This window comes from Cupressus sempervirens, chromosome 7 (genome assembly GCF_028749045.1).
Source record: "Cupressus sempervirens isolate cs-2001-9-10 chromosome 7, ASM2874904v1, whole genome shotgun sequence".
NCBI lineage: Eukaryota > Viridiplantae > Streptophyta > Pinopsida > Cupressales > Cupressaceae > Cupressus > Cupressus sempervirens.
In genome coordinates, this window is record NC_143124.1 from 862,370,577 (window position 1) to 862,514,755 (window position 144,179).

At 36.0% G+C, this 144,179-nt stretch overlaps 1 protein-coding gene across 3 annotated transcripts; it reads left to right on the plus strand.

Moving 5' to 3' along the window:
• The first annotated feature begins 25,016 nt into the window (after positions 1-25,016).
• LOC149550195 (B3 domain-containing protein Os01g0723500-like) lies at positions 25,017-97,910 on the plus strand. 3 transcript variants are annotated; one of them, XR_016354178.1, is made up of 7 exons: positions 25,017-25,169; positions 25,372-25,569; positions 26,267-26,729; positions 26,848-27,104; positions 27,353-28,738; positions 75,831-75,909; positions 97,394-97,910. XR_016354178.1 is itself a non-coding variant. In XM_089793296.1 (5 exons), the coding sequence occupies exons 2-5, from the start codon at positions 25,411-25,413 to the stop codon at positions 28,217-28,219; spliced, it is 1,746 nt and encodes a 581-aa protein (XP_089649422.1). In that variant the 5' UTR covers positions 25,017-25,169; positions 25,372-25,410; the 3' UTR covers positions 28,220-28,895. The 3 variants fall into 3 exon arrangements, 1 of the variants encoding a protein (XP_089649422.1); XR_016354177.1 differs by lacking the exon at positions 75,831-75,909; XM_089793296.1 differs by lacking the exons at positions 75,831-75,909; positions 97,394-97,910 and having other exon boundaries at positions 27,353-28,895.
• The last annotated feature ends 46,269 nt before the right edge of the window (positions 97,911-144,179 follow it).

A 144,179-nucleotide genomic window follows, 5' to 3' on the forward strand; every position in this document is an offset into this window, starting at 1 on the left:
AACTATGTTTTTTCCTAGTTTTTATCTTATTTAAGCCTATAGGCTTATATGTTACATAAAATTTATGTGAACAAAGATCATGGAAATTGTTGCTCTTATCTAGAAATTCCTCCACATTTGACCAAAATTATTTATATGTCTCCATTAAAACCAATGCTTCTAATTTGTTAGTTAGTTGTGCAAATCATTGTGTCTCTTTGTCTATTCATCTCTATAGAAGAAACACTAATGGATGTGATTAGGGAAGATCTTTCTCTTTATGCTAAAGAAGGCCAAAATCCCTTTCAAAGCACTAATTTCCTTTCTTTTGGGTTGCATTATTCTTAGTTCACTGTTGAATGTAAGCTTTCATTTGAAAGTATTGTCTTTCTATTTTATTGCAGTAATTTTTCATTTTAAATTGTTGTTTTGCTATTTGATTGTAGTTGTGCTTAGAATTATCAAGTTGTAAGAGATGCCTTAATGACAAGTTTAAATCGTAAGGAAAAATTTAAGGATTTGGGTTCTTAAAATTTCTTCATGTATCTTTTGTCTAGCAGTTTCTAGTATTTTGAGCTCTTAGAGTTATGTCACTTGCAATTTTTTCATTGCATGGAACCCCTGGTGCAGGTTTTGTTAATGGACTTCTTTCTCACACTGCTATGAATGTTGTTATAAGTTTATCCAATAAATTTCATATGATTACATTAGGGAAAAACAAATTTGATTTGTATTGAAATAACTCAAATGAATAAAACTTGGAATGCAAATTAGATTTTAATAGTATTTGTGACAATGATGCAAATTTATTGATTTTATAAATTATAATAGAAATTTATGTTTTTAAGGTTTATAATAGAAACATTTGATATGAAATTTGGTTTGTGTTGAAATAACTTTACAATACAAAATAGATTTTAATACTATTTGTGACAATGATGCAAATTTCTTAATTTTATAATAGAAACTTATGTTTTTAAGGGTTTATAATAGAAATGTTTGATAAGAAATTTGATTTGTATTAAAACAACTTTGAAATACATAATGAATTTTAATAGTATTTGTGGCATGATGCATATTTCTTGACTTTATAATAGAAACTTATGTTTTTAAGTGTTTATAATGGAAACATTTGATATGAAATTTGATTTGATTAAAATAAGTTTGCTACACAAAATAAATTTTTAGTAGTATTTTAACAATAATGCAATTTTTTTTTTTATATATATAATAGAAACTTATGTTTTTAAAGGTTTGTAATAGAAACATTTGATGTGAAATTAGAAACTACAAACTACAAACTACACTTTTCAATTAGATGAAATAATTGAAGAATGTGTTTAGTTTAAATAATGATTTTATTTTTATACTTGATTTATAATAGAAATATATATTTTAAATAGAAATAAATATTTATAATTATAAAAATATGATAATAAAAGAAACTTTAATAAGTAGGAGATGATTTCCACAGCTAGTCAAATTGTGATGTGAATATCAGGATTTAACTGCACAAAAACTTTAATATTTTAAGTGTTCATAGAAAATAGAAACTGCACTTTTCAATGAGATAAAATCATTAAAGAAAGTAAATCATAATAAATAATAAATATGATGTTTGATTTATAGGTAAAACATATCCGACAATTAAGAGATATAAAATATAATTAATATTCAATTTAATTAAAATATAGAAATATAGAAATAAAATATAATCAAAAAATAAATTTAAGATATTTAAGATTTTGTGATACAAAGTGTTTGAATATTAAGATTTGTTAAAAATAGAAACAATAATATGAGTAAGTTTTCAAGAAGTTAGGCTAGCTACTAGAGCTTACACTAGCTATAAATTAAAAATATAATTTATTTCTATAATATATAACATATGTTAATTTATAATAATTATTATCACTATCAATATTTAAATTTTAGCTATTAATTAAATAATAAAATGGTAAAGATATTGTTTAATGATAAAGTTTGAATTTAGGGTTACAATTCAATTCAAGGTGTGGTTAAGGTTAAGGTTAGATTATGTTTAAATTCAAGTTATATATATGTAACATCTAAAGAGTAATATACTTATATATTATAGATTTGATTTTGGGAAGAAAATTGTGTATTCCTAGCTAATGAAAAATTTATGGTTCACAATTTTCTAATAATTGTTAGTATTTCATAGTGGCTTTTATAAAAATCATTTTAAATTTTTGGAAAATAAAAGGTCCTATCTACTTACCCGTTGGACACTAAAAAGCGAACAATTGCTAGTTTTATGACTTTTCCTATTTTGTTATCTCTTTTTTTTTTTTGGCTTTAGTAGCTATTATAAATTGCTTTAAACTAGTTAGGAGAAGCTAAAAACTACACACTATTGTGAAAATAATCTCTTAATATTTATTTATCTTTGAATTAACTATGTTTTATCTTATTATTTTAGTTCTAGTAATTGTTATGGGTTGCTTTAAACTTATGAAATGAATTTAAAACTACATAATTAAATAAAAATAATATCATAATTTTTTTAATATTTGAATTAAAAACTACATACTTTTTTGTTTTTTCAAAATCGGTAAACGGTCGAGGCCATAATAATTGATTAGAATAAAATTAAATACAATAGTGTTCCTCTGTTCAAACATGCACTGATAGGAAAGAACGGGGAAAGAAAACCTTCAGTCTAGCCCGAGACCATTGTCCTATATTATTACACAATAAAAGGGACATACCCTAGTCCAAGTATTCATAATACAAGTATTACAATCTCAGATGTTGATGAACAAAATGGTAAAAATACATTTCCTTAGATTTCCCTGCCACCTCTTGACGAGGATACAAAACTTCTCTTACATAAATATAATCTGAATATATTTATCCCTATCTGATCACTTCCCATCAATCTGGTTAGTAAAATAACATGATATTATGCCAAAACCTCTTTATCTCTATTAAAATAGGAAGAATCCTTTATAAGAAGTCTAATGGAGAATCCTAAAAAAGAGTTAACATAACTTCCATGAAAAAAGAGAGATAGACCTGACCATAGATGGGAAATTAGGCATCTACCCGATTATTTTCATATGGAAATTAAAAGAATTGCCCGACATTCTAATTTAAATCATTCACCTTATTATCATAGTAAGTCAACGTTAGACAATTATAAAAAAGATAGACCTCCCAAACTGAGGGAGTAACCAGAAGTAAACATATATACTCATTAGAATACCATTACAACTCCAAATACTAACCTACGCATTGAATTATGACCCTACAAACCAGTTCACCATAAACCAGTTATATATCATATCAATTAATGTTAAGGCTTAATGAGTGAAGACAAATAATACTATGAAAACCATGTCATAGAATAAGTGCTATTTGGAGATAACTGAAAAATGAGAGGGGTCAGAGCTATCAGAACTCTCAACAATCATTATCCAAGTACTAACAATCATAACCTGAATGAGAGAGAATCACCCGATCATTTTGATTATCTATTAGATCCTACCACCTACACCTAATAAGACAAATGAGATACTTCACCAAACCAAAATACTGTCTTAACTACAATCTACCTTAGAATATCAACTATCATACTGAAACAGAGCACCATGAAACTAACCAGACATCAATCTCATTATCCGACTAATTTGGGACTAGCAGATTACCAATATCTGATCCTTTAACTAGTATTCCATTAATACCAAACGTTGAATCATAAAAGGGCAAATGACAAACTGAAATCTTCATACAAAATTCAAAAACCAAGTTCAATATTTGAGAGACATAAACCATAAGAATTTATAGAAGCAACTACATGATAGAAAGTATAATCAATATATTATCATTATAATTTGCTAATTTGCCAAATTATATTTTAAAGGAGTTGCAAAAATTCTCCTTGCAATCGTTTTAAAGTATTACATATAACATAGTATGGTATTTCTGCTATACATAACAAAATATATAGACTTCAATCCAAACTAAACTAAAGTAGATATTGTAATCACTAAACCAAAGAGAAAAACTATTACATACAGCCTACCCCTTCCCATCCACAATACATACTATCCAACTTGGCACTCAAGATCACTTATTTTTTATATAACATTATGACCTTAGAGACTTCAATGGGGTTTTCCACTTGAAAATTTGGGGAAAATTCAAAATCAAACTTAGCCATGCTTGTCTTCTTTGTATTTAGCATATAGAAATTTAGGACATCCAAATTCTCAAAGGTAACCCCAAGTTCAATATATGCACTGAAGGCATTGAGATAATTGGTTAGCCAAGATTTATTCTCATCTTCCACAATGCCCATCCATCCAGGCAAGAAATGGATACTGGCCTCCTTCTTTGTCATTCCCTATAGAATGCATAATTTTTGCATACAACCAAAGAGGGATGGCAAAAAGTGACCTCTAGATCTGGAGACCCTAGTGGAAGCTCCATGTATTTTTTTGGCAACAGGATACGTAACTTGTCATCAATGCTTCTAACTACCTATTCAAGCCCCTTCCTCCATGTAGGATTAAAGATGTTGCAATAGAGTTGGATGATTGCTCTCAGTTCCACCCTCACTCTATCCATGCAAACAATTAAGGAACAAATTATATCACTATTTTTCCTCCAAGTAAAGCTATAATCAAAGACACCTTCTCCAATAGCTCTACTCATGGCTATCTTGGCCATGTCATCCACAGGGTTCATAATTCTACTCCATCACTCCAGCTTAACATTGCCACAGAATGTCATGGTGTGGGCCTCTATTGTGTGGAAGACATAAATGTTGGAATCCATTGCATAATAGACAGAGATAACCAAGGGTTTCGATAATGACATGGTAGAATAAAATAACCCAAATCAAAGGATCTAGAAGCCTACTAGCATGACCTCATGTTATGGTGACACCAGTAGGCTCAGTCATAGGCTAAACACAAAGAGGTGAGTTGGGTAAGCCGGATCCAAAAAATGATGATCGAGCCACATAGACATCCAAAAGAAAAGGTTTCAACCTTTCACAATGATATGCAGAGGTGGCAGACTATTAAAAACAGTATGTAATAATCTATAGTTATTGCCAACATCTTATAACATATTAAGGGCTACTCCCCAAAGTAATATAGATCCACAATACTATAACCTAAGCAAAACTAACCTATAAATAGCATAGAAGAACAAATTAAGGAGAAGGTTAATCTTAAAACCTAGGACCATGAAAAAATTAGAGAGTGTATACGCTATGATCCTTTAATAACTTGGAAATTTACACAATCTGCTCCTTTATTTGCTAACACATCCACCTTCTAGTTTCCTTCTTAGAATATGACATATCCTAGAATCAGCGAGTTGGTCTATAAGAGTAAGAACATCACTATGTTTAGAATTTAGTACCCAATTTGGAGTAGCTCATTTCCTAATTGCATTGAGGATGATATGAGAATCACCTTCTATAATGACTTTTGTCAATCCTAACTTGAGGCATAGAAGGAGACCTTTTTCCAAAGCTTCTAATTTTGCCAAAATGTTGGTTGTAGGCCGAATCAACATGGCTTTTTTAGAAATCCAATTGCCTGAATCATCATTTATGATGCAACCAATACCTTTCGTTGCTAGATTACCTCTATTTTCTCTGTCAAAATTGAGTTTATGCCATCCATATAGGGGAGGGGACCATTTACAATATTTCCTAGCCTCCTTGTTGCTCTTGGTGTATACTAAAGGTGAGTTAATCAGATTTCTCCAATTCTTCTTCATGAGTCCATCCCAAGAAGAAAAGGAACCTTCCTCTTTCCTAACCTTCTTGAGATGTGAGTTAGTTACTTCCACAATGCTAGCTTCTATTTTTAATAATAATCCTTCCAGTTCCATTTTAGCATTTTGAAAAATACGTATGTTTCTCTCCTTCCAAATTTCTCAGGACACAATAGTCGGGCATATGTTCCAAAGCTTTTTGTAAATACCCTTTACCATATTAGTAGGCCATCCTTTCAGGAGATCAAAAAAGGATCTCGACAAAGGGGATGACCATCCTAACCTTAGTCTAAGTCATTCCCAACAAGAGTGGGAAAATGGGCATCTATATAATAAGTGGTATGCATCCTCGATATTATGTTTACATAACACACAACTAGATGGGCCTTGAAAGACAAATTTGCGTAACCTATCTTCCATCAAAATTCTATTTTGAGAGGCCAGCCATAGAAAGAAACCTACCTTCGGCAGACAAGCAAAATCCCAACATAGATTGAGAGGAATTTCTATATGGTCCCATCTTTGTGAATGTATCAGGGTATTGTATCCATTTTTGACGTTGTATTTACCATCCTTTAAAGCTGCCCAAATAAGTTCATATTTTCTCTTGGTTTTCTTAACTCTCCTATCCAACAAAATCTTTCATAGGCCTCTCTTGCCTAGGAGTCTACCCCAACCTCATCCAAAGATTTCCACACCCATTTGGTTGATCCTTTCGAAGTGATTTTCATCTTATGGGCACTTACTTTGTCTCCCCAAATAGAATCTAATTTATCTTTGAGGTCTGTAGGGAAGGGTCTAGAGACTGTCAAGGGGAAACCATCCCAAGAGTCCTCCCAAAATAAGGCCTCATCACCCAATCCTACATCCCAGGTTAGAAATTTGTTGATAATGTGATGGTACTTTGTCATAAAATTCTAGCTTTTAGATCGCCTAGGAAGGTTCCTCATTCTAAAAATTGACAAAGGATCATCCGCATTAACATATTTATTGTATAATATCTTAGCCCATTTTTAGTATGTTTCTTTAAACAAATGCCAGATTAATTTGGCACCTAAGGCTTCATTTTGCCATTGTAAATTCTTAATCCCAAGACCACCCAAATCCTTAGGTTTGCATATAGTTTCTCATTTGATAAGAGCTAGTTTTTTATCTTCTTCACAATCCTTCCAAAGGAAATTTCTAAGCTTTGATTCCAATTTTCTCAATGAACTCTTAGAAAGAGGGAGACAAAAGAGAGGAAAAGTAGGAATGGCTGATAAAATAGATTTAATAAGTAGATCTCAGATTTAGTGTTTAAGAAGTAGATCTCAGATTTGTCCTCATTTACTTTCTGACCAAATGCTGCCATATAGGATTTAATAATAGATTTTAAATTCAAGGCTTCTTTGACTATACTTTTGCCCAACAAGATAGTATCATCAACGTATTGTTGATGCATGATGTTGGGCAAATTACTAGCCATAGTAATATCGGTGATTTTTTGATTATTGTAGGCATTTGCCACTACTCTCCCAAAGGCCTCCGCCATAATAATGAAGAGGGAGGGGGATAAAGGATCTCCTTGTCTTATACCCCTTGATATTTCAAAAAAGCCTTTAGGCATCCCATTAATTATGATTAAAATTTTGGGAGTGGAGATGAATTTGAAAATAAGATTGATCCATTGATGTGAGAAACCAAATGTTTAAAGCACCTTACAGAGGAATCTCCAATCAACCATGTCATAGGCTTTTTGAATATCAAGTTTCATGAACATGCTAGGCTCTTTGCTTTTAGAGGTAGAATGAATAGTTTCTTAAATAGTGAGGATGCCAACAAGAATAGATCTACCTGGAACAAAACCTGTTTGTTCCTCTAAGATTATTTTCGAGAGAAAAACCTTGAGTCTATTTGCTAAGATCTTGGAAAAAATCTTATAAATAGTGTTGCAAAGAGCAATAGGTCTATAGTCCCCAGCAGTTTCAGGATTAGATTTTTTGGGGATCAAAGTTAGGAAGGAATAATTAATTTATGATAACAGAGCTCCACCATTCCTTGAGGCTTCAATGGCTTTCCATAGGTCTTCTTTGATAATGTCCCAACATTTTTGATAAAAGAAAGTCTGAAAACCATCTGGGCTTGGGGATTTATCGAGGTTCATATTGAAAACAACCTCTCTAACTTCCTCCAAAGTAATAGCTTTATTAATGAATTTGTTGTCCTTGGGAGTAATTACTTTTGGAATAAATTTGAGTAAAATAGCTTGTGCCTCCCTATTAGACCCTTCAAAATTATTTAGAATCTCCTGATAATGAGTCACAAAGGTGTTCGTTATTTCACTTGGATTCTCAGTGATGAATCCCATTTGATTTCTAATACTAGTTATTTTTCTCTTCAATCTGTTGTATAGGGTAGAATTGTGAAAGAATTTTGTATTCTGATCCCCTGCATCTAACCAATTCTCCCTAGATTTTTGTCTCTAGAATATTTCCTCTTTGGATAATATGTCCTCCTGTTTAACAAGTAATTCTTTTTCTAATAGATACCATTCATTATTCATGCCTTTCTTAATTACTTCCAAATTTAAATCCTTTAGTTTAACTTCTATATCTATTTTTTCTTTAAAGATATTGTTGAAATGGTCTTTGTTTCATTTAAGGATCCATTCTCTCATCATCTTCATTTTAGAAATGAAAACGAACATCTTGGAGCCTTTGAAGCTATCTTGATCCCATCAATCTTTTTTTTTATAATAAAATTAGGATCTAAAAACCACAATTTTTCACATTTAAATGGGTTCCTAGTTGGTTTCAATGGCTCTGCAAATTCTAGTCTAACTGGGTAATGATCTGACCCAACAATAGGAAAAATGGTAGAATGAATGTTAAAATTATTCTCATCCACATTGCCTTTAAAGAGAAACCTATCTAATTTTTCTTCTATTTATGCAAAATATTTCCTCCTATTATTCCATGTGAACTTCCCATTATTGATTGGAATATCAATCAGATTATGTCTATCACACCATTCTTTGAAATCCAGGGAGGATTGCAAGAGATGGAAAAGGCCACCTACTCTTTTAGATAGATTTAAGACAATATTAAAATCACAACCTACTAGGCATGAATCATCCTTATAATTATTCATAAAAAAAACTAATTTCATCCCAAACCATTTTCTTTCCTAAATTACTAATTGGTCCATATACATTAATTAACAAGAATTGAAGATTAGATTTCAAACTCTAAACCCTAACATTGATCCAATTATTATTGCAATTAAGGAGAACTATAGAAACTTTCCTAGGGTTCCAAAGGATTCCTAGACCCCCAAAAGCACCTACTAATTCTTGAAATGTGGAGCTCCAGAAACCAAGCATCTTTTTTAAGTTCATTCCTTTTGTCTTACTTAACTTTGTTTTATGTACTAAAATTATATCTGAATCAAATAATTTAAGGTTTTTTTTAGTAACCTTTTTTGGCTAGGGGCATTTAAGCCCCTAGCATTTCAGGTAGTAATCCTCTTGGTTCCTTGGGAAGGCTCTTCCCCTTCCCATTATTAAGTAGATGATCTATCTTCTGTTGTTCCCTGCTAAGTCCATTTGCTTCCCTAAGTTCCTTCAAAGACCTTCTACCTCTTTTACCTTTCACTCTCCCATGTTTGGGAGAGCTTAGTCCTTCCTAATTCATCTATATCCCTAGATACTTCATGTTATTCTGAGCACTAAAAACTTTCTCACTGTCCTTTCCTTCTGTTTCCTCAATTTCAAGTTCTCTAATGATCTAGTTTATTATACTTGGTTGATCTCTTTCTTCTAAGGACAAATCTTCTCTATTAACCTTAACAATCCCTTTGCCTTCTTGCTCTACAACCCTTGCATATTCTTTTGACTGAATCTGACCTTGCTTGTTATCCTCGTCCTCAATCTTTTGTAAATCACATCTTAAATCTTCATATGTGTAATTGTTGCCACCTAGTTTAAGAATTCTTTGCATCAATTCCTCCTTCTGAGCTTTTGTGATATTATCAATCTTCTCAAGACAGAATACTTGAACTAGTTCCTCGGTTAACTGATCAAGAAACTCATATTCTAATTTTTGAAGTGCCACTGATCCAAAGCACTATCCTTATTAAGAAAATTTTGGAGTTCTTTTGCCTAGGACCTTCCTGTTATCTCTATGTTATGGTCCTCAACATTCTAGTTGTTAGCTAGAGTAAATGGTGACCCACCACATTCTGTTGGAGTTTGCCAAAACTTAGACCTATTACAGACCTCTTTGACTGGAGTTATGTTTCTATCATCTAAAACTTGTAACTAACATTGCTCCCTTCTAAATGCTTTCTCTGGATCTTTGTAATTTTCTCCATTATTTGGATTTAGTTCAAATAATAAGGAGTTCTCTATCTTCTATTTTCTTTTGACCAGTCATCCCTTCTTCCTTGGATTGCAGATGAGGTATTTCCTTTGATTTTGGGGCTACCTTGCCTATACCATTTAGGTCATTGTCCATTTGTACCCTACAAAGGGGAGTATTTGAAGCTTGTTTCTTGTAACTTAACAAATTTCCTTCCCTTTCACCGAATTTAGACTGATTTTGAACACTTTGTAAATTTATCTCACAACCTCCTAAACCTTTACTTTCTTTTGAAGAACTATTATGCTCTGTATTACTCTTTATGCCTTATTTCCTTCTTTTTGACCTCTATTTTGTTTTTGACTTATTCGTTTGTGTTATGTTTGGATTCTTTTTAGATTCCACCACTATGATTGATTTGAATCTTGTTTTGGCTTCTGAATTAATCTTATTATTTTCCATGATATTCCTTTCATTATGCAAAAGCTCCGTTAATCTTTCCTCTTCCTGATTATAGTGTGTAGATTTCTTCTAATCTCTTGAACTTAACCTCAATTTCTTTTTTTGAATTCTAATCCATGGGAACTTGCTAAGAAAGTCTAAAGTAAGTGGCAAGGTTCTGAATCTGATTTTCCTGATAGCATCAAGCTTAATGATTTATGATATTTCCCCTTCAAATGATTGAAGATTTATGCCATAGGATGCTTTTTTGGTTATTATCTTCCTATGAGTTTTAAATGGTTGATTAAGCTTGGTTTTGATGAGTAGTCTCACATTATTATAATACTGAAATGAGGAATCAATGCCTATCAATTCTCCTAATGCAGACCCTAATGACCTGAGAATCTCGATTTGGATCAGCTTTGGTGGTAAAAACTAAATGTTATACCATCTTGGACACATAATATCTATCCCCTCTATTGTAAAATTTGGACTCCATTCTACAAAATTAACTGCATAACCATTGAAAAAACATTTAGAAATAGAAATGAACTCTTTCTTAATGGATCCATCCATACATCTCAAATAAAGGATTCTTTCCAAAAAGTGAGAAATACTTACCTATTCTTTGTAGTTATCTTCTAACTAGTAAGCAAGAAGAGCAAGATCTTTCTTCGAGTCATTCCATATCGTAAAAATTCCAACTTTTTGACAATCATTCCATAAATCTTCAATTTCCACATTTGAGATATGGATGGGTTTATGCACAATTTTGGGGGACTCTTGAGAATCTAAGGCACCACTAGGGTTTTGTGAAACTCCAGAAACCTCAGCCATAGACCGACGGTGGGGGAGAACATATGAGCACCTATATGCTTTAGTAAGAGATTCATTAGGTTTAGCCCTAATGAAGTGCAAAGGAGCGGGAGTCACAACCAGATCTGATCCTACTATAGGTGATGGGGATTTGCATTTGAAAGGTTGAGTATACTTAGGTTAAAAACCCTAAATTGATTGTCCAACTTCTCAATTGTGAAGATAGGTTGAGGTCACAAATTACCTATGGAACCTGAAATAATGAGAGAGGATTTTCCTTGAACATTTTTCAAATTTACTAGCCTTCCATTAGATTCTTTTGGCTGAGGGGCAGCCGAATGCCTATTATGTTGGGGTTGTTCTTCAGGATCCTCTAACTTCTCCAGAATCGAGAAACTGTTCTTCATTTGGACTTTGTAATCATCCTACCTCTGTTGCTTGGTCAAAAGTTGAGATTTAATGTAGATTTTTGGATTCATCCATGAATTTCTACCTGTGCCCTACCATGATATGGGGTTATGGTTTCTTTTGCTGAAAGCCTACTCTGCTTTTTTCGATGAACACCGTAATTCGCTATTTTTTAACTACATACTTATTTTGAAAATAATATCATAATAATTATTTTTAATAATAAGATAGGCACTATTCAACTTTACATGATTTGCACATATGTTTCTAGATAGAAATTATTCATATTTAATGTACAAATACATTTACATATGACAAACAAGCTTGTGATATGTTTTAATTATCACTTATTTTTATGTTAATTTTACTACCAATTATTCCTATTGCAAAAAATTAATATACTTCTCTCGACTCTTCATACAAAAATTGATTTGATTTTTAATTTTTAAAATTATTTTAGTTTATTTTTTCAAATTAGCTTTTTTTTTTACAAGTTTAAATTGATTTAATTTTTCATTTTTAAAATTAGTTTAATTTTTAACATTTTGAATTAGTTTAGTTTTTTATTTTTATAATTATGTTTTGGTTTAATCTTTATTTTTATTATTAATTTTTATAATAGATTTTTTTATGTGGATATTTTTTAGATGATCATTTTATTTCCATAATTATTTTTTCTTACAAAAAAGTGTTAGTCCTCTTGCCTCACTATAACTTTAGTTATTTTCTCTTATTTTCTCATTATTATTTTAAGAAATTAATATATTATTTCATAAATGGCAAGTTAAACTATTTTTTCTTCTAGAAAATCTAAATTCGATTTATTTTTCAAATTGATTTAATTTTAAATTTTTAAAATAAATTTAGTTTATTTTTAAAATTAATTTAATTTTTTAACTTTTTAAATTGATTTAGTTTTTAACTTTGAAAATTATTTAAGATTATTTTTAAATTAGTTTTATTTTTAGTTTTTGTAATATTTTAATTTATATTTTAGTTTTAACTTTATTCTTTTTTTTCATATTATATTTCTATTATTATTTTTATAATAGATTATTTATTTGGCAAAAAATTTAGATGATCATTTTATTCATAGATTATAAATTAAATATAAGTAAATAATTTTTATTTTATTTTTATCAGTAAACAACCAAAGCCTTGTATTATATTGAATAAATTAAATTAAATTTACAGAAATCTCTATTCAAGCAAGCACTAGTAGGAAAGAATGAAGCAAGAAAACCTCAAGTCTTGCCTAGGATTGAAGTCCTATATTATACAGTTTAAAATGGGCATAGCCCAATTTATATGAAACTTCATATAGGTTAATACAAAATTTGATGAAGCAAGTAATAATATATAGATATCCTTTTAAAAGGGAACATAAAACTGAAGAGTGGCAAGGTTCCAAACAAAATTTAGCAAGGATCCTTCTATGAAGAATTAATCCATCTACCATCTACATGACAAAATACAACTATCTTCCAATATGGGATTAGTACCAATTCAATGTGATCATAAAAATGGGAGGAGTAAAGAGACCAATCAACATACTGAGAGACTCTTCATACAATAAGAATCCTAAATTGTACCAATAAAGTTAATCAAAATATTTTATAATATGCTTTATGTGAATCTTTATCTAGAATCTCATCCCATTACCTAATCAATTTGCAGTTTATACTTAGAGTGGATTAGATATTCAAGGTCCTTAGCTAGTTGGGATGAATAGATTAATCAAAATTATATTAACTAAATTCAATAATTTTAGATGTTCATTGAATCTTCTAATTCTTATTGTATACTTATGAGTTTAAGAGGAGAATAATTAAACAACCTCTCCCCAATTGCGCAAGAGATTGCAAAACTAAAAACATCATCTACCGGATTAAGGATCCTATTCCACCTCTCCTATTTGATAGCCCCTCTGAACACCAATATTGTCTTCACTTCAAGAGCATGAAAGAGGGAAATAGTAGACTCCATGCTCATAGAAAAACAATAAGGTTTGATAAGAAAGAAGAGTCATACAAAGATTTAGTATTTCGAGTCTTAAATAATAGATGACTACTCATGGGTTGTTAAGCATTGATTGATGCCTACTGATATATGTGTAGAATTATAGAGATACACTAAGAGAGACTATACTTAATGTTTCATGATTGTTTCTTAGATGTCTTATAAATGTAAGTAGATTTTCTTGCATCGAATGTCTATTTAATAATTACTTCTAATAAAGGTGTGTCATATTTCTACTAAATTGTCTGTTGTTCTAATCTTAGTATTCTACTTAACTTAATTCTATTCTATTAAATATATAAAGTCTTCTCCTTCCACTCCTTTATTTTCCAATTTATCAACTTCTAAATTCCCTTTATAATAAATATGTTGTATTCTAATCTCCTCAAATTGATCTATAAGATTAAGTACACTTTCTAGTTTAGCATTTAATATCCAATTCGGTGTTTATCGATTTCTAATTGTATTTAGGATAATTTATGAATCACCTGCAATAATTAACTTTTAATATTCTTTTTTATGCTTAATTTTAATCTTTCTTTTAATGCTTCCAATTCAACTATATTATTAGTTACATTACCTAATGGTTTAGCTCATTTTAGTATCCAATCTTCATTTTTTGGTTCTAACTATATAGCCTAATCCTACTTTCCCAAGATTCCCTCTATTATCAGAGGTGCAACCCATTTACATTCTTTCTTGGTTATATTATCCTTTTTAGAATAAATTAAGGGAGGATTAATCAAATGAAGCCAATTTTTCCTCATATTCTCATCTCATGCTGAGAATGTACCTTCCACCTTGGGTATGTTCTTGAGATGGCAATTCATAACTTCTGCGATGGTTGCCTCAATTTTGTTGAAAAAAAGTTATCTTACTAAGTTCTAAATTTTGAAATATTCATCTATTTCTTTCCTTCCATATTTCTCACATAATGATTGTAGGTGTAATATTCCATAATTTCTCATAGATGTTTATCCTATTCTTAATTGGCCAACCCCTAAGAAATCCCCCGATATCCTGAGGTAAACGGGAAGTCCAATTCAATTTATACTTCACCCAATACCAAAAATCTTGTGAAAAGGGGCACTTAAACAAAATATACTCCATATTTTTAGATTCACTTTTGCATAGATAGCATCTGGATGGTCCTTCAAATCCCATTTTAGAGAATCTATCAGCTATAAGAATCTGATTCTGAATTGTTGCCCAAAGAAAGATACTAGGTAGCATGTTGAATCCGAGCATAGATCCAAGGGTATAGCAATATTATCCCATCTTTGTGAGCTATTTATAAGATCATATCCTAATTATAATAACATATTCTAGCTTAACTTTGTATATTCCATCATTAGATGCTCTCCAGATGAGTTTATCTACTCGATTATTACCTGTCACAGGTCTACCCTTAAGGATATTTTCAAGGATAGTTTTATCAATACTTGGAATATTAAATTATCCAATGATTTCCATACCCAAGTCTTGGTCTCATCAATCCTGATAAGTGTTTTGGCATCAGAAACCTTGGGTCCCCAAATATCAGTAATGACATTGATGTTGTTTCTGGATATTCCAGAATTAATAATTGGGGGTTGACCGTCCCATGAATTATCCCAGAATAATGCCTCATCACCTCCACCTAAATCCCAAGTAATATATTTGTTGACTAGAGACCTACATTTCATCATAAAAATCTAGTTTTCTGAACCTCTTGGTCAATTTCTGATTCTGAAGAGAGAGGAAGGATCTAATGGATTAAGATATTTATTATAAAGTATTTTTTCCCATTTTTTAATCTTTTTCCTTATATAAGCGCCATACTAGCTTTACTCCTAATGCCTCATTCCACCAACTGAGATTTTTTATGCCCAATCCTCCATTATTCTTAGGCCTGCATATCTTATCCCATTTTATTAGTGCTAGTTTTTTTTCTCTTCTGTTCCACTCCAGAAAAAAAATCTAAGTTTTCCTTCTAGTTTTTTTATTAACATTATTCGGTAGTGGGAGGCAAGATAGAGGACAAGTAGGAATAGTTGATAGAACATATTTAATTTTTGTTACTCTCCCAGCTTTAGTTAGCTATTTTCCTTTCCATGATTCTATTTGTTTTTCTGCTCTTTCTAATATATTGTCCCAACCTTTTTAACTCCTAACTCCTTTTTCTAGGTATATCCCTAAATATTTACATGAAAAGTTACTCTTTTTGTATCCCATATAATTGCATATATATTCTTCTATTTTCCTTGGTGTGTTTAAAAAGATAATTTTTTATTTTTCTTCATTAACATTTTGTCTCAATGCTACTAAATAATCCAATATAATTTGTTTAAAAGCTCTAATTTCTTCCTTCGTACTACTTTCCCAAAGAATGACATCATCAACAAATTGTTGATGGGTAATGTTTGGAACATTCTCAGTGATGGTAATGCCTTCAATTAATCCCACACCTTGTGCCTCTTGAATAGCTCTACCAAATGCTTCTGCCATAATTATAAAAAAAAGGTGACACGGGGTCTCCTTGTCGAATACCCCTTGAAATCTTGAAAAACCCTTCAAGAGTACCATTAATAAGTAGTGACATTTATAGAGTAGATATACAATTAAAATTTATATTTATCCATTATTTGAAAAATCCAAACTTATCTAGACATTTACATAAAAACCTCCAATCTACTAGCATCATATGTTTTTTGTATATCTAACTTCATAAACATACATGCTTCTTTCTTTTTAACTACTAAATGTATAGTTCCCTAAATGACAGATATTCCATTGAGAATTGATCTACTAGGTACAAACCCAATTTGTTCTTCTGAGATAATTTTTGGAAGCAAAGTTTCAATCCTATTTGTTATTGCTTTAGAATAAATTTGATATATTGTATTACATAATGCTATGGGGCAAAAGTCTAATGGCAACTTTGCTGCAGCTTTTTTTGGTATTAATGTTAAAAAGGTATGACTAATTTCAGTTAAGATTGATCCCCCATTTATAGATGCCTCTATTACTTTCCATAATTCTTCCCCTAAGATTTCCGAGCATTTTTGGAAGAAAAAAACTTGGAAACCATCACGCCCTAGAGATTTATTTGGGCTAAGTTTTAAAAGAGCTAATTTGATTTCTTCTTTTGCAAAAGGTTCATTGAGCTCCTTGTCAAATTTTGTGATAACTTTAGGTATATTATTTAGCATAATTTTTTGTTTGGTTAAATTGGATGAGTCATAATTGTTTAATAGATTCTTGTAATATGTGACAAATGTAAAAGCAATTTCTGCTAGATTATTAATAGTACTACCATTATTATCTTTAATTTGAGTAATAGTTTCAAAAGCTTCGTTGTGTATTGTACTATTATGAAAGAATTTTGTGATTCTATCTCCTTTTGCTAACCATTTTTCTCTCGACTTTTGTCTCCAAAAGACTTCTTCTTTTGCTAAAATGTCTTCTTGTATGATTAATAGTTATTTTTCTTTAATGTATTTTTCATTGCCCATACCATTTTTAATGATTTCATTATTTAATTTTTTAAGATCTTCTTCATTATTCAATTTTTCTTGGAATATATTATTGAAATGTGTTTTATTCCATTTTTGCATTTTTTCTTTGAGCATTTTAAGTTTTGATACAAAATAATACATCTTTGATTGTATAAACTTTCCTTCATCTCACCATTGTTTAATATTCTCCATGAATGTTTTATCTAAGAACCACATCTTTTCACATTTGAAAGGATTCCTATTAGGTTTCATAGGTTCTATTAATTCAATTTTAACAGGATAATGATCTGATCCTACAATAGGTTGAATTGAGGTAGTGATTGTGTAATCCACTTCTACTTGTTCTATTAGAAACAATAGTCCACCAAGATAAATTTGGGGGGGGGGGGGGTTGTTGCTGAATTAGTTATCAAACAATTATAGCACTTATCTTCTTCAAACAAACTTAACCATTCAACCAAAGTAAATAGAAACCATACAAAAATACATAGACAATTACGCCAGATATGTTGACTAGGGAAACCCTTGATTAGAGGGAAAACCCTGGTGGGAATGATGCCCACAAGATGATGTGCTAATATGAATATTTCTTGTTAGGAGTCTATTACAACATTTAGTACAATGAGTCCCTATTAGGAGACTTTGAATCTTGTTAGGAGTTGTGGTACAATGTATGCAAGAAGAGCCCACTACCCAAACATGCAATTTCAACTACAAGAAGAGCTCACTGCTCAAACAAGTAATTTACTGTTATTTGTCTTCTTTGCTTGTCATTTCCTCTGTCCTGCCAACTAAACCAATCACTATTAGACCTTGAGGACCAAGTCATGAACCTCAGATCCAAATACCTCGAATCACTTAGCAAAACCTTGGCAACAAAGTTTCCTTCACTTCTACACTGCTCTGCTCAACTTCGCATTCCACACTCTTTGTTGCTTTCTAAACATTCACACTTTGCATATATCCATACCATGGTAAAGGAAAATATCCTTCTTTTATACTAAGTCCATTAAATAATTCCTTGAGTTGGTTGTTAGTCCTTCTCAATTAATTATTATAAGACCACATTAAGAACACGTTACACTTAGCGATAACACAAATCTTCCACCTTGCAACTTGAATAACTTTCCATACACAAAATGTTATTACAAGTGAGCTTAGCCATGTCATCCTCAACATGTCTTCTCCATTTCCTCAACCTCTATCCTCAAGATATCAACTCTGCTAAGAGATATAACAAGTTTACCAAAACATGCTTCTGTAAACTCTATCTCAAAACAAATATCACCAAAATTTACATAACTTCTTCTAGATCATCCTTTCTGATTCCAATGTTAACTGAATATGCCAGATACTCAGAATTGTATCCCATAACCTCAGGGGGTTATCATGCTCAACTAGCCATCCATATCAACTTGATTTTTCTATTGTCCTTTTGTTAGATACCACAGAAGACATCAAACATGCTATGTTGACATCAATGACAAACTTAGTCATGAATGTAACATATCATCATCAAACCAATCTTCCAACAATCTCTCCAATCTTCCAACAAGTTCTTTAAAAAAGAATATGTTCAATTTTTCTGCAATATAATTGAAGTCTTTTCTTTTATTATTCCATGTGAATACTCTGTTACTAGTTGGTATTTCTATCAATTTATTAACTCTGACCCATTCTATAAATTCTACTATGTTTCTTGTTAAAATATGAGAACCTCCAAATTTTTCTTTAAGGTAAAGTATGGCATTGAAGTCACCACCTATGATCATTTTTGTTGTAGGATATAACTCCATAAAGGTAGATATATTATCTCAAACTTTATGTTTGTCTGAAGTTTGTATTGGGCCATAAACCTTAATTAGAATGAATTGGAGATAATGCTTAATGCTTGAAACCATACTGCCCATCTAGTTGCTTTTTGATATTATATTTTTAATGTTTGTTGTCCTAGTATTCCAGATGATTCCCATTCCACCTGATGCTCCATCCGATTCCTCCATTTCTGCATTCCATCTACTTAGTCTTTTTCTTAGTTTTCCCCCTTCTTCTTTGTTAAGCTTAGTTTCTTGTATCATAATTATATATGATTCAAAGAGTGTTAGGTTACATTTTAACACTCTTTGTTTACTAGGAGCATTCAAGCCCCTAGTATTCCATGTTATGATCCTCATTGCTTTTTGGGAAGGCACTTCCCCTTCCCAAAGTTAAGAACCTCAAATATCATTTTTTGTTCCTTGGCTTGACCATTTGCTTCTCTTAATTCCTTAAGTGATTTTCTTCCTCTTTTCAGTTTTGATTTACCACATTTTGGAGTTCTAAATCCTTCCTAGTTGATTGAAATACCCAAATTGTCTATATTTATATGGTTATTATTTTCTTTTGTAGTTCCTTCTTTATCTTTTTCCTCATTTATTAAATCTTCTAGTATCTACTCTATTATTTCATTTTCTTCTACATTTGTATCTGTATCCTTTTCTAAATTTTCCTTTTCTGATGTTTTTGGGGTCTTGTTTAGTGCCCCAAATTCCTCCCAATTTTGTGACACTTCAATAAGTTTAGTCTCTGTGATAGGATCTTCTTGATTATACATTTCAGACACCTTAAAAAAAGCTTCAACTTCTGGAGGGATACTATATTCCTCTATTTTATCTTTCACCTTTGTAGATTTAATTCCAAAGATATCTTTCCCATCTATTGGTGTTTTCCATCTAATTTATAACTTTTCTTTTTTGACTTTTTCCTAATTGTTATACTACTCCATTGTTGGAATTATATATTCTTCTTCCTTATCTTTTCTATACTCTATTGGCTTTAAACTTTCTTCTTTTGTGGTTTCCTTATCTTTTCCAAATCTGTTTGTTGGTTCACATCCTTATTAATCGTCATATCTTCACCACCCCAATATATCTGACTAGTGCCATCCTCAAAATAGTTTATATCTAATCTATTTACCATCCTATTGTCCCTATTGATCCCAATTTTTGTCTTAGTATTATAATTCTCCTTCTCTTTTCTTTGGTCTATAAGTTGTTGTCTTACCTCATGTTCCTGATGAAATTGTTCTCCTAGCATAGTCTGATCTTCAATATCCACTTGTAATAGTTTAATCTCATGTGTCATTTTATATCATTCTTTAATGCTTCTTTGTGTTTCTTTCAAATTGTCATTCTCCTTGTGACAAATTTTGTATTCTCTCAATGGTGCTATTGTTGTCATTTCCTTGTGTATACCTTTGGTTATTTGTTCTAGTACTTTTGAACATTCCAATTGACTTTGTTCTTTACTCTTTTTTACTATAGGTGTATTTTTTGTTTGTGTGCTTTGCTCAATATTTTTTCTTACATCTAATTTTTCTATCTTCTTATATTTGTCCTTATTATTTGTCTTAATCTTTTGTTCCCTCTTCTTTATTCTAATATTTTTGAAGGATTCCTCTATGGTTGAAATATTATGATCAATTTCTAGATTTGTTTTAATAATGCTTTTAATTTCTCCTTCATCTTTTTTAAATTCAATCTCATAAATGGATCTATTTTTTATAATCTTTTTTCTCCTAATCATTTTTTGATTTGGTTCCTCATCTATTAGAAATTTAACATTACTTGTTTTGTCATACTTTGAGTCTATACTTATAAGTTTACCAATTGATTTACCTATTCCGAATAATGTATATAAATGTTTAATTTCTACTAGAAGATTACTGCATTCATACCAAATTGGTAACATATGCTCTTTTTCATTATTCTAGTTAGGTATCCAAGTTTGAAATTTAACTACATGCCCTTTATAATAGCATTTTGATATAGAAATTATTTTATTTATAATCTCTTTATTTTTACAATGAAGATAAATTGATGATTTTGAGGACATACTAATACTTACTAGTTGTTTGCAGACCTTCTCTAATTTCTTTGTCAATTTTGACAAATGCTTGTCTGGTTCACTCCAGTGTACATATACTCCTAGCTTTGAACATTCCTTCCAATTTTCTTCTATATACCTATCACAAATGATTAATATATCAAAGCAATTATAGCAATAAATTTCCTTTACCTTATCTAGTAGCAGAGTTGTCATACTGCCTTTTTGTGTTGGCAACTTTGCATTATCTAAGATACCCTTCTCCCTTTTATGTGGCGGTATATAGATTTTTTGATTTTTCTTAGAAACCCTAATTACTTTTTCTGAGTCTACTTGCTATTGTTTCTACCCTAGCAAAATACAATTAGCTTAAGAGATTTTGGCAAGTTTATATATTGCTAGCTTGCTATTTTTGTCTGCTTTTGTTGCAGAAGTAATTGATTTTTCCATTCGCTTTTCTTCCTCTATTGATTTGATAATTTGAGTAGACTATTTCTGAGGATATTTATTTTCTTCCATCATTGGCCTCTTTTTTTGCGACGTGTTTCTTCTTTAATTTCTGTTTGAAATTACAACTTGCCACCCATTCATATTTTCGCATGGATTTTTATTTAGCTTTATCATCTTCCTATCCCTAGCTTCATGTTGTTTAACCAGGGCACTAAATGTGTTCGACTTTGAATGATCATTATTTAAAGCTTCAAACCTGTTGCTAATCAGAATACAAGGGATCACATGTTTTCCTTTCAGCCTATCTCCTTTTTGCTTATATGTTGATAGGAAAAAAGCCAAACCCTCATTAGGGCAAAATTTATTTGCCACTGATTGTTGATATTGGTGTTATTTGGAAAAAGAATGATTTACAAATCTAGGAAATACTGATTGATTCGCTTGATTTGCTACTTCTGTAATTCTTTCCATTTTTCAGAGTAGTCCTTGATGAATCCATAAGCTCAACATTCAATAGCTTAAACTGAAGATTTGACTCTATGACCCTTATCCGATTCAGAAATTCATCTATGTTCTCATTATTTGCAACAAATATTCTTTGTGACGATATGGTAAGGGCATTTCTGGGTTTTTTTATCTACGTCTCTTCAATTCTTTAGAGTTTTGATAACTCTATGAATGCATTTCAGAATAAAAGCCAAGCAGTTATGGCTAAAGTACACCTCACATGTTTTGACTTCAAAATTTGTGAAGCCTAGAATTAGAAGGCCTAGAATTTTTGAGTTTTTAGAGATAGAATCAGATAGCAGGAAGCAGGGGCTGTTGATAGAGACCACAACAAGTTCTCCCTAATTGATATTTTTTTCTTTTCTTGCATTGAAGTCTTAGAGCAGCATATATTTGGAACAGATCCTCAAATTTGGAAATGAGCTTGAGCCTGCAATCAGAATTGTGCCACACCTTAATAGCATACAAAGCGATCTATGACCATGTCTTTTCCCTTTTCGCGGCAAGTGATCTTCTCTATAGTTGGTTTTCACCTTTTAAAATTTATTTGCATATGGATCTCAAATTCAGGTAAACTTCAGAAAATGAGTTTGTCATCAATGGGAATTAGTTTATAAAGTCTGTGGCTCATGTGCCTCCCACATGGCCTACGTAAATCAAGAAATGTTGGATAGAGGAGATATCTTAATAATAATAATACTATTAGTATTATTTCATTACAAAATATTAAACTATTCATCTAATATAAGTAAATAATATTATTTTTAGTCTATTTAAAATATTTTTTAAATCACATTTTACTCAAAGTAAAAATTACTTATAATTCATATTATTCAAATTAAATTATATTTAAAAATAGTTGTATTATTAAACATCTATCAACTCATTGTTGCAAGCACAAAAGTGTGCAATGCTAGTTTATAATTATGTTAATCAAGAGGTATTTTATTAATATTCATGCTTTATGTTTGACCCTTTCACTTAGCAAGACTTGATTCCTAATGCACTTTTTAAGAACCTTTCAAGCTCACGAAGAGAATAGAGGAAGGACCAATTGACATGATATTATTTTAATCAAGCGAGGTTGTTCCTTGTTCCTTTTAGATAAAAAAAAACTATAAACTTTTGTCTAATGAGGAGGACCTGTGAACAGATGATCTAGCGATGCAAAAGTACTTAGGGGTTTGATATTGAATCCCTCAAATTTTGGTATGAAAGGCCCTTGAATAGTTCCTGACATGAAATAAGGATAGTTGAGAACCCATTAGGATGCTTAGGTTGAGTATGATGTGAATTGAGTCTAGTTACTTCAATATTGACAATTGTTGTCAACTTGGTCAAAATAGGCAATTGTGTCATTGGTGGGCATATTGTGCATTTGCATGTAATAGGGGTATAGTGTCTCGTTTAGAGCATTAACATGCCTTAAGGATCAAAATACAATATTCTACATCAAAAGAAAGAGAGCTTGGATGTGAGGAACAAAAGTTGTATACATTAGCAATAAGTTGCATTGAAAACTTAAAAAATTTTGAAGAGTAGTTTGACTCAATTTTGTCAACTTGGACATCTCGAGCCAAAATTAGTTATAGACGTACCCAAATGGTTGCATAACAACTAGAAAGCATTTTTAAGGCTCCTAGATCAATTGTAGAACGGTAGGAGGTCATTTATCAAAATTTGCAATACAATTCACAATGATAACTTTTGGCAAAACCTATACAATAGTTCTGTAACACGAGCAACTTGGTTGTTATGTATTGAATCTTGTTTTTTCTCATGGTAGTTAGTTAAAGTGTGTTGACTTCTTCCTTTGTGTACAATGGTTTGCACAGTTTAGAAGTTTTGGTATGTCAAATCAGATTCTAAGCTGCTAGTCTCTGACAAGCTTAGGGTTTGATGTGAAATATGCCTCTATCTTGAGCATCCACTGTGGAAATCTAACAACCACTGGGGTATGCAAATAGAGGCCTTGTACATTATGTTCCAAGTCGTAAATTCCTAGAAAGTCATGTTTGTGACTTTTTGCAATCAAGCCCTAGGCAAGTAGATTGTGTGCCTAGTTAGGTTCTTTGTGAATGCAATCATTATAACTTGTAGGGGTGGATTGAATGGAGTGAGCCAATAATTAAAGAAGGTTGAAAAAGGCTAGGAGAAGCCATGATCAAGATTTCAGTCAAAGTTTAATCCATTGTGCCATGTTTTGAACAACAAGGAGTTGTGACAAGGCTTTCCTAGTCAAAATAGGCCTGAATAAGATTATGGCATTGTATGACACTTGGGGCCTAAAGACCTAGAAATTCCTTTAGACCTTCCAAAAGGGTACCTGCAACATTCTTAAGTTTAGAGGGGTCTTTGACAAGTTTTTGAGAGAAGTCATAAAAACCAAAAACAGAGGCCTAATTGGGGCTATGTCCTAGTAGGTCTATTTTGCCAATCTATTCAATCAATGAGTTTAGGGTTCAAGTCAAACTAAGTTGGAACAAATGCAGCCCCGACTGTGTCTTGGAGTCAATGTGAGCAATTTTTATGGATGAAAGGGAAAAAATGCCTAAAGAACAAAGTGAACCTATCTAAATTGATTGGGAACTTCTAGGATTGAGTCTCGGAAGTATGTTTCTCCCTAAATATTGATGTTACAAAACCATAGTCCAAATAACATTGTGATGAAAGAGAAGACTTTGACAAAGAAAGTAAAAGATTTCATAGAATCCTAGAAACTCCCTATCATCTAGATTGTTTGATGTCTTGCAACCGTTGATATGAAAGTAAATTTCTTTTTTCCACAATAGATAAGCCTTCAGCATAATAAATTTTTTAATTGTAAAATATAAAAAATACTGCTTACGCTTCAAAATTAGAAATACAGGCGTCATACAATGATATACCTGGTGGTACCCAGGTGACTGTTGCTCCACTAAAAATCTGTTGTGTACCAAAAGTTCGTATTTGCCGAGGATTCCATTTTTGGCAGTTTAATTTATATTATCGGAACGAGGAGACCAGCTGAAACGTACCCTTCAAAAAGAGGCTTATCTTTGAATTTAATTGCATTGGATTCTTAATCGTCAACATCTCCACAATTGCTGTAATGGTAAAGTGCATACAAACATCCAGAAGCATTGCAGTTCTTGCAAGACAAATCTTCTTGTCATTTTTAATTTATTTTTTGACTTGATTCATTGTCCCATGATGCATTCGTCCTACTTTATACCTAATTTGATCTGATTCAGGTTACTGTTAGTTGGGTTGTTTGCCATTTGCATGATTTAATCATGAAAGGTTTTAAATAACAGGAAACTTGAGATCAACCATAAATTCCATTTCCATTTGCAATGGGAAATGAAGAAGCTGCTGATTTTTTACTCCCCTGCGCCATTTGCACCAAAAATTGCTATATAATTCATGGCAAACAGAAAGACGAAGAGAAAGAGAGCTTTCGTCGGTCTTCCTGCTTCTTCAAAGTTATGCTAGGAGACTTTGCACAAGAAATGGTAATACCAGTACCCGAAAGCCCATCTTCATTCTCTACATATAGAACGCTAAATGCTCTGTTTTGATTTGTTCGCAGTATTTCAAATGGGTAAATGTTCTTGGATCGGACTGATTAGTATGTTTAAATTCCGACCTTTACAATTTCTGTATTGTGCCTATCGTCAGGGAAGGATTATTTAGTTTTCTTTAAATTCATTTATTTCCAGATACAGTACTAGATTTATCATCTACAGAATTTCGGAAAGTCTTTATTTTCTTGTCTGATTATGTATAGATCTATTTGGTAAAATACGATCTATGATTACGTTTTGTCTGAATTCAAATAGTATTAGTCTCCCTATATCAGGACAAACCCAAATTGTAATTTTTAGTAGAGACAGAGATCAAGAGGATAAATCTAGTTTGTTTTTGGACTAAACTTCGTAAGTTTTATGCCAACGTTTCTTCACACTTTCAGTGATCTATCACTAACCGGGAAGAGCAAGAACATTAGCATTATGATGTTCTTCCTCACTGTGATGAATGATAATCTTTGTTTGTAATCTGAAACGGCGATGCAAAAAGCTTATTTCATTCCAAAAGCCCACTAGCCTGTTAATTCCTATTGTGTTTGATTATAATTTTGGTGCTTGGAATCTCTGTACTGGATCCATCACCAGGAGAAACTTATTCGCTATTATATTGAATTTACTGCAGCGTATTCCTCCTTCATTTGTTCCAAAGCTTAGAAACGAGACTGAGACAGGGAACATTGTGGTTCTGCAAGGCCCAACCAACCAGCATTGGGTTGTTAAATTATGTAGTATTGGTGGCGAAATGGAGTTTGGGCAGGGTTGGGAGCAATTTGTCCATCATAATGCAATAGAGTCGGGAGATTTTCTTGTATTTAAGTATATCTCCACATCCTACTTTAAAGTTCGTATATTCGGAAGAAGTGGTTGTGAGAAAAATGTCACTGTTTTCGATGGTGAGATGAATAACTGTGATTTAGAGAAGATATGCCCTGATACTCTTTGTGCTGGTACAAGTCTCAACAGTGTTGAATCCGGGGACAATAAGCTACCAATCTGTTTGGTGTCTGACGAGGAAGAAGACAATGATAAAAGAGAGGCAGTGGCTGAAAATCAACCGAAAAAACTAAAATCCTCTTCTTTTTGTCCAGGAAAGTAAAAGCTTCGTCTATTTCTATGAGTCCTACAAATTGTATAGAAATTTTATGCAAGGTACAGAACAAAACTATTGCTAAAACTAGGGATTCCATATTTTTGCTTTTGATACAGGTTATTCTCTGGAGAATCCTGGATTTTGCCAGTCATTAGTTGCAGGAAGTGGAAAGAAGCACAAAGAAGTGAAAGCTGCAAAGAATGGGACTGAAGAAAAGACTTTTCACAAAACATACTACATTTCTTGCAGGCGTCCTGTGACTGAAGCAGAAAGGAACCAGGCCCTTGAGGCTGCTCATTCTTTCACACTGAATACACCGTTTTGTTTCATACAGATGAAGCCAAGTCATGTATACCACACATTTTGGGTTGTAAGATCTCTCTCCCCTACTCTCGGGACTTGAATTTGATTCAGCTGATGTTCAATTTTCATGTATTATGTTATTTTTACTTTATTAGGGGGTTCTGAAAATGGTTTATCTTACTGTGGTTTTTTCAATCAGTTGGGTTGAAAATAATTTCTTTAACTGGTTAGTGTAATCTTAGTCTTCAATTTCTCTGGATGCTGGGGTTTCAGAAATTAATATTTCAGGCTTTATATGATGGCTTGGGTGTGCAGAGTATGCCATTGAAATTTCGTTACCTCCGATTACCAAGAGAAAAATTGCAAGTAATTCTTGTGGGTCCTAACAACAAGGAATGGCATGTACAATACCTGGGGAATCGTAATACCCCCGTCTTGAGAGGAGGGTGGAAATATTTTTCACGTGATAATAATCTAGAGGAAGGTGATGTCTGTGTCTTTGAGCTGGAAAACAATAGCAAAAACAAAATTCGAGTCCATATCTTCAGAGTTGTCAATAAATGTACTCCTTACAATCAGTCGATGGAAAGTGGACTGGTGAATCATAGCATTTCATTGCCGATGTTACACTCTAGTGAGAAACTACAAGTCAATGAACTCACAAGAGAAGATCCTGCACACAATTTATCAGAAAAACCTTTTGGACCAGAACAGGGAACAGATGCAAGGCAAGGAATGAATGAAGTGCAAGGAAGCAAGAGGGCTAGCAGTGGAGGCGGTTATCTAGATACAAAAGAAGCTTGCAAGGATACTACATCATTTTCTGAAAAATGTTATTTGCCAGAGTTTCAAAAGACAAAGTTATTGTACCCTGCATTATCTGCAGATGAACAAAAATCAAATGGCAGGGATACAGTGGGGCAAGCAAAAGAATTCTCTCATCTAGATTGTGTGAGAGATAAAGAAGACTTAATGATTACTGAAGAATGCAATTATGCATCTCATGGAGCTCATGCCCCACCTCGTGCCATGCTTCCGTATCAAGAATTCATTCTTGAAGGACCTTTGATGAATGAGTTAGTTCCATCAGTGAGTCCATCTCCTGAGGTAGTGAGTTTGGTGGTTGCATTGTCGCCAGAAGCATGCACAGGTCTAGCTGATATGAATGGAGAAGCAACTTGAAGAGCAGGATCAATCATTAGCAATAAGGTTGTCAGCCTAGAACCTGAAACAATACAAGCACAAGAGCCTGTTGATGGTCTGTTGACGAATCCAACCAGTGACATGGATAGCAGAATTACTAGAGAAGCTGACACTCTTTAAGTTGATACAAGTATAAAAATATTTGTATCAAATTCAGGATTGAACAGTGATGTCTGAATCAACTGAGCTTGCTGATATGAATGGTGAAGCAAATTTAAAAGCAGAGTCAAGCATGATCAACGAGATTGTGTCGGGAACCTCAACTAATACTAGCACAGGAGCCTGTTGACAATCTTTCGACGAATCCAACTGGTAAGCTGGATTGTATATTACCAGAGACACTCTTTTAAATCGCAGGATCAACCTTTGTATCAAACTCAGAATGGAATGGTGGCATCTGAATCAACTTAGCTTATCTGAAGGAAGCACACAGCATCATTTTGAATGGAAGCACATAAGCATACATTCCACAGATAATGGATACAAAAAAAGTGGATGGTAAGCGCTTTTCAAAATTTAAACCAACTCAAATGCTTCTTTAGTTTGAACAAATTGAGAAGCAACGTTCATGGTTGTTCATGTATAACAAAAATGAGTTCTCCATTGCATTGTATCCTTAAACAACTTCAATATTTATATCATGTGATTCTACCCATTGCTTGGAGGATTTCTAGAACATCAGGATTTATTTCTGTAATCTTGCTTTCTCTCAATAATAGAAAATTATGCAGAATTTCTTATTTAATAAAAAAACATACGACCTTACTTTATTAGGGGCATTTTATGATTTTAAATTTTTAAGCAGAGGATATTCTCTAAAGACTAAGACTATTAGCAAACAAGTTGTTGAAAATCTGCTCACTGGGAAAGGGAATCCTGGTTTTAAACAATTGTACAGTACATGTACTCAAGCAGAGATGAGTTCATTGTATGAATATCAGGACTTTTTTCTACCTTTAAACAACTCCAATATTTATATCATGTGATTCTACCCAATGGTTGGAGAATTTCTAGAACATCAGGACTTATTTCTGTAATCTTGCTTTCTCTTAATAATAGAATGTTATGCAGCATTACTTATTTAATAAAAAATCACATGGCCTTACTTTATTAGGGGCATTTTATGATTTTAAATTTTTAAGCGGAGGATATTCTCTAAAGACTAAAACTATTGGCAAACAAGTTGTTGAAAATCTGCTCATTGGGGAAGGGAATCCTGGTTTTAAACAGATGTACAGTACATGTATTTAAGCAGAGATGAGTTCATTGTATGAAATATTCTATACATCTCTTGGATTCTGTAATATCCCCTTTTTTCTGGGACATTAAAAACTGATAGCCCAATCCAATATATGACCTTTGAAGACTTAATAGAGAATTATTAAGTCAATTTTAATTGAAGGAGAGTGAATAAGAGATGAGTTGGCATGAGGGACAGGGACAAGAATACAGAAGCTGAAGAATCACAGGTTGGGTTTTTAAAAGGAGGAGGAGATGCTCATTTCTTTATGCTTGGATTATTGCTTTGTTTTAGGGAACTCGAGTTTCTCTTGGAGAAACATTGGGAGTGTTTACATCTTCCATTTCAGACCTGAGGATGCAAACCTTTAGGCTATTGTTGTTGGATTGGACATAGACCGGGTTCATCACTGTAGTGGATTTTCGACATTGTTCACACTTGGTTTTACAGGTTCTTCTAATATGTTTCCAATCGAACTGTTATTGTTGTGTTTATAATTGGGTTTTGATATCTAGTTATTGTATTGCTGATGTATAATACAATAACATTGGAGGTATTTTAATGAGCATTTATCAATTTATTTGCTGGTTTATATTACTGGTTTGGTTTGCACAAGTTATCTATTGGTATTGAAATCCTTTTGTGAGAAAAATTAGTAGAATATTCATTTGGGATATTACAGTGGTATCAGAGCTGGTTTTACTGCCAGCCCGTGAAGTCATAACAAAGACAAACTGATATAAGGATTTATCATAAACATTTTATGAAAAGAGGCAATACTTTGGAGCTGGACATTTAATATATGTTCAAAGGTTAACATTGCATCCATATATCTTTCTTCAATTTACTATCATGGGTATCTTCTAAAGGTCGAGTCAGAGATAAATGTCTGTTTAAGTTAGGATAGGAGAATTAAAGATTTTATTGTGACTGTTTGGAAAAGGTTATTTGGTTTTCAATAGACACTATTGAAAATTCAAAAATATCAGTGGGACTTTCCTAACCAGTGGAGAGTTGAATTTATTTGGCCTGATTTCTGAAGATGATTGGTCAACTGTAAAATATAGGGGGCACAAATAATCAAGAGTCGAAGATTATATTTCTATAGAGCATTGGGATTTCATTTTGTTGATGTCAGTTTTGTACCACTACATAACATATAGCAATCAAACACTTGATATAGAATATCAAATCCTCAATTCCTCTCTTGAAAAGTTAATACTCATGCAAACATAAGCAAAACTCCAATGTTCCTTACACCTGTGGATACAAACTCAGTATATCAATGTGATTTGCTGGTAATCACGTAGGCAGGCTTACATTATTCATTCAAAGATAACTTGGATTTTTTTTTTTGTGAGATGGTGATGGTGATTCGGTATGAGTGCCAAATGATGTTGATGGAGATGGTGATGGGGCGCGAGTGTTCGAATGACTTATGCTTTCTCAACCTTCTTCTTTAAACACTTGCTATTCTACTCCTACACCTATGAATGAAAGAATTAGCAACTGGACGGGGATCGAATCTAATGAAAGTTTACCGACGGCTCCACCCTCATAGATGCAATGATTCAAAGGAAATTGAACTAGTTTACCACACAAGGCTTCCCAACAAGCCGCTAGGATGCTAGTGGCCTAGTTATAGATCTCTATCAAACATCTACTAATATCACCATATAATTAGCCATCTACTTCTACTCTAGCAACATGAAATGAAATCCTACTTTTAATTTGAGAGATGAGAAGAACCATGCAATACACCAAAATGATCATGTATATCCACCATGCAAGCCACAACAATGAATAAAGAACATTTTTTATAGTATTTTGGCAACAATTCTCCAACATAACTCCCTCACAAATGAGAGCAAAATGGCCTTATATAGAGGCTCCAAATTACAATGAATGACTGGGATTAAGAGGCAAAATCAAGGGCCAAGATTATATCTTACAAACCCTAATTAGGGTTACCATTATTCAACCAATTACATGAGGGCACCAACTTTGTGGGCCAATGAGAAAATTACAATAATTTGTCAACCAATAAGAACATAGGACACTTGGCATGATTTGATTGCATGCACATGAAAGTGCCACCTCATCAACCTTATCTTATAAATTTATTCAATCTTTGAGATAAGGTGAAGCCTTGGATGCTTGAGCTTGTCCTTAGAAACTTTCTCATCACCACTTGAACTTGCTTGTATTTGATGTCTCGACCCTGAAAGGACGAGGTCTTCATGCACTTTTGGGTAATTTTTCCTTGGCCTCAATGGCTTCCCTGGATGTGAACTTCTTTGCAACTTGAGAGCCTTGCTCTTGGCCATTACCTTGAAATCGAACTTAACCTCCCCCATTATCCTTGCCTTCCTTAACCTTCCTAGTCTTCCAACCTTCCCATTCGAATCCAACCAAGCTAGCTTGCACGAATAGCCAAGCTTTTTCTAGCCTCAAATATTTTCAAATCTCTTCTACTAATTTTCTCTTTCTTGAAATTGCAGGGCTTCTTGAATCTCAGTCTTCAATCAAATTCACCCTTCACCCAGTTTCATTCTTCACCAAAGCTTGCACTTCAACCTTTGATGGCTTGCAATCAAATAGAAGGGTTAGGGACCCATGTGGAATTGCTTCTAGTTTTGCACTGCCCTAAGTTGTACTTCTAGATTTTCACTTATAATTCTAGCCCAATCAAATTTGCCCTTTTCATTTGCAATTTCATCAATAAAGTAATACATCCAATTCTCGAATTGCATACCTTGTGAGATGCCAATGTCTCAGTTGAGGAGCACAATGAGGTCGCCATACTCGGGTTTGAAGTCTGCCACGGTGAGCCTTGATGATCTGGTGACTCCTCTCTTTCTTTCGTGTAGCCAATCCTACTTTTGTAGATCTTTTCCATTGGGAATTGTCCTTCCTTCAGTCTGTCCTTTACCTATATCATATTTACTGTACCAACATTGGTATCGCTTTTTCGCCTCATTCTCGAGAAGAAAGTTGTTTTGAGCATCATATCCTCTTTGTCTTTCTTAGTATCTATTCCCTTAGGGTTCTTTCTTGCACTAACATCTACCATCCTAAACACTTATTTCTGCCCCTTCGTTCTAAGTGATATGGATTACCTTTATCGATCTCCAACCTTCTTTCTATCGATGGATTCTACACTTATTTCTGCCTCGCCAAATCCTATCACTACACTTATCAATCTCCAATCTTCAACCTAAGGGTGGGACCACCACTTATTTTTGCCCCTTCGTTACCTTAGGATGGACTACACTTATATCTCCCAACTTGATTTTTAGGATGGTCTAGCTTATTTTTGCCTCTTCAAATGTCCTATCATGGATTCTACACTTATCAATCTCCAATCTTCAACCTATGATGGGATGATGAAGTGGTGGATGATGAATGCAAGAAGAACCAAGGGAAGCAAAACTAAACAAGAAAAGAAGAGCGAAATTCACTTAAGGACCACTTTCAACTCTAAATGAATTGAACTTACCCTTACCAATGGCCGGGTTTTCTTTTGAATTTCGGATCAAACCTAAGAATTTCAAGCCCCTTGCGAATATTGATGCCCTAGCTGAAGAAATCAGAATTCTACCCACTTGAAATTGCCCATGCATGTGCCAAAAAATTAGACTTTAATCACCTATTTCCTTTGCCAAATAATACTGTCTAGATCTGATGCAAAATCACAGCTCCTCGAGAAAATCAGACTCCCACATGTTTCGGCTCCACAAAATTTGGCTCCACAAAAATCCCAGCTCCACAAGATTCACAGCTCTCTATGGAAATCAAACATCAATCAAGAATCATTTAGGGTAAGGAAAATCAGATCTACCTTATAAAAATCGCCAAGAACTACCCTATAAAAAAACGCCAAGGAAGAAGAGCTGCTCCCATATGCAAATCTGCCCTTCGCCAAAAAATGTCCAAGGAGGAAGAGCTACTCCAAGCATGGAAGAGGAAGATGGAAGAATGAGGAGACAAGGGGAAGGAGAGCTTTCTTATACCCGATTCACTTGCCTTACCTAGTTGGCCGATTTGTACCTAGGAGAGGAAAAAAACAAAAAACATTAATTAGTGCACAATCTGGTCCCAATTAAATAATAAGCCAAAAATTAATTTTGCCATAATGAGATTTGCATTATTAAATTGCCAGTTAGACCAAAATTGTAAAAATAAAATTAATAAAGCCTTGGAGATGCTAAACGTTTTCATTTAATAATGATTTAGTAATTAATATATCATTAAAAATTGGATTTGGCAAGCCAAAATTGATTTTTTTCAATTTTAAATTACAGATTTCTTTAAAGACTTTAAAATCTTCAAGGCAAATTTAATCCATTTAATGTCAATTTTTGCAATTTAATCCAAAATTGATTTTGCCATGCTATTTTAATTTTTTTTAACAAAAATAAAATCATTTCTCTAGAGTCTAAAATTGATTTTCCTATTTGATTTCACCATCACAAAATTAATTTTTTCATCAAAAAAATTCAAGATTTTTCAAAAAAACCCAAATCTAACAAAAATTTCACTTTTTGAAAATTACTCAAGTTTATACAATTATATCCAAATTTTCAAAAAAAAACATATCTAAGTACAAAATTCACAATTTTATCTTAGCAAGTGTTGTTCTTTGAAACTTGTTCGGCCTATGGATAAAATTAGTCGTTTTGGAAAATCAAGTTAAAACCGTGTGAAAACAAACCTAAACCTTTCTCCTTCCGGGCTTGAGGTGTCCAAGAAGTAAAATTTTCTAAGATCAGAAATTTTTGGGACAATATCAAATTTTTTTTTTTACCAAGGTGATAAAAAAAGGGGGTCCCTAAAAATTTGAGGGCGATGATGTGAAAACTTCACAACACATTCCTATATGATCTATAGGAGGCTTCGTGACGTCTTAAAGTAGAAAAATCGTGGCTTCTGATTGGGAGTTTATTCTATAGTGATAAGTTATCTTTTGCTGTTTGGAACAAAAGTGGTATTCCACTGCGCACATCTTTGTTCCATTTGAAGCTTCGCACTATTATAGTGATGGTAGAAATATGATGTGATTCATGCACAGGTTTCGTCCCTTAGTAACAAGAAGTCATTGTCATAACAAGTGAATGTGTCATGGAACATTGTGAAGTGATTGAATTGAGGTGTAAGATTTGAAATTTACACAAGCTGTGCTAAAGGTCCAAATCTGCTATTCAAGAAGGTTCTTGTAAAGTATATGGCATCTTTTCCAAGAATATTGGAATCCTGAGAATGAGTTGGTATGATTTGATTGAGACGAGAACATCCATAACTATTGGTTCCCTTTATCGGGTTAAACAAGTATAGATAGACGTAGCAACTGGCAAACATTTTTTAATAAAGACTATAGTTTCAAATTCGGGAGGTTTTTGATTTATATTAAACGGTGCAAGCAAATATAAAGTCCAAGAAGCACGATAATTAATATTCTGGACGACTTCATGTTTTTGTGAACGAGGGATTAATATAAACATTGAAAGTTTTTAATACTCACTTAGGAAGCTATTGGGCCCCATCGAGCAAGCTATTATTTGTTTAGTAAATATCTGACTTAAATATTTCCAAGTAGAAGATGCTCTAATGAAGTGGTTTCATTTCATAGTTGGAAAACTAAGCAAAATTTGAAATTTTGAGCTACCGAGTTGTATCACAAGTAATACTTGGCAGTGTCAACAAAAGATTATATTGATTACAGACACATGAGCTGGATATGCATTCAAGGTAATTTGTTGGTTCCTGGCAAAAGACGTTACTCACCAGGTTCAATTATCAATTTGAACCAAGTAGACGGGTGTCGGGCCTAAGTCATACTAAAGTGCACAAACCAAAGAATTGTTTGGGTCACCATTATTGCCGATAAAGTACGTCCATGTATTATAATATCATGGGTAAGGAGCCAAATTATTATTATCAGCAAAGGGAATGAATTAAGGAGTTACTAAATGACCTTGAGTTTTGAAAATTTTGAACGTCTTAGCAGAACTACATTGAATATCAGTAATTATTGACATCTAATTGTGAGTGCACCCATCCAAGATTGGATGCACTTTTAGTGATATTGGATAGGAAATGGGTGGTTGCTAGTAGAGTTGTGAATGCCCCATAAAAACGACTGTGCAAATACGATGGTATGAGTGCTTTTCAAAAAGATAGTACGAATAGGGGTGTGCTATAGATAGAAGCTAACCGCGTGAAGAGAATATTTTGTGTGATTGTGGAGGATTATTGTATTGTGCAGAGACTTTGGTGACTGGAGATATACTCCATCTTAAGTTGGGAAGGTCAAAAGTAGTGCTTACTAATTTGATAGCTTTTAGAACTAGATAGAAGCAGCACAGTAGTTGTTCTCTGTTTGTTGTTACTATATAGACTGCAAACTTCTTGTATAAAACCCAAAACACAAAGCCATAGAGCTGAGAACATCACGAACAATAGTTGCTTAGACATATTAATACTCTTTAAGTCAGCAAGGAGAAATAGCAAAGGACAAATTCATATTGGTGTCTTTCCTATTTGGTAATATTGCATTCTAAGTTGCCGTAAATCTATGGTGACAAGAAACTTGTAGAATTTGTCTTCAAGATTGAAGTATGCAACATCAGTCTTGCAACAGATTTCCATTTGAAACAAACTAATTAAGCTAATTCTAAACTGTGTATCACTATCCAATTTGACTCTATTCAGAGCTACTAATAAAGAGTGGGGTTGGGAGATGGGGGTGAACTTTAGCAGCATCAGATTTGCAATTTCAAAATGGCATCAATTAACAACTTGGCCCGAGTACTATATGAAACAGGTGCTACTAGGAGGGGTCATTAATTTTCAGACTGAGCATACCAACGAATTGAACAACTACAATAATGCTAAGAGATTTGTTTTCTGAATTGGAAGTAATCTCAGGACTTAGAGGATAAGTAGCATGCAATTTGGTGATTTACAATAGTGAAATCTTGCTCCAATAGTCACTATAGAAGGAAATACATTCTTTAATCAAGCAAAAGCACAGGTAATTGATGCAATCATGGAAAGTCTGAAAAATCAAGTGTTTTCTTAAGAATTTAATGACACCTTTAATGGTGAACAGCTAAGAAACTTGCAGAAAGAAAAACAATTGAGTTGGCTATACATACTTGGGTTGCAACTAGAACACATGGAATCCTCAAATGATGTTCTCTCCAAATTGAAATAGATAGAAACTTATTTGACGAATGTAGAGCAGACAGATTGTAGGCTAGCGAATTGGGCTTTACAGCCTTCAATGAATACCTTGGTCCAACCCAAGTTTATGGAACATCCACAAAAAGATGTGAGGCTTGCAGTTGCCTCTTGTCTCAATGAGATTATGCGAATAACATCTCCTCCAACAGCCTACAATGATGTGGTGTCAAAGAAAGTTTTGCAACTGATAATGAAGAACTTGGAGGGATTATATGATGACAAAGACCTTGCTCTTGACAAGAGGGTTCAGATTTTGGATATTATGGTAGAGATGAGATTATTTTATATTATGATTGACCTTGAATGCAATGATTTAATTCTTCAGCTATTAGAATGCTTCTTGTTTGAAATTAGGAGCTACCATTCAGGAAGTGTAAAGACTTGCATGCACACTATTATATCTTCAATTTTTGATGTAGATGTTGAAATTTGCAAGAGGTTGCAGCCAACCTTGTTAGCTTTTTGGAGGGAACATAGATATTGCAAAGGCCTATTTAAGTTGATGATCTCATCTGTAGCCTTCGAGCTCGTGGAGGAAGTAATTAAGCATAGAATCAACAGATTTCAAGATCGCATGATGGATAGTGAGTTGATCTCTGTGGGTTTACAAGTTAAAGGAACCCCTATGGGGCAGGAACAAATTTGCTTGACATTTATGGATACTAGTACACCCAATCATGTTTGTGGGAATTGTAATAATGAAGAGGAGGCTAAAGAAATTCAGACCAGCACTGGGAAAAATGTAGATAAGATGATTTTAGTTGTGGATAAGGAACATACAAGTTTTTGAGTTGGTGGTTTGGAGGTTAACCTTGACAAACATGTTGATGAGGCTGGTTGTACTCGAAGTAAAGCATGTTGGAGTCTTTGTATGATGAGCCTTTGCATGAAAATGATAACATAGCAACACTTTTGCCTTTGCATGCAAATAAAAGGAACAAGGAAATTGAGGCCTGTAATTATATTTTTCAGAGGTATGATAAACCATGTGTTTCTTATACACATGATATTAACTTTGAGGAATAGTCCAAGATGACACTACAACACGATGAGTTGTATCGACATGACAATAATGAGATGCATGCCTTAAAAAACAGCTGAAGGTTAGTGAAGACATGGTTGTGGCATTTTTATTACCTTATGACAACACTCACAAGATGGTTGAGGATCTCCATAGGAAGGCTCAAAAGGGAGTGGAAGGAGATTTGCTTGTTGGTTTGCAGGTAGTCAAAACAGTCCTTGAATCTATGAAACTAGATTATTTATGTTTGCTTTCCAACAAGGATTATATTCTTAAGGTTGTTGGAATATATGTTAATCAGTTGAGTAAAGGAAAGAATGAGATTATGGAGCTCAACAAGGAGCTTAAGTATGCTCATGAGCCATTGGATCATACGCAGATTGCTCTTCATGAAGTAGGAAATCAGGTTAGGGTCACAAATCATACTAGGGAGTATGAGAGTAAAGAGAGGCAAGCATTTTTCCAAGAAGTAATTAATGAACTTGATAGCATTTAGTAGACTTATGACTTGGATAGTTGTCCCAAAAGATCAAGTACCAAAATTTCAAATCACATTCAGCTTGTAGACAACCCCTTGTTTGAAGCAGATATTGATTGGACTTCTGATAATTCCCTTTCTGAGATAAATAAGGGAGCTCTTTTTGATTGTCATGAAGAGGATGATCTTGACTTCAGAATTTTGGATCCAAATATAGTTCCTAGCAGCGAGTCTTGGTCACAGGATTGGTGTGGTGAATTGATTACTTTCGCTCATCCTTTGATCAGCCCATATATGGTTCCTGATTCCAACCTATATATGAGTTGGATGGATTTCATTCATCAGCTATTGAATAGATCTTGGTGGAGGATTGGTGAGAATTATGTTTTGATCATAGGGGATGGTTTTTCAGCCTCATCCTTACTCATAGCACCTTTGTACTTAGGGGTTCTCCAGATTGATGACGACACTATGGTATTTGATGTGCCCATGGTGTTAATTTCAGCTATTGAGCAACTTGTTTCTTACATCAAAAATTTAGGTTGAATCGTCACTATCTACTATGATATACATAGCTCCTTGATACATTTCTATCTCATCATATCTGATGGTCATGACAACATGGTTTGGAATCCTGGTATTATCATGCTTGATGTATTTTTATTATGGGAAGACGGTGAATGCCTTTGTAGTTCTTAGTCCTTAGTTCATATCATAGTAGCACAATAGATTGTCAGTTATTCATGATGTTGATATGGGACCCAGGTATCATGGTCGCATGCTTGCAGTTGTTTGAGGGCAAACAATCTCAAGAGGTGAGGACTGTAATGTCCCCTTTTTTCTAGGACATTAAAAATTGATAGGCCAATCCAATAGATGACCTTTGAGGACTTAATACAGAATTATTAAGTCAATTTTAATTAAAGGAGAGTGAATAAGAGATGAGTTGGCATGAGGGGTAGGGACAAGAATACAGAAGTTGAAGAGTCACAGGTTGGGTTTTTAAAAGGAGGAGGAGAAGCTCATTTCTTTATGCTTGGATTATTGCTTTGTTTTGGAGAACTTGAGCTTCTCTTCGAGAAACATTAGGAGAGTTTACATCTTCCATTTCAGACCTGAGGATGCAAACCTTCAGGCCATTGTTGGTGGATTGGACATAGCCCCAGTTCATCACTGTAGTGGATTCCAGATAGAGTTCACTCTGGGTTTTATAGGTTCTTCTAATATGTTTCCAATCTGACTATTATTGCTGTGTTTATGATTGGGTTATGATATCTAGTTATTGTATTGCTGATGTATAATGCAATAACATTGGAGGTATTTTAATGAGCATTTATTGATTTATTTGCTGGTTTATTTTACTAATTTGGTTTGCATGTGTTATCTATTGGTGTTGAAATCTGTTTGTGAGAAAAATTAGTAGAATATTTATTCGGGATATTATAGATTCACTTTGCCAACTCTACCATCAGTGAATAAACAGGCTGATTTCCTTTAATATGATGCATGTTGTATACTATGTGAGATGGTGTTAGAGTTGCTGATTGGCCTTCTTTGATCCTGTCAGATTATTTGATGCATGGTCATGGGATAACCCTGAAAAAATAGTTCATTATGTCAGTGGCTGGGCTACAGTAAGACTACCTTGCCTTTGAGTTTGTTAACTTTCACTAATGTAAATATTAGAGGTATACATAGATTTTATTATGTAAAAGATATATGGTTGGGCATATTTTGTACTTCAAGCCAAGGGTTATCCACATTAGAAGCATCTGTTGTTAAATTTTTCTTTTGCTGCAACCATTACCACCACAAGTGCTACATTGGTTGGGATATGGTCTTTAAAGGATAGCTTGTGGCTTTAAAGTATAGCTTGTGGAGAAGGATACATGAAATCAACGTTGTATAACTAAGTCCATAAATTTAACAAGATGAGAAGATTATTAGTATCTTGTATACAGTTTGTGTTGCTTGTAGAGCAAAGCATAAGTCTTTTAATAGTGATTCCAGTCAAAGCTAAATGGTTCCTAAACATTGAATTTAAGCTCAGTCATGGAGTACACTTTACAAATAAATTTCTGTGGCACACTGTTTCTCATAGTAAATTGAATCAGAGATGATGCAACTGACTATTAAATGACATTCCTCCCACTAGTTTCAGTTTTCCATAGGCTCAGCTATTTTTGTAATTTTGGTTGATGTGCTGTTGTGGTGAAGGGAGACTCTCTTGAAGTAACACATGCAAATCAGTAAATGATTTGACTTAAATCTGATACACAGTCTGTGTTGCTTGTAGAGCAAAGCATAAGTCTTTTAATAGTGATTCCAGTCAAAGCTAAATGGTTCCCAAACATTGAATTTAAGCTCAGTCATGGAGTAAACTTTACAAATAAATTTCGGTGGCACACTGTTTCTCATGGTAAATTGAATCAGAGATGATGCAACTGACTATTAAATGACATTCCTCCCACTAGTTTCAGTTTTCCATAGGCTCAGCTGTTTTTGTAATTTTGGTTGATGTGCTGTTGTGGTGAAGGGAGACTCTCTTAAACTAACACATGCAAATCAGTAAATGATTTGGCTTAAATCTGATGTACCCCCATCAGAAATCAACTCACAAACAATAAAGAATTTAAACAGGAAACATGCAAGACTGGATTGTTTCCTTATATTGATTATCCTGAAATGAAATTAGAAACTAGTTCTCAAAATTACAAAAAATTAGCCTCATGGGCTTCATACAAAAATCAGCAGATCTAATATATAACTGGCAACTCCTGCAGAAGAGAAATGCAAAGAAGTCTTCAAACTTCAAATCTTATTTTGCCCTTGAAATCAGCTCCTTAAACTTCAACCTGCAAAAATCTCTGATTGCTAACTTGAGCTCCCAAGTTATAGAGAAGTCATGGAGGGATACTAAGTATTGTTTCCCAATACCATGGGTTGGAAACCACCTCCAAAATCCCACGTCAAGATAAGAAAGCTGCCCATAAATGGAAAGTATTACACTGGTTGCTCCAGTTAAACAGCACATGGACGCTTCCACCTCAGCCAGTCGAAGTAGTAACTTGCCCAACTTTTCCAAGACTTTAAATAAACATGCTTTGCTAAGAGTACCTGGATACCGAAATTTAAAATGCACTAAATGGAGAATTTCAACATAAGGTTTATGGATAAGATAAGAAAAGATAATTTCATTAATGTCCAATAAAAGACCACCAAGAGGGTCCAAGGGACTGCCAAAACAAAGCAGAAGGCCAGCCCACAACAAGAACACTAAACAGTGTCCAAGAAGAGAAAACATAACAATAGAAGCAAGAACGAATAACCAACCAAAAAAACCAAAAGACCAACTAGCTGCTCGGAGCAGCTCAGCTAGGGTGAGAAGGGACCCCAAGTTGTCTCTGAAGACCTCTAAAGAAGTCTACTGCAGGGTGGAAGTTCTGTGGGGTCTCATGGACCTAAGAAGTTCAGAAGGGGACTCAAGCAGCCACTTGGTACCATGTATAAGAGAGACCACTGCAAAAAAAAGTGAGCTAATTGGACTGCGATCTCATGGGGAACTGGTGCTACAAAGAGAGGCTCCGAAGCTTCAGGGCCTCCTGAAGATAGAGCATGAGGCACCTCTGATCATTATAGCAGAAAAAGGAGGGGAGAGATTGAGACTTATTAGAATATAGCAGCTTATGCCCCACCTCGTACCATGCTTCCATCTCAAGAACACATTCTTGAAGCACCTTTGATGAATGAGTTAGTTCCATCAGTGAGTCCATCTCCTGAGGTAGTGAGTTTGGTGGTTGCATTGTTGCCAGAAGCATGCACAGGTCTAGCTGAGATGAATGGAGGAGCAACTTGAAGAGTGGGATTAATCTCATGCCCCACCCTGTGACATGCTTCCATCTCATGAACACATTCTTGAAGGACGTTTGATGGATGAGTTAGTTCCATCAGTGAGTCCATCTCCTGAGGTAGTGAGTTTGGTGTTTGCATTGTTGCCAGAAGCATGCACAGGTCTAGCTGATATGAATGGAGAAGCAACTTGAAGAGCAGGATTAATCATTAGCAATAAGATTGTCAGTCTAGAACCTGAAACAATACAAGCACAAGAGCCTGTTGATGATCTGTTGACAAATCCAACCGATGACTTGGATAGCAGAATTACTAGAGAAGCCGACACTCTTTAAATTGATTAAAAACAGTTGTATCAAATTCAGGATTGAATGGTGATATCTGAATCAACTGAGCTTTGTGATATGAATGGTGAAGCAATTTTAAAAGAAGATTCAAGCATGATCAACGAGATTGTGTCTGGAACCTCAAATAATACTAGCACAGGAGCCGGTTGACAATCTTTTGACAAATCCAACTGGTAAGTCGGATTGTATATTACCAGAGACACACTTTTAAATCACACAAGTATAGGATCATCCTTTGTATCAAACTCAGAATGGAATGGTGACATATGAATCAACTTAACTTATCTGAAGGAAGCACACAGCATCATTTTGAATGGAAGCACATTACCATACATTCCACAGTTAATGGATACAAAAAAGGTGGATGGTAAGTGCTTTTCAAAATTTAAACCCACTCAGTCGCTTCTCTAGTTTGAACAAATTGAGAAGCAAAGTTCATGGTTGCTCATGTATAACAAAAATCAGTTCTCCATGGCATTGTATCCTTAAACAACTTTAATATTTATATCATGTGATTCTACCCACTGCTTGGAGGATTTCTACAACATCGGGATTTATTTCTGTAATCTCGCTCTCTCTTAATAATAAGATGTTATGCAGCATTACTTATTTAATAAAAAAACCCATGGCCTTACTTTATTAGGGGCATTTTATGATTTAAAATTTTTAAGCAGACAATATTCTTTAAAGACTAAGACTATAAGCAAAGAAGTTTTCGAAAATCTGCTCATTGGGGAAGGGAATCCCGGTTTTAAACAGATGTACAGTATATGTACTTGAGCAGAGTTGAGTTCATTCTATGAAATATACTATACATCTCTTGGATTCACTTTGCCAACTCTACGGTCAGTGAATAATCAGGACGATGTCATTTAATATGATGCATGTTGTACAATGTATACCATGTGAGATGGTGTTAGAGTTGTTAACTGGCTTTCTTTGATCCTGTTAGATTATTTGATGCATGGTTATGTGCTAAACCTGAAATAATAGTCAGCATGTCAGTGGCTGGGCTATAGTAAGACTGCCTTGCCTTTGAGTTTGTTAACTTTCACTATTATAAATATTGGAGCTATACATAGATTTTATTATGTAAAAGAAATATGGTTGTGCATAATTTGTACTTCAAGCGAAGGGTTGTCCACATTAGAAGCATCTGTTGTTAAATTTTTGTTTTGTTGTAACCATTACCACCACAAGTGCTACATGGGTTGGGCCATGGACTTCAAAGGATAGCTTGTGGAGAAGGATACATGAAATCAACGTTGTATAGCAAGTCCATAAGTTCAACAAGAGGAGAAGACTGTAAGTATCATGTATACAGTTTATGTTGCTTGTAGAGCAAAGCATAAGTCTTTTAATAGTGATTTCAGTCAAAGGTAAATGGTTACCAAACTCTGAAATTAATCTCAGTCATGGAGTACACTTTACAAATAAATATCTGTGTCACACTGTTTTTGATGGTAAATTGAATCAGAGATGATGTAACTGATCATTAAATGACCTTTATCCCACTAGTTTCAATTTTCCATAGGCTCAGCTATTTTTGTAATTTTGGCTGATGCGCTGTTGTGATGAAGGGAAACTCTCTTGAACCAAATTTAATTCAGCAACTGATTTGACTTAAATCTGATGCGCTCTCCCATTAGAAATCAACTCACAAACAAAAAAGAATTTAAACAGTAAACATGCAAGACTGGATTGTTTCCTTATACTGATTATCCTGAAATGAAATTAGAAAGTAGTTCTAAAAGTTACAAAAGATTTAGCCTCATGGGCTTCAGACAAAAATCAGCAAATCTAATATATAACTGGCAACACCTGCAGAAGAGAAATACAAAGAATTTTTCAAACTTCAAATCTGATTTTGCCCTTCAAATCAGCTCCTTAAAACTCAACCTTCAAAAATCTCTAATTGCTAACATGAGCTTCCAATTTATAGAGAAGTCATGGAGGGAAAACAATCATTGTTTCCCAATATCATGAGTTCGAAACCACCTCCAAAATCCCACGTCAAGATAAGAAGGCTACCCAGAAACTAAAAAGTTTACATAAGTTGCTCCCCTTAAACAGCACATGGCTGCTTCCGCCTCAGCCAGTCAAAGTAGTAACTTCCATAACTTTCCCAAGACTATAAATAGACATGCTTTGCTATGTGTACATGGGTGCCAAAATTTGAAATGCACTAAATGGAAAGTTTCAACACAAAGGATTATGGATAAGATAAGAAAAAATAATTTTATTAATGTCCAACAAAAGATCACCAAGATGGTTCAAGGGACTGCTGAAACAAAGAAATAGGCCAGCCCACAACAAGAACACCAAACAATGTCCAAGGAGAGAAAACATAATAGAAGCAAGAACAAACAACCAACCAAAAAACCAAAAGACAAACTAGCTGCTTTGAGCAGTTGAGAAAAAGTCCAAAACTGAAGGATAGGCCATAGGGCGATGTAATGTTCCCTTCTCGGCACTAGGCCTTTCTGGTGCCTTGTTGGTCTATGTTTCCATCCGAATAGGCTAACGACACTAATCTAGAGGATGCCAACTAGTCACAGTAATTTATTTGGTTTTGTTTTGGGAAATATTAAAGTTGAGGAGCTTTTCTATAGTTAAGTCACTTTATTTTATAAAGTGGGTTTATAAAGTTACTTTATGACTTAAAGTCATTTTATAACAAAAGTAACTTAAGTGACTAAAAGACGAAAATAAGTTTTTTCCCACATTGCCTAGTTGTTTGTGCTCACCCTCATATCGAGGTTATAAAAGCAATGGGATTTCTTGGGATTGTCACCATGAAATATATAAACATATTGAAAGATGAAATTGGTTGCTTAAATGTGGCTGGTTTTCTTAAGGATTAAACCCCTTAAGAAGAATTCGGAGATTGGATGTAGCCCCAATATCTCTTCTAAGATTGTCCCAAGTTCAAGTATGAATTTGCAGAATAACACATTGTTTAGTCGAGCCTACTTTCAGAAGCAAGTTAGATAGCAGTAGAATCACTTGTAAGTTCTTTTACTAGCTGGATCAGCCGTACAATCAGTCTACATTACATTTGTGGATGTGGGAAGTGTGCAGCATCAGTCACAACAAATGGTAACATTAGAATAGATCACAAAGACTAATCCGAAGGGGGATCGGATCACCATCGGTGGGGATTAATAGTGGTGTTACAGACAACACTCGTGCATAGTATAGCAGAGGTTGTGGAAGTAGTTAGCGTCAACACCAATCGGGAAGCCTTACAACCATCACCAGTAGCAACCACGAAGACATTGGAGGTCTCAAGCACGGGTTGCTAAAATCGTATCTGGGAAGGGCAGGCCCAACAAATACTACAGTTCTTGACCGCTGCGAGCCAACGAGAATCCATTGATATAGATCCCACCCAAGCCAGGGTCGCGTGAGCAGTCAACTCCTTCACAACAGTACTAGGTTTCATTGTTTATTTTATTTGCACTTTTTTTTATGTAAATCTTTAAGACTAGTGTTCAGACATGAATTTGAATATATGGTTGAATGTGTTTTGGAGTATATGGTGATTTTTGCATTCTCGTTGAGTATTCACATTGCTACATGTTGTCATTGCCATATCGTGTAAGAGTTAAAGATGCTGGGTTAGAACTATCACTACCATTTCCCACATTATAGTGTAATTTAATTTGATTTATGTTGCTACATCACGAGTTTGGATTATTACAAGCCAGAAGGGGCCCCAAGTTGTCTTTGAAGACCTTTGGAAGAAGAGGAAGAAGTCTGCCGCTTGGTGGAACTTTTGTGGTGTCTCATAGACAATAAGAAGTTTAGAAGTGGGTCAAGCGGCCACTTGGTACCATGTATAGGAGAGACCGCTGCAAAAAAAGAGATGATCAGTTGATCGAAGTATGGTCTCATGGGAACTAGTGCTACCAATAGTGGCTCCGAAGCTTCAGGACCTCCTGAAGATAGAGCATGAGGTACCTCTAGTCAGCATAGCTGAAAAAGGAGGGCAAAGATTGGGATTCTTTAAACAAGCAATACAATCTCCCTCTGATCTCATAGTAGATATGGTAGCAGAAAATGAAATGTGCCTCTATCTCCAGCTCCCCCAAGTCATTTAGTCGGCAGAATCCTGTCTCACTTGGCTAGTTGATGATTAGATTGAATGTGGAATTGATTTGATCCTACTCTAAAAGAGCCAAGAGAAATACAAAGTGCATGTGACCAGCGATGAGACAAATATGAGGGTTGAACAATGATCTTTTCCTGTATATTGAGAAAGTGCTCTGCATAGAAAGCCATCCTCGAGCGAAGTCCCCTCAAGGGACTTACCCAAGTAGTGAGGATATACTACCTATAAATATACATCTTGATGTGTGTATTTAGCTCCTGGTGGGACAACAAAAGATGAGAGGGGGCATCCAAAGAGTATTGGAAAGGAGGAAGGTGATCAATGTTAATCCCCACTAAACCCAAAAGAGCCAAAGCTTAAGTGAACCAACACCGAGCCCAACTCGATAGATTGGAGCCCGTGATATCCTTTGAGGCACGTTAGGACAGGTAGAAATATTTGTGACACCCCTCAAAAGTGTCCACAAAGCACTATAGGCAATATAAGAACCAAACCAGATTGAAGATGGTACCAAGTCTAAAAAGGTGGGCCTCGAATTTGGCCAGGACAATATGGGTGTGGTGTAAACTTCTTGCATTTGATGATACACTGAAGGACAAGGGTCAAGACCTACTTAATAGAGGCCTAGTCATACTCTGCAAAGATGACCCCTACACCACAAAACCATAGAGCATCATCGGTCTAATCAAAGTGTCCATAAGAGTCATCTTGGACATGGTATCCTAGAAGTGATGCCAAAAACACTTCCTCTTCACAAGGGCCAAAGAGCCATACCCTTTGTTGATGTGAGGCTGCAATTCTAGTCTCAAGCTAAAACGAGGGCCAGAGATCTTGACCCCTAGGTATGTGTAAGAAGTAGAGATCTAAACCTTCATGCCTTGAAAAATGAAGTGGAGAAGAGAGGTTTTGAGACAATTGAAGACCGCCTTGGTCTTACCCAAGTTTATTGTCACCTATTGCGAGTCACAAAAAGATGTGAGGCCAGCCAAAAGTCTTTGTAATCCCTCCAAAGAGGAGGCCAAGAGTTACATCATCCCAAAAGAAAAGAAAGCAATCAAGACCTAGTGAAGGGAACAACCATTAGCTAGAAGGAAGTGTGTGGTGCAGGAGCATGTAGGGTTGGGCTAGTAAACCCTTAGTCTCCTAAGTCTTTTTGGCTTGTAAGTGACTCTAGCCAAGTCACTAGGGAATATGAGGCTATTTGGAGTCCTATAGGTGTGTTTAGGAGTTTAGTGTGTCAACTAGGAGGCGTGGGCACAAGTTGCCAAGTGTTGACACAAAATTTCCAAAATTGTCAAAAGTTGCTAAGTTGAACAACATGGGCAAATAGGTCTTAGGACTCAAAAGTGATGAGAAAAAGTGGAAAGCATGTAGGGAAGTGTTAGATGGATTAATTTATCCAACATGCATTAATTTGTAGGGTTTAAGTCTTGGAAATTGGCAAAAATGCACAAAAGTGCAAAGTTGTCTCATGACAACATTTTGACAAGAAGTTGCAAATCACCCACAAGTAGTTATGGATTAGTTCCAACAATTGGAACTCGATATGTTGGAGTGTATAAGGTCATCCAAATCGTGATCAAAGGGTTGGTGGAACATTTTGATGATTTTGAATAGCAAACTGAGTGAATTCGTGTTACATTTTATTACAATTTTGGTTGCAACTTGGGCATTTCATCCTAATGGATTGAATTGCATCTCTGTTGTGGATAGACAGTTAGTTTAATTAATTTCCTTTCTTTGTATGCTTAGTTAGATTCATTGGATTTAATTTGTATTGGTTTGTAAAATCTTTCCTCTGTGACCAATTCACAAGTCTGTTCAGAGTGAGTGAAGCAAAAATGCCTCTTCCATAAATATCCACCGTGGGACCATCACAACCTATTGAGACATGGAAGGGCACTCAATGTACATTGTGCATACCAATTTCGGAGGCTTGAGAATGGAGTTTTCTATTTTTAGCATCTTGCTTTAGGTGAGTCAGCAAACACCCGGCTAGGAGCAACACAACAGTTAAATGAAACATGGATGGATGGATTGGTAGAACTGAAGAATTGTAGATAGTAGTTTTCCACAATCCATTAAAATTGTTTTGCTATGTTTTCTGGGTAGAAGTGAAGAAGTGAAAGGGAAATGTTGGTTGGGCATGTAGACACTAAGGAAGAAGAAACCAATGTTGAAAAACCCATCTTATCCAAGAAAAAGCTTGGGAAGTTGAAATTGCTTAAAACCTTAAGGTTTTAGGGTCATTTGTCCATAGCACAGTATGGACACTTAGGGCACCTAAAACAAGGAAAATCTTGGAGTTCTCCCAAAAGGGTAACAACAACAGGGGTTAGTTTCTTGGGTCCTTAAGGAAGTTTCCAAGTTATTAGGTAAAAACTACATTTGGAGGCTTAATTGGGGCTACTAGTATACTAGCACTATTTTCTAGTAATTGAAGAGATCAAGTAGAAACAAAGGGTTGAATGGACAAAATGTCTAGATTGTAGCAAATAAGATGTATTGGCCCATCCATCCATGGTAGCATTGGTCATGGTGTTGGAGAGTCTTGGAACGGTTGTGTATAAAACCAACAAGTCTTGTCAAGTGTAAACTTGTTGGTGAGATTCTTGGGGTCAAAGGAATAGAGTGAATTCTCTAAAGGTAGAAGGGGAATAGAGAGGACCCTAGAGGGCCTAGAAGGTGGTCCTAGGAAAGACCTAGATAAGGTTTGAGCAAGAAGCCTAGAAGTGGCTTTACGAGGTATCTCCCCATCAAATTGGTATTAGAGCCCTTAAAGATTTGGGCTAGGACATAGTACATGTCAAAATCAGTGGGTGAAACAAATATGGTGACCAATGCAAAGTTGGCCAAAGAGATGATAGGGCAGAAAGAGGAGAATAGACTCCTAAAGTAAGCCCTAGAGGCTATGAAAAACAAACTAGATGAAGTGGTAGAGACAACTGATAAAGTGAAAGAGAAGTTAAAGGGTAGTGAGGATAAGGTAAGGTAGTCGCTCTTGAAGATGAACTCCCTGAACCAAACCCACCATTATAAGAAGAGTCATTCTTGAAAGAAATTAAGGCAATGGGGGGAAAAGCTCTTGAAGTAGTACCCTTGTTCAGTGGGACAATGGAAACTGAATTAGTAATGGAATGGATAAAAGTAATGGAAAATCATTTTGAGTGTGAAGGCATTACAAAGGCACAGAAGGTGAAGGTGGCAAAATCAAGAATGAGGGGGTCAGGCCTAACTTGGTGGAAATTTCTCCAAATAGAGAGGGAGAAAGAAGGAAATAAACCTATAGTTTCTTGGAAAGCTATGAAGGCTAAGGTAAGGGAAAATTTCTTGCCTGAAGATTATGAGATACAGTTGCACAAGAAGAGGCAAAGCCTTAGAAAAAAGGATTTGGATGTAGCTACTTATATAGAGGAGTTTTACAAGTTGTGTTTGAGGTCAAAGGTGCAAGAAGATGAGAGCATCAAGGTAACCTGATACCTTCATGGACTTAAGTGGAACATCCAAGAAGAGCTTAGTCTCTTAAGTCTAACTACAGTCCATAAGTCCTACCAACTAGCCCTTAAAGTGGAAGAGAAGGGTAAGAAGAAGCAAGACACTCATTCTAGAGTAGAGGTAAAGGTAGAGACTCTAGAGGTCATAGAGGAGGCTATGGTAGTAGAAGCAATGAGACTAGAACACAAGGTGAATCCAGGTTTGTAGATTGGAGTGGTGACTCAAGTGGAAGGAGCATCTCAAGAAAAGGTAGAGGTTTTGGAGACAATAGAGGATGATTTGGAGGTAGAGGCTCACACTTAACCAACATGAAATGTTATAACTGTGGGCAACCAGGACACTTGGCTTATAGGTACCTTGAAAAAGGTTCCACTTCCCAATTAGAGAAGAGAATCAATTATGCCCAAGAAGGCACTAGCAGTGTAAAGTACCTGATGTAAATCTTGACTCAGAGAGTGGAGAAAATCTAATGTTTAGGAGGATTCTGATTAGGGAGCCAGTGAAGGAGGAATCGAAGCAGATAAGGGCATTGTTTAGAGTGAAATGCAAAATACTTGACAAGATATGCAAGGTGATCATCGACTCAGGGTCTACTAATAACATCATCTCAAAGGAGACAATGAACAAGTTAGGCCTAGCAAAGATGTTGATGTTTGGTAGCTTTAGTTGGATAAACTATGAGACTAAAGTGCAAATATATATATAGATATATATACATGATAATATATTATTAAATAACTATTTGTTATTATATTAATTAGATAATAATGGATAGACATGTCTCATGAGAAGACATGTCTCTTCTTTAATATACCATAAGAGGCAATGCAAATACATTTGCAGCAATCACCGAAAACCAACATGGTATCAGAGCCAGGCTGCAAATGTAAGAACGTGATTAAAGGCATGGTAGAAAGATTTCAAACAGAAATTAATATAGATATTCAACGAAGTGATAAGAGTATAAAGGAAGATTGAATAGGATAGACGGAGGTGCTACACCAGAATGCTAATATCTAAAGGATAGACAACGCATGAAAAAGAATATATATATATTTATTTATTTATTTATTATAGGAACAATATTTAGATTTGGCATTAAAATAATATTTGCTATATCCTGAGAGACAATGATGAATATAGGATGAAAGAAGATGATAAAGGAGAGTTAGATAACCACAATGATATATATACCTTATTTGGTGATCTCCCAAGTAGGAAGAAGGTACATTAATCCAACACGCACATCAACATTTATATGGTAGACAGTTTCCTGATGTCCTCCAATGAAGGGCACAAGGGAATGGAGAATGAAAATGATTGGAAGGGATACAAAGAGGGATGATTTGGGATGAATAAAGACAACTCGGAACAAGCAATAAAACTTTAATTGAGAAATTTCTCATTTTCATCCATATTTAAACCAGCGGCATAGGAGATTTCTTGGGATTATTTCATCACAGTGGGTGTTCAGATTGAGGCATAAACTGTACAAACAGAGATGTTACCAATCAGAGGCTACAAGGAAACTAAAATATAATTGCAGCTCACAAGAATGGAAGTCAATATTTAGTAAAAGACTAGCAAAAACCATAGAATGAATATTTTAGTTATTCATTCAGTGTGCATAACATAGCCAGCAATTAAATTATCGATGAACAATGTGCATATGATTCTAATCTCTTCGCAGGGGTTAATATGGAAATGGTGCAGGTAGAGACTGAAATTATAAGCAACATGAGACTTGTCCCATCCTGGTCAATATAAGAGACTTAAGTACATTTGGGTATATGGATATAAGAGGTTGAGGCCTCGGGCACCAAGTATAGAGGTATGTTTTATCGGTAAGAATCACATCGTAAATATCCATTTATTTTTAATATGATACAGATATTATAAGTGAGAATTTCTTTGATAACAAATTGTGTTTGTGTGTGTGTGTGTGTGTGTGTACGTATGTATGTATTTATACAATTGAGAATTATAATTTGAATCATAATAGTAATGAGAAATATATTTATGTTTTTGTTAATAACAAGTATGAGTTAAACTACTAACATTCTTATTCGTATTATAAGTATTGTTTGCCTTGATCTTTTCCTTTGAGAATGTTATTGCAAGAAAAAGGGAGATTGATATAAGATTTAGAGGGAGTTTGATACTTCTTCAAAGGTAAAGGAGCTCAAAAGATTGAGGTTCAGAGGGAGTTTGACACATCCGTCTAAAAGAGCAAATAGACAATATGTTTCAGTTGATCTTTGAAGATCTTGATCATATCAAAATTAGAGGGAGTTTTAACTTCATTTGAACTTTTTGTATCGTGTGTGATTGCATGATTTTAATGGGCCTACCCCCTATGTACATCATGAGGAAGTGACAACTTCCAAATGATTATCACTTATATTTGTAGAAGTTATTGAAAGGTGACGATCTTCCAATAACTTAACTTTCTATTATGATGGATATCTTACGATGCCTATGCAGATCATGATAGATTGTACTTTGCATGGTGGATGTTCATATGGTGAGCATTATAAGAATGTGTGTGCATGTACCTTATGAACATTTTGAGTTCATGGTGATGTTATGCAAATTGATGTTTAGGATGCCATTACATAGGGTACTTGGTGAATATCAAATGAGTTGACATTCAGGAGACCATTACTCACAGTACTTGGTGAATACCTTGCAACTCAACATTCAAGAGGCCATCGCTCAAAGAGTACGTAGTGAATGTCAAATGAGTTGACATTCAAGATACTATTATTCCCAATATCTTAATATTATATTGAGGTAATATATAGTCATGTGTTTATCCTCCCTAGCTAAGAGGGAGTGTTGATGCTTGGTAGCTTCAGTTGGATGAACTATGAGAGTAAAGTGCAAATATATATATATATAAGAGATAATAAATAATTAAATAATTATTTGTTATTATATTAGTTAGATAATGAATAGACATGTCTCTCCATGTCTCTTCCTTAATATAACATAAGAGGAAATGCAAATACATTTGCAGTAATCATCGAAAACCAGCAAAAGATACCTCATACCAATCCCTATAGGGTTACTTGGTTAAGCAAAGGGCATAATGTGTTGGTGAATGAACAAGCTTGGGTTGAATTCACCATAAGAGGATACAAGGATAAGATTTTATGTGACATACTACCCATGGATGCCTACCACTTGTTATTGGGGGCAAACTGTGGCAGTATGACAAGAAGGTATACATAATGGAGATCAGAACTCCTATTTCTTCAAGAAGAATGGAGTCACATATCACATTCAGTCTCTAGTAAATGAGCAAGAGACTATGACAGTAAACCCAAATGTCTTATTGATTAGCAGGAAGGAGTTTTTGAGTGATCTCAAAAAGGAGGACAATAAAATGAGGTTGCCATTGTGGTGAAACCTAAGGAGGAGACTAGGCAAGGGCCAGAGAAAATGCCTGCAGAGATAGTGGAGTTGCTTGAACAGTTCCAAGAGATAATCAGCAATGGGAGTCTTGCTACACTACCCCCAAAGAGAGAAATTAGTCACCAAATTGATTTTATACCAGGGGTATCTTTACCTAACAAAGTTGCATACAAAATGACACCTAATCAAAAAAAGGAATTTGAAAGACAAGTGCAAGAGCTGCTAGACCAGGGGTTGATAAGGAAGAGCATAAGCCCATGTGTAGTACCAATTGTGCTAGCACCAAAAAAAGGAGGTAAGTGGACACTATACATTGATCCTAGAGCAATTGATAGGATAACCATTAAGTATAGGTTTCCTATTTCTAGAATAGAAGATCTTATGGATTGTCTAGGTGAAGCAAGATTTGTCACTAACATAGATCTAAAAAGTGGTTACCACCAAATTAGAGTGAAGGAAGGAGATGAATGGAAGACAACATTCAAAACCATAGAAGGTTTTTATGAATGGTTGGTCATTCCCATTGGGCTTAGTAATGCACCTAGTACCTTCAGGAGATTGATGAATGAAGTGCTCAAGGACTACATAGGCAGGTTTATAGTAGTGTACTTAGATGATATACTCATCTTTAGCAAGACAAAAGAGGAGCACTTGAGGCACTTCGAGATTGTACTAAGGAGGATGCATGAGGAGTAATTGACCATAAACTTAGAGAAGTGTGAGTTCATGAAACAAGAGTTGGCATATCTAGGGTTTGTGATTTCACAAGGAAGTCTAAAGATGGATCCAAGCAAAGTAGAAGCCATATTGAGTTGGCCCACTCCAAACTCAAGAACAGAGGTAAGGAGTGTTCATAGATTGACTCAATTCTATAGGAAGTTTATAAAAGGGTTTAGTGAGATTTGTGCAATTTTCCTAGACACCATTAAAGGAGGGGTAAAAACCAAGTTCAAATGGACTAATGAGGCTAGTAAAGGGCTTGAACTGTTAAAACAAAAGGTCGCAACTCAACCCAAGTTTTGAGAAATTATTCATTGTGGAATGTGATGCAAGTAATGTGGCAGTAGGGGTAGTACTTAGCCAAGAAGGAAGGCTTGTGGCATTTTTCAGTGAGAAGCTGAATGAGGCAAAGAAGAAATATTCTTCATATGACTTATACTTGTATGCATTGGTGAAAACTCTCCAAAAGTGGAGGCATTACCTGTTACCCAAAGAGTTTGTGGTCTTTACAAATAACCATGCCCTAAGCTTCATCAACACACAAGTCATAGACACATTAAGTGGGCAGAGTTTCTACAAGCTTACACCTTCACCATCAAACATAAGAAGGGACAAACAAACAAGGTGGTTGATGCACTTAGTATGAGGTTGCCTACTGTCAGTGAGGTTTAGTTGAAAAGCATTAGAGTGGATAGCTTCAAGGACCTATACAAGGATGATGAAGACTTCTCAAAGGCCTACAAGGTATGTGTGGAGTTTAATAATCACTTTCATAGTCAATATGCAAATTATACATTATAGGATGGATTACTATTTAAAGGTGGGTAGTTATGTGTGCCTAGAGGGTCCATGAGAGAGAACTTGATGCAAGAGAAACTTAATGGGAGTCTTAGTGGCCATTTGGCCTAAATAAGACCTTAGAGTTGGTCCAAAGGTTCTATTATTGTCCTAAGATGCAGAAAGTATGTGGAAGAATGTGCGGTTTGTCAAAAAGCAAAAGGGACTGCTACAAATGCAGGGTTATATCAACCACTTCCTGCTCCAAACAGACCTCGGGAATGCATTAGTATGGATTTAATTGTTGGCTTACCTAGGACTAACTCTAGATTTGATAGTGTTTTTCTGGTTGTAGACAGGTTCAGCAAAATGAGCCATTTCATACCATGTAAAATGACTTTTGATGCTAGTTATATTGCTTATCTCTTCTTCAAAGAAGTAGCAAGGATTCGTGGATTGCCATTCAACATTGTTTTTGAGAAGGATGTGAAATTAATTGGGTACTTTTGGAACACCTTGTGGAAGAAATTGGGCACAAATTTGTCATTTGGTTAAGCCTATCATCCACAAAAAGATGGCCAAACATAAGTCATTAACAAAGTGTTAGGAAACCTCTTAAGCTGCCTGACAAAGGAATATGGACTGATGTGGGATCAAGTGTCACCCCAAGCTGAATTTGCATACAATGATAGTCTGAACATGACTATTGGGAAGAGTCCTTTTGAGATAGTTTATGGAATAAACCTAAGGGGGGCATGTGAGCTTAGAGAACTTGGAAACATAGAAGGAAAGAGTGGACATGCTGAGGACTTTTCTTAGTCCATGAAGGAGGTACATGAACAGGTTAAGAAGACCTTGATGGAGGCCAATCAAAAACTTAAATACAAGGTGGATGAGAAAAAGGACTTACAGTTTGAGATGGGAGATTTAGTGATGATCCATCTCAACAAGGCTAGACTACAGAAAGGAATCCCAAGCAAGTTGCAAATGAGAAGAGCAATACTATGCAAGATTCTGGTCAAGTATGGGCAGAATGCCTATAAAGTGGAACTACCCACAGAGTTAGGCATTTCACCAATTTTCAATGTGCAAGACCTAATCAAATACAAAGGACCAAATGGGATAGAGAAAGATCGGGATGGAGAGGTAGACAAGGACCTCGATGAGGTTTCACTACCACCAAAGAAGCAATCAAAAGAAAAGAAAGTCTTGGGTTCCAGAGTGAAGAAGAAGACTAGGCATGGTGTCTACATGGAGCATCTTGTTAAATGGGAACATTTACCTGAGTCAAAGGCCACTTGGAGAGATGAGAGTGCATTCAAAAAGATTGGCATTAGCAAGGGTCTCTTGACTTCAGATGAGACTTGACTTCTTTGTTGTAGGGAGAATGGTGCAGAAGCACCTAGGGTTGGGCTAGTAAACCCTAAGTCTTCTAGGTCTTTTCTGGCTTGTAAGTGACTCTAGCCAAGATACTAGGGAATAAGGGGCTATTTGGAGTCCTATAGGTGTGTTTAGGGGTTTAGAGTGTCAACTAGGAGGTGTGGGAAAAAGTTGCCAAGTGTTGACACAAAATTGTCAAAAGTTGCTAAGTTGCACAACATGGGCAAATAGGTCTTAGAACTCAAAATTGATGAGAAAAAGTGGAAAACTTGTAGGCAAGTGTTATATGGACCAATTTAGCCAATATGCATTAATTTTGAGGGTCTAAGTCTTGGAAATTGGCAAAAATGCACAAAAGTGCAATTGTCTCATGACAACATTTTGACAAAGTTGCAAATTGCCCACAAGTAGTTATCGATCAGTTCCAGCAGTTGGAACTCGATATGTTGGAGTATATAAGGTCATCCAAATCCTAATAAGGGTCGGTGGATCATTTTGATGATTTTGAATAACAAACTAAGTAAATTCCTATTACATTTTATTACAGTTTTGGTTGCAACTCGGGCATTTCATCCTAAATGGATTGAACTACATCTCTATTATGGATAGATAGTTTAATTCATTTCCTTGCTCTATGTGCTTAGTTAGATTCATTGGATTTAATTTGTATTGGTTTGTAAACTCTTTTCTCTGTGACCAATCACTGGTTTGTTTACAGAAAAGTAACGAGAATCAGAATCGGCAAGGCCGAATCGAATTGTGAATCGACCATGAACAAGAATCGAATCGGCTATGAATTGGCAAATTTAGAAAACCCTTTAAATTTAGAGATTTTAATAATTTAAAACTTATTTCATGCACCCTTTATTGAATATTACTTAAACACACTATAACATCATCAAATAGAAGATAACATACATAAACATGTAACATAAATGATAAATCCATCACATAACTATGTTACATATAAAATGTAAATTGTAGGCTATAGCTAAAGTAAATAGAAATCATAGGATCATAATGATTCAAATCATAGAATGTATGTAAGATGAAGATCCATAAGCCATCAAATCATAAATGTATGTAAGAATCTAAGATGAAGATCCATGAAACGTATGTTTATCAATATTTGTAAACAAAATGAAAAAAAAAAGTCTCCAACTCAAGCCTCATCATCATCCTTAAGCTCAGTCGCAGCCTCAGCCTCTGAGTATCCAATCTACCTTCCAGAAACGTGTTTAAGGTAGGTCCTTGAGGACTGCCGAGCCATAGCCCCTGCATGTAAGATGGGCTCGTGAACAACATCACTAGGGCCTATGTCTGTGCGTGCATGTGTGCATCTACTAGCGCCTGAACGTGCTCTAGTTGCCTCCTCTACCATGGCCACAGCCTTAGCCTCTCTATCCACTTGGTCAACCCACTCATGGTCTTCCTCAATGAAGATTAGATCCACAACCTCAGTGAGCCACTCTGATTTTGGATCAATCTCTTTTAAAATGATTGGAGAGGAGTCAAAACCCAAACTCTGTCTGATCCTAAGATGAAGGTTGTGATGAACAAAGACAAGATCATTCAACCTCTACACAATTAACCTATTCCTCCTTTTCAAGTGGATGTGCTCGAACATGGACCAACTGTCAGAAGCGCTACTTGGCTGACTCAGAATACGGATGGAAATTTTTTGAAGTATTGGATTGTGGGCCTAGACATTTGCCACCATCTATTTGAAATAAGGGAAAACAAAAACAATTAGTCTCATTTACAACTTTAAAATTACAAAATCAAAAACTAAAATGCACAACTTATAAGTCATAAGCTTAAGATTCATAAATATATTATTTTTACCTGGCTGTATTGTTGTCCGAGCATCTATGGCCATCTTGCTAGAGAAAGGACTTGTTTATAATTGAATTTTCCTAGCTCAATGGTTGCAGCTGCACTATCCTCGTCACTACTCAACCTCTGGATCATTTTATATAAGCTTGTGAGAACCTCCTCATCCGCCTTGAAGTTAGGATAGAAACGAAATGTCGGATTCAGATAGTAAGCTACTACATTGATGGGTTGGTGGAGCTAATTCTGCCATCTCCTATCAAGAATCTCCTAAATAGGGGCATACTTCTCCTGCACTCCTGCATAGTGGGCTCTAATGGTCTCCTTGGCCCTATCCATGCCCTCATATATGTAGCCCATAGAGGACTTCTCCCCATCAGCAGTTCATAGGAGAGATACAAGAGACTCAATGACCTGCATATAATGTAAAAAAAGCATTTGAGTCAAAACTTAAATATAAAATAATATAACTAAAAGTAAAAATAAATCATTAAACAATTAAATAATAAATATTAAATACTAAATGTTAAATTGCAAGAAATTTACCTTAAGGATTTTTTTAGCAGGTTTCCAACAACCATCATCATCAAAGATGCAATTCACCACATCAAACCCTGCAATGGTCGTAGCATAGAAAGATGTAATCCACTCCTGCCCAACAAACATGCTTCTTAAATCGTCCCTTGATGTCAATAAGGACTGCAGTGTGATGAAATTCAAGGCAAACCTCGTAATGCCTAGACAAGCTAACTCCCTGCCTCTTGTGTATTCCCTCATTGTGCTAAGGACAAATGAATAATTGTAAATAAACTTGCATATACGTTTTGCCTTTTCGACGCATGATTTGACCCACTCAAGCTTTGCCAATTTTCTCCAACATGAGATCAAGGCAATATGCCACACAAGGAGACCAAAATATGGTGGGGTGCCTCTCCATCAAAAGTTTACCTACAACAACTTTAAGTTAATTAGAAATCCAAACATGTTAGGAAACTTAGAATTAGAAGGTTCAAAATTCAAATAAATTTATCTTCAAAACTCAAAAAGTTAAAAGTTTACTTGCAACAACATAACTTCCTATATTATCCGTCACCATCTACACCACATGTTGTTCCCCCACCTTTGCTATGAATTCCTCAATAACCTCACAGAAGTATGTGGCATTTTTATATGAGCAGAAGCATCAATGAATTTGAGGAACATGGTATATCTTACAAAACAATGAATTATCATGGATCATCAACAAATTAACAATCAACAAATCAAAAATTGAAATATTCAATCACGATTTACAATTCACAATGTATATAGGAAACTAAAATGATCAATCACCTCCACAAGAAACAAAAAAATTGAAGAATGTTCTATTCCTCCTATCTGTCCAGCCATCAGTCATGATAGTGCAACTCTTCTCGATCCACTCCTTTCAGTGGTCCTCAAGCTCAACCCCAGTTGGGGCTTTAAACTGCAGACCATAAATAGCAATTGCATCTATCATATTTTGCCAATAAGGAGCCCTATCACAAATAGATTATGATTAAAAATTTAGATGACAAATCATTATGTAAGCTTGTAAAGTGAATCTATGATTAATCAATGAATCATAAAACAAGTAGATATAATTAAAATTTTACTTTAACCTTAAAAAAAGAAAAGAAAAAAGAATCAATTACCTGGCTGCAACAAATGGAATGTTGAAAAAGTACCAAAATTTGAAAATTTCTTTTTTGACAACATCATAAATCTCCTTGTTCAAACCCATGCCCTCAAGCGTGGGTTGTGAGCCAGGAGTAGTGCGGGGCACAAAGTAACTATCCAATCTATTTTTACGCACTCTAGGCTGCAATAGGTTGGACTCAATCTCAGTATAAGACCTACTAGCACTAGCACTAGCACGAGAACTAGAACTAGGATGAAAAGGAGGCCTGGAAGAACCCTCTCCACACAACCTATGGATGCAGATGTTGATGCGGATGCATATGCGGCTACAGGAGCATGGGAGCCAATAGCCCTTAACTGTTCAAGTTGCCTTTTCTTATTGAATTTATCTTGTTCATATTTTTATAATGCCACTAAACAAGTGTGTTTTGCCTCAGCACTTTGTTGAGGACAAATTGTAATATCTTGTTCAGGTATAGCAGCAATGTGGTATTTGAATCTATAAATACCACCAGAATATATTTCTTTACAAAACATACATTTTGTTTGAAATTTGGTTCTTCTAGGAAAGTCTTCAGTATATTTCCAACATTCATCTTTTTTACCCATTGTGGAAAATGAAAGTTAAGTCTGCTACAATAAGAAAATGGAAGTAAAACCTCAAAGTTTGAAACTAATAAACAGAAGTTACAAAAAAACAAACCCTACTTTGCAATTTAGTAAAACTAAAAAAATTCAAGATTTGCAAATGAAAACAAAAAAAAATTTAACAAAAAATGCATAATACGCTAACATGCGAAAAAAAAAAAACACTTACCTCTTGCAAATGAGTTTAGGAGTGTTGATTTTAACTCTTTAATGCTCCCAATGCAATCTTATGGCCTCCCCAAATGGACTTTTGATCTTTTTGGTGCTCTTACTTCTTGTTGGTTGCAAACCTGTGGTTTTTCTTTTCTCTTTTTCTCTCTCACTTTTCCTCTCTTCTAGTCATGCTTAACAATTAGAAGGCCCTTCAAGGTTAAAACAAAGAGAAAATGCAAAAAAAAAAGAGATTAAAACATGTGTTTTAATTAGAAAATGAGTCCACTTTTTGCCTTGCCACGTGGCCAATTCATTAAGCCGATTCAAGCAATTTTTTGCATGAATCGCATGAATTAGCGATTCATAGAAAAAGATCAACGACTTAATTCACTTGCTCCAAAAAATTGGCATTCCTGAATCAAATCATCAGACTGGCGATTCTGGTGATTTTTGGGCAATTCTTGGAATTTTGGTTTAGAGTGAGAGAAGCAAAAATGCCTCTTCCATAATATCCCACTATGGGACCATCACAACCTGTTGGGACATGGAAGGGCACTCAATGTACAATGTACATATCAATTTGGAGGCCTGAGAATGGAGTTTTCTATTTTTAGCATCTTGCCCTAGGTGAGTTAGCATGCACCTGCCTAGGAGTAGGTAACACAAGAGTTGAATGAAACATGGGTGGATGGATTTCTAGAAGTGAAGAATTGTAGATAGTAGTTTTCCACAATCCATTAAAATTGTTTTGTTGTATTTTTTGGGTAGAAGTGAAGAAGTGAAAGGGAAACATTGGTTGGGCATGTGTGACATTGACGAAGAAGAAACCAATGTTGCAGAACCCATCTTAGCCAAGAAAAAGCTTGGAAAGTTGAAATTGCTTAAACCCTTAAGGTTTTAGAGTCAATTGGCCATAGCACTGGACGGACACTTAGGGCACCTAAAACCATGAAAATCTTGGAGTTCTCCCAAAAGGGTTACCATATCAGGGGTTAGTTTCTTGGGTCCTTAAGGAAGTTTTCGAGTTATTAGGCAAAAATTGCGTTTGGAGACCTAATTGAGGCTACTAGCACACTAGCCCTATTTTCTAGGAACTAAAGAATCGTGTAGAAACAAAGGGTTGAATGGAGAAAATGTCTAGTTTGTGGCAAATAAAATATATTAGAGCCCATCCATCCATGGTAGTGTTGGTCATGTTGTTGGAGAGTCTTGGAATGGTTTTGTGTGTATAAAACCAACAAGACTTGTCAAGTGTAAACTTGGTGGTGAGATTCTTGGGGTTGGGGATTAGAGTGAATTCTCCTAAGGTAGAATGTGACTAGAGGGAACCCTAGAGGGCCTAGAAGGTGGTCCTAGGAAAGACCTAGATAAGGTCTGAGTGAGGAGCCTAGAAGTGGCTTTACAAGGAATCTCCCCATCAACGTGCCTGGAGAAATGCCTCCCACTCATCAATGTAAAGGCCAAAGAATGTAGGAGACAAAGGGAAACCCTTTTGTACCCCAATGGTTCTCTGAATAAAGTCCAACACCCATGAGGGGTTTCCAACAACTCTCTCATAGAGTATCAAGATGGAAGTCAAGAGAGTTTCAGAACTACCAATGTTATTAAGTCTTTGGAAGAGGGCCATCCTAAGAACATAATTAAAAGCCTTGTGGAGATTCACAAAGCAACAAGAAACCTTCAAGGAGTGATGATGAGCCTTCTCAATAATATAGCCTTGAGAGTCAAAATGTGGTCCACAGCTTGATAACCCAGTCAGAAACCTTCCTTCCCTCTAGCCTACATATGTCATTGATCCAACTCTTGAGAGAATAGTATGCGAAATTGTAGCGTACAAATTACAAAAAGCATGCCCAACCATGATAGTCTTGCAATTGTTTGGATTTGAAGCAGGCCCAACCTTGTGTATCAAATGGGTGATATGTCATGACCAAGAGGGGGGAAACCCCATGCAAACCACTCTATTGAAAAGATTGGTAAGGAAAGAGCCCAAAATTGTGATGTCGCACTTGAAGGGTTATATAACCCTTTTAATGTTCATGGACCTAACTGCCTCTTTGATGTTTATGAAGGTGCAAAGATGGAAGGATGACTGGGGACATCATATAGAGAGTGGAGGTGTGGAAGAAACATGGAGGTTCACTCAAGGGTGGAGAAGGAATATGAAGGAAGGAGGTGTCTAAGGTGTCTAAGGTGCATGTTGAATATGTCTTGGTCTTCATTTTCATAACAAAGGGAGATGTGAGGAGGAAAGGGTGGAGAGAGGGAGGTGGGGTAACCAGAGGTGGGGGGTGGGGGAGGAGGGATGTCTGAATGGTAAGACTGAGGAGGGCATGGCCGGCTAGAGGAAGGGGGTGATGGTAAAATGGTTGAATGAGGGAATGAGAGAGGAACATGAGAGTGTGTAGTGTACGATGCTCACACCACCACAATAAGGCCAACACATGAACAAACTAGAGTCAGTAAGATATGGGAGACCATTCAAGATCTTCAAGTCTGAGGACACACACATTTGGAGTAAATGGCATTCATATCTTGTGAGGATACCAAAAGAATCATTGGAATATCTCTTAAGGCCCAAGGGAGATAAGTTTGATTTAAAAGTGCACATTGAATTTGTTGATGTGTGTTTTATGACTCACCAAACAGTAGAACAAAATACCGAAATATCTTATCCTCTCTTGAATAAAGTCTTGTGTATGCTAAGATTGCTAGAAGATCATACAATGACTTCAAGGTTCCTTTAATGCCAGGTCTTGATTGTGGATAAGATCGGTGGTTGATGTGATTTGCTGATGATCACAAGGGGCCTTACGTGTTTATTTAGATTCATTTCAAGTCATACTGGATGTGGGAGCTATCCTAAGGTTTTGCAATGAAGTGCTTTTTTTTTTGGATTTTTCACAGAATATGCAGAAATTCAATAGGATAGGGTTTAGGAACTCTATTCTAATCCTAAGGGTAGTGATAACAATAAATAGTACTCTAGTGGACGAATTCCTCAATTTACCAAATTTCGCTTTGCCAAGTTATACTACAACTAAGCGTGAACTGGTGCAATCTTCAAGGGTTATGCCAAAGATTTTCATATCACCGCACACACCATCATAAAGAACAATGTATACGAATGATAGAAGTTGAGCATATGCATGAAAGGTGTTCAGGCTAACTTTGCACAATGAGTTAGAATCACTAAAACGTCAAAAGTATGAACCAAAGGAATTCATCAATACACCATATTCTTCATTGTAATCACCACACATTAACTTGGCTAAACTTAATCTAATTGAAGAAATTTAGGAGAACAAGCAAGCACTAAGACACGTCAAGTATTCACCAAACTCCAATGAAAACTTTATTATCTCAGCAGCTCATAGCAACAATCTCATAAAAATCTCCCCTTACAAATGAGAAATGAGGCCTTTATATAGGCCCTCGATTACAATAGGTGGCCCGGATGATCACAATAACCGATGGCCAAGATTGTGCCACATCAGCCTTAATTAGGGTTAGGGCAATGGAAAGGAATCTACATTAATGCCATAAGGAATCCACTACTATAGTGGGTAATAAATGCCCACTATGCATGCTCGTTTAAGAAGTGGGGTGTAATAAATGATCCCTATGCACACCCACTATGCATTTAATGCATCTATCCTTGATTTTTTCGCCTGAAAGATCGAAATCAATCTAATACTGTTTCCAATTCTCCTGTACTAATGCTTGGTGCAGATTCTTGCTTGAATTCTAGAACTGCAATTGCTCTTTCTGCTTTTCCCAAGCTTTCATCCCAATCTGGTAGTAAGTCCTTAGTAGTGTGCATTGTATTTGAGAAGATGGAGAAGTTCTCAAAATCATCTCTTCCATATACATTTAGCTGAGAGAATTCCTCTAACTTGACTTTCAGATTATCAGTTGTCATTTCTTCTTCCCCCAATCTTTGTGATAACAATGATGCAATTGCATTTGATATTCCTTGCTTGATGTTATCAACAATCTTTTTCCATTGACTGGATTCCCTGGTAAAGCTCTCAAACATTTACTTAGCCATGATCACTGCACTATACCATCGAATAAAATCATAGACATCCCCCTCGCTAATAACTCGACCATCAATCAATTCTTGCTTTGGGGTATCCATCAGATTCTAAATGTCGGCAATCACCTCTTCTTGATAAATATGCTCATCCACCCATGATTCCTCCATGCACTGGATCCTAGAGATTGTAGCCAATGCCCTATTGTGCACTTGCACTAATTCTCCTGCATGTTTGAAGGCTACTTCCTGAATTCCTTCGATCCAAATCTTTGTACCCTGAGCAATCCGCTTGATTCTGTCAATATCACCTACCACTTCATTGGAAACACCTGTTGGAGGGACAAATGACAGACCTTCCTCTCTTACTGGATGAGGCAAGTTATTGATGTACTGACATAAGGCCCGAATTTCTCTTTTCTGCTTTTTATACCCTTCTTCCACTTTCTTCAGCCTATCCTTCAAAGCCTGTGTGGAGTCATCAAATTCTTCCAATATTTGCTCTCGGGAGGCCCGACCAAGATTTACTTCCGTAACATGATATTCATCTAGAGCAATTTGATCTTTTCCTTTGTCAATTGTGGGAATCGCAATCTGCAAGATTCTGAATCTTGATTCTCCTTTGATGAATTTAGTATATCTTTTTGCTTTCCCTTGTTCTTCTGATAGGTTTGATCGGTCCAAAACTTCCTATAATTCAATTGCTGGATCAACCTCCCTTTGTTGACGCAATTGAATTCGTTGCCTCAACCATTCTGGAATGGGTATACTTTGGTCCCCTGGAATTACCAATTGTTCTTTCCTTTGGACTGCTCGAATGTCAATCTCCTCTTCACCTCCTGGACTATCCATTGTAACCTCAGGAACTATGGCCTCAGTACTTGGAAGATGTATTGCTACTCCTGAAGTTTCTTCCTCTAGTGGACCATCTCCATCATTAATCATTCCTCGCTCTAAGATCGTAGCGAGACTTTCTTCTGTAGCAATATCTTGATCTCTCCCTCTTTCTTGCATGGACTTTTCATAGGCATTTATACTCAGCCTATCATGAATTGGCCTATCCAAATTCTCTTCTTGCTCAAATCTCCTTATACTTGTCCCTACATCCTACCTTTCAAATGTTTCTATCTCTTAGACACTTGGAGTTCGACTTGGAGAAGAGGGAGCATCTCCATGTTTCTGCTTCTTATTTTGAGGTTCCTGGATGACTTCCTCAATCCTAGGACGCTTTTCTCGAGGTACCTCTTTCCCTTTCTTGGTTCCTACATCTTCGGATGGAGTTCCTCTTTCCTCAACAGTCCCTTCAAATATTTGTCCTGATCTTTCATCCCTAAGTGGTTTGTGGCCAAGCAACCTATATGTGAATCCATTAGTTGGTGCAACTAATTTTTCTAGCTTATGCTCAATCCACCACTTTTTAAAATCTAAGACTGGTTTTGAAAGAGCTTCGAGATCTGTAATTTTGTTCTTCTTCCAATCATATGGTTGAGCTGTCATTTCTAGATTGAATCCCTTTCGCATCACATTTGGGTCCTCCATTTGATCATAAACCTTGAATATTTTGCATGTTCTAATAATGTTCAATGGTAGTCTTGAATGCAACCTTTTTCTAATCTCATTCTTGTCTACTGCATTTGCCCAAAAGTCTTCAAGGTGAACCTTGTGTTGGTATTTTGATCCTCCTACTGATGAGATCTTGTTGTAAGGATCAAAATAATTCCTTTTTGGATAAAGCGGAAGGTGGAAGAAGTGGAGCTCATCTGATGATCTCTCTGTAGCTTTTAGACATGGGCATATCTCAGTTTTCCCTTCTCTTATGGAAATTGGAAACTGCAATCCCAACTTCTTCTTCCCTTTTTAAATCTTGTCATAGGCTGTAAGTTGTCGAGTAAGCTCTAACAAGACCATCTTATCCGTTAGATACCTGGGAAGTTTGTATGGCTCCGTGGAGAATCCTTGAACTCGAATGTATGAAAAGGTAGGAAACTAAATGAACCAGGCACCATATTCCTCGACCAACTTCATTGCACCCATTGACATTCTTGTATGTGGCCTCTTTTGTAGTGTTCTTACTATGCGCATGGCAAATATATCATTAACCCTCATGTAATCATCCTTTGAATACAAATGCAACTGCGGGTAACATTCATGGACTTTGAGGTGTTGGCTTCCGCTTCCAATTAGTCCTTTGCATCGTAGTCCATCATAATTTGTCCTCCGTGCTAGCATGTAGATGACATAGGAGCTCATGTAAAATTTTCTTGTATGCTCTAGATTCATCAACTGTTCATTTAGATTATCACTTATGAGCCCAGCCCAATCTATTTTGTCGCCTTCCTCCATCACCTGCTCAACAAAATACCACATCCAAGATTCAAACCTATAAGAATAAGGCATGCCAAATATGCGACTCAACATCATGACCATGTCACTATATTCCCTCTGCAAGTCAAGCCATACTATTTCCTTAGGAATCTTGGAATGATGTGATCTATTCTTTTTCAACCATCTTTTGTTGATTATTTCTTCACAGAAATTGATTCCAGATGTGTAGATTCTCAGTGCTTGCTCCTGTGTCTTTGTGACCATCCTTGGGTGAGAAGGAATTCCAAATGCTTCAGAAATGGATGTCGGAGAAAAATCTGCCAGAACATTTTGTTCAGAATCCCTGATGGTTCTATCTCTAGGACTGTAGTGTTTGGTACATTCCACAATCAACTCTAGATGTTGAAAAGGAGGGAAACTAGCTGCAGTGAAAATTCCATTTCTCACAATTCTTGTGGCTAGGTGTGTCGGGTGATAGTCATTATATCCAAGCATTCTCTGGTTAAAATCTTTCAAATCAAGGCCGCCAAGACTTGTATCTCCGATTTCTGCCCACATTGATACAATTTTGGATTCAGGATAGAATCCTCTCCTTTCATTCTTTATTAGTTGTCCTCACATTTCTCCTGTTCCCCTGGGCTCTGCCATTCTCCTTTCCTACAAAATAGAAAATATACACACATAAGACTATGCAAGGAAAGTATTAAAAACAATAGATACAGCTTGTCCATAAGACAAAGATTTTGGATTTTTCCCAAAATTTCCATACTCCTTTCAAGATTCACTTTTCAATACTTCCGCAAGAAATATGCAATTTTAACAACTCACTGCAAAAAGAATTCCTTTCTGATAGGATTCAAAATCCTCTGTCATGAATTCCCAGAAAACTCCTCAACAATTTTAGAAAATTTCCCAAAAAACCCTTTTTTGAATTTCTTGAATCTCACTTCTATTCTCGATTTGCTTTTCAAATTTTTGTGTGAGCATGAGTGAATGAGAGGGTTTCTTATATAAATCATCCTTCAAAAAAGATGCCTTTAAAGCTGCAGACTAAAATTAGGTAGCTGCTTTACTTGACCATCAAGGTTTCCATCTTTTGTGCCACTTGTCGCTTTTTTGCTGTTTGCTTCAAAAAGTTGCTATTTTGATGCACTTAGCTTCATGATGAAGCTAAGTATTTCTTATCCCATTTTGATTTTTTTTCTTTTATTAATTAAATATCAATTAAAAAAATCAATATTTAATTAATTTCCACATTTAAATAAAAAAAATCAAATTCATTTGCAACTTTTTCTCCACTTTTTTTTTTGGGGATTATTATTAAAAAAAAATCAAATTAAATATTAGTAAAACTAAGATTTAATTTTTTAATGTAAATCCAAAAAAAACTTTTTGAAGGAAAATCATTTTATTGCCTTTTCTCTGAACTTGGCTTTTAACTTCATAAGGAATTTCATTCTTTTGCCTTAAGTTTCGGATTTTTCTCTAAATTTTCCAATATTCCCGCTTTTCACGATTTTTTAACAAATTCTTGTGCTTCAATCAATTTACGGGAGCGGGCTTTTTCCAGAATGGAGGATTTTTCCTTTGCATAATATTTCCTTCACTATCCAAAAATTGCGCTCCACGCTTTACAAGGTCGAGGTTTTCTCGGAACGAAGGATTTTTCCTTTGCATAATATTTCCTTCATTATCCAAAAAATTTCGCTCCACGCTTTACAAGGTCGGGGTTTTCTCAGAACGAAGGATTTTTCCTTTGCATAATATTTCCTTCATTATCCAAAAACTATGCTCCACGATTTCCCAAGCTCTGCCTTCTCAAGATTTTCTTTTCATATCATTGAGATGGGGCTCCACCACAACTATAGCGTTAACTGTGTCCAGTTGTCCATTCACATGCTTATTTGCACGAGGAATCTGCTACTCATTTGTTTTCTTTGCATTCTTCTTCCCAATTGGACTAGACAAACCACAACCCTCCTGCTCTGATTCATTTCTCTCCAATATTCACGCAAAAGAAGATTTCTATTCAATCTATATTTCTTTTCTCTCCTTCAGATTCACTTGAGTATTCAGTCTTCTCCTCATCTTCAGATTCACTTGGGTGTTTGGGATTCTCCATTTGTTCACTGTGAAATTCATCATGATTTATAGGCAATGGATGTTGTTGCTCAAGCTTTTCTTCTTCATGTTTCTTCCCATATAAACTGAATGCCTCACTTTCTTTCTTCTCTATTTTTATAATCTGCGCCATTACTCTCCATAAGTGAAGAAACCAATCACACACAGAGAAGAATGTTGTTGAATTAGCGCCATGAAAGCACCATCACAAAGGCAAGTAGATGCACACCTTCGAGAGGTATTTTCCAAGGCCATATTTTTTCAAAAAACTTTCCTCAGCTGGTGATTTATGGAAAGTGGGCTTTTTGCTAAATGGAGGATTTAGTCTTTTTCAAAATATTCCGTGACTCCTTCAAACTTGTGCTTAATGCTTCATGGAAAGCGAGATTTTGATGGAATGAAGGATTCTGTCTTTTTTGAAACAATCCTCCGCTTTCCCAATTTTGCGCTTCCATGCTTTAGGGAGCGGGCTTTTGATGGAACGAAGGATTTTATCCTTCTCAAACATTCCATGACTATCTAAAAATTGCGCTCCGCGCTTTGCGTTGTCAGGATTTTTCTGAACTGGCGGATTTTTTCTTCTCAAAGCATTCCACACCATCACATAAAAATACTCCACGGGATGCGAAAAGTGCATTTTCACGGCAATTAGGGATTAATCATCCGTGGGAAACATTCCACCATCAACTCAAATTTGCGCTCCATAATAGGCAAGAAGCGGGGTTTTCCTGGAATGAAGGATTTTGTCCTTCGTGAAATATTTCCACACCATCACATAAAAACACTCCATGGGATGCGGAAAGTGCATTTTCACAGAAGTCAGGGATTAATCATTTGACCATTTCCTAAGTGAGGTTGACTTGCGCTCCGCCAAACAAGGAAATCCATGGTGGAGGCAAGTTTTAACAGCGAGGTCCCAGGCATGGGCGATGTGAGGCTTTTGGTCACAACAGAATCTATCATTGGGTTGTGAAGGGGTTCTACAATTCCTTGGTTTATGCATTAAAATCCCCAACAATAATAATATCCCCCATCGCAGAGAACCTAGGAATTATGTCATATAAGTCCATAAGGGGGTCTCTCTCTAATCCATTATATATAACATGGAAAGAGGACATTTACGGAAAGTAACACGCATCGATGAAAATATCCCTGAGATGAGTGGCCACATGGAAAGCGTAGACACACATAAATTTGGCACAGTTTTTGAAGTAAGCCACAAAATTCACACTCTGAAGCTAGTTTGTGACCAAGCAAGCCACCCCATCAAAACCCCTAGCAGGAGCTTCGAACCTCATCCCCATTAGCTGATAATTAGTGACACCTGGAAGGAAATGAGCAGGGCTCTCATGATTCTGTATAACTAGAAGGAGGTCAGCCAAACCAATAGCATCGCGAAGCAAACCAGGCATGGCCCAAAGGTTCTTGTTGTCATTCGAACAATGGACATGGAAGGAACCAACACTATGTTCCTTCATGCCCAATCACACATGTGACTTTCATTTAGCAGCAGCTGTTTCTTGAGTATTCCAACCCAAAGGGTAGGAATCTCTAATAACTGCTTTTAGGTTCCTAATAACAGCCCATTTGCCATTGCACATTGCTGCTGCTACAATTTCATGGGATTGTTTTTGTTCTACAATCTATGATCTGGTATATCCTCATCTAGAAAGAAAAGTTTCTTTTCACTCCATATTAAATGCCAAAACAGAATAACCTGAGAATATGCGAGGTAGATGGTGCCAATAAATGTCCATCTCCCTTGAAAGATAATAGGTTAGGAGTTGGCCAAACGATTATCAAATATCTAGGAGTTATTACATAATATTATATTCACCCAAAACATTACCAATTAAAAATTTAAATAAAAATAAGAATAAAATATTTTTGGCTGAAGCATGATTGCTCTTACATCTCTAGATGCTACTGCATCATGTTGATGACCGTTGTAGAGGTCATTTAGAGCTTTTCTTTTTGAAGATTTGTTTTTATTGGGTGTGTGCTGGGTCATAGGTGTTTTTGGTTTTTCAGTTAGGTTGATTCTTGCAATATTTTCTGCAAATTGGCTGCTCATTTCTGAGCTTAACATTCTAATCTGCATGTTCTATTGGATATATTTATTTGAATTTTTCTCTAAGTTACTTGTGAGATCTCAAATGGTTGGAAAACTGAATCTAATTCTTTTATTCTCAAGTACTTGCAGAGTTTTCTTATGAGCCAAATATTCAAAGTTAAACTTGCAACATTGAGGTAGCTCAATTTTAAGTGAGTTGCAGGAGGAAAATTGGTAAGTACTTGCTCAGTTTTGGCAAGTTCGTTGAAAAAACTAATGGGAGCCAGTTTGGTTGCTGAAAGTATCAGGCCGCTATGTAAAAGAAGTGGAGCCTTTATTTATATCTTTCTAGTTACAAATTACAAATATTAATAAAATACTGTTTTCCAACAGACTTTTAAATATCTTACTTGTAGGTTCTTGGTGGGAGGATTGTGGTGGATATACCTCAAACCTTCAAAATTAGCCCTTCAAGTTTTGTCTTAACATTAGTGTTTTTGGCTATGAGTGCAACTAGAATTTGTTTGATGTTACTCACATGAAAGAAAGTGCAACAAATTGACTCCATGGTCTTGCAATGACCTAGTTTTAGTGTAAAACAACCTCCAGCTTTGCACAAAAATGGTGGACATATTAGAGGAGCTTGTTGATTTGGATTTGATTGATCCCTATTGTGGTTGGATTGCATATATTGATGTATCCTCCTTGCTTACAAATAAATGATCAGATTGTTGAATTGGAAGATAGGTAATGGAGGATGTGGCTACAACAGATACAAGATTTATGGGATTAGATGACATTGATGTAGCAAAGGAGGACTCATTACCATCTAGTAGTAGGGTGGAATCATAGGTGCAAACTTCTAGGTTAGGATCTACAATTGAGTGCAAAGACTAAAATCTCTACCCAATTTTTCACTATAATGGGGAAAAAGGAATTATAAAAACTTATAATGTTTTAACTTGCCTAGATATGCAATGTTTTGTTCATAATAACTATCAGCTAGCCATTGTCTCTGGATGATGGTGCAATTTTGTACTCTATTTTTACTAAGATATAATATAAAAGATTGCCTGCAAAACTAATAACTTGATGGATACATTTTGTAATTTAATTTTCATAAGTTTGTGTTTTTAAACAAATTTGAGTAACTGTTGAAGTTGTCAAGTTGAAAAAACAAATAATGCAAACTATTGTTCTAGTTTCCAGCAAGGATCTAGGTATGTCTTAGAATTGTACAAACAATGGTTTGTCTACACTAGTTTTGATATCAGAGCAGTTTGTGATAGCCTAGAGGAGAGTTTTCTTGAACTAGGAAGGGATGGGTAGGGGTAAATGGTGGATTAGAAATTATTGGAGCTAGATTACTTCTACATGAATAGAAGAACTTGGAAAATAATTCTAGGGTAGTAGAGCGTATGGAGAGGCTCATTGAAGCTTTGACTAGACAAAGCTTCAAGGTAAAGAACTTTATATATAAGACTTTAAAGGTTAAGTCTGTTGAGATTTTGTTCCTAGGTTGTTTCCAAGAGTTAAAGAAGTACTACAATATGAAAAAACATCATTGAGGAGATTCTAAAATAGTAAAAATTGCAACATGGAAATTTAAACCTCATGCTTCTCTATGGTGGGAAACATTGTAGAGTTCCAAAACAAGACAGGGTAAGGATAAAGCCAGATTGTGGCCTAAGATGCTGAAACATCTATGAGCTCAATTCTTGTTTCTAATTACCCACAAAAAATATTTAAAGAATTTCAAAGCTCAAAACAAAGTGAGTGGTTAGTGCAAGATTATGAGGCCTTAAATTCAAACTATTATACAAGAGAATGTAGCACAAACAACATTCAAGTATGTCAATGGCCTTAGGGTTCAACTCCCAAGATGAGCTTGTATTGGTGAAGGTACTTGCTATGAATAAGGCATATGAGTATGCCTAAAGAATGGAAATGCAACTAAATTGGAAAAACAAAAAGATGGATAAAGGGGTTTTAGCACCCAAACTAAGGTAATAGGAAGTTCCTCCAAACTTAACAAACAAGTAGTACCAAAGGGAAATGATAAGCCAAATTTCCAAGGAAAGGGAGGTATCAAAGGTAGGGGACTAGGATGGCAATCACTTATAGAGGTTGGAAGCCCTTAAGATGTTTCATTTGTAATGAAGGCCATGAATTTTTAGACGGTCCTTAAAACCCCAAAGGGGTAATGGCCACCTATGAAGAAGAAAAAGCTTCAAATAAGGAGGTTGAAGTGGAGTTGGGAGAAAATTTGATGCTTCAAAAATTCTTGATATTTAGGAATCAAGAAACCCTAAAAGCTGATCAGAAGAGGAAGAATATCTTCAAAATAAAATGCAAGTGTAACAACAAAGCATGTAAGATATCATAGATGGTGGATCTAAATGCTTATGAAATTCCAACTTGCATTTTAAAATCTAACTCTTTTACATTTATTCACTAAAGAAGGATCATAATGTACTCGTGGATAAGTCTTGTCCCACTATCTTCAAAACTTATCCTTATGTGGGTGAAGTACTTTGTAATGTTGTGCCAATTGTTGCTTGTCTTTTGCTGATGGTTATGCCTTGGTTGATAGGAATGCAACTTATTATGGTGGAGAGAATAAGGTACAATATGAAGGAAGGAAACACCATTTTAAACCAAGGAAAGTAGAAGAGACGTTTTAAATGCCAACCTAGGTATCATGAGCTATTAAAATTCTTCAAGGAATCAAAGGGTGCTTGTTATCTAGAATGTTTGAGAGATGCAAGAGGAACTAGTGGGATCTAGCTTCCATCAGATCTGAAAAAAGTGTTGGTAGAGTATCTTGATAGAACTCCAGAAAAATTACCAAGTGGATTATTTCTCTCACAAGCTATCACACACCACACTAATTTTGTGCTAGGATCAAAGCTTCCTAACCATGCTGCATATATATTATCTCCAAAACAAAATGAGGTAATGAGAGGGAAGATAAAGAATTTGTTAGAAAAAGGGTTTAGAAGGGGAAAGCATGAGCCCCTATCCCACACCAACTTTGCTTTCACCTAAAAAGCGAGGCAAGAGGAGAATATGTGTGGACTCTAGAACCATCTCTACTAGTATCCACTACCTATAATGGATGGGATACAAGATTGCTTGATTGGTGCTAAGATTTTCATCATGGTTGATTTCACCATAAGACCTAGATCTAGGAAGTGGATGAATAGATGGCATACAAGATTGCTTGGTTGGTGCTAAAATTTTCTTAATGGTTGATTTTGGAAGTGCTCACCATCAGACCTAGATCCAAGTAAGTGGATGAATGGAAGATGTTCAATACAAAGGATGGTTAACATGAATGGTTTGTGATGCCATTCAAAGTATCTAATTCCTCTACTACTTTTATGATCAAAGCTTCTTAACTGAGCTGCATATGGATTATGTCCAAAAGGAATTAAGGAATTGAGAAGGCAGAACAACAATTTGTTAGAAAATGATAAGGGAAATCATAAGCCCCTTTTCCACACCAACTTGACTTTCACCTAAAAACAAAGGCAATAGATCTGGATTCTAGAACTGTTAATGCCAGAACCCACTACCTAGAATGGGTGACATACTAGATTGCTTGCTTAGTTCTTTCTAAAAGGTTGATTTAAGAAGTTCTAATCATCAGACCTAGATCCAAGAATTGGAAGAATGGAAGATGGCTTAAAGACCAATAATGGTCTAGACTCTATATGAGCGGTTGTGATGCCATTGAAAATGTCCAATGTCCTACTACTTTTATGTGCACCACAAACTAGGTATTTAGATGTGACATTGAGGTTTTTGTCATAATCTACTTTGGTGACATTTTAAATTTCATTAGAATAATGGAGAAACATTTTAAACTCTTGCAAATTGTGTTTGATGCACTTTGAAGCTAAAGATTGATTGTAAACCTTGAGAAAAATGAGTTTTGTTGAGATAAGTTGGTATTAATTGAAAGTGTGATTATAGTTGGAAGACTAAACATGGATCCTAAAAAGATTATGGCTGTACTTGATTGCTCCATCTTTTAAATAATTAGAAATATTGGAGCCTTTGACACTTGAGTAAAATTTATTGGGTGTTCCCAGCTTACAAAATCTAGAATAACTGATATGTATTGTTCATGAGGGTTTTCATCCCCAAGATGATAAGTTCATGTCTGAGTGGTTTTGTCTCCAATGTGCACAACGGCTGTAGCAATGCCACAAACATTGAAAGGAGAGTTCAATATATGCTGATTGTCCAGAGTGTCCCTTATCTTCTGCCTTATACGTTGTTTTTTATATCCAACTCTTACTGACCCTAATTGGGAACTCAATCCATAAATGGTGGCAGCTAATTGACAATTAATATCCTCAAACATAGACAGCTGACTGAACAGCACTCCCTCAAGATTATTGATCCACAATCATAGGCAATCAATTCTAAGATGATGGCAGATAATTGGAGAGTCCGTCCCTCAATCAATGGTGCTAACTGCTAAGTGATTTGATTGAAGACTTAGTCATTGCTTAACTAGAAGAAATACTCATATGCTGCTCAATTGGAGGACACAGGCCTCAGCTGCTTTATTCCAAAAATGTAACATGCATGTCTAGCTGAAAACTAACAGTACTAGATTATTTAATTGCTAATTCTATGCTTCTAATCCATTTACTAAATACTTGCAGATTGTAAAACGAGTCATGACAAAATGGATATAAAAAAGCCTGTTTCTGCAAGTTTCTAAAGGTGGATAACAGAACAAAGGTTTGGAATAAACCTGTACTGGTAATTAATGGACCATGATTTGAGATCTCAATGGATTTTGTGTTGGGACTACCTCATAGTCAAAGATGACACTTCCTTAATGTAATGAATCTATTTTTTTGTTGTAGAATGGTTCTCTTAAGATAGCTCACTTCATTCTGGAATCTGTACAGAAAGAATACTGATGCAAATATGATTTGCTGATTTATTTTTTTCCAAAGAGATTTTCTACTTCCATGAACTACCCAAGACTATCACTAGATACTATGATTCGAGGTTTCTATGTCCTTTTGGAGGATTTTGTGGACAAATCTTGATAGTAAACTACACTATAGTTAGGCTTCAAGCTGATGAACAAATTGGCCAGAAAATAGAAACTTGGATAATTTGCTTTGATGGAGGTAATGGAATTTGGTTTTTTTATTAGTCGAGTTTAGTTTAAGTTTTGAGCATCAGCAGGTCTATTGTTAACTCTTCCTTCTAAATTGTTTTTGGAAACAATCATAACGGGGTTACTTAACTCATTGGCCTTACAAAAGGATGGCGGGTTAACTAACTAGTGGACTTCATGAGTTATATCCAGTATGTGTAGCAATGGGTGAGATGTTAGCTGCAACTAACCATATAAAAGAAATACAGTCTGCATCCTAGGGAAGGGATGTGTCAAGAGGGTGAGAAAATTATGGTTTATTTGCATAAGTAACAATTAGCTCAAGGTAGATACAACAAATTGAAGCTAATGAAAATCATCCCTTACATAATACTAAAGCAGATTAGTGAGAATGCCTACTTGATAGACTTGCATTAAGAATTTGATACCAGTACTATATTTATTGTCACAGACCATAACCCCTATCATTCAAGTAGTGATGAAAGTCAAGAGGAGGGTATGTAGGAGATTCTGAACAGTCAATTACCATGGGAACAAATGGAGCAGATTGGAGAAAACAATGACATTGTTTGCTATTATGAGAGCCACGAATTATAAGATTAATTTAGTCAAGACTCCAAGAACACTTGGGTCACCAAAGAACTCTTGAAATTACAAAATTAGATTCCTCGTGGACGTAGATGTTCAGAATTTTTAAAAGATGGGGAAGATGAACTGACAATAAAATGATATGAGTCACATGACACTCTACTTTAAATTTCTTCTGCCTTAGGTATTTTTGTAGTTTTTGTTGAACTGCCACTGGTGGCTGTTATAGTGGTCATCAGGTCATTTCTTTTTTGTTTTCAGTTCTTCTTTAGGCAGACATGTGTAGGATTGTAGGACACTTTTTTATTTTTGGAGTTTGGTTGATTTGTTTCTGCAAAGAGAAACACAGTCTTCTAAATTGGCTGCTGCCTTTTAAACCTTTGCATTCCAAGCTGCATTATTTATTGGATATATTTCTCTACATTTTAACCTAATTTGTTTCAAGGTATCAGATGGCTGTGAGACTGTGTGTAATGTTTTTATTCCAAGAAAATATTGCTGTGAGTAATATTCCATTCTATGCTGTGGCTCGAGTTTCCAATCTGAAAATATGAGCCACAGGATCAGACAGTCCATATATATGTTAAATCTGCAGGAACAAAGGTTCTTTTGCATCAACTTTTCAAGAAATAAGAGCTTGGCTAGTTCTTGAGGAAGCTAGAGCACTTCTTCAAGTTGAATGGTTCAACGAACTCCATGGTAATGCCCTCAAATATTCCCATAGTTTAACAGTCAATAAATTCATGTTTTTCAAGCTAGCAGATGGAAATTGGAAGTGCTGTAAAGCTTTGACATAAAAATATTTTAAACACTTGCAGGCAAGCTTCCCCAAATTTTTGGGAAAATAAAAAGGACACGACAATAACCAATTCATAACGTTTCCTACAAATCCAATCATCATATTCCGGGTGGCAACTGTTCCATATTACCATAGTATTTGTAGAAGTTGATGAAAGCCAACTTCATAGCTTGCCAAGATCACCTGCATGCAAATAACCTGTCGAAGGGAAACCAAAGAAGGAAGAGGTGAAGCTTGGAAAAACTAAACAAACTGAGAGAGAAGATATTGCAAACAAAGAAAAATGTATTTTGCTATACAATATGCCTTGAAAATGAGTTATGAGTTATAATGAGAGAGCCTAAATATAAACGCCTAAAGGAGCCTTCTAGAACAAGCTAGAAGGTGCTAGGAGATAAGTATGCCAACTAAGCATACCTCCACAAAAGGTGGGATATCCTCAATCAAGGTGAGAGGATAAGTATGACTTTAAATAGGAACAAACTCCCGTGTTGTCAACAACTCCTAAACTACAACTAATAAATAAATTCATTAACCTAAGTAAACTTAAGTAAAAGAATAAATAATTGTTTACTCTAACACCCCCCCCTTAAGTGCAACTAGGGGAATGCCTTAAGCTCACAAAAACTAAGATGAAATGCGGAATGTGTCCCGGCAACAAGACCATGTTAAGTACTCATGTATAATGCAAAGAAATGCAACCTCTGGAAACGGGGAAAGAGGGAAAACCGCATGGGAAAAGCCCTCTCCCAAAAAGAGGTAAGAAAACCTAGTGAAGGACTGAAGAAGCCTCCAACTAGAGGAATATCCCAAAAAATAAAAACAAAAAGTGATCATGAAGAGCATCACTGAAGCATGAAGAAGCCACAAATTCTGTCATCAGAAAGAAACTGGTGATCTGAAGAACCTCCATGGAAGAAGGCACGAACCGAGCGTGTCTATATGGTAGATGATCCATCTCACCGAAATGCATAGGTAGCCAACCACTGCAATCACCCTTAATATAGGATCAGCCACTAAATACATAGTTCACACTATCAAACCATCGAACCAAGGAAGCATTAGAACAACAGAATAACCCCCCCTTAATGCAGACGGGGAGAGATGACAGGCAACTAAAAAGGTGGGCCAAAATCCTCTGTAAAAAGAACCAAGAATGACGAGAGAGTTGAAGAAGTACAAACACCTATAAAGGCATGGTCACCGACGTTGCATGGGGCAAAAAAGGAAGAGGGCACAAAAGCGACAAAGAACTATCCCCCCATGGTGCTTTATAAAATAGTGCGAGTACAACTGTCTCAAAACAACGTTCAAGAACCCGAAATGCAAGTGGCACTTTATCTCAGTGCGTTTGCATAAAGATGCTTAGAAATGATATCAACAATGATCAAAAAGGAAAAAAAGCTGATGCAAAAGATAGTACAGCCCAAAACAAAAGATCCAATGCCATGAAAATGATCCTCTGACCTGGAACACCCAAGATATCCACCATAAAGAAAAAAACACCAAAAATATGATAGAAAGAGCATGGGGTAGAATCTAAAGGAAATGACAACATTTTTAAAAAGATGACAAGACTAGCTTTCCAAAAACAAAGATGGGATGCAAAAGAAAAGCTTGCCACAGTCAAAAACAAAATTTCAGACTTTGACTGCAAAAACGAGCCACAAAACTACATCAAAATCTGAAAATACTTGCACCAATGTCTCCACCTTGGAACTAGCTTTCCGACGCTTCTTTCGGATTGGAAAAATATCTCCATATGCTCAAGTTATGGCCAAAAAATCGCAAGTAGGTCAAAAAGGGACCTGGAGTGTTAGCAGGGGTGCTAATGCAAGTTGACTTCATGCTGATGTCAATATTGTACTGGGTTAAAATTGATGGCCATGTGACCGTTACAGCAAAAAAATTGCCATGTGGCATGCCACGTGGCAACCATGTGCCAATATGGTTGCGGTTTGCGCTGACGTGGTTGGTGCCAACGTGGCACTCGTGCCCACTAACTAGTGCCACGCATCAACAGCAGGTACAGTGGGCAGCAACAGCTCGGCGGCGGCGTGCGGGTTGTAGAGAGGCAGCGGCAGGGCAGTCTCAGCCTGTTGCGGTGGCCGCAGGGGTGGCAACTACTGGTGGTGGAGGAGCCGGAGCGGCAAGCGGTGGCCGTAGAGCGGAGCGTGGGCGGGGCCGCGGTGACATGGTGGTGGCTGCTGGGCGGCTCTGCAAATATTTTTTCTTTTTTTTTTTTTTTGCAAATGGTCCATACAATTCTCCCCAGGGGCTAAAAAATTTTGCTAGATGCTACGGAAGCCAAAAATGAAAATTTTTATATGAATCTTGACTATAATGGGCCTTCTGAACTCAATGGTAGCATTCGTTTAAGCCCAAAGTGCTCCAAAAAAACACTCTTGCCTTGGATTGACGAAAAAAATCACAAACAACCTAGGATTTGTGTCTCCGAATTGTGGCTTCAAAAATCCTTCAGTCAAGAAGCAGCAGGGAGGCTCTAATACCATGTAGAAGTTGATGAAAGGCAACTTCACAGCTTGCCAAGATCACTTGCATGCAAATAACCTGTCAAAGAGAAACTAAAAAAGGAAGAGGTAGAGCTTGGAAAAGCTAAATGGACTGAGAGAGAAGATATTGCAAACAAAGAAAAATATATTGCTATAAAATATGCCTTGAAAATGAGTTATGAGTTATAATGAGAAAACCCAAATATAAAGGCCTCAAGGAGCCTTCTAGAACAAGCTAGAAGGTGCTAGGAGATAAGAATGACAACTAAGCATACGTCCATAAAAGGTGGGATATCCTCGATTAAGGTGAGAGGAGAAGTATGACTTTAAATAGGAACAAACTCCCATGTTGTCAACAACTCCTAAACTACTACTAATAAATAAATGCATTAACCTAAGTAAACTTAAGTAAAAGAATAAATAATTAATAAATAATTATTTACTCTAACAATATCAAGGTTGATTTCATAAGGATGTAAAACTTGAAGCATTGATACCCTCTGAATCTACCTATGCTTCGAAAGCTCTCACTTCAATCTACAAGGCTGTGTTGATTCAAATTTAGAAGGAGATAGTGATAGGATCAGGAGCACTACAAGTTACATTATTACTTTGGGTGGCACAACAATCAATAGATTGTAAAAAGGTTGTAGCACTTTCAACAACAAAAGCAAAATATGTTGCTGATATAAAGGCTAGTGAGGAGGTGATTTGGTTAGAACGATTTATGGAGGAATTAGGAAAGACGCAATAGAATAACAAGATGTACAGTAATAGTCAGAGTGTGATTTATCTTTCAAAAACTCGACCCTTCCCTCTAAGACCAAACACATATAGCTTTGGTACCATTACACAGTTTTAAAGGATGGACAATTGAAGCTAGAGAAGATACACAATAGCAAGAATCCTGTAAATGTGTTGACCAGGTCAGTACTCAAGAGAAACTGAATTCCTGCTCAGTTTCTATTGGCCTTGAAGCTTGATCATAGTGAAAATGATATCTACTGAATTCTATGTATGTCAATCTAATGGGAGCTGCAGCGGCATCGATGGTGCTACAATATCAATCTCCAAGTGAGAGATTCTTTTGGTGTGGAACCCAATTAGTCTCCGAGTGGGAGATTGTTGGTACGTGGTGATTGATTATGCAAATTATGTACGCTCATCATGTATCCTTTCTCAATAATTTTATAAGAGTTAAAGTTCATTTCGTTAACTGACCTTGTAAACCACCTCAAAAAGTTTGATAAATAAGTAGTTTTGTGATGTGAAATAATCAATAAGTAATCTGCTCTTTACTGGATAACAGAATAAGTGGACAGTTGTTTCTCTAGTGGATGTAGTCCATATAGGGTGAACTACATTAATTCTCCGTGTTATTGTAGTTATTTCTACATTATATATTATTTATTTCTCATATCTGTCGAATTCCTAACAACAATTATCATTCACTCCACCTTTGGGCAGTTGAAAGTCTCACCCTCTATTGAACTCATTTTCTACCTCCCATAATCATTTGTTTGTCATTAATTAAGTTGGCTTAACCATGTATTTGGCATTTACCAAGTCGGTAAAACTCCCTACTATTTTTGGTTGTTGGGAGTTATTATTACTCTTGGATTTACATGCCTCTATTTTTTTATATAAACAACTCTCACGTCTTCCTATGCTAAGCTCACTAGCTCATCTATTCATGAGTGTTGGTTCAGTGCTAAGGGAGTGTTGAATTCGTTCATACCTGGATTCTTGTCTTCTTGCTTTCCTTAGTCATTTTGATTTTGGGTGGCTTCCCAGCTAAATCTAACATGATATGGTAGCCAACTGTGAGTTGTGGGTTTGCAGCTTATTAGGAATCTAGAGTGATTTCATTCTTGAAAGGAAGTACCTCTTGCATCTGATGATGGCATTGAATATTAGAAATGGTTGAAGGAATTGTGGTTTCTAGGGGGTTCATATTTCTTTCTTATTAGTGCAAGTAATTTGAAACTTCTTGGAGGAAATTTGCACTCACCATTGAGTTCAAAGCACTTGATGACATCAGAATTGCTCTTTGTTTTGTCCAGATGAGCCATATGCAAATTTTGTGAAGGTTTGAAGGAGAGGTTTCACAGTCAAATTCATAGTGCATCCAATCTCTCAGTGCAGCTTTAGGCCAAATGGACTTCACAATCATGTCTAGAAGGCTCAAAAATGCTAAAATCAACTATCAATTCATAAGCTTTAGTGAAAGTTAGTCAAAAAAGATTTTTTTTTCTTAAAGTTTATTATTATAAACTTTTTTAAAGTTCCAAAAGTAAAAAAAATAAAAAATTCTGCAACACTTAAGAGTACCTATGCAGTGTGTGCAAACTCCTTGTACCATGCCCCTTGGGCCTCACTCCATTCACGCATAAAAAGGCTGCACCCACACATTTCCAATGGGTGGTGCTCTTTAAACCATGCCAGTTTTGACATCTCTTCGTGAGCAATTGAGGTTGGGGTGGCTTTAACACCCTCGCAGGACCTCATTCCCAAGCCCTTCAAGGCATGCCAAAACAATTTTCAATTATTTTTGAAAACTCAAAACAATTGTGTGATTTAAGTTTGTGCCCATGTAGCCATTGAAACTCGAAGCTTGCATGGCTGGTATGGGGTTCAATCCCTTCAAATAACATTTTGTGTTATTAGCAAACACAAAGGCATATGTTATCATACACCTGTTGATACACTTGCTCTTTGGCCTTTGTGCCAAGTTCAACACTAAATGTTGCAAAGGTTTCACATTTGGACAATTTAACCAATTTTGGAAGGGAGCTATATTGAATTGGTATTTCAACTAAAATTGGAGGCTTTTCAAATTTAGCAGCACTTGTCCCAAACTTAGTTGTTTGCTAAATATAGAAAAGGTTCACTATAATCAATAAAGGCAATTTTTTTTGAAGTTTTGTTGACCCCTCATTATTGAAGATTTCAATTTTGTATTGGAACTTCAAAAGGCACAATTTCTTTGTTATGAGAAATAAAGGTCTTTGTTATGCAGAAATTCTGTAAGAAAATTTGGAGAAATAGGCTTGGAAGTAAAAAGACTCATTACATCAGTGAGTTCAGCCCTTCTTGCGATCAACTCCAAAAGGTGTACATAGATGCCAACAAATCTTGGAGAGCTAAAAATCTTATTGCTCAACTTATAACCAACTCTCACCAACTCCGATGTGAGACTAGGCGGTGGAAGAGGCCAAATTAAAGAGCCTTGGGAAGAGAGAGTTTGCTTGTTTTGCAATTCTAGGAAGGTGGAAACCAAACAACACTTTATTTTAGAATGTGATGCATAAAAGGACAACAAAGTCAAATACACAGATATTATATCTGACAACTCTTGGTACAACTTATTCAACAAGGAAAATATTGAGCAGTTAGACGGGCTCATCATCAACTTGCACAAAGAAAGAATCGAACTATTAAAGTTGGTTTAGTGGGAAGGTTGTCCCATAGGCTATGTTTATTCGCGTGGACGTTAAAATTTCATCCATCTATCTGTCTTAGTCATTTGGGTTCTATTTTCCAAGCAATTTTTTATTTAGGGCATAATTTTGTGCTTTTCATAGTGACACAATCATTTTATGCTCTAGTGATCTAGTTTTTCCAAAAGAAATGAGTTTCAACTTAAAACTATGTAAGTTTCACATACAACCTAAGCTTGAGGTGATCCTTTTTGAAAGTTGATATTTTCCAAGCACTATACATTGGTGCTAACTTGAGGTTCTCTTTTTTAATTTAATTGTACTAATAGTTGTTGGCCTAAGTGTTGAAGACTAACTGGTAGAAAGATCGGTAGACTTAGTCATCAAAGGTGTTGTCATTGTTGGCAACACAAGCAAAGGAATCTAAACCAGTAAATTGATGCAATTGGTAAGGTACACTAACATGTGACCCTAACTTATAAGGGAAGAAAGGAAAGATGGCAAACCCAGTGGAAACAGTGAAAAGGTAATCCACTTAGACATAGCACACTAAGTGTGCTAAGGAAAGTTCACACAAGCAAGGAAAGACACGCAACAAGAACAACAAAGAAAGTAGCAAGATACTAAGGCACAAGGTTCAAATTCGGGTTTGAGTTTGACAAGTATAAAATTTAGATAAAGTTCGCAAGAACAAAAAATTTGAAAAAAATTGACAATAAATTTAGCTAAAATAAATTTTATTTTTAAAAATATTTAAATAATATATTAAATATTTATCAAGTTAGTTTAACTTTATTTTTGAAAGAAAAAAGATTTTAAATTTAAATTAATTATAATTAAAAATGATATTTTTATAAAAAATAACGTAAATAAAATAATATTTAAAATAATTGACATCCAAGTAAATATTTAATTTAAAAACACAAATTATAAAAAAATATTTAATAAATTTAATACAACTTAAAAAAACTAAGTAAAGGCACTCTAAATTTTTCATCAAATATCAATTAAAAACGGGAAAAGCCTAAACCTATTGATGGGCATTCGAAGCACAAATGCAACCTTTGAAATAGGAGTGAGACATTCTGCAATATGAGGACGATGACAATCTTTTTTATTCTCGATCATGACGGTTGTAAGCAACTCGGTGTCAAATGGTGCTGCCATTGCAAGCAGCTCAGTGTCCACATTCTTGGCGTTATTCACAACCCTATTCACCTCCACAAGCAGCTCGGTGTTATTTGCCAGTTGTTTCTGTTCCTCTAAATAACCTAGTTCTGTAAAAACAAGCAATCCAGTAAATCGTAATAGTGAGGAGTTATCCACCCAACTTTGGTGCTCATTGCCAAATAAAATTCAAAACTTTGTTGTCGCGCTGCCGTAAACAATAAAGATATGCCTAACCGTAGTAGCAATGGGCATGCATAGATAGAAAAATAAATAAAACTGGCACCCTCTTTCCTATGCGCGCGTCAACCATGTTCACCCTCTTTCCAGTCCACGATTTTGTTAGCGAATTTTCGTTCACCCCTGAATATTGAGCAAACTTCAAACTTCATATTTTGTCATGTCCCCAATTTTCTGGTGACAGTTCGATTTAATTAATTTAATTAATGGTTGTTCAAGACGACTAATTAGTTATTTTAATTAAATAAATAATTATTAAATAAGTAACTTTATATTTAATAAAGTGACTTGGAGTATTTAATAAAGTCACTTAAGAGATAGGATCAAAAAAGTTCTAGAAGTCTCTGGAGAGGATGGAGGGAATAGAATAAATAGGCACCCCGGGGCTCCATTCGAATAAGGCAGTTGATTATCTCTCTTTGATTTTTCAGATTGTGATTCAATCACAGGTGCATTGTGGAACCTAGGGTTTCGGCAATTGTCACAGTTGGCCATTGAGAACGATAACTCTCAATTGGTACGCAATTTTGAGGGTGTGAAATAACATCTGAATTATTGCAGATTGGAGGTGACATTTAGTCATTTCATCAGGGAAATTATTGGTGGCTTAAGGCCAATTTTCTGGTTCTTGCATCACTGCTCATTTTTGGATCAGCAAGAGTGGTATTAATCACCATAATAACCGGGAGTAAATTCTATCCATGCGGCCGTTGGTCATTTACACCGGGGTTCAGTTTGTGATCAGGAAAGACTATCAAGTCCAAGTCGCAGTGTGAGCAGATCAAGGAATTTCCAAGACATATTATCAGCCAGCATTTCCTGTATAATATTAGGACCAAAGTTTGGGCGGAAGGCTATTGCAAATATCCTATAATAAGGTGACACCATTGGAGACGGGCTGGAGGTGGAACCGATTTGAATTGAGTTAGAAGTCGTTTGAACTAATATGCATAAGACTAGCGAAAATCGGCAGGCGGATATCTGAGACCCAATTCCGACCATCAGCATCCATCATTTGTGGGTGTCTAGGAAAATCCCAAATTCAGATAATTCCGCAGAGGGATTGCGTGGTAGAACATTATATGGTTTACGGCAGAGAATTGGAGCTTACTACAAATGCCAAATTCTTCCACCAAAATCGAAGTGCTACTGCTGGGTTTGAATTAAATCAAATAGGCCCCATTTTGGAAAGGGCAGAGATTGCCGCGCAAGGGTAAACGGACTGGCAGGGATCAGAAGAATAATCAACTCTGCAGGCGCCCAAGGAAGCGAGATTAATCTAGAAGTGACTATGAGACAACAAACTAATTACAAATAAACAAATCTGCGCCTCATCGAGCCAGGCGTCTTCCTCAGCATTTCCATCATTAATCATCGCAGGAAATGGATGCTGCAAGTATATAGAAGGACTCCACACAGTGGCAATTGTATTGCATAGGCATCAAAGGGCGGGAAACGTCATACATACGGTGTTGAATAGGAGTTGCTTGGGCACCGCCGAATTGAACGGAGTTCGAGCACAATAGAGAAGATGATTCATTCCCAGCCGGAAATAGAAGAGTGACTAGTTTCGGCGAAAACAACAAAGACCATCCAGGGGACCCCCTAGCCGAGTATCCTCTAGCAGATATTAATATTCTATCAACATTATCAGTGGCCATCGGTATCGTGCAGGTTTTGAAACGGACCAACAAGACAAGTAGGTGCAATTTGCAGATGATCAAATAAGGCAAGCAGAGGATATCGTACAGGTGGTAGCAAGGAGTTTACCCGGTGTTACTCTATTAATAAGAGCTGAATAAAATATATATAGTCACTGTTATTTGTTTGGCTCCCCATAAGATTTCTCTGAACGTGTTTATTATCACTGCATTTGTAATAACCATTAATTTGATGAATGGTTGGAAACATTGCATTTGTCATCGTTGTTCACCAAGTGTTTGACGGAAAGCCTGTTTGCAAACTATTTGACGAATTGCCACAGTACATTGTTGGGATTTAGTGACCTTTAAAACTGAGGGTCATTTCAGTGGTATCAGAGCGGTTTTCTTGCCATCCTGTGGGGTGAAAACCGACTTACATGAGTGATCAGCACTCTACTTCAACCAAGATGGACAGGTACAGCACAAAGTCTCCAAGGACACAATCTCGGACAAGTAATAGACAGAGTATTCAGAGTCGGAAATGTGGAAAGGAGGACTATTCAGGTATTCAGGATGAGCTCAGAAAGATGAAACATAACATGTCTGAACTGTTGGTTAAACACCACCGTATGCTTGACAGGCTGTCCGTCCCAGCTAAGGTGAGTAAATCAACTGGATTTCGTTTTGGCAAATCTTCTCACGAAGCGTTGACAGATACAATGAGAGATGCTACTAGGAACCTTAATGAGGAGTTCGAGAAACAAGTGTGCAACCAGTCAGAGGCTTCAGTTCGGTCACAGGAAGAAGCAGTGAAGGACATTACGCTGATGGATAGTAACTGTCAACTTGACACTCAAGTTGAGACAGTTGAATACGAGTTTCCCAAAGGTGATCTCTCATGTACTCAAGGTAGTTTGGTTCTGACAAGCAATGATTACAGTGAAGTGAGTTCAGATGATGATGAAGATGTCATTGTGCATGGTGATGAGATACCTGGTGAAAATAAGCAGACATCGAGCATTTATGATTTTGCTGACAGAGAGTACCAGGCTCAGTTAGATGCTTCATCACATGAGGATGAGAATGGCAGTACTTCACAAGATTTGTCCAGCCAGCTGAAGGTAAGCAAAGATAGTATTGTGGCTTCTTTATCTCATCATGACAGGATGCGGGAGATGTTAGAAGAGCACATCCAGATGATTCAGTTACAAGGAAGACATAAGGGAGTTCAGGCAAATTCTTCTTGTTGTGACTTACATGCAATTGGTGAAGGAATGGGGACGACGAAGCTGAGCTATTTACATCTTCTATCAGATCGTGACCATCTTCTAAGCCTTGCCAAAGACTATTCAGATGCCTTGAGGAGGAAGGAGGAGGAGGTTGTCAAGCTTTCTTGCGAGCTTGAGGACACTTGAGCAACTTTGGCATTACAGGACTGGGAGAGACATGAGAATGAGCATGGCATGGAGCTAAGTTTAATTTCATCTGGTACGTCTAACACTCAGCTTTCTACATTTGACGGATCATATATGGTAGCTGATAATGCTACGAGTTCATCTTGCATTCACATCCAGGATATAAGGACAATGGCAGACAGGTATGTGAAGTTAGTTGGTATTGGTCACATTACTCAGGTAAGGAGTTTGCTTGAGTTACCAGCTGTTTCTTGTTTACGGATATGGACTCGAGAATGTTTCAGCAACATTTGGGATTCAATTAACTGGAGATGTTTTAATGGTAGCAATGTTTGTTTGAGTGCTATCATGGATTTGATTAGCAGAATATACGGTGTTATTTTTCCCTGTGCTAGCAGAACATCCGATGTTGGTATTAGTTTTTATACACCGGTATTGGGCTTGGTTCATATATGTAGACGACCCTTCTTGCTGAAAGGTGTTGAAGATTTTTCATATTTGGAAGCATGTACAGATGAGTCCCAGGATCATTTTGACCTTGATGACATCCGGGAGAATGAAGTAGACAATTTTGAAGATTCAGCTTCCTTGACAGTTTCTTTAAGTACAGAAGAGCTTGACAGCAGAACTACAGATTTTGACACTCTGGATGTTGATATAAGTTTTGAAGTTGATTCGAAAAATATAGATGGTAATAATCCAGAGACCAGTATCTTTGAGGACATTCCTCCAGACAATGTGTCAGAGGGAGTTTATAGAAGACAGCCCAGCCAGAGCCATCATGTGGTTAGCCAGTTGAAAGTTAGTGAGCGAGACATTACTATTGCTTGTGAGCATTTTGATACTGCTCGTCAGTTGTTGGCTATTACTGGTTGGGGTTCTTCTATGACAGATGAGTCCAGCGGTGGGTACTTTTCTTTGGCAGAGATTCATGCCTTGCGTGAAGCTGTTCAGATTTTGAAGCAAGATTATTTACGATTGGTAGCCGACCGTGATCACTTGGTTGAGTGGGGGAGTACAGCATATGAGGCCCTCTTGGATCGTGAAGAGGAGGTGAGTAAGCTTTCCCAAGAGCTCATAGCGACTACTGAGGCGTTAGAGGACACACAGCGGGATCTACAGAAGTCGCAGTTTCAGTTGAAGGAGGTGACCGTGGAGTTGGAGCATTTGCGGTCAAAACCAACCCCAAACCCAGTTCATTTGTCTAATGAGGTAGATGACGGTAAGTACACTCCTATAGTAGCTTTTGAGGAGCTTATTGTTGAGACTGACATACATGTTCAGGGTTTGGAAGAAGTTGGTCTTAATGAGTTCGGGATACCGGTAGAGTCAAGTTTCCAGATTGATTCTTCTCAGTTAGTTGATAGTGTGGTACAGTGGGGTATGCCACCTTCACAGGAGGATCAGTTGTGGTGTGCGGGGAAGTATATTGATGCTTCCTCGTATAATTTTTACTGCACTAAACCGTTCATGGAGTATTTGTTGGATAGTGCATGTGTTCATTTGGACCCGTATAAAGTGACAGAAGGTGTTCTCATCCATGATACTAGTGTTATTTGCAGATTGGTTGAGAAGATTATAGGGGTCCTTTCTACTATGCTACCTCACAGGGATCTCGAGGAAGGGTTTGTTGAGTAGAATGCACGGGATCCTATCCAGCCTACAGTCACTCGGAGTCAGAGATTGGAGCCATATATTGATTACCAGTTCAGTGATGATGAGCTAGCAGCAGAATTTGGAGGTTCTTACCGGCATTATACGGTAGGGTACGCTCATCATTTCTCTTTTGACACAGAGATAGAAGATTTTATTTCATGCAGATGTAGATTGGCTCCAGTTTCTTACCATCCATTAGGGGATAGATTGGCACCTTCTTTCGAAAAAAGAAGTGGTAGTAGCAAGTTATTCAGCCTGCAGCATCGACACACTCGGAGCAGTTTTTCAGAAATTGGATTTGATGGCAGTGATTCAGGTACCTATGGCTGTTGTCATATCTACAATCCAGTTGGGTGCAGGTGTCTTTTTGACAGGGGCTTGAGTTTCGATAGAGTTGATGTTTTAGTTGGCTTGAGTTCTGCAGAATGGGTTCTTCTACTGACATCTACAGTTGGTTTACAGATGATTTCATCAGAGTTGTCAGTTGTTTGGATGTTGAGTACAGTTTCTCAGATACTGGTATTGATGATTTCTCCACAGGAGTATGATGAGGATTGGGATGATACACAGATTTGCATTTGGGACCCAGGCATACTGATTGGTTCATGGTTCAGCCATTGCTTGGGGACAAGCAATTTCAGGAAGGGCGGACTGTCATGTCCCCAATTTTCTGGTGACAGTTCGATTTAATTAATTTAATTAATGGTTGTCCAAGGACGACTAATTAGTTATTTTAATTAAATAAATAATTATTAAATAAGTAACTTTATATTTAATAAAGTGACTTGGAGTATTTAATAAAGTCACTTAAGAGATAGGATCAAAAAAGTTCTAGAAGTCTCTGGAGAGGATGGAGGGAATAGAATAAATAGGCACCCCGGGGCTCCATTCGAATAAGGCAGTTGATTATCTCTCTTTGATTTTTCAGATTGTGATTCAATCACAGGTGCATTGTGGAACCTAGGGTTTCGGCAATTGTCACAGTTGGCCATTGAGAACGATAACTCTCAATTGGTACGCAATTTTGAGGGTGTGAAATAACATCTGAATTATTGCAGATTGGAGGTGACATTCAGTCATTTCATCAGGGAAATTATTGGTGGCTTAAGGCCAATTTTCTGGTTCTTGCATCACTGCTCATTTTTGGATCAGCAAGAGTGGTATTAATCACCATAATAACCGGGAGTAAATTCTATCCATGCGGCCGTTGGTCATTTACACCGGGGTTCAGTTTGTGATCAGGAAAGACTATCAAGTCCAAGTCGCAGTGTGAGTAGATCAAGGAATTTCCAAGACATATTATCAGCCAGCATTTCCTGTATAATATTAGGACCAAAGTTTGGGCGGAAGGCTATTGCAAATATCCTATAATAAGGTGACACCATTGGAGACGGGCTGGAGGTGGAACCGATTTGAATTGAGTTAGAAGCCGTTTGAACTAATATGCATAAGACTAGCGAAAATCGGCAGGCGGATATCTGAGACCCAATTCCGACCATCAGCATCCATCATTTGTGGGTGTCTAGGAAAATCCCAAATTCAGATAATTCCGCAGAGGGATTGCGTGGTAGAACATTATATGGTTTACGGCAGAGAATTGGAGCTTACTACAAATGCCAAATTCTTCCACCAAAATCGAAGTGCTACTGCTGGGTTTGAATTAAATCAAATAGGCCCCATTTTGGAAAGGGCAGAGATTGCCGCGCAAGGGTAAACGGACTGGCAGGGATCAGAAGAATAATCAACTCTGCAGGTGCCCAAGGAAGCGAGATTAATCTAGAAGTGACTATGAGACAACAAACTAATTACAAATAAACAAATCTGCGCCTCATAGAGCCAGGCGTCTTCCTCAGCATTTCCATCATTAATCATCGCAGGAAATGGACGCTGCAAGTATATAGAAGGACTCCACACGGTGGCAATTGTATTGCATAGGCATCAAAGGGCGGGAAACGTCATACATACGGTGTTGAATAGGAGTTGCTTGGGCACCGCCGAATTGAACGGAGTTCGAGCACAATAGAGAAGATGATTCATTCCCAGCCGGAAATAGAAGAGTGACTAGTTTCGGCGAAAACAACAAAGACCATCCAGGGGACCCCCTAGCCGAGTATCCTCTAGCAGATATTAATATTCTATCAACATTATCGGTGGCCATCGGTATCGCGCAGGTTTTGAAACGGACCAACAAGACAAGTAGGTGCAATTTGCAGATGATCAAATAAGGCAAGCAGAGGATATCGTACAGGTGGTAGCAAGGAGTTTACCCGGTGTTACTCTATTAATAAGAGCTGAATAAAATATACATAGTCACTGTTATTTGTTTGGCTCCCCATAAGATTTCTCTGAACGTGTTTATTATCACTGCATTTGTAATAACCATTAATTTGATGAATGGTTGGAAACATTGCATTTGTCATCGTTGTTCACCAAGTGTTTGACGGAAAGCCTGTTTGCAAACTATTTGACGAATTGCCACAGTACATTGTTGGGATTTAGTGACCTTTAAAACTAAGGGTCATTTCATATTTGAAATTCGTTGAACCATGTGACACAGGAAAGATGAGTCAGATAGTGTGAAGCAAGATACCCGTGACTGCCTAGCCATGTAGAGGGTAAAGAGAACACTCAACGTTGCATTTAATGGTGATGGGAGAAAGGATTGAGGAACCGTCAAGAGAATTCAAATTTGAAGTCTTTCCAACAGATGCAAGTCATAAAAAACACATGGCACCTGTGACTCTTGTACGAACATTCCACAACCTGACAAGAGCGACACATCACTACAGCGAGTGGCTGAGATGGTAATGGGAAGGGAATTCAAATTTTGAATTCATAGATCGAAGCTTCCAAGTGAAGCAAAAAGAAAAGTATAAAAGCAAATCAATTTGAAGGAGAGAAGGTTAGATTGCCCAGTGAATAGAAAAAGAGCCAGAAAGAGCCATGCTAAAGAGGAATCTCATATAGCAAAGGAAAGTGATTCAAGGAGAAATTGGATTCATTTTCGAAGGAAGCTATTGTGCCGAGAAAAGGAGAGTGTATCTATTCAACACAGAGAGCATCGTGTACCTCAGTGAGGTGAAGCAAGCACACAAGTGATTAGAGATTGAAGTTGTAGAGCCCTAAGAAAGCAAAGCACATTTGCAGACTGGTCAAACCAACCAACTAAGAATCTATACCAACCAAGTCCAATAGCTAAATTATTAGATCATTTCTTTGACGTTTACTTTCTTTTACAACAACAAATCTGTCGAGGGTGGGCCCAAATAGGTTCTTTGTATAAATCCCTTAACAAGGTGGCACATTAACTTGTGTTTGAAATCCTCTAACTAGGCTGCTCCTAACAAAGCAAGATCTTAATAGGTCTCATCAAAATCCCTTAACAAGGTGGCACCTCATAGTGCCTTTGTAATCTTTTAACAGAGACAAGCTCTTAATTGAGTGCACTTTAGAAGAGTGCAAATTTGTGAGGATCAACTCACACGCCTTTGGTTTTACCCTAGTTGGGTTTCCACAAGATAAATATTGCATTATGTGTTGTTATTTTCATGTGATATGTGTTTACTTATTCTTGACCGGTTGAGTTGTAGCCTGCACTAACCTGAGATGAAATAGTGGGTGTGATTTGAAGGAAAAAGGTGTGCATGTTGAGTATACTGATTCACCTACACCCCTCAATATATTGACCCATGGGCAAGACCAATGATTGGTATCAGAGCCTAGGTCCTCAAGGAGACAAGAGTTTAACAACTCGAGGAAAAGATCAAGATGTTTAAAAGAGATGCGCCAAAGTTCTCTAGGGAAAACTACAACTCATGGTGTGGAAAGATGCGCTTGCATCTGAAGACTCTTGGAGATGTCTATTGGACCCATGTCAAGGTCAAATTTGTGGAACCAGCTGCCCCACTCAATGTTAATTAGCGAGAAGGAGATACACACAACCACAATGGATGCTCTAGTGAGCACCCTATCATACTTTGAATACAAAGATGTAGAGGAATTGGAGACAGTCTACAAAATGTGGGAGAAGTTGAAAGTCGTCCATGGTGGAGACAAGCATGTCATGAGGGCTAAGGTTGAATGCCTCTGAGGAAAGTTTGATGACATGAAAATGCAAGAACGTGAAGAGATTGAAGTCTATGGCAAGCGAGTGAAGGACATCCATCAGAGTATGTGAAGGAACAATATCAAAAGATGAGTGTGTGAGCAAGATGCTAAGAACTCTGTTGCCTAAGTATGCCATAAGGGTGTTAGTCATCGAAGAGCTAAGAACCATTGACAAGATGGAGGTGTTGCTTAACACTTTGATAGACAAGTTCATTGTGTTTGAACTTAGCAATTTTGACAACACCCAACCACCTAAGGTCAAAACTATGTTCAAAGCCTCAATTGCACCAGTTGTAGCACCAAGAGAAAGAGGTAAACCAAGCTCGTCCAAACACATAAAGGAGCTGGAGAGCATGTATGCTGAAGAAGCCAAAAAAGAAGAGTTGGAGGCTCTGTTCATGAAAAGAATGGTCAAAGGCAAAGGGAAGTACAAGGGTAAGTTTCCTTTCAAATGCTTTTATTGCATAAAAGGTAGGAAATTATGCTGCTAGATGTCCATAGCATGTCAAGAAGGAGACTATCGACTAGAGCGAAAACAACAATTGGAAAGGTTCCAACAACAAGTGATCAAAAGAAAAAGAGAAAAAGCGGTGTTACATTGAGGTGTGATTAATGAAAAGTCAACCAGTGACAAAGATGAAGTATCCTTTGTAGTCATCAAAGAAGAAAGGGTGGAGAGAGCCCTAATAACAAGTACCAGTATCAAGAAGAACTAAATAATAGATAGCGGTTGCTCACACACATGTTAGGTGATAGGAGCAAATCCCACGAGGTTGAAGCCTACCATGGAGGAATGATGAAGTTTAGAAACAACTCACCATGCACGGTGATAGGTAAGGGTAATGTAGCCCTAAATGAGTCCACTACATGTGAAGATGTGTATATACTGGACAAATTGAAATACAACCTGTTGTGTGTGGCTCAACTAATGGACAACAGTTACAAGTTCGAGTTCAACAAAAAAGTCTTGCAAAATATTTGAAAAGATTGGCAAGCTACTGGATATAGGAGAATAAGGCAAAGGTAACCTTTTCTACCTCAATATTATTGGAAACACTTTCATGGTAGCTAGAAATGATAATAGTTGGTTATGGCATAGGAGGTTATGTCATGCTAATTGAAAGCATTGTCAAAGTAGGAAGGAAGAACTATGTAAGGGGTTTACCCCCAATCTCCAAACCTGACAATGTGATGTGTAAGGATTGACAACTAGGAAAGCTAGCAAGTTCAAGTTTCTCAAGCAAGTCATTTACTTCAAAACATGTATTAGATCTAGTACATACTGACGTGTGTGGTCCCATGACGAAAAAGAGTGTATCTAGAGACACATACTTTATGTTGTTTATTGACATTTTTTCTAGAGTGATGTGGATGATTTATTTGAAAGAAAAGTCAAAAGCCTTTCACATGTTCGAAGTGTATAAGGAAAAAGTAGAAAGAGAAACTAGTAGAGCACTGAAGCACTTGAGATTAGACTAGGTAGGTGAGTTCACCTCATAAGAATTCAAAGGCTACTATGAGGAGCATGGAATCAAAAGACAAATGTCACCTTCCAAAACACCCCAACAAAATGGTGTCATTGAAAGAAGAAAAAGAACAATCATAGATTGTACCAAAACATTAATGATTCAAAACAATGTTACACAGATCTATAGGAGAGAGGTTGTAACCACCACAGTGTACACCTTAAACTAGGTACAAGTAAAGAAAGGGACAAAGAAGATTCCCTATGAGCTATGGTTTGGTCACACACCATTCATCAACAACTTCATGGTTCTTGAAAGAAATTGTTAAATCAAGAGAGATGAATACCAAGGGAAGTTTGAGCCTAAGAGTGATGAAGGTATCTTTTTGGGATACTCTACTAAGAGCAGAGGTTATATGTGTTTGAATCTTCGAACAAACAAAATCGTAGAGTCAACTAATGTAAAGGTGGATGATTTTTTAGAGATGAATGAGGAAGACAACATAAGGGAACCATAAGACTACAAACAATTTGAGTACATTCCACTAAGTGATACAATGGAAAGGCTACCGGTTGAGGTAGAACATGTAGAAGAAGTTATGTCAGTTCGAGTAGAAGAAGCCAATCCTAAAGAGCATAGGGAAGAAGCATCCAAAGGGGAACTGATGCTAGCTAAGTACATGAGAAAACATCACTCAGTAGACCAGATCATTGGAGACAAGGATGTTGGAGTCATCACTAGGAGAAAAGCGAGAGAGACCATATGCTTACTCTCACACATAGAGTTGAAGGCTACAAGAGAAGCAGTGAAGGATGAAGATTGGAGGAATTCCATGGAAGAAGAGATTGACTAGATAATAAAAAATGACACATGGACTTTAGTAGCCCGACCAACTGACAAAAATGTCATTGTCAGAAAGTGGGTGTTTCAAAACAAAATGAATGAAGATGGAGAATTGGTCAGAAACAATGCCAGGCTTATTTGCACGGGATATGCATAAAAAGAAGGCATACACTACGGAGAAACCTTCACATTAGTGGCCAAATTGGAAAGAGCTAGGATACTCCTTGTTGACACCTAAATTTGTAGGTGTCAAATTGGAAAGGGAAGTGATTTTTAAACATTATTTCATTAAAATATTATTGTTATTTTAAAGTGATTAAATATTTTGCACACAATAATGTTTTATTTACCTTCCCTAGCATTAATAGTTTTATTATTGCTTGATACATTTGAATTAATGATCAAATTAAATGATATGATAATTTCCCAAAGTGCGAAAAGGTAAAGGTAAGAAGTGATTAAATGACAAATATTATTTAAATTCATATTTGATTGACTAATTATTCTCTTTTTGAAAATAAATGCTTTTTATGAAAAAAGGATGGGGAGAGGTAGTTGAACACTCAACCTCTCGACCCTATCCTCTTTCCTATCCTAACTACCCCATCTACCCTAACCAGTTGTTCTATTATATTCCTTGAGGATGATTGTTAGAAAGGAAAGTTATAATTACAATATTTTTGTAAAAGGGCTATTTAAATCTTTCTTATGGGTTAGTTAAAATAATGAAAATTATTTACATTAATACTTGTCTTTTAGGGAAAAATAAATTATAGTTTAATGTAAATTATTATTATGATGCATTTTGCTTACCTTTTATTTAAGTACATTATTGCTAAGGAGATATATTAATGAGTATCATTATAAATAATTTTTAAAATCGCTTATATCTTGGGTGTAAGATATTTCCATTTCATGCTTCATGTTAAGGATAGGAAAGTTATAAAAGTAAAAAATATGTTCCTTGAAATGAAATACTTATAGAATTATCTTCTTGGCATAGCGATTATTATTTTACCTTCAATAGGGTTTTTACTAGAATGGTTGTTTACTTTGTCAAATTTATGAAACCATTTTATGTGCCTTTATTATATTCTTTGAATATGATTACATTGACCTAATGCTTATGTATGAGAAAGAGCTTTAGGGAAATACAAATAAAAACCTAATTTATTTACTTTAATAAAGTCTCATTAAATTATTTTTTGTGTGCAAGGTTTATTCATTGAAATTATTAAAGCACCTGTCAAGAGGATTAAAAGAGAGATCAAAGAGGCATGAAAGGATCAAGGAACCATTATCAAGGGGACGTGGCTAATCATAGAAAAGATCAAGCAAGCTAATGAAATTGATGATAACCTTGGAAATCAAAATGCGAGAGGCAATTACAAATAGGAATTTCACAATACATGAGGAGAAATGTCATGAATGCCAAGAGGATTAACCTATTTCATTTTAAGAGTTTAATTTAAGGTCATATTGTTTCACAATGTACCAAGGAGTCATAACTTTTTAAATTTGTAACTATTTCGATGTCTACTTATATGTGGCTTGGATTTTAAAAAAACAAAACATTCATGATCACCATATTTAGAACCTATATTTTGTGAATTGAGAAGGGACTCTTCTGATCATTGTGGATTTTGTTGTTATCTGTATTCACCAACAACACAAAATTTTGTAGTGGATAATATCGAAAGCAATATAGAGATTTGACATGCTAGTTTGATCTTTTGGTGATATCATTTATCTATTCTTTAATTTGTTCCTTAGATTAAATTTTGAATTTTCTTTAATAATTTTCAGATTTGCATGAATGTTTTAAAGTTCTTCAGTATTTGTTAAACAAGGTTACTGTGTTGTTTGTTCAATCTGTATCTTTGTCTTATTGGGTTCCTGAGGGGAATTAAATTCAATAGGACTTAGTATTGAAGCTATTTTAATCCATTTGTCAATTTGAAGCATTAATGTGATAACAGTTGTCTTAAAGGGATCACTAATTCTCTCTAATGGTTACTTTAACATTTTAAGTAATTGATAGTAATGTGATAAATATTCCATTGGTTAAGGCACTGGTCTACTGTTGATTGCAGAAAGGGCACAAATCCAGGTGACAAAGATCCCTGATCATTGCACATCACACACACATGCACGCACGCACGCGCACGCGCGCACGCACACGCACACGCACGCACACACACGCACACACAACACGCACACGCACATGCACACACACACATGCATGCACACACACACACACACACACACACATTTATTCACCTTTACCCTTCATTTATCTTTTGTTCAACTTTTTAATAAACACCCAAGATCCATAAATTATCTACTCTAAAAAGTCTCTAGGGTGTGAGATATACACCTACCAACTTTGGTTCTGCGGAGCCAAATTTGCAAAGGTTCACATTCATTTTGAGTGGAACCTATCAATTGGCAAATTGCTATTAGGAATTCCCATAATTGGATCATCATTCCATAGGAAACCTAATTTGCTAATTTGGGCACCAACACTCCTAGCATTTGTTGCACACAAAAACTTCAAAATATATTAGATGGACATAAAGTTCATATTCTTGAATGGAATTCTGGAAGGGGAGGTCTACATCGAGCAACCTGAGGGATTTGAAAATGAACAAGGCAAGAACCAATTGTGTAGATTGAGAAAAATAATGTATGGACTAAAGCAGGCACCAAGAGCCTAGTATGAGAGGCTACACTCATACCCAATAAACATTGGGTTTGTAGGAACCAATGATAATTGTAGTTTATACATGAAGAAAGAGACAAAAATAAGTCTATTGATTGCAAAGATCTTTGTAGATGATATCATCTTTGGTGGAGATGACAAACTAAGTGCTGACTTTGTTGAAGCCATGAAGGAGGAGTTCAAGTGTCAATGATCAAAGAAAACACATTATTCAGCAGACTTCTAGTGTCCTAGCTAAAAGGAGGTTTCTCCATAGGGCAAACCAAGTATGTCAGAGCAATACATAAAACTTTTGGCATGGAAGACCCAAGACCGGTAGGCACTCCAATGGCAACCAATTGCAAATGATGAAAGGATGATAAAATCCATGTAGTGAACAAGACACTTTACCAATCAATGATTGGCAAACTATAGTATGTGGTGCATAGCAGACTAGACATAGCACAAGCAATTGGGTTCATGGCCAGATTCTCAGCCAACCCAAAGCAATCACACATGATGGTTGTGAAGAGAATCTCTTGGTATCTTAAGGGTACTGACAAATATGGACTATTGTATCCTCACAAAGACAACTTTGAACTTAGTGTCTTTATAGATGTTGATTGGGAGTGAAACAAAGATGACAGGAATAGCACAACTGGAGGTGCATTCTTCCTTGGCAGAAGATTGGTGGCGTGGACCAGCAAGAAATAGAACTACATATCACAGTCAATTACATAAGCAATATATATTGTTGTAGCTATGAATTGCACTCAATTTGTTTGGATCAAACAACTACTTGAAAGAATTCAGGAGAAAATGGAGGAACCAATAGTGATCAACTGTAATAACATTGGCTATCAATATATCCAAAAATTTGGTCATGCATTTGAAGACCAAGCACATATCCATTGAGTACTATTTTCTTAGGGAACAAGTGCAAGCAAAAGAGGTTAGGTTGGAATATTTACCAACCAAGGAACAACTAGCAGATATCTTCACCAAACCTCTTCAGAAAGATACATTTGAGTATCTACGAGAAAGGTTAGGGGTCTTACCCCTATCCAACCTAAACTAAGCTAAGCCAGGAGGACATCAATCCATGATCAAGAAGGGAAATAAACTCAAAATGGATTGCTGAGAACATGGGAGTACTCCATATGGGGAGCAATCAAGAAAGAAATAAGCAAGTAAAACTGGCCACCTTGGGCATTGTTATCGAAGGGGAAGAAGTTGAGAGAAAGGAAATGGGCCGTAGAAGATCAAGCATGATGATGCACCATCTTAGGGGGAGATAATGAAGGAAGGAAATGGCAAAAATTGTCAAAATGACTAAGTCTTGCTAGCAATGCCAAAGGGAGAGATTGCTGGCCTAAGTGTTGAAGACTAACCAGTAGATAGACCAGTAGACTTAGTCATCAAAGGTGTTGTCATTGCTAGCAACACAAGAAAAGGGATTAAAACTGGTAGATTAGCGCAACCGGTAAGGCATACTAGTGTGTAGTTCTAACTCGAAAGGGAAGAAAGGAAAGATTGCAAGCCTAGTGGAAACAAATAGAGTAGCAAGATGAGTCAGCATAAAGAGCATAAAGGACACACATGACTACCTAGTCATGTAGAGGGTAAAGAGTGCACTTAATGATGCATTTAATGGTGGTGGGAGAAGGGATTGAGGAATTGTCAAAAGAATTCAAATTTGAACTATTTCCAACAAATGCAAGTCACCAAAAACACATGGCACGTGTGACTCTAATACCAACATGCCACAACATGACAAAAGCATCACATCACTACAATGAGCAACTGAGATGGTAATGGGAAGGGAATTCAAATTTTGAATTCCTAGATCAAAGCTTCCAAGTGAAGTGGAAAGAAAAGTATAAAAGAAAATGAAGTTGAAGGAGAGAAGGTTAGATTGCCTACTGAATAGAAAAAATAGCCAAAAACATCCAAGCTAAAGAAGAATCTCATATAGTAAAGGAAAGTGATTTAGGGAGAAATCATTTTCCAAGGGAGCTATTGCACTGAGAAGAGAACACATCTATTCATCACAAAGAGCATCGTGTGCCTCGGTGAGGTGAAGAAAGCACACAAGTGATCAAAGACTGAAGTTGCACAAGCTAGAGAAGACAAAGCATAGTTGTAGACTGGTTAAGAGAACCAACCAAGGATCTATACCAAGCTAAATTTAGTAGCTAATGTTGACCATTTTACCACCCCCCCGCCCCCCTCCCCCAATTTTCCAAATGTTGACCAATTCCATGAAAAACCAGGGTAGTAGCCTTGATCCACATTCATTGACCAATTATTAATTGTTGTGCAAGCCTATTAGGATTACGAAAAAAATCCTTGACTTTTCTCTTTTATTCATAAGTCTTGAATCTTTTAATATTTGCATTCTATATCCTTATGAAGATTTCAAGTTGTGACCTTGTGACTGCTCTTGATCACTTGATCGCAGGAAACTAGCACTTAACCATCAAGGAAGATGTGAATGCACAAAATGGTTATCTCCACAGTCAACGCAACTTCGTAGGTGGCTAAAGGCTTAAGGATATGAAGGTTACAAGGTTGCAATCAAACCACAACAATCGATTTCAATATTTTTTGCAAGATCGTAGGGGGTTGAGCTTAACTCGGAGTTAGGATGGTAAAGTCACGAATCACCTTGTGTGCACGGTCGCAAGATTAAAAGATAAACTCTAGTCTCGAGTTGCGATGGAGTGATTTACCTTGGTTGCATGGTTGCAAGTCAAGTTTGCATTAAGAACACCTTAGAGGGCCCACAATCTTCCTAAACATTAGATCTTCCAAGATCGATGGCTAGCATATTCACGCTTTTCGAAGTTGCTCAAGCTTTAATTAAAGCAAGAAAGTGAGTGTTTGCCTTGTGTCATGGTGGGCCAGGTGCATTCGAGCTTCCTTTGGTCACAACATTGCAGGGGCCAATTTCAAAGGGGAATTCATCAAATAAAAGCTGATTAGTTGAATCGATGCAATTCCATCGAAATGAGATTCACAAATAAGTTGCAACCATGTGAAAAGTCAATAGGCCACAGTCAAAGTTCCTTCATTGCATCATCACAGGTGGTCAAGAGAAAACCATGGTCAGAGTGGCGATGCTACAAGATATCCTTGATCACTTGGTCACAAGAGCTTAGGTCTAACCCATGGTTAAGGTGGCAAAGCAAGAATTGAGGTGGTCGCGGCTTCGTAGGGTTAAATGAAGTTGTTTGCAGTTACGACTGGGTGATCACTGTTAAAGGATGGTCTTCGCATGATTGCAGGTATCAAGGATGCTATCAAGATTTGGGTCATGATTGTGCAAATGGGGATGTTAGTAGTTAAGTTCTTAGTAGTCGTAATGTCTCAGGAATTTGATGCTAGTCTTAGTTCCAAGCTGTGAAGGGGCGACTAGAGAAAAGCACTACTGTTTGTAGGGTCACAACAATTAAGAGGATAATAGATAAAAAAGTTGTGAAGCAACAATAAGGCTAAGAATTAAGGTGGTTGCAGTTTCATAGGTTTAAATAGTTAATGAGGATCTTCAATTGTGAAGGTGTGACTAAGGCAAGTTAGTTGATTTCACATCATCGTGTAGTTAGAAGGCTATTAAGTCTAAACTATAACAATGGTGTGAAAGGTCATTTTCATGCAGTTGCAGAGTTACAACAGTTAAGGAGCCAACATGATAATGGGCTGTGACAAGGTGATAAAGGTAAGATAGGAAGTTTCACATCATCACGTAGTTAGAGGGTTGTCGAGCCCAAACTGCAGTGATGATGCAAAATGATCATTTCTATGGATCGCAAGGTCATCATAGTTAAGAGAATAAAGAGAAATATAGGTTGCAAAGCCATGAACATTGGCAAAGTCTATAGGTCAACAAATAGATAGAAGGCTAAGCGAGGTGGCAAAATACTTCAGGGGCATTGTGCTATGTGGTGAGTCTGAGGATTGATCCCAGTTGACTTGCTGATTTGGCTAATCTTGGCATGTTGAGAATAAAGAGAAGCAACTCATTAATGGTGAATCGATCCTTTTGATCATCTACAACCACTCTTTGATGTTCTCCATGCTTGTTCAATGTAGTTTTCTTTTGCCCATCACTTGCTTATCCATCTACCCAATCAGAATGATGATGGCCATTGTTTTTGTCCATTCAAAACTAGATTTGCACTTAAAAGATTTGATTTCCTCAATGGGGACATGCATCTAATCATGATCTCTTATGCTCAGTAGTTATTGCTCTCCTCTACAATCTCAACTATACCTGGTTAGAGTTTGAACTCAATGTAATATCAGAGCTATTCCTAAACTCTATAAAAGGTAGTTGTAAATATGTTTTGGAGGTTCTTCTCTGCCTATATGTTGCAGCAACATTATGCTCTACAACTTTTCCTTTCATTAATGAAATATTTGTTCCTTACCTTCTCTTGCCATTTTGTTGTCTAGTGCATGTATATGTCTTGTAGTGAATGTTTTCTTTCTATTTTCCTAACTTTACAGGTTGTGTTCAATCTTTTGGCAATCATTGCATAAGTGAATATTATCTTTCCTTTCAACGTTTCATTAGTTTTAGACCTGCATGTCGCTTTGGGGAATAGATTGAAGTGTAGTTATTTCAGGTTTTCAATGATGTTTTTTGCAGTTGTAGATAGAGTTGTGACCATTCAATCTAGGTTCATCACCCCCTTTAAATTAGACTAGGTAGTTTTATTTCTTGCATCTCCTTCTCCCTTTTCCTTCAATATGTAGTTAGGTGCATCCTGATTGTAAGGAAGTCGGCCTTCTTCAGAGATTCAATCTCAGAGCTCAAGTCCCACACTTGGAGGTCATTTACATGTTACACAAGGTCGCTTGAGAGTCATACCTCAAGAAAGGGTGTGGACTTCCATGTCAACAATTTTTGGCACACCTAATGGGACAAACATCAAAGATCCAAATCAGTTCAAAACCTCTACTAGTCATACCACAATTTTTGGCACGCTCGGTGGGACACACATTTTTAGCAACATAAGTCCACTGAAAGACAATATAATCTCATGCATTGAGAATTTGGGTGTTATTCTTAGTGCCATCAGCCTTTGGAGGCATTCAATCAAACACCATGGTGACTTTATGCATATATCTAGTTTCATATCGACATAGTGTTGGTATTTAAAGATCATTCTTGATCTTTTCATGATTTCAAGTTTCTATGAAAATGCAGTATTTATGAAACTCTAACCATGGACCCATTTTATAGAAACCCTTATTATTCTCCCCCATATCATGGAAATGCTACCCCCCATCCCTCTTTTTATCAATATCAGTCTTAGCCACAACCCAATTATAGTCAACATATTCAATATGCATATATTCCTCCCACCCTTGCTCCTCCAACCCCAACATCTCCATATAAAGAACTTAAAGATATGATGTTGGAATTCCAAAAAGAATATGGATGTCAAGTTTCATGAGCGGAGTGAGTAGTTGCAAGCTTTCAAAAGTTAGATGAATGAAAATACTAAGCGGTTGCTAGCTTGGGATAGGCAGCTTGATGAGATATAGAGGCAACAAGAATTTGATGTGCAACAACGAATGGAAGAAAAATAGGAGTAGTATGAGCAAGATTATTCTTGTTAGACCTCTCCCTAACAACAAGAGCCAGATTTTCTGACTCTCTTTTACTCTCTAGAGTGGGAGTTAAGAAAATCCCAGGTTAAGAAGGATCTTGCAAGAAGATTGGTTGCAAATCAAGAGGAGATGAGGTTCAAGCTTGGTCAAATGCAAGCTACTGAAGCACAAGAGCCACCAAGGAGAAAATTTTCTTACTTAATGTAGGGCGACCCTCCTATTCTACAAAACACCACAAAAGAGTCAAAGGCCCACTCATAAGCAACATTGCCAAATCCATCTAAAGAAGAGCCACCCAAACACAAGTTTTCTAGCTTCAGAAGGAGTGAGCCTCCCAAGATTTCCATTCCTTGTTGTGATGATCAAGAGCCTATGTTGCCTCAATTAGACATTGAGTAGCTAAATCAGGAGACAAAGGAGGATGAGGTGGTTCCTATCCTTGAGGAAACAGAGGTAATTGATCAAGCTTTAGATGGGGAAGAAAGATCAGACCAGCTGCCTGGAGAAGAAGAGAAAAACCATCAGTTGTAGTAGGAAGACAAGCATGAGAAGGAGGAAGAAGAAAAGAGAAATGAAGGTTATGATCTGGAAGATGATTTCTCCAGCATCATAACATGCTTTTTCTCAAGGCTTGACACCATACCAGTAGCTCCCAAGGAGGTGGCTCATGAGCATCATGAGCAAGAGGTGGAGATTGTTTCTTCACAAAGGAAGGAGCCACTTCCAAACCAGTTGGATGCTACCATTGCAGAGCACAACACGGTCAAGGCTGATTGCTCAGACCTGAAGCCATCAAGAGGATACACTATAAGGCATCTAGCTCTACAAAAATGCAAGTTGCCCCTAGTCCTATTCATTCCAGAGCATGAGGAAGATTTTCACAAGGAGGAGCAAGTAATTCTTGCTCAAGAAGATAACCCAGTGTTGGAGAGCTTCTTTTTTATCAACATTGGGAAAGAGGTATTCCATGCAACAATGTTCTTTTCATGCTTGCTGCTTTTAGCTGCCCTCATGCATGGGAGAAGAAATCAACTAGTGAGGAAGGGCAACTATTTCTAGAAACTAGTCAATGAGTTTGTTTAACTTTCATTTCTGTAAATTTTTGTGCATAGTAGATTAGGTTTTTTTTTGTGTTTTCTAAGAAGTGCACAAACCTAGGCTTTTCTCTGTGAGATAGCCAAGTTTTTGATTTTTTTTGTAGTTGTAAAGGTTGCAGTTTTTTCTAGTTTTGTAGAGTGGTCTCATTTTTTGTGACTCCATAGCCCAATGGATTGCCTAAGGCCATTGTTCCATGCTTTGTAGGCAAGCATCTCCTCTAAGTCATTAGAAATGTTGACCATTTTGCACCCCTCCTCCCCCCCCACAATGTTTTTCAAATGTTCACCAATTCTATCAAAAACTAGGGTGGTAGCCTTCATCCACATTCATTAACCAATTATTAATTGGCATGCAAGCCTATTAGGATATGACAAAATGTTTGACTTTTCTCTTTTATTCCTAAGTCTTGAATCTTTTCATATTTGCATGCTATATCCTTATGAAGATTTCAAGTTGTGACCTTGTGCCTACTCTTCATCACTTGGTCACAAGCAGTTGGCACTTAACCATCAAGGAAGTTGTGAATGTGTGAAATGGTTATCTCCATAGTCAGCACAACATTGCAGGCAGCTAAAGGCTTAAGGATATGAAGGTTGTGAGGTTGCGATCAAACCGCACCAATCAATTTTGATGTTTTTTGCAAGGTTGTGGGGGGTTAAGCTTAACTCAGAGTTAGGATGGCGAAGTCGTGAATCATCTTGTGTGCACAGTCATGGGGTTGAAAGATAAACTTTGGTCCCAAGTTGTGATGGAGCAATTTACCTTGGTCACATCATCGTAGGTCAAGTTTGCATTAAGAACACCTCAGAGGGCCCACAATCTTCCTAACCATCAAATCTTCCAAGATTGATGGATGTCATATTGACACTTTCTGAAGTTGCTCAAGCTTTAATCAAAGTGGGGAAGCAAACATTTTTCACATGTCATGGTGGGCCAAGTGCATTCAAGTTTATTTGTGTCATAGCATCACAAGGACCAATTTTGAAGGGGAATTCATTGAATGAAATTTGATCAGGTGAATCGATGTGATTCTATCGAAATGAGCTTCACAAATAAGTTGTGAGCATGTGAAAAGTCAATGGGCCACAATCAAAGTTCCTTCATTGCATCATCGCAAATGAGAGAAAACCATGCTCAGAGTGGTGATGTTGTGAGATACCCTTGATCTCTTGGTTTTAGGAGGTTAGGTCTAACCCATGGTTAAGGTGGCAAAGCAAGAATTTAGGTGGTTGGGCTTTGCAGGGTTAAATGAATGAAGCTATTTGTGGTTGCAACTGGGCAATTGTGGTTAAAGGATGGTCTTAACATGGTTGTAGGTATCAAGGATGCGGTCAGGATTTGGGTCACGATTGTGCAAATGGCGATGCTAGCAGTTATGTTCTTAGCAGTCATAATGTTGTAGGCATTTGATGCCACTTAGTTCCAAGCTATGAAGGGACGACTAGGGCAAAGCACTACTATTTGCAGGGTTGCAACAATTAAGAGGATAATGGATTAAAAAAATGTGAAGTAGAAATAAGGATAAGAATTGAGGTGGTCACATTTTTGTAGGTTTAAATAGTTAACAAGGATCTTTAGTTACGAAGATGTGACCAAGGCAAGTTAGTTGATTTTGCATCATTGCTTGGTTAGAAGGATGTTAAGTCTAAACCATGATGATGGTGTGAAAGGTCATTTTCATGCACTCATATGGTTGCAACAGTTAATGAGCCAACATGGTAACAAGCTACAACAAGGCAATAAAGGTAGGATGGGTGATTTCACATCATCGTGCAATTAGAGGGTTATAAAGCCCAAATTGTAGCGATGGTGAAAAATGATCATTTCTATGGATCGTAGGGTCGCGACAGTTAAGGGAATAAAGAGAAATGCAAGTTGTGAAGGCATTAACACTAGCTAAGTCCACGAGTCAAAAAATAGATAGAGGCTGAGTAAGGTAGCGAAATACTTCAGGGGCATTGGGCCACGTGATGAGTCTGAGGATTGACCCTAGTTGACTTGCTGATTTGGCTGATCTTGGCGTGTCGAGAACAAAGAGAAGCAACTCATTAATGGCGAATTGATCCTTTTGATCATCTACAACCATACTTTGATGTTATCCATGCTTATTCAATGCAATTTTCTTCTGCCCACTACTTGCTTATCCATCTACCCAACCAGAATGATGATGGTCATTGTTTTTGTCCATTCAGAACCAGATTTGCATGTAAAAGATTTGATCTCCTATATGGGGATGTGCATCTAATCATGATCTCATCTATTCAATAGTTATTGCTCTCCTTTGCAATCTCAACTCTACCTGGTTAGAGTTTGAATTCAATGTAATATTAGAGTTATGCCTGAACTCTATAAAAGATAGTTGTAAATATGTTTTGGAGGTTCTTCTCCACCTATATGTTGTAGCAGCATTATGCTCTGCAACTTTACCTTTCATTAATGAAATCTTTGTTCCTTACCTTCTCTTTCCATTTTGTAGTCTAATGCATGTATATGCCTTTTAGTAAATGTTTTCTTTCTATTTTCCTAAGTTTCCATGTTGTGTTCAATCTATTGGCAATCATTGCATAAGTGAATATTATCTTTCCTTTCAACATTTCATTAGTCTCAGACCTACATGTCGCTTTGGGGAATAGACCGAAGTTAAGTTTAGAGTATTCCAAGTTTTGATTGATATTTTGTGCAATTGTAGACAAAGTTGTAACCATTCAATCTAGTTTGCTTTCTTGCATCTCCTTCTCCCTTTTCCTTCAAAGTTTAGTTAGGTGCATCCTGATTGTAAGGAAGTCATCCTTCTTTGGAGATTTGACCTCAGAGTGCAAGTTCCACACTTGGAGTTTATTTCCATGTTATACGGGGTCGCTTGAGGGTCATACCTCAAGAAAGGCTATAGAATTTTGTGTCAACAACCAAATTATTAGATCATTTCTTTGTTGTTTACTTACCTTTGCAACAAAAATCCTCGTCAAGGGTGGACCCCAAAAATTTATTTGTATAAATTCCTTAATAGGTTGGCACATCAACTAATTATGTTTCAAAGTCCTCTAACCTGGCTACTCCTAATAGAGAAATATCTTAATATGCTTCATCACCTTAACAAAGTTGGACCTTACAATGTGTTTGTTATCTTTTAAGACGGATAAGCTCTTGATTGGGCACACTTTAGAAGATTGCAAATTTTTGAGTATCGACTCACACAACATAATTTTTTACCCTAGTTGGTTTCCATGGGATAAATATTGTGTTATGTGTTATTATTTTCATGTGATATATTTTTACTGAACCTTGACTTCTTGAGTTGTAGCTTGCACTAACTTGAGACAAAATAGTGGGTATGATTTGAAGGAAAAGGTTGTGCATGGTGAGTATATTGATTCATGTGCCCCCCTCTCTCAGTATATTGACCCATGGGTAGGACCAACAATAGTATGTGCCCACATGTGGGCACTGTAAAATTGTGGAAAATAAACATTGTAAACACATTGATTTATAGTGTCACAATTATTTTTTGTTTGGGGGATTCTCGATTGAGTGAAAAAGGGGAGGTTCTCTTGGTGTGCGCATTTTTTCTTTCTTTTCTTTTTCTCTTTTTTCCTACACATATGTATCATTCTAGGTTTCCTTGTTTATACCATGTAACTATGCAACTAGATGGAATGCCTTAATGCAAATTGGGTACATTTTATATGTTGAAGAAAAAGTAACTGAAAAGGTATTGGATATCTTAATATCTTTGTTTTACTTGATCTTATCTTTCATATTGAAGGATGTGAAAATTTAGATGGAGATTGGGAAAAGATTAAAACCTTATATGGTACAACAAATGTGAGTTAAAGGTTATCAAAATGATAATGATTTGATAAGCCTTTATAGAAATAAATGTGATAACATCTATAATTCTATTACTATGGTTGATGATTTGAGCATATTGTAAAGAATCTGATATTGATAAAAAAGGATATTCAACTAGTTTCTAATGTATTGAATAAACTTGGTCTTGAATATGCATATCTTGTTTCTAGCTTTCATACTCACTAGATAACTATGAGATCAACTAATGTTAATACTTCATTTTCATTTTTGTTGAGATGTTGATACATGACAAATAAAATCTTCTTTCTATGGGTCTCATTAAGCCACCAAAGAATTAGGCCTTGTTGGCTAGTCAACCTAAGGGTAAGAAAGAGTCTAGACATTTTGAGAAGAAATTAAAGAACTTAAAGGAAAAACTACAAACATATCAAGCATAAAATAAAATAAATTCATATGATTCATCTAAGAACAAGAAGCTTGTGTGTGTGTGTGTGTGTGTGTGTGTGTGTGTGGGTGGGTGTTGGTTAATAAATTATCTTTTTAATTAAAACATACTCTAGCCCTTAAAACACTCTGTTATTCAACAATTGAGTGAACAAAATAGTTTCCTCTCTAAATTTATAGTTCAACATCCCTTTCATAAAATTTTAGTGAATACTTGTAGTTTTCTCACTAATTAAATGGGTTATTCTTTGTACTAGAAACATGAAAGGCTTTAGTGAATAATCATTTCCATGAATAGTATGTTTAAAAACCAAATAAGATCAATGTGTACAAAATTACAATTTACTACTAAGATATACACACAATGATGGAAACATGGAAATAATTCCATATTATGAAAAGACTTCTTTTTCCAATAGAAAAGGAATGAACAAACTTTTAACTATTGATGCTACAAAGAAAACCTCAAGACATAAGCATAGAGTCAAAAATCAATATTTGTGAATCTTCCACCCATATCATCTGTACATTTACTGCCAGTAAATTGAAAATAAAAAGGAAAACCAAATTAACAACAACCATTTGCCAAATCCTAGTCACACTTAGTCATCAAAGTAATAGGGGAGATTTGGGAATCAAAATAATCAATCCTTTTCATTGTCATTCATTTTCAAATATATAGCCATTCTAAATTCTATTGGAGATGGTTACAAAAATAAACTATCTATAAACTATTTAAAATTGTAGTCTAAATTCTCCCTTTGGATGTTGCTATATAATTATGAAAACTAAAAATAAACATAAGATGACATTTTTCATGGGGTCATATTTCCACCACTTATCACAAGTGTCTTCGGAGCTACGTGTGTCTGCTTGTATCTTTGTAAGACATTGACCACGTCCATTATATCTTCATATTATAGAACTATAATGTTTGTGTTGCTAATGGTCAAATATGTCATTTGTTCTTTACTCTCCTTGACTTTCAAAATGAAAGTTTGGTGGTGATTCCTACACTATACTAGAATGGTATGGAAACTACACAATTTCTTGTATTCCTCTTTGAAAAAGGTCAAAGGAGTGGTGATAGTGTCAATTATTTGTCAGTATTATCTCTTCAACTCATATATAGTAATCACTCCAAAGTTATATTTCCATATGAGATTGTAACTAATGCCTTCTAAATAGCTCAAGATTTGGTCTATCATTTCTCTTTCTTTTTTTTATAATCTTTCTCAAATTTTTGACGTTAGTAGCCATACATTCACATTTGCATACCATGCTAACTATTCATCTTTGCACGAGTTGTTTGGGTGATTTTAGCGAGCCACGATTTATGACACTAACAACTTTTGTATTGATGATCTTCATCATTTCATGTGTTTTAGAGTGTGGTGCATTTCTAGCAATAATCTAAGTTTTTAGGATTATTTAGGAAAAATAATAATAGTTACATGCAAATATAACCATTAACATGAAGGTATAAAGCACACTTAATTGGAATAGAAGACACAAATTTAACTTGGTTCACCCAATCTTGGGCTACATCCACCAAATAGAGAGCCCAATATTATCATCGAGTAACTTCAACCTATTACAATCTTCAATCTCTCTTACAACTCAATACTATTGCAAGAAGCTACATATTCATGTTAGAAAAATCCTAACCCTAATCCAATATTATATAACTTATGTTCACTTAACAAGTTAACCCTAAACATACTTGATGAGTCAACCTTGAGAAATGGTTGACAAGTCAACTCAATAATGCTCGACGAGTTAACCAAAAAAAAATTAGGGAATTGCCTCGAACCCCACACCTTATGAAAAGTGTACAATACTCTACTGATCAGTCGCCAAAAATCAACAAGAGCACTATAAGACTCACTCAATCTATTAATAAAAGGAAGGCCTCTAACCCTTAAGTCTACTATACATTTTCAGGTTCCTTTCTAAAATGGTAGTCTACCTATTTGTTTGAAACCAACTACTTGTTTTGATCCATGGTAGGATCAAGGATATCATCTAAAAAGCTAGCTATCTTAGACAAAAGAGGTATTAACAATGACCAGAGGCTTTCTGAAAGTGATTGAACCATTACCTTAAATTGATCCTTGTCCAACATCGTTTTCTCAATTTTTTATGACTAAATTGGAAAAATGAAATATACTCACATCCTTATTGAACTCGAGGTATCCAATATCAATTATGGTGATATTATAGTTGTCGGTAGTGGTGGTGTTAAGTTTCCTATCTACATCTAGTTGTGCTAGTCCCAGGAAGATGTGCCCAATTTTCTAATCTACTAATGAAGAAGTTATTTTTAAAATCTTGGTTTTTGAGATAGGGATATTTTATAGGATTTGTGTAATAGCATCCTTTAATGGGTATATATATGTCTTCCTCTTTTTCTTCTTCCTACCTAGGCTCCCTAGTAGCCATATAGGGGTAGCTAATACTTTGGAAGTTGACTTTAGATCATTATGGGATATAGATCATTATGGGATAAGGTGAGAAATTTATTGATAGGAGTGGTGGACGTGACAATCCACGTTGAAAATAAAACTTTGGCAATTGTCTTGGTTCTATAGTGGGTTTTTGGGTCTCCTATGATATTCCCTTCCACTTATCTTCACCTAAGTGGATGAAGGTCATTATACATAGACTTCCTTTATCTTCCTACCTTGTTTGTTCTGGTTGGGTATTCTCTCGTTGTCCAAGTTGTGTGGCATCTAATTGTTCAATTTACACATTATCTACTATAAGACTAATATGGGTAGAGGTATATTAACCATATTTGCCTCCCGCCAAAAATTTGAATTCAAATACTTGAGCCCACCCAATGGTCACTTTGCATATTTAAGTATTCAAAATGTCATGGAAATATGAAAATAAATGAAGTAAAACCTTAATGTATTTCCTTGTTTCTAAGTGACTGTGCACTTTAATGTTTTTGCTTGCCTGCAATTCCCTCACCATCAGATCTTTAGTGATCTACGGTGGGCACTTTCTCGCTTTCTCAAAATGCACTACCTTTACCTAATGTGGCCAAGTGCCTCACTGCCACGTGTCTTTGTGAGGTTAGGTTGATTTCATAAGTTATAGGATGATGCCAGGTGGGGCCAGATCATGCTGAGGTGTATGCTGAATAGTTCATGGGCCCAAAAGTATTAAGGGCCGACACAGTATAATGAAGATCTTTCATGATCGTTGATCTTATAGAGATCAACGATCAGTGCTTTCCTGCATTATGAAGATGCAAGGTAATTTAAAAATGCAGGAAAGAACCTAAAGGACACGTGTCCTTATGGGCCTGGCTAAGGCATTAACAGTCAAGGCTGACAGTTATGTGACATTGCGGTTAAGTTGGGAAGGTTGCTTAGTTAATTGAGAAGATGTGGTCAACCATGTGGAGACTTTATAGGGTGGCAAAATGAAATGAAATTATTGGCCCACGTGGGCCATTTTGGTTGCAGGATTCAGTTGAATTTTGACTTTGCTGACTGATGAGCCAGAAACAAAGGAAATTGAGTTTTCTTGCATGATTTGATCCTCACGATCAATTCCAACTACTCTCGAATGAATGCTAAGCCTAGTAAATAGAAGGAGAACACTCCAACACCCCAGTTTATCCATCTACTTGGTTAGAATGGTTTAATGGCATCGTTTCTGTCAGGGCTCTGTTTCAACAAAATATTAGATTTCATTATATCTAAATTTGTGCCCAGATCAAATTTTCTCCAGATCTCTAAAGAGACTTAATGGTAGTGGTTGTGGAGTAACTTTAGTTAGAGAACATCTTAGTTATGCCTAAGCTATAAAGGAAATTTTTGTAGATTTTGTTGAGGTTGACTCTTCTCTGTTTTCTCTGATATTGCTCTGTAATTTCATTGTAAATCCCCTTTGCCTCTGAATTGTATGACATTCTTATCTCCTTTAGCCATTGATGTGAAGTGCGAGAACTATTTGCCTCTCATTGGTGTATTGTAGATATCTGCAATCTTGCATGATTGTATCTCTTTTGGCCTATGAATGGTATATAAGTGAATCCTCTCTTTCCTTGTGTCATTCATTTGGGTTTTTTTGATCTACATGTGATTGTTAGATTAAAGAAAGTTTGGATGTGTATATCTTTTGGTGTCATGATGGTTCAATAGTGCATGTATGGGTAGAGATTGGTTTGAACACTCTATTTTTGGTGCATCACCCCCCTTAGGTTAGAATAGGTAGATTTGCTTCTATGCATTCCTTCTCCCTTTTCCTCTCCAAGAGTAGTTAGGTGCACCTTGATAGTAAAAGAAGCCAGCCTTCTCCAAAGACTCAACCTCATAGTTCAAGTCCCATAGCTTGGAGGTTGTTTCTATATTTCACAAGGTTGTCCTTAGGTAAAAACTTTGGACAAGGGTGCAAAATTTTGTGACAATAGTTTTTGGCATGCCTGATGGGACTGTATTCAAAAAATTTCAAGTCTACTAGTGTCAAAAGGAAGATTTCAAGATTAATACCGAGGAGATAGTACTGGCTTTGGTGTTCAAGCCTTCAAGGGATTCATTCTTCAAGTACTTGGTGACTCTGAGCTTCAAATACACCTAGTTCCAGACCAAAGGTGCAATAATTCATGCCCAAAGCTAAAACAAGGATATCTTCTAGAGGTAAATTTCAGTACTAAGAGCTTTCATTTTCAAATCCTAGAAGAAGGAAGACTAGAGTATCTTTATTACCAGTTAGAAGTGCAATAGTAATAAATACACCTGCAAGATCCATCTCTACTCCTCTTGCTATTAGATCTCAACCTAGATTGCCATCAACACATATAAATAGATCACTTGTCTCTATGGCACAGCCTAGACCTTATGCTTTTGCCACCTTTAATGGTGGAAGTCCTCTTTTATTGCCCCAAAGATGACATACCAATAGCTGCACTCAAAAGTATACCAAAATTTACTAGTGAAACTTCTATCTCTCCCTTAGAACACATTCAAGAAGTTGCAAATATTTGCAATATCCATGGTATTACAGAAGATGATGTTGTAGTTAGGCTTCTAGCCTCATTCTTGAAAGGAAAATCACTACAATGGTATAGAAGTTTGGCTCATAGTTCTATAGTAGAGTGGGATGGATTAGGAGTAGGATTGTGCAAACACTTTGAGGACAAAAGTGACCATTTGTCACTTTTAGAATAGTTGACTACTATAAAAAGAGCCCCCCATGAATGTATGATTGATTTCAACTATAGATTTCAAAAGACATTGGATAGAATACCTACTTCAGTAAAGCCTACCCTTGGTAATGCCTTCTTGCATTATCTCAGAGCTTTTAATAGTGGCATTGCCACTACAATCCTAACTATGGGAGGAGATACCTTGCCTAATGCTTATGACATAGCAATAAAGTCAGAAAACATCCTAATACAAGGAGGTAACATAGCTCCAAAGCCTCCTATGCCTTTCTTCCTTGACGTTCCAAATCACCAACCAGCAATGGCTCCTCTTCCCACAACTTCCACATCACAATCCCTTGCTCTAGTCACTCAAGCTTCCACATCTTCAAATGGAATAGATGAAATCAAGGAGATAATGCAATCTATGATGCTGAACATAGACAACATAGATAAAAGATTGCAGGGCCAAGAGAAGAAGCTGGAGGATAGCTTATCTGTGATGCAGAAAGTGAGCAACAAGGTGGTGACTTTAGAGAGACAGAAAGCTCAAGGTAGTAAGGCCCATCAATTGCAATATCAAACTCTGAACAGTGGTAGGACTCCAAATCATAATCATGGGAACAATTCTTTTTATTAGAATAGGTAGAATAGCTATGCTTCAACCTCAAATGTAAACCAAAGCAAGGCCATAGTTCCTCAAAACAACATGGACCAAGATCAGGATTTTTGTCCCTCCTATAACTACTCCTATGCCTTTTGCATGTGTCAAAAGGCTGAATCCTATTTGGCTTTGACAATCCAGGAGCCTGTAATAGGAAAATCATACAAGGAGGACCAATTTAAAGATGCCTCATATATGCAAGGACAAGGTGATTGCTCCTTTATGAATCATTAGGTGGAGGAACATTGTAATGTAAACCAGGATTCCATTGCTCACAACACTAGGAGTAATAGGAGAGCTATTGAAGATGCTACCCCTCCTCCTCCCAATCATGCCTCAACTTCAAATGCAATACCTCATGAACAAGGAGTAAATGATCAATCAAATACCTTTCAATAGCAAAGGCAAAATAATGGCAGAAAGGATGTAAGTGATCCTCAGGTTGTTCCATCTCAACCTCCTACAAATGCAGCTCCCAAGGCTTCTACCAAAGTACCTACTATGCCATTCAATGTGGTAGAATAAATGAAGAAGACAAATGTGAATATTTCCATGTGGGATGATGTTGCTACTATACCCATGCAAAAGAGGTTGCTGCGGAAAGAATTGGAAAGTATTGAACCAAAGGGTTAGCCACCCAACATGGAAAGTGCCACAAGCCTAGTACAACCATCAAAGGAGGTAGACATAATTGAAAAGGTTAGACCCCCTTCATTTTATGTTTCTCTAATTATAGGGGGTAAACTAGTCCACAATTGCATGATTGATTCAAGGGCTAGTAGTTCAGTGATGCCTAGGTGTGTTGTTGATGTTTTGCAAATGAAATATGAGCCCATTGTTAGAGATGTATTATAGTTGGATGGTAGTACTGTCAAGATTGTAGGGATCCTTAGGAATGTGGAAATGGCCCTACATGCATGCCTTGGTTGTACTGTAACTCAAGATATATCCATTGCTAAAGTCAAGCCACATTTTGCCATCTAATTGTCAAGAGACTTCACTACCCAAATAGGTGGTTACATATCTTTTGATTGGTCATATATGTCTTTTAGAACAAGATATGGGACCAAAGCTTCAATCAAAGTAGAGCCTCTAGCCCTCCATCATACTAAATCCTACACACCTAATCTCATCAACATGAATTGCACTATCCTAGAAATGGATGAGAATGACATAATGAATGAGCCTACTACTTCCCTAGCAGAGATACCTAATTTTCTCTTAGATGAATGAGCCAATGCATATCAATTTGATCCTATGTTAGAAACCCTTGAGACAAGCCTCAGTACATATTTTATATTAGAGAAGGATGCTCTAGTTCCCAATCTTGTGGAGACTAAAGAAGATGTGAGTGAGATATGGAGTATGTACTTTGATGGATCAAGGAATAAGAATGGATCAGGGGCTAGTGTGATGTTGATTTCTCTTGCACAAGTAAGGTACTACTTCTTCTTTAGGCTCCAATTTAGTTGCACTAATAATGTGGTCGAGTATGAATCCTTGATTCAGGGTCTTCTACTTGCTCAGAAAAGAGGAATTCAAGCCTTAAGTGTATATGGAGATAGTGAGTTGGTGGTTAATCAAGTGAGAAAATAGAATATTACAAAGAACGGTTTGCTCAAGTCTTATAAACATAGGGTATGTGATTAGCTTGAGGGTTTTGATGTATTTAATATTCAAAGCATCCCTAGAAAAGAAAATAGATACGTTGATAGACTTGTAGCAATAGGTGCATCTCATGATGTGCTAGGGAATCTTGAGGAGAAGAAGAAGCAACAAATCAAAATGGTAGTAAGGCCTGCCATCCTTGACAACAACATCCATTGGCAAGTATTTGAATCTAATGAACAAATTGTAAGCTTCTTACAGAATGAAGTAGAAATTTCAGATGGAAACCAATCGAGACTACAAGAATAGTATGGTGATCAAATCATTAATCTCAGTTCCAAAAAATTGCCTAAGGGTCTCATTACCTTAGAGAGTGTTTTCAATCCTGATGACCAAGCAAGAGGCAGAGTCATGAACCTAGCTTCTGATGAAGACAATCACACCCCAGTCACGATTGCTAATGGAAAACCCTCAAACATGGAGAAGGTATGTTTTGAGATTGAGAAAGCAAGTTTTATTCATCTATGTCAAGAATTTAATGATTTATTTGCCTGGATGTATGATGATTTGAAGGGTTTTGACCCAAGGTTGTTTCAGCATACCATAGATTTAATTGATAATGTCAAACTAGTAAGACAAAAATAGAGGCCAATGAATCCCAAAATTGAACCCTTAATGAGAAAAGAGTTATCCAAATTGATTGAGGCCAATATAATTTTCCCCATCAAGCACTCGTCATGGGTAGCAAACCTTGTCCCTATTAGGAAGAAGAATGGAGAAATTAGATTGTGTGTGGACTTTGGGGACCTTAACCAAGCTTTCCTTAAAGATCATCATCCTCTCCCTTCCATGGAGCAGATTTTGTCCAAGGTTAGGATTCAAAGAGGTTTTCATTTCTTGATGGATTTTCTGGCTACAATCAAGTGCTGGTCAAAGAGTTTGATAGGTACAAGACTACATTTACCACCAAATGGGGTACCTATGCTTATTGTAAGATGCCATTTGGACTAACCAATGCAGGTGCTACATTTCAGAAGGCAATGGAGATGGCCTTCAAAGACATGATTGAAAAGTTTGTATTAGTTTACCTTGATGATATTACAGTGTATTCAAAGAATGTAGAAGATCATTTTGATCATTTGAGATAGGTGTTCTTAAGGTGTAGAGAGTTTGGGATATCCCTTAACCCCAACAAGTGTGTCTTTGCTACCAATCAAGGAAAATTATTAGGACACATTGTATCTGAGGATGGTTTAACCACTGATCTAGAAAAACCAAAAGAAATACTTGCTCTCCCTCTTCGTAAACATTAGAAAGGGTTGCAAAATTTCTTTGGTAGGATAAATTTTGTGAGAAGATTTATCCCTAATCTTGCTACCATGGTAAAACCCCTTACGACTATGCTCAAGAAAAGTATGGTCTTTCCATGGACCAAGGAAGGGAAGGAAAGTTTTGAAGAGATCAAGGTAGCCATAGCCTCAGCCCCTACTCTCATTAATCCAAATTTTGAAAAGGATTTCATCCTTTATGTCCTTGGGTGGTGAGTCAAGCATTTTTGCTATCTTGACTCAAGCAAATGATAAAGATGAAGAGCATCCCATAGCCTTCTTTAGTGAAGGGCTTACAGAGTATGAAGACAAATACAACTATGTAGAGAAACAAGCCCTTGCAATCATCAGAGCTTTAAAGAAATTTAAACACCTCCTATCTCATAATAAAATTCATTTGTTAGTACCCCATACGAGTGTGAAGGACTTCCTTTTGAGCAAAGATATTAGTGAGAAGAGAGCTGGTTGGATTACTAAAGTAATGGAATATGATGTTGACATCTAGATCACCAAGCTAGTAAGAGGGAGGGGGTTGTGTAAATAGATGATATCATATCAAGAATCGGATGAGGAAGTCACTATGATACTAACAAAACAACAAGAAACAAGAAATGATGACCCAAGGAATTGGATTGATGATATGAGGAATTTTTTATTAGGCAACGGATATCCTCAAGGATTAGATAGAACTAAAAGGAGACAATATAGATTACAATCAATTCCTTATGTCATAGTTGATGGTATCTTTTTTAGGAAAGATTTTAATGGAGCCCTATTAAGATGCATTGACATAGACCACGCTGAAAGAATGATCAAAGAGCTTCATGATGGTCCTGATGGTGGTCACTTCTCAGCAAGGATAACTATAATGAAGATCATGAGGGCTGGTTACTACTAGCCATCCCTATTCTATGATTTTCATAGGTATGTGAGGAAGTGTGAAAAATGTGCCTTCTTCTCTAGTAAGAAAAAGCTTGCAGCTCTTCCTCTTCATCCCATTTAGGTGGACCAGCCTTTTTCTCAATGGAGATTGGATTTCATAGGCCCTATCAATCCTTCTTCTAGTACTAGTCACAAATGGATTTTAGTTGCTACAAATTACTTCACCATATGGACAGAGGTAGTTGCATTAAAGGATTCCACAAAATCTTTAGTTGTTGAGTTCCTTGATGGAATTGTGACCAAGATTGGTGCCCCTTCAACCATTATTTCAGATAATGCAAAATCTTTTGTAAGAGCTTAGATTTGTGCATGGGAAATTAACCATAACATCTACTTGAGTACATCCTCAAACTACTATCCTCAAGGCAATGGTTTGGCTGAGTCATCCAACAAAAACCTGATTAGGATTATGAAAAGAACTATAGAGGATAACTGGAGGTGTTGGCATCAAAAGTTGAGGATTGCACTGTGAGTTGACAGAATAACACCTACGAGGTCAATAGGAAATTCACCATTTATGTTGGTATATGGAAAAGAAGAAATTCTTTCAATTTCATTGGAATTCCCATCCCTAGAACTAGCTCATCAGTTAGAGCTAATTGAAGATGATGCCATGATAGTGAGAATGGCAGATTTGATTGAGCTGGAAGAGAAAAGAAGTCAAGCCATGAAAACCCTAGAAACACATCAGCAGTAGGTGAAAGGGATCTTTGACAAGAAGGCTAGGGTCAGAATCTTCAGAGAAGGTGATTTGGTTTTGAAATGGGATGCAGATAGGGAAAAAGTAGGGAGACACTCAAAATTTGATACAGTATAGAGTTGTCCCTATGTGATTGTCAATTGCAAGCAGGCTAATGCTTTTCAATTAAGCAAGCCTAGTGGTGAAATTTTTCCTATCCTAATCAATGGGATCTATCTCAAACCATGTTTCTGATAGGGGTTGAGGTTTCATGTACATAGGTAGCTTATTTTTCTTCCTGTTGGTTTTCGGCTTTCGAAGAAGTGCACAAGCACATGTGTTTTGTTGAGTTTGTAGAGGAGCAAAGATAGAGCTTTAAGTGTTTTACTACTGCAGAGGTAGGGTTAGGATTTCATAATGCATGAGATCCACCTTTTTTATCCTTTATGGCCCAATGGATGCATAAGGTCACTAGTCATACACATAGCTGGCTTGCATCCCCTCTGAGTCACCATAAATGTTAACCATATTTGCCTCCCACCAAAAATTTGAATTCAAATACTTGAGCCCACCCAACGGTCAATTTCCATATTTAAGTATTCAAAATGCCATGGAAATATGAAAATAAATGAAATAAAACCTTAATGTATTTCCTTGTTTCTAAGTGACTTTGCACTTTAATGTTTTTGCTTGCCCGCAATTCCCTCATTGTCAAATCTTTTGTGATCTACGGTGAGCACTTTCCCGCTTTCTCAAAATGCACTACCTTTACCTAATGCAGGCAAGTGTCTTGCTGTCGTGTGTCTTTGTGAGGTTAGGTTGATTTCATAAGCCGCAAGGTGATGCTAGGTGGGGCTTGTCATGCTGAGGTGTGTGCTAAATAGTTCGTGGGCCCAAAAGTATTAAGGGCAGGTGCAGTATAATGAAGATGTTTCATGATCATTGATATTACGGAGATCAATGATTAGTGCTTTCCCGCACTATGAAGATGCAAGGTAATTAAACAATGTGAGAAAGTGCCTAAAGGACACGTGTCCTTATGGGCTGGCTAAGGCATTAACAGTTAAGGCTGACAGTTATGTGACATCATGGTTAAGTTGGGAAGGTGGCTCAGTTAATTGAGAAGATGTGGTCAACCACATGGAGACTTTATGGGGTAGAAAAATGAAATGAAATTATTGGCCCGTGTGGCCCATTTTGGTTGTAGAATTTAGTTGACTTTTGACTTTGCTGACTAATGAGCCAAAAACGAAGGAAATTGAGTTTTCTTCCATGATTTGATCCTCACGATCAATTCTAACTACTCTCGAATGAATGCTAAACCCAATAAATAGCAGGAGAACACTCCACCACCCCAGTTTATCCATCTATTTGGTTAGAATGGTTTAATGGCATCATTTCTGTCAGGGCCCTATTTCAACAAAATATTAGATTTCCTTGTATCTGAATTTGTGCCTAGATCAAATTTTCTTCAGATCTCTAAAGAGACTTATGGTAGTGGTTGTGGAGTAACTTTAGTTAGAGAACATCTCAGTTATGCCTAAGCTATAAAGGAAATTTTTGTAGATTTTGTTGAGGAAAACTCTTCTCTATTTTCTCTGATATTGCTTTGTAATTTCATTGTAAAACCCCTTTGCCTCTGAATTGTATGACATTCTTATCTCCTTCAATCATTTATGTGAAGAGAAAGAACTATTTTCCTTTCATTGGTGTATTGTAGATATTTGCAATCTTGCATGACTGTATCTCTTTTGGCATATGAATGGTATATAAGTGAATCCTCTCTTTCCTTGTGTCATTCATTTGGGTTTTTTTGATCTGCATGTGATTGTTAGATTAAACCAAGTCTAGATGTGTATATCTTTTGGTGTCATGATGGTTCAATAGTGCATGTATGGGAAAAGATTGGTTTGAACACTCTATTTTTGGTGCATCACCCCCCTTAGGTTAGAATAGGTAGATTTACTTCTATGCATTACTTCTCCCTTTTCCTCTCCACGAGTAGTTAGGTGCACCCTGATAGTAAAGGAAGCTGGCCTTCTCCAGAGACTCAACCTCATAGTTCAAGTCCCATAGCTTGGAGGTTGTTTCCATGTTTCACAAGGTTATCCTTAGGTAAAAACTTTGGACAAGGGTGCAAAATTTTGTGACAACAGGCTCCCTATAGCCTCCTCCACTAGTTGGTCTAGATAGACCAATCATAGCAACATTGGAAGTGGGAGTTGCTCAAGTAGAGAAGGCTAATACTAGAGTGCTAGATGATGTTGTGTTTAATGTTCCCTCTCTCATCCTAGCCAACCACCTTTGGGTTCTCAAAACTAGGCTAGTCCTGATATCTAGGTCATCTAACTTTGATACATCCCAATTATTGGGTTTTAGTGGAGTACCCTACACCCTTGCATAGTGTTAGGCATCCACTACATATGAACCTGTGGGGTGGGAAATGCAAATCAAGGATGCAAGACCTAAGGTCATTACATAAGCTACTCATATATGCACAAGAATATGATATAAGAGAGAACATAAGGCAAAGAATTTGTTCAATCTAATTTCTAAAGAACTAGGTCTTGAGATATTAGTGCTAGCTCAATGAAAAAGAAGCACTAATGCAAACTAGATCTACAAAGAATAGAGGAAATATATCCAATTTCTTAAAAAAACTTGGTGCGTGTTTGTAATGAAAGCTAGATATATGTAGATAGGTTGAAAAGATAAAGGAGGAAAATGAAGACACTGTTGAGATCTATTTGTACTTGATGTTCTTGATCAAATGAGTGGAAGTTGTCAGATCTAGGACCTAAACTGCGCAATAGATGAAGCCCAAAAATATTTCTCCAAATAGTTAGGGGAGCATTAGAGGTATAGTATGACCCTAATTGACTATGTGTGACATTGATTATGACTTCACAATTTCAAAGAAAGATGAAAAGGGTACTCCGATCTGCAACTTGTTCGTCAATTCAATATTTATAACCTCCAATAATTTAATTTTTTTTGATGGAGGTTTTCCTCAGTCAAACCCCAATTTAGGAATTAACCTTGAAATGAGATAATTCAAGTAACATGCGAAGTAAGTGTATGAATTCACCTTATAAAAGTTGGATCTCTTAAATCAAATGTAATGTGCTTACTTCACTAATGTATTTGGACCAAGAAGATGAATACATATAGAAGATGCAACAAAGGATCTTGAATGGATTCAAGAATATATTCAAGATAAATTCCTTCAATTTCTTGAATGCTTGAATCCTTGATCTTCAATGGAGGAGTGCTTGAATGAATACTTGAAGGCTTGAAACTTGAAACTTCAAAACTTGAGAGCTAGAGCTTGTGGATGCAATTACTTGTTATGATTGTTGATGCTTAGAAATGGAAAATGGAGAAAATAGAAAAAATGGAAGGGTTTATATAGATCTAAGAATTAACCAACTCTTTGAGGCCAATGATCGAGTGTGCAAACCCCCATGGCTCCAAAATAGGTCCCAAGATTTAGAAATTAGGTCCAGATTCTAAGGAAATCTCATTTCAGTGCAAAGGTAGATTCCAAGTGGATAGATGAATGAAAAGAAGGGACCTATGGGATATATATCATTCCTTTAGCTTAACACCATGAAAATAGGAGCTTTAAAGACGATCTATTAGGTTTTACCCCAATTCCACCTAGAAGAAAGGACAAAAAGATTGATGATCTTATATTGAATAGGTGATAACCTTCATTAAATTTGAGTGCTTTCAATTTAAGATGGTACATTTAGCCCCCACTTTAGCAAGAGTGTGGACTCAATCCAAACTCTTGGTAAAGTAGAGCACAAGACATAGAATACTCTTATTAAAATCTAGGAGGGAAAGGATGAAGCCCTCAAGGGATTAAAACTTTTCTAACTCCCAAACCATAATGAGAGAGAGATTGTTGATTGAAAATAAAAAGTGATTATCTCACCCAGCATAGTGTCTACCCTACTATGAATCATTAAAAGAGCTATTGCAAAAGATGACATTGAAATAGTCTAACAGGGTGGTAACCCACTAGTCAACCCATCAAAAGACCTACCCATAGATCAATGTTCTATGTATCACCATAGTAAGGCTTAGTAAGGATGGGTTACCCATGTATAGGACATAACAAACTATTATGTGTTATCAATAGATGAGATTTAGCATATGTGCATGTAAAGGAAAGAGCCAATGTCAAGGATGTAACACCCGGTAGGCAACCCAAAAGAAATTAACCTAATATGTTGCTAAGTTTGCCAAACATTTTTTTGAAAAATTAAAACAACAAGATATAACATAGAGGAAGAAATAACTCACATTCATACAAACAAACCATAAACAAATTACATCTCTTAAGGGTTTCATGATGTTGAATCACATACTAAGTTTTATTAAGATTAAATCTGATACATAATCAAATCCACATCATAGAATAACCATAAGTACAAATGAATGAAATAATATACAATTACATACGATATGACATGGCATAACCAGAATGCATAATCATCCTTTGTACAAGTCACAGGGTATGAAAAGATAAAATAATATACATCATGAATAAATACAATATCTCATAAGATCTCCAATAATCAAGAATAGTACATTAGAGTATGACCACTGAACATAAACACAAGATCATAATGAAAGGAACAACTACACAAGTACATCCAACAATGACATCTAGTTGTCAGATCTCAATGGTATAAGAAACACTACCACCCTACCTCATGGAACCTAAGTGGTCCACTCCCACCATGCTAATGAGATAATCTCAAGCCCCATACAGATATCAATCCAAAAGTCATAATCCAAAGTATAGGTCAAGGCAATCCTAATAGCAATCTATCTCAAAGGTACCAAAACACAAGTAACATATAATCCCAGAGGCAATAAAGACACATAGGAAATCTACCATGTAAGTGGGCAAGTGTCATCACATGAGCCAACTCTAACATTACCCTAGTTGCCTCTTTGGACTCTGGCCCCCTAGTGACTCTATGCAACATCAATATCCTTTTGTACAGACATGACATAATAACAATGTAAGGTCACAACCAAGCGTCCTCTCTACTTCGATCCTAGCCTATACTAGCACTCGAGGGATGGGCAGGGTAAAAAACCGACTCTTGTTAATTCATTTTAACCAATTTAATGAAATGTTATCACTTATTAATACAACCTACAATGGGTTACCCAGGCAACCTCCTTAGGGATCCGGCCTCCATTACAAGCCACTTCCCAACATGCATAAAGATAAACTACCCTAAGCTCATAGCAGAAAATTTCATAAGGTCACAATGACCACATCATCTCTATACAAGAAAATGGAAATCACAATATAACCACTAATCCATAACTCAAAGATCAAATCAAATAACCATGACATCTCATACAACATCATAAAATAATAACTCTTAGGCCTTTGGTAAACATCCAAAATTTGTCAACATCTAAGTCAAACCCAACCCCATTAAAATAAATCATACATCACATCAAGCATTTCACAAGTGTAGTTTCATAGTTCGTTTGGTTTGAATCATAAAAGTTTGATTTACAAAAATGGGTTCAAGTTTTCCATTTTCAAAGTGTCACATTTGACAAAGTTTTCGAGTTCACAAAAGTAATAAAAATTCCTTAGTGTAAAAATCATCTCATATAAAATGAACCATTTAAACAAAATTCAAGTCATATAAAAAAACCAGGCAATTCCCTCATTTATAAATAATTGAATTACAATTTCCAAATTAAAATATACATACATACATACATACATACATACATATATACATATACATATATATATATATATATATATCTTAATTAATAATACACAAAACTAAACTTTAAATAAAACATTATTAAAAAATTACTAATAATGATTAAAATTATAATAATAATCATTAAATTAATAATAAATAATATTTATTAATTAATAATAATAATAATTACTAATTTAATAATAAAATAATAATTACTAATAAATTGTTAATTTAATAATAATTATCATTTAATAAATTTAATTTATATTTAAAAAACTAAATTAAAAAAAATCAGATTGCATCTTACCCTTTTAAAGCCCATAGGTTGCTCGGCTGTCATGGTAGCTCCTCTGACACAACAACAGAGTACTGCCTATGACAGTACATGCTGCTACAGTAGCAAAGTATGTCATACAACATGCTTTAAAAGCCTGCCAATAGCTCTTGCAATCGAACATGGGAGAAAGGAGGGGTAGGGGGTTAGGGTGGTGGCCCCACCTCCCAAAACATATATTATTATTTTTGAAAAAAACACAAACCTTGTTTACAAATATAATTATTACCGCAATAATTATCATTATTGTGGTAATTTTTATATGAATATATATATATATATACACTTTTCCAGTATAGATCTGATAGGAAAAATAATTGCAAACAATAAAATTTCTTAAATTAAATTTTGGTTTCCTTTTCCAAACCCTATCCTAATCTTAGTTTCCTAAAAATAATCCAAATCCCAATAAGAATTTCTCAATTGATTTCCCTCATAGTCAATTCAATAACAAATAACAAGATTTCTCAAACAAGGGTTTGAACTAGAATCGATCTTTGAAAACAAGATCTACAATCAAACACGAAGCAGACAAAGAGGAAATTCAATGCAATCTACTATAATAATATCAACAAAATTCCTACCTCGATCTAATGCTAACTAGATGAACGTTCAAAAGTTGCAAGGATTCCCATCTCTTGAAACCCTTTCCAAAAATTTGCTCCTCCAAACCTATGTGTGGTGAAATGAGTTCTAATTTCTTAATAAGGAGCTTTCTCCTTTAGGGTTTTAGTTTTACAAACAGACAAACCCTTTTCTTATATTATTTTAATTTCATGTTCAAAATTGTTGCATTTTAATTAAAATAAACTTTATTTAGTTAAATTCTCTTTTGATTTTATTAAGTAACAAGACTTTTCTTAAAAGTGTATTTATTAATTTAAATAGTAATATTTAGAGTTTATTATAAAAATAAAACTCCTAATTTAATTATTATTAAATTAAATAAATATAATTACGCCAAATTTGAAACTTTGATTAAATATTTTAAATTTTATTTTTTGTATTTAATTAATTTCTTAATTAATTAAATATAATTAAAATTTGTTTTTTCCTTATAAAATTAAATTAAATCATTTAATTATTCTTTGGATTTGATTTAATTATAACAAAAAATCACAATAGACCCACAAATCTAAATAAGAAACCTCTTTTTAAAGAGAAAGTACTAAATCAAGTTCAAGGATCAAAATCTCAAATTCACATTACTCGACAAATTTGGAAGGTTAAGTAACACATATACTTGTCCTATTTTCTAGGACAATTGGCTTAGGGTTAGGATTTTAACTCAAGAACTATCTCCTCTCTTTACCATTGAGATACTATAATAGGGCATGCTCATCCTGGAAATCCAGGGAAGTCGATGCCTAGTACTTGCAATTTGGATAAAAGCCAAACATTTACATATACATATATATATCTAAACTAAACAAGCAATGGCGAGGAGTGGTGCATCATGCAGATCTCGACTAGTGGGTGACTATGACTCCCTCCCTCAACCACATCAGAAACATCAAACATAAAGTAAAACATACACGTACACCATACACATGCAAGTATGGGATAAGTAACCATAGAAACTACATATAAATCATCCATCTACTATCATCATGAAATAACTAAAATCACTATATGAACATACGAAGCATCATCATCAAAAGAATAAAATGAACACATGAAATAACCAAGTATCAAATAGCTCATCAAATATACAAATTGAGTATGAAATAACATCCAATAAAATTAGGTAACTAAATTCCACTAACTAATAAGATATAACCATAAAGCTAGAATAAAATAATTTGGCAAAATAACATGAAAAGTAAACTATGGGTAGGCACTACAAAGGATTCTTACTTCTTGGATTGAATGTGTGCATAAAGAATCCATTCTTTAGGATTGTGCATAATACATAAAGGGATTCATAAGATATGTGCATTGAAAGAGAAGGATGAAGTAGTAATGCATAGATTTGATGCTAACTTAGGAAGCATACTAAGCAACCAAGGCTAAAGTACCCAAAGCTAGACTCAGTATCTATATTTAGTACCCCATGATTAGAATGAAAAAATGAGTAAAGTGTATGCCCCCATGTTAGAGTCATTTCTAGCACTTTAATAGGAGAAAAGGTTTTAACGTAGTATATGTGTAGTTATCAAAGGAGGTTTCCACTATGAGATGCCCCTATAAGAAGATAAATAAAAGGAAATGAAAACTTAACATGCAACTAATTATGGGATCAGTATGATCCTATTATAATATGCAAGTATTATATCAAGTATGACATGTCATCATCCCCCAAATGAAGTAGAACTACAACACAATAGAAGAAAGATATATAAGAGTTGCAAAGAAGAGTCTTTTTGGATCACCAACACAAAGGCCAAAAATAGTCGGTGCTACCATGTCGCAAATCCAAGAAACCAACACAAGGATTGAAAAATATCACATGTGAAACATAACATGGAACAATAGACAAAATAAGTAAGATACAAATAGAAGAAAGTTACAGCGTGACGATTTCTTTGTCACCTTGTGCCAACGAAGCAACAAGAGTCATTTAAAGAAATATAAATATACATTTAGCAAGCACGATACCAGAGAAGCACATAAAAACAAGCATACACAAAAAATATACTATGCTAGAGCACTCACTTCAAGCATGTTGCCTCATCTCCTATCTCGGTCAGTAGTATAAAGAGAAGGTGGATAACTTGTACGAGGAGCTGTCTAACACAGTAGGAACAATAGCTAACTCCAAAGAAGGACTCTCGAGATAGTCACTATGCTCAGGTGTAGATGTAAAATAAAATTGCATAGAAAGCATTTTAGGTAAATCAACATCAATAATATTATGCTTGTCATCATCTAAAGTATCATCTTTATCTGAATTAATAGCAATACAATCCAAAACAACAATATTCATATCATTAACTTCCTCAATAGACATGGGCCAATAAGAAGAATTCATATGAGCTTTAGCACGGGCTTGATAGTTCTTTTGACATTCATGAGGATGTCAGTTATGTTTAGTTTTATTAGAAATTTGTTGAGAAGACAAATTAGGATCAACAACCATAGGTTCCTAATGTTTTGATGAAACAAGAGGAGGAACAATGGAAGGTTGAGATGTAGAAGGAGTAACTACACTAGGAGGAGCTATGTTAGGAGAAGGGTTCATACTAGTAGAGGGAACCACACTAGGAGGATTAAGACATGCAAGAGGTGGTTGACCATTAGAAATAGAAGAATCAAAAGAAATAGGTGTAGAAGTTGTAGGTACTACTACACTCTAGGTCAATTTTTGACCTTCAATTTTGACCAAAGGCCATTTTGGCTTCTGATTTGTGTTTTTTGTTTATGTCCCAAAAAGGTCAAAATTTTGATGAAACTTAAGTTTAATGTTGAAATTTCAATGAATGCGGGATATAGTAAAAAAACTAAAAGTAACTTTTAGTTCGATTTGTTTAAGGTGGATCACATGCCAGTGGGAGAAAGGATTTTTCAAATTTTAATGAATACGAGATAGAAACAAAAAAGAAAAATTAACTCTCATTTTATTTTGTTTAGATAGGTCATAGGCGGGAGGAAGGGTTTTAGCTACATATGTTGACCGATGACACTAGTAAGTCCTTCTTTGCTAGGATAAGTGCCCTATTCCAATGCTTAGTGTATTTATTTTGGTAGTATTGTTGTATCATATTTGTGAATAAAAATCTGAATATATGAAGCCAATTTGTTTCTTGTGAATGTTTGAGTCACTAGGAGTGTATCTACAGAAGAGTACAAGTAATTTATCAAGTTTGATGCTTGATCTCTTCCATCAAATGAGACTATATATGAATTGAATCATCAATTCATGATCAATTATGTCTCTCCAATATCAAATGGAGTACAAAAGGGTTTAGTTAGTAATTCTTAAATAATCATTGTTTAACAAGGATTGATCTAAATTTTGATCGTATTTCAAGCAATAGCATTTGATATTTACTTGTATAAGTCTCATGTTCATTTTAGATTGAATAAGTAAAATCTATGGTCTGTATTTAGGATTCAATATAGATATACATATATGAATATATATGAGACATATATTCACACACACACACACACACACACACACACACACACACACACACACACACACACACACTTTGATCTCTATAATGTGACCATAGCTACACCATTGTCAACATGTAGCAATGGTAGAAAGTAAGTAACAACAAAAAATAGGGCTCACAAAACACCTTTTGAAAACCTTTTTTCAATCTATTAAGGATCATTTGATTACAATCAAGGAAATATAGCCTCAATTTTATCTTATTGGTTGTCTAGACCCAAAACCTAGGGCTTCTTCAATGCCACCTCTCTAGACACAATCTTGACCTATTTTGAGTTGGTACACCATCCTTTGGACATACCAAATTTATTCCAATCATAAAATATAGCTCTCCAATGGCTAGATCTCTGGATGCTACTCCATAGCCATGAAAAACGTTCTTTTCCCAAGCACTTTTGGCGATCACCTATTAGTATTTTGTCCCAATCCGCACATTAGTCTTTAGATATTTTATTGTACATATTTAAGGATGCTCATCTCATAAGAATTGGTAGTTACATCCATGACATGATCTCCATTTTAATAAAAAACTCAAAACCAGTCAAATGAAACTATGAAACCCTTCAAGAAAACATCAACTTTTAAGAAAACTCAATGATCTAAACTTCAATACATCAAATGTTGATCCACAAACATCTATCATGCTTCCAATACCTTATAGAATGAAAGGAATTAAAAGAGATCAAGCAACCATGAACAAAATGATGGAAAAATAGATTTTTTCAATGCATTTCCTTAACCACTCTGTACAAATTGCTGATACAATAGTGCATCTGATGTCCCTATGCCTTATCCAGGCTAGATATGGTGATTTACAACTTCCACAACCAATTCCATTCAGCTAGGTGTGATTAGAAACTCATTTAAGCCTCTAGATTAGTTTTCCTTCCAAATTTCTACTAGCCATTAGGATTAAAAAATTTAAAAACTAGTTTTCCTTCCAAATTGCTACTAGCCATTAGGATTTAAAAATTTGAATTTGCAATTTTATGTTTTACAACTTTCTAATCACTTTAAACCTTAAATTTTTTAATATGGATCCAAAATGATCCCTTATTGTTTCTAAAACTCCCATTAACCCTTTCCTAATTTAATTAACCCTATATGGCACTATTGGCCATCCATTACATTATTTGGTCCTACGTTCCTTATCTTTCCCCTTAGGACATTTTATCATTCTTGTATTATTAACCATATAATATGTCATTATTGGCTCTAACACATGCCAATTAACTTTAATGGGTGTCTTCATTCCTCGTTTCATCTTGGAATCCTTCAAGAGGTCTTCGGCTTTAAGAGCTTTGAGGAGTTCCCTTGCACCATACACTTGACCTCCAAAAGAAATCTTGTCCCAAGAGTCAAATGACCTTGTCTTGACTCCACCAATCCTCCTTTATGGAACCCTATGGTTTGGCATCATCTTTCCTTGACTCATGCTTCTTTGACCTACACACAACTTGTAAAAAACACACAAATATAATGCATCATTAATATCACTATATGACTTTGATTTTGGACAACAATCTTTTCCTTGCTTGAACTCCTTGTTTTGTAGCTCCTTTGGATCATATGAACCAATACCATAACTTGATCTAGTTATCAATCCTTCCTTTTGTGTTGATGCCAAAAGTGGACACCATAGTTTGCCAATTGTAACTCCTTGATCAGCCATTTTTCCTTGCTCTACTGCAACTTTATTTTCTCTTCCCTTGACAATAGATCCTTGCATTTCTCTATCAACCTTCATAGCCAATAAAGATTCCTTTGACTTGAACTCCTCTTAAATAGGTTCCTTCCTCACATGGTTCTCCAAATTTACATATTGCTTCTTCCCAAAAAACATGAGTTTAGGTTCAATTTGCCCATTTCTTTGCAAAGGTTTCAGTACATACCTTTTGTCATCCTTATGAACAACATGAGTTTTATTCTATCCATCATGGATCGTCCTCCTTGATTATTGCCAAGGCCTTCCTCAAATAACATGACAACTTTTCATAGGTACCACATCACAATGTACCCTCTCATTATACTCACCAAGTAAAAAGTCCACATATCCTTACCTTGTTAACAACATGTTGTGTTCATCACATACCCAAGTTGCTTGGTATGGCCTATGGTGCTAAAATGTCTTCAAATGAAACTTCTTAACCATCTCTAATGAAACCAAGTTATCAAAAGAACCTAAATCAATAATCATCTTGCAAATATTTCCTTGACTAAGGCAATTAGTTCTAAAAATTCAAATTTCTTGCTTGTGTTGTTGCAACCTTTCCTCATTTCTCACCATAAGGTGTTCTCCATCAATATAGCGCCTCATTTCAATAACCTTACCCTTTTCTATATATTCCTCATTCTCCTCTTTCTCTACACCTTGTGTAATAGAAATCCTTTTATTAGACCTCCTTATGTCTTTCTCAAGGCACTTATAGAAGGGATGCCCTTCTTCTCCATAGTTGTAGCATTTCCCACTAAAACTACTACTACTTCTACCAGCACCAAACTTGTTATTGCTTCTTTGTGCACATCTTTCCTCATTGATAAGCTCTTTACCTTTTTCAAGGTTGTTCTTCCCCTAACCTTCATTAAATCTTCCACCCCTACCTCTATTTGATTGATTTCTACCAATATGTTGTCTCTCTTGTCTCATCTTTATCCTTTCTACGACCCTCATTGCTAACTTGTAGGATTCTTCAACCGAGTTAGGGGTGTCTAAGGCTTTTGAAATTTTTGGTGAAGCTCATCAGGCCCTCATCAAGGCTCTATAACAATGCATGTTGTCGCCATTCATGCTCATTCTAGAGCATGAGGGTGAAGATCAGAAGGAAGAGAAAGTATATTTTTTCTCAAAATGACAATGTCCTATTACTAGAAAGCTTCTTTGTTTTCAACATTGGGAAGGAGGAGTTCTACGTAGCAGTATGCTTTTCATGCTTGCTACTATTTTTAGCTTCCCACATGCATGGAAGGAAAATCCAGCTTGTAAGAAAGGGTAGCTATTTCAACAAGTTGATCAATGGCTTTGTTTGATTTTTCGTAATTGTAAATACTTGTATGTAGTAGATTAGGCATTTTTAGCTTTTGAAGAAGTGCATAGGAATATTTGTTCTCTTCTATTAGAGCTTTCTAGAGCTTTTTAGAGCTCCTCAGAACTCTTTTGCTCTTTTCTGGGTTGCAAATTTTGTGAATTTGTAGGTGGGATGACTTAAGGTCACTAGATTTCTTAGGAAAACTAATCTTATTCTTAGCAGGGAAGCATCTCATTGAGTCACCTAGAATGTTGGCTATTTTTCCTCCTATTCATTCCATCATTGATAATAGGTCTAAGAGATTTTCAATGGGCTATATTCTTTGTAGTGGGTTAACATGCTAAAGTTGGTAGTTAACATTTTGTATTGGTGGTTAGTTTTTATTAAAAAAAAATTATTGTCATCAAAATTTAGACACTAACTACTTGTTTTTGTCAAAATTTTGACACCAAGTACTTATTTTTGACAAAAATTTTGATCAAGAGGTGTCGTTTCTATAGCATCCTGATCAAACATAGATGTTTCCCAATGTCAAAATTCAGAGATTTTGACAATAACCAATTGAATTTGGATGCCATTTCTTGATGCAAATTTGTTCAAAATTTCAATGCTCCCATCGGTCATCGAACGTTTGACCAAAAAAATAGAGATGAAAGAGTTTGTCAAAAAATTAACCAATTTGTGTGAAAAAAATGACCAAATTTGTATAAAAAAATGTGTAGAATTTTAGTAGTGAGGGAAGAGACCATGAGGCATAATTAACTTGGAAATCTTTTGACATTTATATTCTTCATGTGAACAAAATATATAATCTAGATGAGTAGAAGGAGTAGTAGGAAGACAAGGCCAAAAGAAATTAAGAGTAGAACAATGTTGAGGTCTAGAAGGATGATAAAGACTATGATTGATCTTCTTAATCTCACCATCATAAGGAAATTTAATATGTTGATAAATAGGAGAAGCAATAGCTTGCATGGTAGTCAACCAAGGTAAACCAACCTTCACTTGGAATTGATTAGAAGTAGGACAGACAATAAAGTTACTATTCACCACTTTACCATAGAGCTCAACAAGAAAAGAGATGGAACCTTAATAAGGGTACAAGAAACCAGTAGAAGTTTGAATCCAAGTATCAGTTGAGTCATAGAAGTCATGTTTTTTTCCCTTATTATAAAGATCTTCCTCAGTGATGATATTAACCAAAGAAGTAGGATCAACAAGACATGCATAAGAAAGAATGTTAGCAATCTAAGTAGTGTTGTGGTTTCAAAATGCATGCCCCATTTTGACTAGAAACGGTGACCCCCTACTTCATTATTTTGGCTTTCCAAAACCCTAGTCTAGGGTTTGAGTCTTTTTAGAGTTTGTCTATTGTTTCTAGTCAAGACTGGGTCCCGATTCAGAAACGTAGATCTCAAAAATCTAATTTCTAAGGAGGACAATTTTTTTACAAAAAAGGTGCACTAGTACACCTCATCAGGTGTGCTAGTGCACCAAAGAAATGGAAAAATTATCACCACTTGGTGATGCATAGCAATGCAATAGCACAATAGCATAACTGCATAGCACCAAGTGGTGCGTAGGGACTCGGGTCTATAAAACCCGAGGTCCCTTCTCCCTCCTCACTTGTTTTCTTATCTTTAGCTCTCTTTGTTGTAGCACTACATTAGAAGAGGTGCGCATCACCCCTTCTCCACCTCCCACCTACATACAAACACATAAAATATTAAAAAAAAACCAAAGGTGTGCATCAGTGCACCTATTTGAGTGTGCTGATGCACACCTTTTACCTTGTAAAAACTTAAAAAACACAAATGTAATGCAAAATTAAGGTGCACAATAGCACACCTTAAAATACTTACCTTTTTTGTGCCAAAGCCAACATAGTGTGTGCATCAACACATCCCATAGTCAAAAAACTTTACAAGGGTAAATGTGCACCAGGCGCACCTCAAAGATGCACCAGATACACATTATTTTTTCACTCCAAGGTCATAATATTAGGTTTTTGGGTGTTTTTGAATAATTAGGTTTTTAGGGTTTTGTTCATGTCAGTTTTAGGGTTTAATTTAATCATTTTTCTTCAAACTTTAAACTAATGGTCATCATTTTTTGCAAATTCAATGGCATCTTCATTGTCCTCCCTCATAGCAAAGATGGCCCCAAAGCCCATAGTATTCAAGTTTCAAGATGTTCTGACTAAGTGATGATTTCAAGATGATTACTCTAAAATCTGGGACACTAAATTGGGTCATACAAATTTGGGCGCATTCCTGACACTATGCAACAAACCCATAGAAAGATCACCAATGATATCTGTTATGATTCAATTAGGACTTGTTAACGCATCATCACATCTAGTTTTAGTGTAGTCCTCAACATTGATCATGACACTAGCAAAGAAATATGCTCCTAAAGAAAGGGTTGTGTGCTATATCTCTGACCCAATAATACAAAGAAGGTGTTCCATCTTTGAAGGGTAGATCAATTATTATATTGACCTATCATCATGTTGAGAGATGGTACAAGGAACACGTTGACAAAGCTTTTGAAATCATACAATCATCATACCTCATTGAGAAGAATCCTCTAGGGTAGAAAGTAGGAAAAGTCGATATGACAAGAGGTTACATGAAAGAGGATATTGGATATTTAATCATACTCTTGAGTAGAGTCATGGGTTCACCCGCATCTAGACATTTGAAAATATGGATGGCCAATTTCATTGAGACTATTAAGATAGCAAAGATGCCAATTGATTGGGCTTCCATTCTCAGTGAGAACTTGGGTGAGCAACTGGTGGCAGTTAGGAATAACCATAAGTTTATATGACATCATATTTAGTATACCTGCTAGCTGTGAGAGTGACAGATTGTCCTGGGCTTTATAAGAAGGGTAGCATGGAAGATGCAAAAGCATGGCCCTATATTGTACATCCTCAGTTGGTAAAGAAGAAGCTTCCAAAGTAAAGCAAGGAATACAAGATTGTAAATGATTCTTTCATATTTGCAATAATCTGGTTCATAGAGGGGGATTATTCGAAGAGGATGTCAAAAGAGGCAGCTACTAAGATATTAGAGGTTGGAGCCTACTACATCTAGTTTCAAAAATTTACATATTTGAGGGTAGCAAGTACAACTATTACCCATAAAAAGCTCCCTAGCTATCCCAGTGGCTAACTCATTCTACTGGAGATTGCTCGGTAACTCTTGTCTACATATGACAAAGTTAGAAAAAATACAAAATATGTTGGGTATGGACTATCACTATAGGACCTTTCAATGTGGTGTAAAGGAAAGAGATTTCATCTTTTGAGTGTGAATGGGATCAATATCCCTTAGAAGAATATAATTCTCCTTGGTCCTATTCTAATAACATCAGAAGAGTGCAACATCTAGGTAGCAAGACATTTCAGCTTGACGATGTGGTTGAGGATCATTGGATGAATGCAATAGATGACTATGATGTCTGCATAAGGGATTATTGTAGGATGACTCTATATCTGGCAGAAAGTGCTTTAAAAATAAAGATTCCATTGAAGATCATGCAACAAGATATAGAAGATCTTCTCAATCCACTATTCAATAGGGATAAGATTGGTGACTAGCCTATCATGATTGTCAAGATTGATAAAGAAGAAAACTTGGACATTATTCATGAGGTGAGGTACATCATCAAATTGACAAAGGATTGGATCAAAAGACCTTTCAAACTTGATCCAATTCCTCAAATAGTGGTCTTTGACGTGTAGGCCCACCCAACCAAAGGTCGAGGAGCTAAGGTTATAGTACCTACATTTATAGCCCAATCACCAGTGAGACTTGAGATAGTACACCAACTTGATAGACTAGTTGGGTATTACAAGGCTCAAAAGGGTAAAGGAAAGAGGAAGAGAAGTTCTCCTGAATAGGTTGAGCCAGAAGAAGAAGTGACTATGACACCTCCACAACAAGGAGGAGAAAATGTACAAGGGCCGGAGAATATGGAAGCTACATTAGCCCAAGATGATCCTCAAGAGCCACCAACTAAACAGGGCCAAGGAGAAGTGGAAATAGAAGTACAAGAGGTATCCCCACCTCAACAAGAAGAACAAGCCTCTCCTTCCGCACTTAAGAAAAGAAAGATCAAGGCTCTAATAAAGAGGAGATAGAAGGTCATTAGGAAAGTGATTCCTTTCCCATCAGTCACTAAAACCATTCCAGAAGAAGTAGAAGAAGAGGATGATGAGGAGGAAGAGGATAATTTACCTTTGAATTGGAGGACTCATCTCGTAAGAGCCACAAAGTTGGAAAGGAGAAGAAGCTCCATAGTCAAACCTCCATCTATTCCTAAGCAACCCATTCAAACTACAACATCAGAAGATGAAATGCAATAATGGATAGATGAGTAGGATGTTGAAGGCACTGATGTCTTTTAGATGTTAGATTTTGATTGCATGCCCATTGGTACTGAATTCATCAGGGATAAGATCAAAGATACTCCAACCAGCCAGCCTCAACAAGAGGAATTGAGTCAGTTGCCACCCCAACCACAAGGACCCAAGGTAGCTCCATCATCCCCACTACACATCACATTTTGTGTAGACAAGGGATTGGCTACCCCTCTTCCTCTGAGAACTGATGGAGAATAGGTTTAGGAAAAACAAGAGGAAGAGCTACAACAAGCATCTACCAAGGAAGTGTCAAAGGAGGGGCAGATAAGTGAGAAACCTCAGGATACTTCTCAAGACACTGAGGTAAGAACTATGAACTCTATGGACATAGAGACTCCTAGTGTAGATCTTGTACAAAAGGAGAGGACTCCAAAAAGTGGAGATAAGGGAAAAAGCATAGCTAAACAAACTCCTTCATCCTCAAAAGGAAAATCTCCAATGGAGCTTATCTCAAGGTGGCTAAGAAAAGAAGTGATAAGAAATAAGAAACACAATTCACCACTAAGGAAGAGGATAGGATGGAATTAATTGAAGTCCTAAGGAAACCTAAATGACCACCAAAGGATGCATGGGCATTAGCTTTTGTCATCAGTGATCAGAACCAGGACCTATTTGCTCATGTGGCTATCCCTCCTCCACATTCATACATTAAAAAATTGAATCCAAAGGATTATCATATTAGGGAGATCATGCTTGGGAGACCTACCTTGGATACTGCTAAGCTGATGGTTACAATAGGGATTAAAGAAGTATTCAGGAGCTTAGAACAGGATGGGGTGGAATTGATAACGCTTCGGAGATAAAATGAGATCCTAAAAGGATATCTAAGAGAAGTGGTTGGTCCCTTAGATCCTACAAACCCCAAGGAAACCTTGAAAATGGAACTCAAGAGAAGAGATAGAGGTACAAGACCATTGGATCCATTTTTGAAAGCTTGTGAGCAATGGCAAGAAAGTTTTTAGGAGAAAGGTGTACATATTATACAAGGAAATCTAAAGCTACTACACCGTATGCAGGATAATACAAATAGGCTAGTTGCCATTTTGAATCAAGATTTTGGTCTGATGGATGAATTGCATACCTGGGGCAAAGATTTGCAAACATTACAGTCTATCAAAGGACAAATGTATCAAATGTTGATGGAAGTATATACAATTGAGGAGTTAGATAAAATAGATAATTGGATAGAGAAAATTGTGGATGACAATAAAGTAATGGAGATATTACACGTGGAGATTCTTAAGCTCAAGGATCAAACTAAAGAGCGAATTTTGGAAGCAAAGAGGCATTATACTGATGCATGTTTAGACATTTTTGAGGATGATTCTAGGGAGAAGTTAATACCAGTAGAGGTAGTAGTGGAACAATTTTGGAAAACTTTTGAAGAGGCTACTAATGATGATGACATTAGGCAAGCATTCAAGACAAAAGAGACACTATTAGAGTTAGATGTAAAGCTCGGAGATTTTGTAGAGACTCATATCAAGTTGGGCAACTATAGGAAGAAAGTTAAAGACAAATATGAAGCCTTAGATTTTCCAGATGTAGCTCAAGTCACCAAGATTATTGAGAAATTCAAGGGCAAATACCTAGACATAGCTCTTGTAAGGCCCACACTCAGATCCTCTTATAAATCTTAAGGAATTAATGTGATCAGGAGATAAATTAAGTCATGATTGACATTTTTGCTATTAATAATGGTTTTTGAGATTCTTTTGGAGACTGATCTAGATTTTAGATTATCATAATGTTGATACCCTATCCAATAACAATAGGTCAATAAGATAATACCACATGAAAATGAGATTCAAACTGTTCAAGCTAAGAGCCTAGCTACAAGATACTAGGGATGATCTACCTGGCAATTAGGAAAGATAAAATAACATCCATTCTACTAAGAACAACTAGGCACATAGGTTATGATGACAATAAGACATATGGATATGTTTGGAAATTGGTTCTAAATTATTATGACATAATTATTAAAACATTCTATCAGTCTAAGGAATTAACCCTAGAAAATCACACAAACCCTTCATAATGTGATAAAGGGATATTGCTAGGAATGTCACTATACCTAACTTGATTGGAAGGTACTAGTTAACTAGTTTGTACATTAGCAATTTTCACTTCAGACATATATGTTAAGATTCATTTACATGTTTTCATGACTTACTAAAGAGGACTTAGAGTTTCATTGTTACGTTAGAAAGAGTTGTGATAATATTCAGAATGATAATGAGTTATATTAAGAAAGATTATTGTTGATACACATATTTGATATTTCAATGTTTTGAATATTTTATGAGGATTATTAAATGGAAGTTAATTGTATATGTTATGCAAATTATGTGATATTAGATTATTTTGCATTTATCTGTATTTGTTTATTTTATTGAGTTATTGATGTTTAAGATGAGCGTGCATGAAGAGGAACCATGGAAATTTAACAGGGAAACAAGGTATAGGCACATGTTTAAATGACTCTGCCAAGGTGAATCTTTGTAAGATTCATAAACCTCGTTGTGATGTGCTTATTTTGTGAACGTGTGATGTATGTGTGTGTCACTTGACACTTGTGCTTGTTATGTGAAATGACATGTTATTCATCAATGGATCATGTGGCCACCTTGCTCCGTGCTATATGCTTCGATTGAGAAATTTTTTTATTGCCTTAGTTAGAAAAGGACAAGGTTATCACCTTTGGAAAGAAAATTTGAAATTTGAATTACCTAGCTTTAGAAGGGTCATAAAATAACTTTAAGGTAAATTGTGATTAAAATTAACCTTACCCATGTTAGTACTATAGGTTAGGGGGTTATTAATGACCTCTATGGTGTCTAGTGGACCTAGGAGACCCCATGAAAATGACATTCTTCATTGAATCCGAAAATAAGAGGGCTATAAATAGAGGCATGGCTAAATTGAACCTCACTGGGCAACTCTCTACCTTTAGAGACTAATAGGGTTTGAAGAAGAAGGAGGGAGATCTACCACAATTATTCATTGCCTTGCTTGGAGGAAGGTTGGTAACATGATCCATGAAGCTTCTTTATTCTGCATGTAGAATAGAAACGGTGGTTTTCATTTCATGATGGTATTGTGGTGTGTTTGTAAATGGATCTTTGTGGTATGTTGCATGTGGGTAGAGTTGTGTGAGCCTTTCTTGATTTTGTTGTTTCATGATCTATGTCTTGTGAATTGGGTGTGAGGCATCACTCACCCTTGGGAGGGAAGAGATGCTTTGGGTGAAGGGGTTAGTTGGGCTCACACATGGAGTTGAGGAATCCTCCCTTGTGTCGAGATGGTTGTATTTATTCTATGGAATGTGAATGATCTTGCTCACTGGCTTTTTGGGAGGTACAAGGAGGTATGTAGAAGGGAGAATGTTGATTGCCCCGAAAGGGCATTTTGGATATTGAAAAGATGTGAATTTTGAAGGCTATGCAATCCTCCTCATGATGAGAGCCCACCTTCACCTGATTCTTGATTCATTTGTTGAATCTTTGTGCAAAGCCTTGGGATGGGGTGTGTTGAGAGTATATTGTGTAATCCTGTCAATTTTATTGTGCATATGCATGGCATGTGAATGTGAAGCATGAAACTGTTTATACCTTGTTTCCCCGAGCTCGGTGGGTGGCCTCCTTGAGGCCTAGGTTGGGAGGTGAGCCTCCATGGTTCCCATTTTGTCTTTCCTTGCAGGTATTCAATTGAAGAGTATGGAAGCTTGATGTTCATGAAAATTTATCTCTTGCATAGGAGGAACTCTATTGTTTTGTGTTGAAGTGAAGGAATGAACTCCATCTTAAAATGTAATTTCATTGCAATGTAAGAGTGATAATGATGGGCTTGTGCATGTGACAATTAGAGAGAAATTATGTACTATCTTGTATGTGAGGATCTTCCATTGTGTATCTTGATGGGATGATTTCACCACCCTATTGCCTGTTTGTTATTGTGTTGATGTTGTGTTGTTATCACTTAAATTTGTGATGTGTTTAAGGAAAGAATTGGTGTCATGATATACCTTGAATGATGAACTGAATCTTATCACCTTGATATCTTTATCCTCTCCAATTTTATGTAAGGAGATCATTGTATGAGATTTTGAATTATAATCCTTGATATGAACCTAATAATAAGTAGGGTCAAGTTTCTTTGTAGGCAATAACATGATGTAATAAACCATCCATTATTGTTGATGATCTCCATGTTATTAGATGGATTAGAGGACTTTGGTAGATAGTGAATTTGTATTAGCTTTCTTCCATACCATGGAAAGGGATCATCTTGTATCTGAACACTAGATGCATATGGAAGTTTACACTTCTTGTTATGATCATTGAATAGTATCCTTGACATTATTTGAAAGCATTAATAAATCTTTATGAACACAACCCATTGGATTTGAATGTACTTTTATCAAAAATCATCATTCCACCTTAGAACCGTCCAAGAGAATTCTGGAGACAATGTAGACAATAAAATCAACTACTTAACCAAGACCTGGAAGTACATATTAGCTTGCTGGAAAATGTATGGGAAGAAGAAAATAAACCTTTTTCCTATTACAGTCCATTAAAATATTCAGTTTGATTAAAATAATATTTACAAGTTTGTATTCTAACATAAAATAATAATAATAATTTGTTAGACACTCATTATTGTGAAGATTGGTCAGTTTATAGGAATTGTACCATGATTAGACATAAAAATCAAAATATAAATATAATACTCTCTAACACTATAAAATAAACTTTAAAAAAAACATAGTTCCCTAAAAACAATAAATAGGCGACCATGCTTGAGACAAAAAGTCTAACACAACAAATATTTCCTAAATCCTAATGGGACTTCTAGCGCCCAAACAAATCAAGCTTATTAATAAGGTGGGTGGGAGTCTTGTCAAACCACCCACCCATCCCTCACGCCACCATGTCTCAGCCCTTACATGGGTAGCAAGATGGAATGGGCGACCATTTAAGGGGGGGAAAAACAATGTTCAATGTTGGAGTGAACTGAATTGCTGTCCAATCCATGTCAGCAATTAAATACCAAACAAGGATAATTACATCCTCCTCTGACATGTGACAGACCTTACATTTGGCGCCCACCTCTTAAAAAGGCAAAGATAAAGCATAAGTCAACTCATGCTTACCTCAATCCATGCCTTGGGAAGAACAAGAGATCCTTACTGCATTAAAGAAACCCATAAGTTTGCAATGGAAAAAGGTTTATTAGTTTGAGCACTTCATTGGGAATGTAGCGCAGCCTCTTAGAAATCTCATCGAGATCTTGTTAACTCTCATGGAGGAGTGTTTGGGCACGTGTCTAGCCTCCAAAGAAGATTCGCGTGGGTAGTTGGTAGGGTAAATTTGCATGGGAAGATGGTAGGATAAGGACTCTAAAGTAGATTTGATATTTAGTCTATGTTTTTATGCTACGTTTGTTAAAAGATAATTTGATTAAGTCAGTGTGTGTTTAGGACATGAAAGTTAGGAATAGGAGAAAATTTGATAAAGCTATTAAATAAATATGGAGATTAATTCTAATACGTATATTATTATTTTGTATTTCTGGATTTGATTGTGTCAAATTTTTTAGCATCAACGTTTCGGATCACACTCTGTGATCCATCATCAGGATGAGAGAATCGCAAGTCCACCCACACTGAGTTATACCTCCACTCTTCTTCTCACCATCACCCCAGCCAAAAAGTTGGCATCCTCAAGACCCTCGCCCTTAGAGCCTTTAGAATTTGCGATGATGACAACTTAAACCATGAGTTGACCCATCTCCGCCAAGTCTTCAAGCTTAATGGATACTCACATAAGCAAATTTCTAAGGCACTTAACCAAGCCAAGTCTTTCTTTCTCTCGGCTGCCAACCCTAAACCTCTTTTGTCTCCTCCTCCCCTAAATGTCACCATTCCTTTTGTTGATGGCATATCCCAAAAGATTGCCAAAATCCTGTCCAAAAAGGGCCTTAGAGTTGCCTTCAAGCCCCTATCCAGGATTCGCAACTTTGTTCCCCCGTTTAAAGACTCCAAGGACGCTCTTCTTGACTCAGGAGTCTACAAGATTGTTTGCTCTTGTGGTGTGGCCTACATAGGAGAAACGGGTCGCTCATTCCAAACTAGAATTAGGGAGCATAGTGCAGACATCAAACATGAAAGAGTCCAAAAATCTGCTCTAGCAGAGCACTCATCTGCCACCAAACACCATATCTGTCTGGAGAGCACCCAAATCCTTGTCAAGGAAGATAACTATTTCAAGAGGAAGTT

Coding starts and splice junctions, on each gene's coding strand:
- LOC149550195 (XM_089793296.1), top strand. CDS start 25,411: ATGGGAAATGAAGAAGCTGCTGATTTTTTACTCCCCTGCGCCATTTGC. Junction 26,730..26,847: donor AAAATCCTCTTCTTTTTGTC/CAGGAAAGTAAA, acceptor TTGCTTTTGATA/CAGGTTATTCTCTGGAGAAT. Junction 27,105..27,352: donor TATACCACACATTTTGGGTT/GTAAGATCTCTC, acceptor TTGGGTGTGCAG/AGTATGCCATTGAAATTTCG.